The 144,179-nt window shown below is 39.3% G+C and overlaps 2 protein-coding genes across 3 annotated transcripts; one reads left to right on the top strand and one right to left on the bottom strand.

Moving 5' to 3' along the window:
• Nucleotides 1-43,518: 43,518 nt before the first annotated feature.
• STK26 (serine/threonine kinase 26) lies at nt 43,519-108,695 on the top strand. Of its 2 annotated transcripts, none has more exons than XM_030760605.2 (12): nt 43,519-44,161; nt 44,264-44,414; nt 88,299-88,529; nt 96,477-96,533; nt 100,992-101,100; nt 101,186-101,343; nt 102,262-102,447; nt 103,556-103,704; nt 104,745-104,838; nt 105,263-105,325; nt 105,391-105,544; nt 106,600-108,695. In XM_030760605.2, the coding sequence occupies exons 2-11, from the start codon at nt 44,373-44,375 to the stop codon at nt 105,517-105,519; spliced, it is 1,218 nt and encodes a 405-aa protein (XP_030616465.1). In that variant the 5' UTR covers nt 43,519-44,161; nt 44,264-44,372; the 3' UTR covers nt 105,520-105,544; nt 106,600-108,695. The 2 variants fall into 2 exon arrangements, with proteins under 2 accessions (XP_030616465.1, XP_022419619.1); XM_022563911.3 differs by having other exon boundaries at nt 43,525-44,161; nt 105,408-105,544.
• FRMD7 (FERM domain containing 7) lies at nt 107,026-134,557 on the bottom strand. The gene is given in 11 exon segments (XM_022563916.3): nt 107,026-111,926; nt 113,551-113,626; nt 113,969-114,037; nt 115,359-115,522; nt 116,895-116,990; nt 121,783-121,930; nt 122,151-122,265; nt 128,563-128,660; nt 131,535-131,613; nt 133,608-133,650; nt 134,457-134,557. Coding segments are annotated over 9 exon segments (1,899 nt in total). The 5' UTR covers nt 131,588-131,613; nt 133,608-133,650; nt 134,457-134,557; the 3' UTR covers nt 107,026-110,846.
• Between the last annotated feature and the right edge of the window lie 9,622 nt (nt 134,558-144,179).

Raw genomic sequence — 144,179 nt, 5'->3', positions numbered from 1 at the left:
GCTTTTTAAGCTGCTGCCTCTGTGCTGGAACTCAGAGCAAGCCTTCAAGAGCTCAGTGTCCCACAGCCCTCTGGCTCTCTAGATATAAGCCTCACTCATTTTCAAAGCCAGATGTTACAGGGGCTCACATTCCCAGTGCAGGTCCCCTGGGCTGGGGAGCCTGATGTGGGGCTTGGATCCCTCATTCCTTGGAGGACTTCTGCAGCTGTGATATCCCTCCTACTTGTTGGTCACCTCACCAGGGTTATGGGTTCCGAATAGTCTCCATCTCTTCCCCTCCTAGCCATCTTGATGTGACCTTTTCTTTATATCCCAAGTTGTAGAAATCTGTTCTGTTAGTCTTCAGGTCACTCTCAGAGATAGTTGTTCTATATGTAGTTGTATTTTGGGTGTGTCTGTGGAAGGAGGTGAGCTCTGGATCTTCCTACTCTGCCATCTTGATCCAGACCTAGAAGAAGCTTTGCTAAATTTTAAATGCAAAGTATCTTCCCCAATCACAATGGAGAAAAACTAGAAATCAATAAAAGAAGGAATACTGAAAAATTCACAGATATGTGAAAATAAAACCACATACTCTTAAACAACCAATCAGTCAAAGAATAAATCACAAGGAAAATTAGAAAATATCTTGAGACAACTGAAAACAAAAATGCAACATACCAAAACTTATGAGATGCAGTGAAAGCAGTATTCAAAGTGAAACTTATAACTGTGAATGCCTACATTAAAAAAGGAGAAAGATCTGAAATCAATAATCTAATTTTACAACTTAAAAAGCTAGAAAACGAAGATCAAACTAAACCCAAAGCAAACAGAAGGAAGTAAATAATAAACATTAGAGCAAATATAAACAAAATTGAGAACAGAAAAGCAACAGAATCAACATAACCCAGTGGTGGATCTTTGAATATATCCACAGAATTGAGAAACTTTTAGTTACTTTGATGAAGAAAAAGAGAAAAACACAAATAACTAAAGTTTCGAATTAAAGAAGGAACATTACAACCAACCTAACAGAACAAAAAAGGATTATAATAGAATATTATGAACAGCTGCATGTCAACAAATTAGATAACTTAGGTGAAATAGACAAATTCCTAGAAAGATACAAACTACCAAAACTGCTTTTAAAAGAAATTAAAAATTGGAGTATCTCTATAACAAGTGAATAGATTGAACTAATAATATAAAAACTACCCACCAAAAAAGTGTAGGACCAGAAGTGTTCTTTGGTGAATTTTACCAAACATTTAAAGAATTAACACCCATTCTTCTTAAATTATTCCAAAAAAAATAAAAGAGGAGGAAACACTTGCTAATTCATTCTTATAAGGCCAGCATTTACCCCGATACTAAAGTCAGACACCATAAGAAAACAATATATCAATATCCTTTACAAATATACATATATATACAAAAATCCTCAACAAAACACCAGAAACTGAATCCAGCAGCATATTAAAAGAATTATACACCATGACCAAGTAGGATTTAACCAGGAATGCAAAGGTAGTTCAACATAATAAATTCAGTCATTGTAATATATTATATTAATAGAATAAGGGGAAAAGCACACATGATTATCTCAATAGATGTAGAAAATTTATTATCAACCTCCAACACTCCTTTCATGGTAAAAGCTCTCCACAAACTAGGAATAGGAGGAAAATTCTCCTACATGGAAAAGAGCAAGTATGAAAAACTCACAGCTAACATCATACTCTATGGTAAAAGACTGAAAGCTTTCCCTGTAAGATCAGGAACTAGACAAGTAAGACCAATTTTTCCACCTCCATTCACGTTGTACTGGAAGTTCCAACCAGAGCAGTTAGGCACAGAAAAGAAATAAATGGTATCCAAAGTGGACAGAATGAAATAAATCTATCTCTATACACAGGAGATATGATCTTACAAAAAGAAATTCCTAAATAATCTATAAATACAAATTGAGCTATTAAGCAAAGTAGCAGGGTGCAAATAAACACACAAATATTGGTTGCATATAATGTAGAGTATATGCTAGCCATAAACAATCTGAAAGGGAAATTAAGAAAATAATTCTATTTATAATAGCATCAAAATAATAAAATACTTAGAAATAAATTTAACCAAGGAGGTGCAAGATTTATACACTGAAAACCACAAGACAGTGCTGAAATAAATTAACGAAGACCCACATAAATGGAAATATGTGCCATGTTCATTGACTGGAAGACTTAATACTGTTAAGATGGAAATATACCCCAAATCAATCTGCAGGTTCAATGCAATCCTTATCAATATCCCAAAGGCCTTTGTTGCAGAAATGGAAAAGTCAATCCTAAAATTAATATGGAATTGCAAGGGACCCAGAATAGTCAAAACAATCTTGGAAAAGAACAAAGTTAGAGATTCATACTACCCTGTTTCAAAAATTACTACTACTACTTATTTCTCTTACTTAAAAATACTACTGCTACTTACTATAAAGCTACAGTAATCAAAAGTGTATGGTATTGACATAAAGGTAGACATATAAATCAATGGAATATAATTCAGAATCCAAATAAACCCATATATCCATGGTCAACTGGTTTTTAGCAAGGATTTCAAAAGCATTCAATGGAGGAAACAACAAAATGGTGTTGTGACAGGTGGATAGCCACATTCAAAAGAATGAAATTTGACCCTTACCTCAAACCATATACAAAAACTAACTCAAAATGGATTAAAGACTTAAATGTAGGAGCTAAAAGTATAAAACTCTTGGAAGGAAACATAATGGTAAATCTTTGGTTTTGGCAACGGTTTTTAATATATGACACCAAAAGCACAAGCACCAAAAGCAAAATCAAAGCAGACATTAACAAATTAAATTTTTTGTTCATCAAAGGAAACTATCAAGAGAGAAAAAGGCAACCCATGAAATGGGAGAAAATATTTTCAGATGATATACCTGATAAAGGTAGTAGTACTTAGAATATTTGAAGAATACTTAAAACTCAACAACAAAAAGACAAACAACCCAATTTAAAAATGAGCAAAATACTTGAATAGACGTTTCTCCAAATAAGATACACAAATGGCCAACAAGCACATGAAAAGATGCTCAGTGTTGCTAGTCATTAGGGAAAAGCAAATCAAAAACGTCATGAGAAATCACTTTGTGCACACTAGGATGGCTGTGTATATACTCAAAATAATTGAAAACAGGTTTTCAAACAAAAACTTATACATGAATGTTCATAGAAGCACTATTCATAATAGTCAAAAAGTAGAAACAACCCAAATTTCTAACAGTGGATGAATGGATAAACAAACGTGGTATATCGATACAATGGAATATTATTCAGCCACAGAAAGGAAATACTGCTACCTGCTACCATATGGATGGACCTTGAAAACGTTGTGCTAAGTGAATGAAGCTTAACACACAAGACAACATATTGTATAATTCCATTTATATGGAATATCCAGAATTGGTAAATCCATAGAGGTAGAAATCAGATTAATGGTTGCCAGGGGCTAGTGGGAGGGGCAATGGAAAGTGACTGCTTGATGGGTTTCCATTTGGGGTAATAAAAAGGTCTGGGACTAGATAATGGTAATGTCTACGCATCATTCTGAATGTACTTAATGTCACTGACTTGCATGTATTAAAATGGTATATTTTATGTTACATGTATTTTACTATAATAAAAAGTTAAACAATATTATTTCCACAAAAGACACTTATAAGAAATTGAAAAGATAAGGTACAGGCCATAGAAAATATCTGCAAATCGCATATCCAACAAAGCATATTCAGTACCCAGAATATATAAAAAACTCTCTACACTTAATAGTTCAAAATCAAGGAAGCCAACTGAAAAAATGGCGAAGGACTTGAGCGGACACTTTACCAAAGAAGATACAGGATGGCAAATAAGCATATGAAAATATGTCCAACATCATTTACCATTAGAGAAATGCAAGTTAAAAAAAATGAGATACTACTATGCACCTATTAGAATGGCTCAAATGAAAATTACTAATACCAAATGCTGGCAAGGATGCTAATGTTTTAGGGGATGATGAAATTGTTCTATATCTTGATTGCTGTCATAGCTATATGAATTACCTGTGTTAAAACTCACAGAGCTGTACGCCAAAAAAGTCAATTTTACTGCATGAGAAGTCAAATATTTATACACTAATATGTATAAAATAGATAACTAATGAGAACCTGCTGTATAGCACAGGGAACTCCACTTCTCTGTACTGTAGAAACTAACACAACATTGTAAAACAACTATACCCCAATAAAAAATTTTTAAAAAATAAGTGTCTAGACATTGCACAGGGAGGTGGCATCCACCATGCTTGTTCTAAATACTCCATTGATAGTAATTTATGGCCACACAGAGAAGGGACAAAATAAGGAAGGGAAATGAGGAGGAAACTAATAATTGCTGCATTCCAGGACTGTGCTAGGTGTTTTCTTTCATGCTCTCTCATTTAATGAAGTAGGTTTGATCTCCAATTTACAGATAAGGAAACTGAGGCTGGGATGTTAATTGATTTGCTCAGGGTCACACAGCCACTGAGTAGCTGAGATGTGAATGAAATCTGCTTTTATCTGTTTCAAAGCCCGTATGTTCTCAATATTGTCTCTTTCAAGGAGCTGCGACCTCAATAGGCCCAATTCCTTTATTTTAAAAATGCAGAAATTGAGGCCCAGAGCATGAATTACCTTGCCGAAGGTCACGGGTTTCACTAACATTCTGGTGGCTATACTCTAAGGAAGCAGAGTGAGGAGGACATTGTTAACCCCAGCAGGGCCCTATGCAGGAGGAAATTTTGCTGTCCTCTTCTGAGGGTGCACATCACCCTCCTTGGCCACTAGGGCAGAGTGGAAACAACAGCAGTGTCTGGACGCCCTTTGGAAATAGTTTTTCACAGCATCATGATGAACACTTTCCATGTGTGACTCATAGGCCAGTCTTATTTTCCCATTTTCTGAGGAGAAAAAGACACTGTGTGGCTTGAACCAAATTTTAACTCGAGAGTCCTATTTAAACTGAATTCCAAGCTGTGGGCAGCTCTGAAAGACCAGGGCAGTGAAGCTCTAAGCTGGCCTTCACTCCCAGCTCGGCAGAGACAGGAATGCATATGGAGGAGTGCCCCTTTTCATCTCTCACCCAACTCCGAGTCAAGCTGTTTACTGCAAATGCTTGGTGTGGGCCTTGCTGGACTGTTCCTTGGGGTAGTGGAACTGTCTAGAAATAGATGTAGGAAAAAGATTTTGTGAATTTAGGCCATGAGATTTTTAGGCTCCTCGTGGGAACCAGACTAGGTCCCAGTGTTGATTAGTATCCATGGCTCCTTATAGGAAATCCTGGATTTAATAGTTATTTAGGGTCCAGGCAGATACCGTGGTCCCCATTACCTTTTTTTAAAAAAATCTTTTAATTTTAATTTTTTGGCTGTGCTGCGTGGTGTGCAGGATCTTAGTTCCCCAACCAGGGATTGAACCCATGCCCCCTGCAGTGGAAGTGCAGGGTCCTAACCACTGGACCACCAGGGAAGTCCCCCCACTACTTTTAACAGGAAGTGGACATAGGGACTTCACAGTCAGTCAGTGACTTGAAATACATTCATTGAGTGCTCCCTCGGTGTCAGGATCTGTGCTAGCAGGCTGGAGTTATATGACAGTGAACATCGTAGATGTACCCTTATTCTCGTGGAACTTCCTGGATACCATGTGCAGTCACCAGTAAGACAACTAAGAAGGCCCCTGCTTGGGAGGATGATGGCGATACAATGACTGAACTCAATGGAGCCCATGCCAGAGAGAAAACATGCTGTGCAGAGAAACTGAGGTCACATCTTGATATGCTTGATTCAGGCTGGAATGACTGGGGGAAGCAGTGAGTTAGGGGTAGTTCAGAAAGGCCTTCGAAGAGGAAGTAACTTCGTAGGCCACTCTAGTAGGCAGGCTCTAAGGAAGTGCCTAAAGAGGAAGCCTCTAAGGAGAGACTTGTGAAGAGATGTTAGCAGAAGCCTTGGAAGTACACAACTGTGGAGTTGAGTTTAGCTGCCTGCCCAGTGAGCAGTCTTAGGCTGAAATTCAAGGGTTATGGCTGGGGCTGGCCTAAGAAGAAAGGACGGCGAGTCCCCTAAATTAGGAGTAAGGAACAGCCCACCATCATGGATGGGAGGGGTGGAGCTAGGTGCGTATAACAGAAAATCTATGGTCTGAACCTAATCAATGTGACCTGAGCTAAACTAAGGGAAATCAGGAGACATACTTGTCACTTGTTTTAATGGATTTCCTCTGTTATACCATCCCTCTGGCCCAGAGTAGCAAAGATTGTCCTCCCTGTAGCCTCTTGATGCAGACAGAGGCTTGTACTGGAGAGAAAAAGAAAGAGACCAAAGTCCAAAGCTATGTGATCGTTCGTGGAGCAACTTCTGTGACCTTAGATGGTGGCAAGAGAACCTTATCAGCAGGGTGCCCTAGGTGTAGGCAATCCAGGTACATCCATATCAGGGAGGCAGGGAGGCAGGCCTCAGCTGTCAGGTCATTGCAATACTACTGATACTGGGCATTACATTGCTTTACTTGCCCCAAGACTGATTTGAACATAGACTATCACAACTGGAGGGGCCGTTATAAACGGTCTACAACAGTGGTTCTTAACCTAATGCTTCTTTTTAATAAGAAAAACAAATTAACTCCTGCCATTATCCTGAAGTGGAAAACATAGGTGATTCAACCCATCTACACATGTGTTTAAAAACTAAAAATAAAAAAATAACGTCCTGTGATATAAAAGAGGGAAAAGGGGAAATGATTTATTATAAAGCAATACTTGTTTCTATATGTAAAGTCTTGGGCAGAAATACACAAGAAGACAAGCCTGTTCCCGAAAATTTCCAAAACCCCTTCTAGAAGGTAGTACTAGCCCTGTTGAGAACCTCTGCTCTGCACTGGCCTTAGTTCCCCCATGGACAAAGCAGATCCCAGAGAAACCAAGGATCACATCATGGGGTCTTTCTTCTGCTGGATCATAGCAGCCTTTCAGTGAGCTCCACTTAGAGTTTCCAATCAGAACTGTTCTGGAACTCCAAGGCTAGTACCAGGGAGCTCACGTTCTTTTTCTTTTTTTTATGAATTTATTTATTTTATTTAGTTATTTTTGGCTGCGTTGGGTCTTCGTTGCTGCACACTGGCTTTCTCTAGTTGTGGCAAGTGGGGGCTACTCTTGGTTGTGGTGCGCGGGCTTCTCACTGCAGTGGCTTCTCTTATTGCGGAGCATGGGCTCTGGGCTCCCGGGCTTCAGTAGTTGTGGCACACGGGCTCAGTAGTTGTGGCTTGCAGGCTCTAGAGTGCAGGCTCAGTAGCTGTGGCACACGCACTTAGTTGCTCCGCAGCATGTGGGAAATTCTGGGACCAGGGCTCGAACCTGTGTCCCCTACACTGGCAGGCAGATTCTTAACCGCCGCGCCACCAGGGAAGGCATCATGTTCTTTTTGATAACTCTTGCTACCATATAGCTCAGTGATTAAAAGCATGGGGTTTGAAGTTAAAATCTTTGAACTTGGGCAGCCACTCAGCAGTTATATGACCCTGTGCCAGATGCTTACCCTCTCTGACTCTGTTTTCTCATATGTAAATCGGAGATAAGCTAGTACCTACCGCATGGGATTGGTAATAAAGTATGAAAGAGGCCTGATACATAGTAAGCCTCGAGAAGTGGTGTTATTGCTATTAATATCTGTGGCGCACCACTAACTGCACCCAGCACTCTGTTAATGCAACTGTCATCACTCCATTGCTACTCTTGCTCCCACCACTACTGCTACAGGGGTCCCCAATGGGGAGCATATCTTCCTTTCAGTAACACTCTCTTGACCAGCCTAACCTGATCTAGTCTCAGATGCATACGATCTTGTGCAAGGCAAGGCATCCTGACTATTCTGGGTTTTGTTCTTTCCTTTGCTGTGCTATAAGGTCTGAAGAATCAGGCCAGAGGGCATGTGAGCATTGCCCTCCAGAGTCCCATTAGTGCATTTCTCAATGCTTCCAAGCTAGTATCACAGGAAGGAGCCCAGGGACCTCACTTCTTTCCTACTTTCAAGTGAGTTCCCATCAACCCTCACTGTTGGAACAGCCTTTGTCTCCCCTTCTTTGTTCACATTTTTAATCCTGTTGTGCTGAGAGCCTTCACTATTTATCCCAGGAGGCCTACGTGTCCTGTGTCCTTACGTAAATAAGACTCCTGGCAGCTTACCCTTCTCATCACAGAGTTCCCAAAATAGGAAATTGGATTTGGTCCCCATTGTGACCCTTATCTCAGTAATTTGGATAAACCCTATGGTTCCTTTCAACAATAATGAACCTCTGATTTGGGGCTTAGCCAGTTTGCAAGCCTGCAAGGCTCACTCTCATCAGTCTGGAGTCTCACAACAATGTGGCTGGGAGGTACAGCTAGATATAGGTAGGGGCCTTGGACCTTGGCAAACAACCTACTTCTACAAACAAGTATGTCCCTCACACAGCTGTTAAGACACCTGAACATACACTCGTTCTCCTCTAACCTTTTCTGCCCCTCATGTGAAAACACACTTTCCCAACAACTAATGTAAACAAGGGATCCTGGGAAGTGTTTGTAAGGAATATGTGTGGGGGAGGAGTACTGTGTCTAATCCTTTCCAATTTATGCTGAGGTTAGACACCTGCGTGAATTCTATATCCATCCATATTATTATAGACCCTAAGGCCCAAGGAGATTAAAAAACTTTTTTTCATCATGATTTCTCAAGTTTCTTTTTCACAACTCTGAGAATATCACACTACTAGTAGCCTTCAGGGTATCTGCCAGCTTCCTGCTGGGGGCTACTCTGTGAGGTTTCAATCACAGCATAGCACAGGGATGGGGAGAAGCATGCACGCATGTACTCATGCATGAGTGCATGCACACACACATGCGTGCACACACACACACACTTGCACAACCCAGCATAAAGCCATAATTCTCATGTTGTCATTGCATACTCAGAAACAACTTCTCTAAACCCTTAGAAACTCTTAGATGAAAGAAGAAAAGAATCTTAAGCTCACTATTTTATGTTTGAAATATGCAAATCATCATTATTAGAGCCCCTCAAGCATGCAATATCACATATATTTGAACTGAGCATTCTTGAATATAACTTCCCTATCAATAGAGATATATGAAACTAAAGAGAAATAAGCTGGGACATACTATGTAAGCACGCATGGACACGTGTACACAAACACACACACACACACACCCCAAATCATTATCAGAATTTTGTCCCAATGGAATTCATAGTACGAGGATGTCTAAAAAACAGAGATTTAAGCTTAATGTCAATTGTACTTGAATGAGTAGGAGGAGAACAAAACTGTGAAGTCAACATTCCAGTGGGTTTTGTAAAATCAGGAAATCAACAGAATACTGAAGAAGATAATTGCGGCAGATAGAGAAGCTAGCTCTTTTAAATCCACGTAAGCCATAGAACAGCACATGCCACTATCCACACAGCAGTCTCCATATCTAATCACATCAGTCTTCCATACTGTCTCCGTCATGCCCTAGTTTGTCACCCTCCCTGCAACACTGAATCGTGACCACATGATTTGGTCACGACAGCCTCCCTTCCCAGGTCACACTCTGTGGTCAGCTAATTTAATGGTGCCCCCCTTTCAACTTTCTGTTCATGTTTCAGCAAAGCCCATTCCAACTACGTATTTGAATTGCTGGCTATGGGAAGTAACAGCCCAGCATGACAGTAAAGAGCTCAGGCTCTGGAGTCAGATAGGACTGGATTTAAAGCCTACTTACTAGCTGTATGATCTTTGGCAAGTTACATAATTTCTCCCAGGCTCAATTTCCATTTTCTGAAAAATGGAGGTCCATAATAGCACTTAGACCACAGGATCATTGTAAAGATAAATTTTATCACCCATGTGAAGTGTCTGGCCCCGTGAAGAGTAGGCATTCAGTAACTAGTAGCCACCGCCACCATCACCATCATCATTATCACCATCATCATTCCTTCTCCCAGTGTGATGAAACTGTCCAGATGACCCTTACTGTTTAACTCTGAAACATTCCACTTATAAAATCCATGGAAGTAAAGAAGCTTCTTTCTTTCAACCTCTGATTTCAATTTACTTGCTATCATACGTCCCAAGTTTTCCATAATTGTACTAAGAAATTCTAGGATTTTTTTCTGACAGTTACATGCCTGCCCCATGGCTCCAAAGAGTTGCGGTGAGCAAGGTTCCAGCCCTTGGGATACTGCAATGAAAGGTAAGTACTGTCTCCTACTGGGACCACATGCAATGGAAAATTCCTCAAAAGGAGACTGGAGAACTATTAAGAAAGAGGAATTCAATGCTGATAACCAAACTATGGCAAATGCATACTATACCCAGGAGTGCAGTGTGAAAGCTACCACCCTAGACCTCAGGAAGACAAATCCTAACAAATGTTAACCAACTTCTCCCTTCTCCCAGCACCCCCCTTCCACACTGAAGAAGAGTAGCACAGCAGCAGAGTCCTCACATTCCAGGACACTATTGGTCCATTGTCTTAGGAGTTGGAGAGTCTGCCTCTCTCTTGGGACCTCCTCTCCAGGCAGTCTCTTGCTTCCACAAGGTTAAACAGGTATCAGCTCTCTTTTCTTTGTCTCTCTCTCTCTCTCTCTCCCTCTCTCTCTCTCTCTCTCTCTCAGCTTGATTCCTTTCATCCTCAATTGTTAGATATTTCTACTCTGGTACCAAGAAAATACATGTCAGTCAGTGGGAAGCAGATTAAAAGATTAAGGCAACAGAGTAAAAGAGCCAGAACCAGAGTCAGAGCTTAAACCAAACCTTAGCCCAGTAGCCCTTCATCCCACGGAATAAAAGCCCATTTCAGCTTCTCTTGATATAACAGGTGTTGTTGGGGCTCCACCTATGTCCCTCAGTCCTTTCCATGTGCTTGGGCTGAGTTCCAACTGCCAGTATCTGCATGACTGCTTGAGGACTCTTTTCCCAGAACTGTAGATCTCTATGCTGCCTATATGTGCAGCAATCTAAAAAATGCCAGTGAATTAACACACCGCAGGAGTGCTAAGATGTGGCTCGTAAGTTGGTGTATAAATACTTCAGCTCCCTTGCCTCTTGAGTGGGATAATTCTGAGGTGTATGTGTTGCACCATTTTCCAGAGGTTCTCTATATGATTAAGTGTTAGTCCCCCACTGTGGTAGCTGGCTCAATAGCATACTCTTTTTCTTAAAATTTTTATTGAGGTATAGTTGATTTACAATATTCTGTAATAACCTATATAGGAAAAGAACCTGAAAAAGAATGGATAAGATCAATGGAACAGGATAGAAAGCCCAGAGATAAACCCACACACATATGGTCACCTTATCTTTGATAAAGGAAGCATGAATATACAGTGGAGAAAGGACAGCCTCTTCAATAAGTGGTGCTGGGAAAACTGGACAGGTACATGTAAAAGTATGAGTTTAGAACACTCCCTAACACCATACACAAAAATAAGCTCAAAATGGATTAAAGACCTAAATGTAAGGCCAGAAACTATCAAACTCTTAGAGGAAAACATAGGCAGAACACTCTATGAAAATCACAGCAAGATCCTTTTTGACCCACCTCCTAGAGAAGTGGAAATAAAAACAAAAATAAACAAATGGGACCTAATGAAACTTCAAAGCTTTTTCACAGCAAAGGAAACCATAAACAAGACCAAAAGAGAACCCTCAGAATGGGAGAAAATATTTGCAAATGAAGCAACTGACAAAGGATTAATTTCCAAAATGTACAAGCAGCTCATGAGGCTAAATAACAAAAAAACAAACAACCCAATCCAAAAATTGGGCAGAAGACCTAAATAGACATTTCTCCAAAGAAGATATACAGATTGCCAACAAACACATGAAAGAATGCTCAACATCATTAATCATTAGAGAAATGCAAATCAAAACTACAATGAGATATTATCTCACACCAGTCAGAATGGCCATCATCAAAAACCTAGAAACAATAAATGCTTGAGAGGGTGTGGAGAAAAGGGAACACTCTTGCACTGCTGGTGGGAATGTGAATTGGTTCAGCCACTATGGAGAACAGTATGGAGGTTCCTTAAAAAGCTACAAATAGAACTACCATATGACCCAGCAATCCCACTACTGGGCATATACCCTGAGAAAACCAAAATTCAAAAAGAGTCATGGACCAAAATGTTCATTGCAGCTCTATTTACAATAGCCCGGAGATGGAAACAACCTAAGTGCCCATCATCGGATGAATGGATAAAGAAGATGTGGCACATATATACAATGGAATATTACTCAGCCATGAAAAGAAATGAAATTGAGCTATTTGTAATGAGGTGGATGGACTTAGAGTCTTTCATACAGAGTGAAGTAAGTCAGAAAGAGAAAGACAAATACCGTATGCTAACATATATATGGAATTTAAGAAAAAAAATGTCAGAAGATCCTAGGGGCAAGCTGGGAATAATGATGCAGACCTACTAGAGAATGGACTTGAGGATATGGGGAGGGGGAAGGGTAAGCTGGAACAAAGTGAGAGAGTGGCATGGACATATATACACTACCAAACGTTAAATAGATAGCTAGTGGGAAGCAGCTGCATAGCACATGGAGATCAGCTCAGTGCTTTGTGACCACCTAGAGGGGTGGGATAGGGAGTGTGGGAGGCAGGGAGATGCAAGAGGGAAGAGATATGGGGACATATGTATATGTATAACTGATTCACTTTGTTATAAAGCAGAAACTAACACACCATTGTAAAGCAATTATACCCCAATAAAGACGTTAAAATAAAGAAAAAAAAAAGGATATATGTATATGTATAACTGATTCATTTTGCTGTATACCTGAAACTAACACAACATTATAAATCAATAGCATACTCTTTACTGACTGCCTTTATTTTCTTTACAGCTAACCCATTCCCTTACAGGTGTTACCTGCAATTCCCGAACAAACCATTTTCATTCAAATCCCTGTCTCAGGGTCTGATTCCTAGAGAACCTAAGCTAAGATTCCATGATTACCCTTGAGTCAGTTGATAAAGAACCATGAATGAAGCAGAATCTTTCCCAAAGTGTTTTTGCTATTTTGTCTTACAATAATCTCTGTAATGAACCTTTGGATCTTAAGTCACACCCTAATGAGTACTTATCAGCCAAATGGGATATAGAGAAAGTAACTATAGATCTGATATAGTATAATGTACTTACATAATTTCCTCTTGAGAATATAAATCTTCTAAATCTAAGAGATGTGGAAAATCATCATTTTACTATGAAGTAGGAATGTTGGGATCAAGGGTCATTTTCACAAATTGGCAAATTAAGGGGATGAGAAAAAGCCGCTCTTGATCACTAAAAAACATGAACTTTCTCTGAATAATCCAAGTGAATACAGAAATGCTTGCCAAGATTTGTTTGAAAATATTAAGGATAAATATTTCTGAAACAAGCTGAATACATTTAAAAAGAAAGTATAAATGGAACAATATGCTAACAACTTCAACAATAAATGAATGACAAAATCAACAGCAAAAGTAAAAACTGTCATTTTTGAGTACTTAAGTATAGACAGTTTGCTAAATGTTTTATGTACATTATTTCAGTTAATCCTCACAATAATTATTGAAGGTGTTATTTTTTAATCCCAATTTTACACATGAGGAAAATGAGGCACAGAAAGGTTGAGTAATGCTTCCGGGGTCACACAGCTAGTAACTGGTATAGATAGGATCTGAAATCATGTTTTTCTATTCCAAAGCGTTTGTATTTTCTAATTTACCTCTTTGCTTCTCACTCATATACATTTCTATCGCTGTCTACTGTGTTTCTCTTCATGTGTGTTTATTACTTTCAATAAAGATCAATTGTAAAATGTAGAACTAAATGTGATTTAATGTTTAAACCTTATAATAATTTATAACAACTTTATATAAATAAATAGAGTCCTGAGACAAAATCCTTAAGTCATGTGTCTGATCTGGGATTCATAAATTATAGTTGTCATATTCATAATGAGTGGAAAGCACATCATATGCCCAATCAGGTCTGTACATTCCATACACCTGGCTTTCTGACACTATCAAATCTGGCATAGTTTATACTTTTTACTTTTTTTTTTTTTTTTTTGCGGTACGCGGGCCTCTCACTGCTGTGGCCTCTCCTGCTGCGGAGCACAGGCTCTGGACGCGCAGGCTCAGCGGCCATGGCTCACGGGCCCAGCCGCTCCGCGGCATGTGGGATCTTCCCAGACCGGGGCACGAACCTGTGTCCCCTGCATCGGCAGGCTGAGTCTCAACCACTGCGCCACCAGGGAAGCCCCTGGTTTATACTTTTGATATTGCCACTGAGTTCCAAATTGTCACATTCCTGATTCAGAACCTAGCAGAGAGACTTACACATAGCAGGCTTTCAATAAATGGATTGAACTGAGTCCCAAGTTTCCTTACTGGTTTCCAGGCCCAAGGCCATTGCCTAAGTTTGAAACTATAGTCAACCCAATCACCAGGATTTCAGGCCATCGTTTTCTCTCCTCTGAAGTCAGTGATGAGAAGCTTCTTCTTTGACCTCCCCCCACCACCTTCCCAGCCCTGGACAATTTTCCAGGTGTTCTCCTGGGTCCTAAAGCTTGATTTCTAGATCCTCAGGTTCTGATGTTCCTGGGCGCTGACAAAAGATCCTAACTATTCCTTAGAAGTGCTCCGTGCCTTCCTGCCTCTTTGTTCACAGTATTCCCTTGGTCTGGAATATCCCCCTCCCCCATGTCTTGGCTTCTGCCTGGCTCTTGTCTCAGCTTCATGAACCTTGCCTGAACCAGGTGCAGATGTAATTCCAGCCCCAGCCTCCAGTCCCTGCTCTCCAGACCAGCTGGGAGTACTTACTTCAGCTTACTGGGGTCTCCAACCTTGACCTGGCCCCTCAGATCTGGTGCTGGGCAGTGTGAACCTAATAAGGAGGCACAGTACCCTGAGAGGTTGCCACCAGTATGTCTGTTTCCGCTGGAGGCCTGGTTTCCAGCATGTGCCTGCAAATATCTAACTTATTTACTCATCCTGTCTTTTGTTTGAGTTCTTTGAACACAGCAGGTTTCCCCAAACGATTTCAGACAGTACAGAAAGAACCCTGCCCTCATCAGTCCATGAGTGAAATGGCAAGTCAGGCCTGTAAATAGGATTCTGACCTTTTCTAAGGCTCAGCTGCCTGTAGAGACATGCAGCTGTGCAGCGTATCCCCCACAGAGATACAGGGCCCGGACAGGAGGTGGGAAGATGAGTATTGACATGGTTTTTGCACCTCTAGATATATAATTCTATTTGAAAGGGAGACTAGACTCTTGGTGAGAGTCCTGTGGACTCCATCAAGCAGAGCAGTGATATGATGTACTGTAACAAGGGTCCCACTGGCTGTTTAGAAAATGCAGTCACTTGGCCTGAAGCGCGGTAGCCCTCAGCATATATTGTCAACAATTTGCACACTTTCTTTTTGTATTGTCTTCAGAAAACTGAGCGTGCTTTATATACACTTCTGAAATATGAAAAAGCCAAGGGCGGGACTTCCCTGGTGGCGCAGTGGTTAAGAATCTGCCTGCCAGTGCAGGGGACACGGGTTTGAGCCCTGGTCCCAGAAGATCCCACATGCCTCAGAACAACTAAGCCCGTGCGCCACAGCTACTGAGCTTGTGCGCTAGAGCCCGCGAGCCACAACTACTGAGCCCACGTGCCACGACTACTGAAGCCCGTGCGCCTAGAGCCCGTGCTCCACAACAAGAGAAGCCACTGCAATGAGAAGCCCACGCACCGCAACGAAGAGGAGCCCCACTTGCCCGTGTGCAGCAATGAAGACCCGACACAGCCAAAAATTAATTAATTAATTTAAAAAAATGCCAAGGGCTTCAGTGTTGCCTGAAGTACATTTTCACTCATGGTTGATAAAAGATAAGTCTGAGGGCTTCCCTGGTGGTGCAGTGATTGAGAGTCCGCCTGCCGATGCAGGGGATACGGGTTCGTGCCCTGGTCCAGGAAGATCCCACATGCCACGGAGCGGCTAGGCCCGTGAGCCATGGCCGCAGAGCCTGCGCGTCCGGAGCCTGTGCTCCGCAACGGGAGAGGCCCGCGTACCGCAAGAAAAAAAAAAAAAAAAAAAAGATAAGTCTGAGACCCCCTTCTTGCTACACTTGCACCTTCAGCTGGAAATGAAAGCTCCAGGTGGTTGGAATCCTAACTCTCCCTGCTAATAGGCCAGCCCGGCCCAGCATAGGGGCTCCTTCCTATTAGTGTGCCCTTGCAGAAGAACATGTCATCGCTTGCCTGGATGCTTGTTTTGTAATTGTCTTACCCTGACCATCACCCTCCCCCCTCCTCACCGACTCTTCAGCCCCCTGCAGTCCTCATCATAGTCCATACTTCCACCAGTGCTATTGAATATTATTATAGCACATACACAGTGGTTGATACTAGCCCTATAAAAATATTTCTACAGGTAAAGAAGGATAACCTGTTGGTTTTGTTTCCAATATATTGGCATTTTCCCCCAATAGAGTTGAATTCCATTTGTTAATGCTGCATTACTCTATTGATTGGAAATACTAGGGGGGGCATGTTCCCTGAAGCATCTCTTCACAAGTAAAGGGCAACCTATATTGGATTAGTTTATTTAGCAAGGGGGTCAGCTCTTCTCAGACATCAGTACCTCTGAGACAGCCCCTTCCATTTTAAGTTATGGTGTTAAGAAAGTTCAGATCCCTTTGAATAATGTGAGATGTGTAAAATAAGGTTAGTCACAGGATTTCCTGCCACAAAGCTCACAAACAAACTTTCCTCACTTCCTCTTTTTTAAAGTTCAATTTAGGCTCACTGGTCTAGTTGCTCTAGTTGTTTTAGTGGTTACAATCTCCACCCTGTACCAATGGTTAAAAAGTTTGACAGAATCTCAAGTTCTCTGTCTCTCTCTTTATCCCTGTCTCTCTCTCTCTCCCTTACACACACACACACACACACACACACACTAGAGGCATTATATTGAAACAACAGACATTCTATCCATCAGAAACTTAGACTCAGAAAACTTAGTTTCTTCTAGTTCCAGTTTTGGCTTGGTCCTCTCTCTTCCTTATAGGCTTTGTTATCTGTCTTCCAATCCACAGAATTTACCATCCTCCCATCCCAGCCTATCTTTTGCTATGATCCTCTTCCTTTGTCCCCAGATGCTTAGGTTTTCAGCCTTCACAGAGCTCCAAGCCCTGAACTTTTCCTAGTTGTCTGCACATTCTCTCTCTCCCTCTCCCCCTCCCCTCCCCCTCCCCCTCTTCCTATCCCCCTCCCTCTCCTCCATGTAACCTCATCCCACCTAACCTCCTCCTAAGACGAATTTTCCTGTACCATCCTCACATAAGGCCCTAAGCGCAGCTAAACTGTGAGCTTCTTGAAAGGGATGATTAGATTTTATACACATGTGTACCCCTAGCATTGTATCAGGCCCTCAATGTTTGTTGAAAGAAGTTTTGGAGACAAAACTAATGAATCAGATAGAGCATTACCCTCCAAGGTAATAATGTTTTAGTTCAATTAAAAGATCTGTCTCCTCAAGGCCATGGAAGATAGAATCAAATCGTGGGGATTTCAGACCCTCAGGCATGCTTCCCCCACTTTGACATATCTCAGGCTCTTAAGATGCCGTGTGTAATGGGGCTGGAGATTTCTTTACTTGGAGTTATAAGTTCCCCATTTTCACCAGACTGTCCAGGTTTTCCAGTAGCATTCGTCTCCCCACCTTGTCCACTGAGGACCAGCACAAGTAATTTACAACTCAGCCTCCCTCCAATGTAAAGACATTCCAAGCTCTATACTATGTACTAGTAAAGTTTCTCCCAGGTACAGTTCACGTGGCTCACTTTGCACAGATATAAGCCATGCGTGGATTCTAATTCAGGATCCATCTCCTGGCATTCCTTTCTAATCCATAGGCCTTTCCTTAGAGTGATGGGATTCAGGTTGGTTCACTTTAAGTCCACCCACCAGTCCAGCATGGACCTATTATCTTTGGTTCTCATTCTGGTTTCTGGAGGCCTAACGTTCTGTTTTGTTTGAACCCTTTATGGAACCTATTTGCTTTTGGTAGAACCCAATTCTATGTATGCAGTCTATACCTTCATCACCAACACAACTGGCACATTCTGACTACTCTGCTCTACGAATTTTGCTTCTTTTTACCTCCTACTCCAGCCCACGACACAGGTCTTGCTCTCTCCATGAACCTTCCTATGTGTTTTTCTGCCTTAGGAGTCTCTGCCTGGCATTACCCACCACCATGCATCTAGGATCCTCTGCTCTGAATCTTCCTTTTTCCTTTCTTAATTCTTCAGCCAATCTCTGTCCCCCGACCTACATTCTCCTATCATAGCTTGTCTGCTCTGTTTTCTTTAAATGCCTCAATTACTAAGTTCATAACATACCAACTAAGGGTCAACTTCACCTCTTCCTCCCATCCGTGATCTAGCTAAGGGATTCCTCTACCACCTAACTAAACAGCTTAAGGGCAAGGACCCTGATTTATGCTTCCACATGTCCCACACAGCAATAAGCACAGGGCTTTACACATAGCAAATACTCAGTAAAGGTTTGTTGATTTGGTTTTCTTGAATAACATCTCGCATTTAGAGCTCCACAATGCACACATGTTTTAAAGAAAATTCTGATTTACTTCAGCTTTACTGGGAAAACACTTAAGGCCCCACACTTTTCAATGAAAACAACTATTTTCAACTCTATGTAGTGGAGGTTGAGGGCTGTTCAAAATCACTTTTGAGGGAAGGCATGTAGCTTCCCAGTTAGCTAACTTAACTGATAGTGGAGGGAAATATTCTACAGGTTGTGTCACAGTATTACAGAGGGTGCAAGCCACAACCACTGGCATTACATTCTGTTTGAGAGTAAGTGGAGACTCAGCAGTGCTAACCTAGGAAAGGGTGCCCAATGGGTAGCACCAAATGTCCACCCTGATTTATTCAAACTCTGATTAAATGAAAAGCAAGTGTGCTTTCTCCTCAATGAAAATAATGGATCTGAACTGCCTTAAAGAAAGTATTCCAACTGTGTCACATCCCAGACAGGTAGAATTCTGCCTCCTAACACTTGGAGGAATTTAGTTTCAGTTTCTGAGTACTTTCCTTGAGTCAGTCTCCTGGGGGATGGTATTTCTCCTTAAATAACACAAAACACCTTCACCTTTAAAAGGACTTGGGTTTATTAAATCTGACTCACAATGAGTACTGTGACAGTTGCCAGATGGCAAATATTCAATTGCTGTTGGCCCTTCATAAGTAATCATCATTTCTAAAGGAAAGAGGTGCCTCCCTAGTTTCAAATCTTCTTCTAAACTGCTGTAGACTTTTAGTCAGTGCCACACAATATCTCAATTACAAAACGTCTTACGTTGCTCCTCGGCAAAATGAACTGAGTAATTCTACTCTTTTCAGTAAGGCTTGGACCTAGGACCTTCCCACGTATCACAGAGTTGGGCATATGGTAGATAATTAATCATTGCTTATGAGTTTCATGTAAAAAATATTTTTTTTTACTCTGTACTATGTTCCAAACACTGTGGAAGGCAAAAAGCCTGGGTATATGTTTCACAGGACAAGTCTTTGGCCCTTGTCTCAGAGTCTAGTGCATCGATGAACATGTAAATCAATAGTTACAACTAAAGTTGTTAAATGCCATAACAGGAGTTTATATGAAGTTGAATAGAAGGACTACGTCAGGGTTAGAATACCTCACTGGAGACATTTATTATGGGCTGCTCCCACGTAATAAGGTAGACAACAGGAGGAAGAGATTTTTCCAATGGAATGAAAAACACAGAAAAGAGAAAGGTCATGAGAGGTTCAAGGAGGAGAAGAGAGCTAGGTCTAGCCAGAGCATAGAGTGTATGAAAAGAAGAGGAAGAAAGGGATGAGGCAGGGCCAGGCTAAGGAATTAGAATTTCATTCTGAAGGTGTTGAGGAGCCATTGATGGGTTTTAAGCAAGTGAGTGTCATGTTCAGATTTACACTTTTAAATAGCCCACTTTAGCAGCAACATACATGTGGCTGTAAACAGAGCAGAAGATCACAAGCAGACCAGTTAGGAGACTACTGCAATAATCCAGATTAAAAACAATGGTGGCTTGGGCTAGGGCCATGGAAATGGGGATAGGAGTTTCAATAGTGGATAGATTTGAGAAGCACTATGGAGGTGAAATGAATAGCAGCTCATGACTAGTAGAAGAAAGGGTTTGAAGGAGAAGTCAGACACAAGGATTATAGACCAGGAACCCTGGTAGATGGAGATAATGTTAATCAAGATTAGGTGGGATGTCAAGAGCCTAGAATTTGGAGTCAGTGCTGGAATGTTCATCACTTAACAGCTGTGAGGTTTGGGACAAGTCTTTTCACCCTGGAAACTCAGTGTACTCACAGTAGAAGCAAAAATAGCTATGACTTACCTCACATATCTATTGTAGGAGTTAATTAAAGTCATGTTTGAAAATATGCTTTATACGCTGGAAGGTACCATATACAAATGTTAATTGTTCTTCCGTTGACTTGAAAACTCACATTTCTTGAATCCAACAAAACTAAATCATGACCTTTTCTCTTAGAACAAGTTACTGACACTGTGTCTCTCATAATGAAAGAAAGTGTTGCTTGTTCAGGACAGGTAGGCAGAAGGGATTATTCAAGTCATAATGACAAGTCAATCACCCACACTCTCCAGCACCCCCGCTTCCTTATGCTGCCAAGCAGGAAATGGCTGTCAGGGGTTATTATGCAGGTGACAGTTAACAGCCATACTTTTAACATTCCATCAAACCTAGTGCTTTGGTCTGCTTTTAGTCACATAGGTAAGGACTCTTTGTTTATGTCCTAAAAAAGCAACAGTTGTAACTTGGTGATTTGAGATTTGTTTATGTCAGCTAATCAGTGGATTTGGAACAAGAAAAATGTCCTCAGGCCCAAGGAGGACACAAACACAAATGTTATTTTCTCTGAACTGTCAATTAACAGTCTACATAAATAATAATAAACATGACCTTTCAGTTGGTCATCAGTGATGTCTTGCCCTCAAACTCCTATCTTGGAAAGGAGCTACACCTTCATTCTCTTCCTCTAAATTGTGTTTGTGAGGGAAACTACATCTTGTTTTTACAGGTTGACCAGACATCTTACACAGTTTCTCGGTGAATAAGTAACGATGGCTTCTGCTTCCAGCTTTGTTACATCTGCTGACCTTCTACACTGTTCTGAGTTCTCATGGTACTAATTCAGTTGTCAACTCTACACATTTGATTAGACCTCATCTTTTTAAAGTATAGCTTTCAGGTCTCTGTTGGAACATAGGGACCCTTCTGTCTTCATGTATTTCTTGGGCTTATTTCTTATGTTATTTTAATCAGGTTTATTTCTTTCTAGCATCAAAGACATTTTCTAGAGCTTTTATTTTGAGGTGGCATAAACCCGTCTCCACTAAAAGTAGCCTTCCAACTGAGAATATATTATATATACTGGGAATAAGAAACCTTAAATTTTTATTTATATAGTAATAGCTTACATTTCTTGATCACTTAGTGTGTCTCAGAAATTCCACTAAGTGCTTCGCACGAACTATCCCATTTAATTCTCAAGACAACCCTGTATGGTAGGTACTATTATTACCTTCAAAGATCAGCAAATCGAGGCTCAGAATGATTAGGAAACTTGCCTAAGACCACAACTATAGTTCTAGAACTTTCTATAGTTCTAGAAAGTGGCAGAACTATAATTTGAACCCAAGTCTGTCTGATACCAGAACTTGGTTTCTTAACCATTATTGGATGCTGTTAATATAATACCATTTCATGTATTCTTATTACTGCTGGCCTAAAGCCAAATGGGGATGTAAGAGAAGCTTGTCTTACAGCACTGTTCTACTTCTCTCTTCTAGGACCATTCCTACTTCACCCCTATGTGTCCCATCCTGTGCCTTTATATGTCCTCGTGATCTAAATCTGTCCTTTGGGAATATGAACCTTTGCCTCTACTATCTTCCCATCAAAATATACCAGTCAGGTGTCTTCCTTAAGACGCCTCTTTTAATTAAGTGTTAGTGGAAGGGATCTGATAAATTAATTCATACCTGGGTGCTAATGACTGAGAACAATTTATCACTTCTCTCAGAGATATTTGCATGTTAACAATGGCTTCTTACCTTAACCCAGAGTAAATAAGAGGAAACCTGAAAATTTCAGGTCAGGGTCTTCTCAGTGCTACCATATAGGTAGTTTGTATGTCATGGGTACATAGGTTGAGCCTGATGCTCATCCCAGCTTCACACCTCTGTGAATAAGCTAATATGATATGTACAGTATTTTGGTATTCATTTAAGAGAGAATGCAGAAATTAATAAGTGGAATTGTTACAGGATTTATGTGAAGCTACATTAATAATTGTTACCTGAGTCATCAGTAGAGATGAAACTAGCATTTAGACAGGAAGTGTATAATTAGGAAACTACTGTTGGAATGAGATATTTATGGAGCATTCTTTAAGGGTCCTCAAAGTACTGTTTGGGAAAATCATACTGTCTCTTCGTCTAGATGGTTATTACTAAAATTTCTTTGTATAACTGCATATACAAAAATCTATATAACCCTGAGGACTTACCATTATATTTGAGTTTTCAAGTAACAGGGATGGAGTCATGCTGTAGAGTTATCCATATTCTGTTACCCATGTTCCATTGGGACCTGCAATTGTGAAATAGCTGGCTGAGGTTAGGGTTACAGACTACGTCCATGAAACTGAATGAGACTAACTTAAACAAATGGGAATTGAACCACCAACTTTGACCTCAGTAATTGCATGCTCTAAACAACTGAGATTTGCCAGCATCCGAATAAGATTTAACAAATTCATTCTCTGGAACTGAAAGTTTGACTTTTCTTTAAGAGTACCTAATCTACTCACTTAGCCAAATAGATCCAGTACATATTTAATTTTTAATATATCCACTGTATACTGTGGACCATTCACTAAATATAAAAGTTATACTCTCTCCTCAAATATAGAGATAAAACAATACTAAATAATACTAAAGTCATAGGATTAATTTTCAAAAATTATGTAGTAGTTGTGAAAACACTCTAAAGCACAATACATGGTAGATCAATATTATTGTCCTAATTGGCAGAGTCTATCTTCTAGAAACCCAGAATCATATGTATATAATAACAACCAGATACACATATGGGAATGAAAATGTTAAGAAGAGGAGTAACAGGATCAGATCTATGTTTTAGAAAGATTACTTTGGCGGAAGTGTGGAGAATGGATTGGCAGGGGATGAGGGGCATGGGAGAGTAGGACCAGGGGAGAAAGAGACACTGGCCACAGGGAGACCAGTTATTAGGATACTATCGCAAATAGCTCAGGCAGGAGATGATGGATTCAAGAGACATTATGGAGAACAGAATTAATAAGTTTTGGCGGGCTTCCCTGGTGGTGCAGTGGTTGAGAGTCCGCCTGTTGATGCAGGGGGCAGGTCCGTGCCCTGGTCCGGGAGGATTCCACATGCCGCGGAGCGGCTGGGCCCACAAGCCATGGGTGCTGAGCCTGCGCGTCCGGAGCCTGTGCTCCGCAACCGGAGAGGCCACAACAGTGAGAGGCTCACGTAATGCAATGGATAGAGAAGATGTGGCACATATATACAGTGGAATATTACTCAGCCATAAAAAGAAACGAAATTGAGCTATTTGTAATGAGGTGGATAGACCTAGAGTCTGTCATACAGAGTGAAGTAAGTCAGAAAGAGAGAGACAAATACCGTATGCTAACACATATATACGGAATTTAAGGAAAAAAATGTCATGAAGAACCTAGGGGTAAAACAGGAATAAAGACACAGACCTACTAGAGAATGGACTTGAGGATATGGGGAGGGGGAAGGGTAAGCTGTGACAAAGCGAGAGAGAGGCATGGACATATGTACACTACCAAACGTAAGGTAGAGAGCTAGTGGGAAGCAGCCGCATAGCACAGGGAGATCAGCTCGGTGCTTTGTGACCACCTGGAGAGGTGGGATAGGGAGGGTGGGAGGGAGGGAGACGCAAGAGGGAAGAGATATGGGAACATATGTATATATATAACTGATTCATTTTGTTGTAAAGCAGAAACTAACACACCATTGTAAAGCAATTATACTCCAATAAAGATGTTAAAAAAAAAAAGACATCCCATGCTCATGAATTGGGAGATTTAATATTGTTAGGATGCCAATACTACCCAAAACGATCTACAGATTCAGTGCAATCCCTATCAAAATCTCAATGGTGTTCTTTGCACAAATAGAAAAATCTATCCTCAAATTCATATGGAATCTCAAGGAATCCCAAACAGCAAAAACAATCTTGAAAGAGAACTAAGTTGGAGGACTCATTCTTCCTGATTTCAAAACTTACTACAAAGCCACAGTAATCAAAACAATGTGATACTGGCATAAGGACAGACATACAGACCAATGGGACAGAATAGAGAGTCTAGAAACAAACCCTTGCATATATGGTTAAATGATTTTCAACAGGGGTACAAAGAAAAAAGAAAAGTTTTGGCTATCAATCAGTGGGTGGGCTGTTGGGAGGTGAGTATGAAGAAAGGGAAAAAATAGTAATTCTTCACAACTAAGAATTCAGAACTACTAAACAGTACATACTATAAACCATTATTTTTCTTCCTTATGTACATAATAGAGAAATCCAGTTGACTCTTCTGTACCTAGTGATTGGGCAATCAAACTCTTTCCATTTGTTTTCTGTTCCTTCTGAGAGCAGTATCAAGGAGTCACAAATCTCTCAAATCTGAGTTCTGTTCCCAGGATGTGGTGTATGGGGCAGGGGTACCTTTCATGGGGACCTGGATAAAAGTCCCAGGGAATGGGTTGGTCCCCATGCGGCACTCATACATTGATGCCAACAGAAGTCTAGTCAAGTGGGGAATCTGATTACTGGCCAAAGAGGACTGCAAAAAGGTTCAAGTTGGAGAAGTACACCAAGTGCCAGGTCCTAGGGTGAGGTAAGGTGGTAAGAGGAAAAATGAGTCACGAGATCAGACATTAGAGCAGACTGAGGAAGAGGTAGGAATGAGTGTGAGATAAGCTGGGGTGAATGGTTCAGGACAGAAGCCATGAATTCTGAAAGAATGAGCAAGGCCTGTTTTCATGTAATATGGGTAGGTTGGTACAGGCAAATACCTGATAGCTGAAGGCACTGAACAGGCCCAGACACCGTATATGGAATCCCTAGTCCAAAGTATCTCTGTGTCAAGAGCTGAAGAAACTTACATTCTTAGAATTATAGCAGAGGTTCCTATTCATGTTTCATTTTCCTAAGATTTGCAGTAGAAATACATATATTCTCAATATGTAAGAGCACAAGTTCTTTCACCTTCTGGAAATACATGGGACATATTTCTAATCCAGAAGTCTAAATCCAAGGCTATCTATCTTTCTCATTCTATTAGGTTACTATTTTCAAAGACAAATCCTCTAATTTATAAATACAGACTGCTTCATTAACTGTCTTTAACAGGTAGCAGAGGCTTTGTTACTGACAGCTGCCAGGCGGTGACTTGGAACACAGCCCTTGGTTTTCAAATTTGCCGTAACATGATACAGAGCGCATAGCACGTACTTTACTTCAAGAGACATGTCTAATTTTGTTAAACTTTTTGCTCTGGCTGCCATAATCTGTGCATGCTGCTCTAGGCTCTCCAAGTTCACAGTAGCCTTGTGGTTGACAAAGAATAAAACAAGGGAGTAGGAAAAGTGCATAAAGAAAATACAGTGAATCTTTCTCCCATTACCCCCAATACAGTTGTAGTTACAAAAGGGATAAAAAGCTTAGGCAAGAAAAAGCTTGTGAAGGAAATCCAAGCTGGGAAGGGCTCAGTAATCACAGCTGTCTCTGATTCTTTCTCATCTGAGTTTTGACCTTTATTCTGCTGTAAGACTTCTCCCCATCCTCTAACTGGGGCAGTCATTGCCACTACCATCCCTGGTTTCCAGCAGTCCTCTAATTGCCTAAGCTCCCCTGGACCAGTTACGGGCAATTCCCTTTGTTCTACCAGAGCCAGGTTGGCATTTTTCGGGTGAATTTTTATTAAGATAGAAAGAGGAGACAAAAGCAAGGAGACTCTGATGCCTAGAACTGGACAGGATTCTTTATTCTGTGACAATGATTCTCAAAGTGGGCTCCCAAGATCAGGGAACTCATTATAAATGCAGATTCTCAGGCCCCATCCTCAACTTCTGAATCAGACACTCTGGGAGTAAGGTCCAGCCATCTGTCATTTAATGAGCCCTGTAATTCTAGTACAGGTTCAAGTTTGGGAACCACTGTTCTAAGGAAACTGCAACCTAGTCCTAGGTAGCCTTGACCAGTCTCCTTTTTCTTTCCTTGTGCCAACCATGTTTGGTTCTGTTTGCTGACGGCCTGCTTACTAGTGGCTAACTCTACCTTTGGGCCAGTGGACTTCATGTTCTGGGCTAGCACACTCACCAAGTATTACTACCACTAATGATTCCAGAAGCTTGCAGATGTTTTGCAGGTTTCTCCTGTGCCTTGCACTGTACTAAGTACATTGCACTCAGCGTTTCACCTTATCCTCACAACAGGTCCATAAGGGAAGCATTATTATCTACATCTTCCAAATGAGGAAATGTAGACTCAGAGAAGGTGACCTGCCCAAGGGATGCCAGGTAAAATGAGGCAGGGCCAGGATTCATATCTAGGTGTCTGTGACTCCAAAGTCCATACATACACCCTTGATTCCATACTGCCTCCGCACAGCTACGTGGCTCCTGCACCAGGCATCACCGGCTTTATCATCGGATATCAACTCACTGTCTTGGCTAGCTGACTTCTCTCCTCCCGCACTAGCCCTTTCACATATTATCCCAGGACAGGTTACTTAGCCTCACTGAGCTTCAGTTCCCTTGTCTGTAAGATGGAGAAATAATCCTTACCTCACAGGGTGGCTTTGAGGACCAAACAGGTAAATGTGTGTCAGAGTGTTGTCAATTGTAATAGAAAGGAAGGGTATTATTAGCTCCATTCTACAGATGAGGAAACGTAAGGTCACTGTGGTTACCTGATTTAGACAAAAACTGTTGGCTTTCCACCAGATATTTGAGGGTGTCAGGAGGCCTCTGCTCCCAAAATATCTCTGCTTGCAACTAGAAGTAAAGAGAGAGCTGCATTTAATAAGTATTCTCTATGAAGCTGAAAATGTTCTCAAGCTAGGGTAACAAAATGGGCAGAACACAGATTCATTTTGACCAGGAGAGGTGAGAGTGGCCTAGCACTGGGGCACTGCCTGGGGAAGTACTGGCTTAGCCGCTAGCTGTCGAAATGAGCTTTGGGCAGCCAGAGCACACAGGGTCAGGGTGAGGGGAGTGAGGAGAGCACAGAGCCTCTGCTATGAGAAGTAGAATAGCTCAAGGGGTTGGTCAGCTTCGCCATTTTGCTTATGGCCCAATTATCCATGTTACCATTTATATCCACATTTAGTCCTATCTCTCTTTTAAACAATTTTTTAAAGAAATTTTTAATTTTTATTATTTTTGCTGTTGGCTGCATTGCGTGGCTTGCAGGATCTCAGTTTCCCGACCAGGGGTTGAACCTGGGCGACAACAGTGAAAGCCTGGAGTCCTAACCACTAGGCCACCAGGGAACTCCCCAAACAATTTTTAATTGTATAATATACTTCAGAACAATGCTATCTTTTCATTTGTCCCTTTCACCTTCCTCTGTTTCTCAGCTTTCCAATATTTTTTCATTTTTCTTTTCATACTTCCTTCCCACAGATAAGGTTAGTTCTCTGTGAACTACACATTCACTCCTAGACTTTCTTCTCTGTTTCTTTTTCATGGTATGCCCGGCGCACACACAGTGTTTCAAAAAGGTAGAGGTCACCAAGCCAAGGGAGAACGTTGGTGTATTCTGTGTAGTCTAGCAGTGTTATACCAACAAGACCGAAGAAGCCCTCAGCAACACTGGATGGGTCTGTGCTTGAGTTTCATGAGGACTGATGTGACAGAGAAGGTACTATGTAAGTTTTCATGGGAGGGTTTTTACACAGGGATATTCTTTTCAGCTATTTTTTTTTTGTTTTTCCTTGTATGCAATGTATTTTCTCTGAAATGTAATATCTTTAAGATATATGGGCATGAAATAACCCAAAATAAACACTGACTAGAGGGTGGATATTAAAGCAAAAACCCTCTACCTGCTCCTGTGTGGCAATTCATTCTTCTGCACGTAATTTTTTGAAAAAGATCCATTTCTACAGGGCAAAGCTTTGCTTAAAATAGGATTATGTGTAGTTTAAGTTATCAATGAAAACATTCAAGTATAGTATAAATTACAACCATCTTGAAATACCCACAGGGAATTCATGTACCATTCCCCTACTTACATCATAATTAAAAGGAAAAGCCACACTTGGCCAAATTTCTGGCCCATCCAGCCCAGAATTTGTACAGGGGGATTCAGACACACGTTGGCAGTAGGAGAGAGGGTGTGGCTGTCCTCATTTATGACAACCTCAAAGGTTAAGGACATTTCACAAGATTCTCTTCATAAGCTATTTTGGTTTTATCTTCTATAAATATAGTCTAAATCCTTCTTGGAATCTCTTTTCAGCTCAACTTGTACTGTTGCTTTAGGTGGTGAGTTCCCTAGGTTTTACTGCCCACTGTGTAAAGTCTCACTTCCTTTTGCTTGTCTTGGATTTGACTCTTTTGAGGTTTAAGGTCTGTGCTGAGCTCTAGCCAGTGAATAGCTTTGATCACTATTTACTCTGTACATATCCTTCATGATGCTTTTATAATGAGGATAATAGTGGGACCTACGTTATAGGGTTAATAGGTATTGAATGATTCAGTAAACGTCAAGTGCTAAGACCTGTGCCAGGCACATAGTGAGTACTAAATAAGCACTATTAGTGAACTTTGGCCGTTGTCTCTATCTTCATCCTTTTGGGTTAAAGAATCCTAACACTGAGTCTGTCTCAGTACAGCTCCTTCTCACTCCTTCATTCTTGCTGCCCATCTCTATACCACCTTGAGGTACATTTTGCCTTTCTTAAATTAAAACCCCCAGAATTAAATATTCTGCTCCAGATGTGGCTGTAGAAGGTTTAAATTTTTTTTCAAAAATAGGATAATGTGTTATTCTGTTTCTAGTCTGTTTTCTATTGACGCACAGCATTTTGTTGACCTTTCCAGCCAAAATGGCACAGTCAGCTGAAATTGTTCTAGAAATATCTACAACTCCTGGGTCTCTTTCCAGAGCCACAAGTAACAACAGATCTTATTATTCGTATTGTATAGTTAGGAATTTTTTTATATAAATGCTTTACCTTGCTGAAGTAATCTATTGTTTCTTTTTCTTACTCCCCCAATTTTGAGAGATTTTCCTGCAATTTATCCTATGTTGGCTTACCACTTCACTACTGAGAAGAGCTTAGTGCCAGCTACAAACACAGAAATACCACTGTGTACACCTTATTTTACACGACTTATAACATTTAAATAAGCCTGGGACCATGGGAATCTTAACGCTGACGCTTCTCCATCCAGAGAAGCACCCACTTTTTCCTATTCTCCATTTCATTCTGTAAGTTAGCTCACCTTCCATGGCAAAATGTTTCCCCAAGTCCCATAGGGACTCATTTAACAACAACAACAATGTCAACAATATGGAAGCCTGTCAAAAGATTTTTAAAAAGTCTGTGTAGATCCTATCCCCTGGTTTCTCCTTGTCCATACGTTATTTACTCTCTTGAGTGCTAATAGATTAATCAGACATGATTTTCTCTCAAAGAAACCCTGCTGCCTTTCTTCTGAAAGGTGATGTTTAACTGTGACTCTAGATTTATTATTTGTCTATAAAACAATGGCTCGGAGATTTCCAGATTTTGCTTTTTAAGAAATTTTAAAAATATAATCATTAAATATCAGTGCTGGAAAGAACCTTAGAGATGGACCAATTGTCTTCATTTTACAATGAGGACACTGAGGCCCGAAAAGGCTTCTGCCAAACTCGTTTTTCATTTATTAATCTTTTAACAATTTGAATAAAAATCTTATTCTGGATTGTGTTAAAATGTTTGGGCATATGTTTTCTCTGATGTCTCAAATGGAATGTATTTTTCTTACCATGGGATACACGATAGATATAATTTATAGAAACAAAATGTTTTCCAGAACTCTAATATTTTTTAAAGAAGCTTGTTATATTTAACTTTGCCATTTCCTTTAGCTCACAAGTTTGCTTTTGATTTCCTTATTCCTATTAAGAATTCTACTCCCCAAACATACCTTCTTTCTTGTTATGGTTAAAATCACTTTGGAAAGCTTATATTGTGTTTACTATGTGCCAGGCACTGTTCTAAGCACATCACATAGATCCTCATTTAAAGTTCAAAGGTAGAAAATATGAATCCACAAGGTTTGAAGACACGGAGATGGACACATTTGGGCTGGAGGAGGTATTGACTGGATGAGGGCATCAAGAAGACTTCTGGGGTGTGGGTAGCGTTCTGTTTCTTGATCTGGGTGACAGATACATGAGTGTGTTAATTTTGTGGAATTTCATTGAGCTGTTCAGCACATGATCTGTGCAACTTTCTGTATGTATGGCATACTTCAATAAAAGTTTAAAGGAAAAATAGCACATATTTAAGGTCTTAAGTAAACTCGATTAGATAGGTATTTTTATTACCCAAATTTGACAGATGAGGAGACTGAGGTACAGAAAACTAAACACCTTGCTGAAGATCACAGAGCTAGTATGTAAACAAGACTGGGATTTGAACCTCAGTAGTCTGGCTCCACAGTCCATGTTCTTACTTAGTACACTGTATAGCACCTTCCCGAATTGATTTTTTTTCAATATTATAATGACTTTGTATTTGACCATAACTGCATCTGATCTTATTATAGTAACTTTTGTATTTTCCCTCATCACACATCACCACCTCGTGCTTCAACACACATGCGTGTGTACACATGTATACACAGGAAAATGCTTTAATGACATCATTTCCCTGCTCTTGCCATTTCTTTTTGTGCCTCTCTGTGTCCCTCAGAGATGTCCATGGTGACTTTCCCCATGAAACTGAAGTATATAAACCCCACTCTGAAACTCTAAGAACATTCTCAATGTAGGGGGGAAAAAGAGCACCTCCAAAATCCTCACAACAGATTTCTAAGAGCAGAAATCACACTGCAGTCTTCTGTTCTAAACTAAACATTTTAGGGGTTCAAACAAATCACAAAAAGAAGAAAAACATTTTACGCACTCTGGATTCCACCTGACTCTACCCCTGATTGCTATGTAACCTCTGGGCAAGTCAAAATGCTTTCATAAATAAGCAGAAGATTTTCAAAGATTCATGAGGGTTGCTGACAGTAGTGGAGGCTCAGGGGAAGAGGCAGAGGTACAGGGGAAAGGAACTACCACTATTTGTAAAGTGTCAATTCTGTATCAGATACCACATTAGAGCGGTGTATGTTCATTATCTCATTTAAGCCTCATCATCACCACTTGAAAGAGGCATTAATAATCCCCGTTTCCTAGATGAGGAAAATGAGGCTGAGACATCAAGTTTGCACAGCCAATAAGGTCTGTCTGGCTCCAAAGCCCAGGTTTTTTCCATTAAATTGCATTACCTTGCAAAAAGTTGATGCCCCTTTATCTATTCTAGAGTAAAAATATCAAAAGAAGAGAGAAGAAAATGGTGTGAGTAAATATAGCACATATTTTTCTTTTAAAAAGCTCTTACTCTGTATAAACAACACGAAGCTGCTTTCTGAAGGAAGAGTAAGGTGTTTTGAATAACAGTACTGATCAGTTAATTCCACACATCACACTGAATCACACTTTTTCTTTAGTCTCTCTCCTTGGAGAGCACTGAAGAAAAAATTAGTTCAAAAATGTTATAGGTTTTATTAGTTTTAGAACAAAAATTCTCACTATAAATACTGTGCCCAAATAATAGTAACAATTAGAGTAAATTGAAATAAATTCAAACTTATAAATCTATGATCCTGCCTGTGAGGTATTCATGAGTCATGATATTTTTCAATATTCCTCATATAGATAATAAAGCACTCTACCCTGCATTCCTTATAACCAGTAAAAGCATAGTGGTTAAGAGCATGAATTCTGATGTCACACTCCCTGGGTTCAAATTCTGGCTCCACTCCTTAATAGCTATATGACCTTGGCTGCTAGGGTTGTCAAATTTAGCAAATAAAAATGAAGGACAGCCAGTTGAATTCGAATTTCAGAAAATAATACTTTTTAAGTACATGTCTCATGTAGAATTATTCGTTGCTTATTAAAATTAAAATTTAACTGGGCATCCTGTACTTTATCTGCCAGCCCTACCTTGGATGAGTTACTTAATCTCTCTGTGCCTCAGTTTCATCAACTGTAAAATGGGAACGACATTATGATAGTAGTACCTAGCTCATGGAGTCATGCTGAGGATTACGTGGGTGTATATATAATTTGCAACCATGCCTGACACTATATAAATAATAGTAAGCACTATATAAATAATAGCTTTAATTCCTCAATTTACATTAATATGACTTTGGCTTGAGCTTCTTGCTTTAAAAAGGACAATGAAAGAACTACTTTATACCTAATTTACTATGTGCAGAGCCAAAGCAGAAGAGTGATATTGAAGTGTATTGTTATGCATTCTCATATTGATTACCTTACTTTTTTTTTTTTTTTCTAGTAGGAAACATATTCAACAAGCCAGCATTTTACAACCCGGACACAGTTTCTTTTGTCATTGTTCATACAAGTGATCTTTCCATACAGCAATAACCTTTTTATGCTTTGAGAGTCTGGCAAAAAAAGAAGAAAATAATCTCTTTATAGTATATGTTTCATGAACTAAATCCATCCTTCACAACATAGTAAGCACTCATTTCTCTATATTTGCACAGCAGGAATCTGTATATTGTCAGATGCAAAAGTTACTTTAAAATTTAAGAGCTGGTATATTTCAGTTTCTTGTAACACCTGAGAAAAACCCAAACACATAATAAAATGCATTGTACAAAACATTTAAAATATACTCTGTTTGTATCTGCTTTCATGATCTCAGATTGTAAATGTCTACCACTATTTTCACAATTTATATGAAAAGCATGATTTATCTATGTGAATTTCAAGTTGGCATTTAGCCACTTGAATGCCTACCTTCACATATGGTAAACTATAGGGATGTGTGAAGTTTCATAAAAGGTCAATAGCACAGAAAGAATGGAAGAACCAGAATGGCATGAATGATTCTGAAAAATTGAAGCAGTATTAACTAAGGTTGCTGTGTACTTTCACAGCAGGCAAACATCATGACTTTGCCAGTAATCTGTGCTTTAGATTGCAATAAATTGTTCCTGTTTTTCTTTCTATTGTAGAAGACACTGACTTGGCCTCATGAAACCAGGCATGCATATCATCTCCCACCTCATTTTCTTTTGAGTGTAGGAGGGGAAATATAATACAAACCGTTCTGGCGCACAATAATCTATTTTACAGTTGCATGCAAGAAAACCATCCCAGAAAACCTGGCAACATAGCATTCAGATCTCTTCACATCATTTCTGTCCTTTGCTCCATTCCTTTCTTTACTGTCATTATCATGCATTCAAAAGGCAATCTACGCATGCAGGGACACAGCAGAAATATTTAGTAATACCATCTTATAGACATGAGATTAACAATCATTACTCTGAAGAAAATAGTATACTTTTTGAGATAGATATAATGTCAGTAGGCACAGGCAGCATTTAACCGGACCAAAACATAGAAAAATTATTCAAGAAGTGATTTTCTAAATAGGAGGTGAATGGGTCCAACTTGATTTCTATTTTTTATGCCCTCTATTGACACCTCGCCATGAGGTTACAAAGCATTTCTCTTTTCAATTCTCAGATGTGTATTTGCAATCTGACCTCTTGTTACTTTCAACTGCCTTCTAGACATCTCCACTTAAATGTCATACAGGCACCTCAAACTCAGTGTATCCAAACTAAATTCCTTATCTTTCCCCAAAACCTGGTCCTCCTTCTGTATGCCCTGGCTCAGTTTCAGGCATCAACGCTTACCCAGTTCTCTAAGCTAGATGTCTCTGGCATTTTAAACCTCTCCCTCTGGTCCTGTCCACATCCAATCAACTGAATGCTGTTTATTTCACCTCCAAATTATTTCTGGAATCTATCCCTTCCTCTTCATTCTCACAGCCATTAATTAATTATTTATTTTAAAAATTTAATTGTATCAATGTTTAAGTTATTGATTTGTACATCATAATAATATAATACAGAATATGATAAAAACTGTTGTTGATCACATGTGCTTCTCTTTTTCTCCCCATAATTCTTATTTTTATTTTTGAATTTCAGAGTTGTTTAAATTACAAAAGATGACTCTTTTATTAACAACTTTGTCCTTAGCCAGAATTCCTTTCATACAATTTTTTTAACATCTTTATTGGAGTATAATTGCTTTACGATGGTGTGTTAGTTTCTGCTGTATAACAAAGTGAATCAGCTATACGTACACATATATCCCCATATCTCCTCCCTCTTGCGTCTCCCTCCCACCCACCCTCCCTATCCCACCCCTCCAGGTGGACATAAAGCACCGAGCTGATCTCCCTGTGCTATGCAGCTGCTTCCCACTAGCTATCTATTTTACGTTTGGTAGTGTATATATGTCCATGCTACTCTCTCACTTCGTCCCAGCTTACCCATCCCCCTCCCCGTGTCCTCAAGTCCATTTGCTATGTCTGCATGTTTATTCCTGTCCTGCCCCAGGCTCATCAGAACCTTTTTTTGTTTGTTTGTTTTCAGACTCCATATACATGTGTCAACATATGGTATTTGTTTTTCTTTCTGACTTACTTCACTCTGCATGACAGACTCTAGGTCCATCCACTTCACTACAAGTAACTCAATTTCGTTTCTTTTTATGGCTGAGTAATATTCCATTGTATATATGTGCCACATCTTCTTTATCCATTCATCTGTTGATGGACACTTAGGCTGCTTCCATGTCCTGGCTATTGTAAATAGTACTGCAATGAACATTCTGGTACATGGCTTTTTTTTTTTTTGCGGTACGCAGGCCTCTCACTGTTGTGGCCTCTCCCGTTGCGGAGCATAGGCTCCGGACGTGCAGGCTCAGCAGCCATGGCTCACGGGCCTAGCCGCTCCGCGGCATGTGGGATCCTCCCAGATCGGGGCACGAACCCGTGTCCCCTGCATTGGCAGGCGGACTCTCAACCACTGTGCCACCAGGGAAGCCCCATGGCTCTTTTTGAATTATGGTTTTCGCAGGGTATATGCCCAGTAGTGGGATTGCTGGGTCATATGATAGTTCTATTTTTAGTTTTTTAAGGAACCTGCGTACTTTTCTCCATAGTGGCTGTATCAATTTACACTCCCACCAACAGTGCAAGAGTGTTCCCTTTTCTCCACACCCTCTCCAGCATTTACTGTTTGTAGATTTTTTGATGATGGCCATTCTGACTGGTGTGAGGTGATACCTAATTGTAGTTTTGATTTGAATTTCTCTAATGATTAGTGATGTTGAGCATCCTTTCACGTGTTTGTTGGCAATCTGTATATCTTCTTTGGAGAAATGTCTATTTAGATCTTCTGCCCATGTTTGGATTGGGTTGTTTGTTTTTTTGATATTGAGCTGTAAGAGCTGCTTGTATATTTTGGAGATTAATCCTTTGTCAGTTGCTTCGTTTGCAACTATTTTCTCCCATTCTGAGGGTTGTCTTTTGATCTTGTTTATGGTTTCCTTTGCTGTGCAAAAGCTTTGAAGTTTCATTAGGTCCCATTTGCTTATTTTTGTTTTTATTTCCATTTCTCTAGGAGGGAGGTGGGTCAAAAAGGATTTTGCTGTGATTTATGTCATAGAGTGTTCTGCCTATGTTTTCCTCTAAGAGTTTGATAGTGTCTGGCCTTACATTTAGGTCTTTAATCCATTTTGAGTGTATTTTTGTGTATGGTGTTAGGAAGTGTTCCAATTTCATTCTTTTACATGTAGCTGTCCAGTTTTCCCAGCACCACTTATTGAAGAGGCTGTCTTTTCTCCATTGTATACCCTTGCCTCCTTTGTCATAGATTAGTTGACCATAGGTGCATGGGTTTATCTCTGGCCTTTCTATCCTGTTCCATTGATCTATATTTCTGTTTTTGTGCCAGTACCACACTGTCTTGATTACTGTAGCTTTGTAGTATAGTCTGAAGTCTGGGAGCCTGATTCCTCCAGCTCCGTTTTTCTTTCTCAAGATTGCTTTGACTATTCATGGTCTTTTGTGTTTCCATACAAATTGTGAAATTTTTTGTTCTAGTTCTGTGAAAAATGTCATTTGTAATTTGACTGGGATTGCATTGAATCTGTAGATTGCTTTGGGTAGTAGAGTCATTTTCACAGTGCTGATTCTTCCAATCCAAGAACATGGTATATCTCTCCATCTGTTTGTATCATCTTTAATTTCTTTCAGTGTCTTATAGTTTTCTGCATACAGGTCTTTTGTCTCCTTAGGAAGGTTTATTCCTAGGTATTTTATTCTATAGCTGTTAATTTAGTTCAGTTCTTCTCTTGTACTTTTACAATGGCCTCCTAATAGCATCTTAATAGGTCCCTCTGCTTCCAGTCTCTCCCATATCCAATCTGTCTTTTATGTACTAAATAGAGAGTTTTTTAAAAAAATACAAATCTGGAGCAAATTCCTCTCTTCCTTAAAACCACTCAGTACTCCTGGGAGCCTATGGGATCAAGTCCAAAGTCTTTAGCATGGCAGACAAGCCTCACAGTCTGTCCCCCATTCCTCCTTCCAACTTCATTGCTGGGAATGCCTCATGTAACAGGCCTCTGCCTGTTAGACCAAACTACCAGCTCGTCCTCAAAGAAAGCTTGTCATTCCTCTAAGTTAGTGGTTCATAACCAAGAGGACGCATCATAATCACCTGGGGAGTGCTTTTTTTTAAAATAAAATACAAATGCCCTTTCTTCATCTGAAACCTTCAAAATCAGAATCTGTCCAAATGGAGCACAGGATCTGTATTTTAACCAGGTCATCAGGTGATGGGAATACACATGCCTCGCTTAGGCATTTGCTCATGCTGTTCCTTCTATGTGGAATCCCCTTTCTTCTCCACTCCCTTTTCCCGATTCTCTACCCATTTTTCAAGGCGTAGCTCAAATATCACCTTCTTTGTGAAGCCTTCCAGGATCTACACAGGTAAAATGAACTGCTCTCTGGTGCCAGTTGCTGTAACATTTTAAAAAATTGTATTGCTACTATCATTATACATCACTTTGAGTGCTCCTTGTTTTTTATTTATTTTTTAAAATTTTATACAATTTTTAAAGGTTACTGAGTGATTCTTGTTTTTGTATTGTATTTTTTGCAAGAAAGCAAACTCCTTGCATTTCTTTGTATTCCCAGCACTTAAGCACAGTTCCTGGCACTGTGCTCGAGAAATATGTGAGAAAGCAAAGAAGGGAAGAGAAACTAAAGGAAAAAGGGAAAGGTGGTGTGGCCTAGCCTGGCTCTGGGGCCCAAGTAAAAGTATAAAAAAACATTCTGCCTTCGATTTCTCAGCAAAAATCCCCTGTTGCAGTCTATAGTTGGACCCTTCTAGTGGGCCTCACGGTGGAACATACTGAATTTTAACTAATCTTAAAATATCTATTTGGCACAGAAAAAAAAATGAGTAGAGAGGGAGCTCTGCTTGTCTACAATGTTGAGTTTCTGCCCCAGAAACTTCTGGTAGTCCCTGATAACAGTCCTGCAAGGACTGCCTGCTATTCTCCAGTTCTGTTCATGTTCTCTTGAGTACAGATGTAACAAAACTATGGGAGCTTTTACCACAGGGTGACAGAACCTCAGCAAGCAAGTTGAAGGGTAATTTTACACAACTGCCTTTCTTAGAGGTCCTGGCAACAACTTCCTTTTCCTCAGTGTGAGCTGATGGCATAGTCACTTCCTATTCGGTCTCAACTGCCAGTTTGTTTTTCCTGTTTTTAACTGCTACCTTAGACTAGAACTGTTTCTTGAGAAACGTACAAATTAAAGAACAAGTGGTCAATTCAATACATGTAAAAAAGTTAATTCTGAGGGGAAAAGTATCACCCAAATTGGTTGTCTAGCATCATTTCATGGTAACACATGAATGGTTCTCCTGTGACTAAAAACTGCACTCTGGAGAATACAAAGAAGTTACCTGACTTCATTACAAGGAGCCTAGTCTCCCAAAGAATCTCTCCTAAGAAACTCCCCAGTCTCCTCATGTACCCCTATGGCAACACAAACCTCAATTATAGGATGAATGGTACAGCAAGCAGTGGTCTGTCATCATTGAGGAGACTGTGAGTGAGTGCCGGCAGGCTTCTGAGGGCCTTCACCTTGGGTCTAAGCCATCTAAAGATCAACAGTGCAATTGTGTGAGAGTTAAGGCAGGCAGCAAAACTAGAACCAGGAAGTTATTTCTTATCGTGCTATCTTTCGACTCCTACCTCTACATGTGAATGAAATTGTTCGGGCCACATCTACCTCTCAGTACTGTAACCAATTGGTGAAGGCAAGAAGTAATGAGCTCAATTCTTTTCATACTTAAATGCAAATATTGCAAAGTGAGTAAGCGTACATGTAAAGAAATGTTCTAAGCAGGAAACCGCTTAAGCAGCATCTGCTTCCACCCACCTCCTCCGTTGCTCTACTCCCCTCAGTAGTGTCAGGAAGTAAAGCTAGCAAGAAAATTCAGCTGTGCTGAGTCTTAAATGCTAGGTTTTTGTTATAAATAATACTATGGCAGAGTACTGTGCGACCCCCAAAGGTGCAAGGTTATTTAGGAGAATTAAGCAATTACACAGGTTTAATGCTCCTTGACCAAGAATTGATTCAATATGTTTTTCTTTGGGATGCTTTGCTGGAACAATAGCGAGGTTACAACATCCGCAAGCACTATTATTTCGTGCTTTCCAATTTGATACCCACAGAGAGTAAAGTAAAGAGGAGAGTTACGGTATCACGTATGCTTTTGTAAAAAAAAGAAAACGAAAAGAAAAGAACCTTTGAATGTTATATTTCCAAATATCAATAGAGTCTAGTAGCTTAAATCAAAATATTCCTATCACTGGATGGTGAGGTTCTAGAATTACCCAGATAATTTCCTTTAGTTTCAAATATTCAGATAATTGAAAGAAATTCAGATAATTATATCAACTTCTCTTACACTTCAGACATATATGCACTTTATACATTTTAATGTAGTGATGAGTCTCAAAATGTGACCGTCTAAAATGTGAAACCCTACCTTTGAATTTTATAAAGTGGAGTAAGAGGTCAAATTTATCTCGATGAGGTAACATATTTGAAGGCTCCTAGGTAATGCCCGGTACATTAGAACATGCTCCATGATTACATTTTTTAACACAAATCATTAAATTTTGCTTAAGGTTATTTTCTGTTCAATAGTATTTTTCATTAAGTAGTATTCACTCTTTGGGGGAAGATAATCTATGGTCTATACAAAGGTGGCATAAAAATACTGCTTTGTTTCCGGTACCCCCTTGATGTGGCCCAATATCTTGTGGGATTGTTTGTTTCTTTGTTTTAGCCCCAGCCACCACATTGAACTAAAATCTTCAGGGAACAAGGATTCTTAAGTCTGATACCTTGTTATGGGACTTCCCTGGCGGTCCACTGGTTAAGACTTCACCTTCCAATGAAGGGGGTGCAGGTTCGATCCCTGGTTGGGGAGCTAAGATCCCACATGCCTCGCGGCCAAAAAACCAAAACAGAAAACAGAAGCAATATTGTAACAAATTCAGTAAAGACTTTAAAAATGGTCCACATCCATTGGTTCTGTTTTATGTTTTGGTTTTTTGGCGCGAGATATGTGGGAGATCAGCTTGGTGCTTTGTGTCCACATAGACGGGTGGGATAGGGAGGGTGGGAGGGAGATGCAAGAGGGAGGGGATATATGTATATGTATAGCTGATTCACTTTGTTATAAAGCAGAAACTAACACACCACTGAAAAGCAATTATACTCCAATAAAGATGTTAAAAAAATGGTCCACATCAAAAAAAACTTAAAAAAAAAAGTCTGTCACTTGGTGAGTAAACCCTAATGCAAAGAGTATAGAGCATGGTGTTTCAAACCTTGGCACCATGGACATTTTGGGCAGGCTAATCCTTTGTTGTGAGGGCAGCCCTGTGCATTGGAGTATGGTTAGCAGCATCTCTGGCCCCTACCCACTACCACTAGCACCCTTCCCCCCAATTCATGACAACCAACAATGTCTCCAGGAAGCAAATTTGCTCCTGGTTGAGAACCATGGCCCTAATGCATTACCTCACTATTGCCTAAATTAAAGTTTGGCCATTTCTGTCTACCTACACTTTAGCTATGAACCCAGTCCATTCAGTAAATATTTATAAACGTGGGAAAAGTTAAATATTTAATATTGAGGGTATGACAAATGTCAGGAAACCGAAGCCACAGATTGTAAATTTAAATTAGTAACTCTTATTGGGTTCAAGGGCACAGTCTAACTTGGAATTCACTGACTTTGCTTAATCTGCATATACTTTTGCTTTATTTATGTGGTTATTAAGTATTCATACCCACTCAGGTATGAATCAAGCAGGTACCAAATCCGATCTGATACACTATGTCACACTCTATGCAGCTACTCAGAACATAAGATGTGGTGTCTCCCCTCAAGCTGTGGGAACACATTGTAATATGTTATTAGATTCTAGGCTGACATTTTGGAGTAAAAATATTCAAGTGCCGTTTTGGGGGGGAATAACAAAAGCATATTTGAATTTCTTGTCATTTTGTTTAAATTAAGAAATAGACACATGAAAAAGCATAAGCAAACTACAAGGAACTCCATATAAAAACTCAAGTGATCTCTATCAATAATAACAACAACAGTTTATTTAATAGCAGGAAACATAAAGAAAGATCAGAAAGTTCACTAAGATCTCAAAAGCAGTGTTTTTAAGGAAATTTCTCAATAGTTCAGGTCTCAAAATTTACCATTCAGTCTTCCACAGGCTTACATAACTCTGGCCCAGAATCATGTCAAGAAAAGTCACTTCTTAGATATGCTTACCTTATTTATTAAAATTACACAACTTGCTCTTAGGTAGTTGTGAAATTAAAGTAATGGAAAATAATTTAGGAGACAAAAAAAAGAAAGATGTAACATATAGTAAAGTGAACAATTTAAAGATTCAGCAAGAGCAGTGCCTAGGAGTTAAACCAGGCCATCAATAAAACACTATAACAACTAGCACTATGCCAACCTCAGTGAAGAGTTCAAAGGAAATCCATCCATCCATTCATTCAACAAATATCTATTGAGGGCTTCCTATGTGCCATACACTGTTCTAGGTTCTGAGGATACAGCAATGAATAAAACCGACAAAAATCTTGCCCTCAGAAAGCTGACATTCTATCTGAATAATTCTTACATAAGAGAAGCAAATGAAATGCATGAAATAAGAAGAAAGAACTGGGCTTCCCTGGTGGCGCAGTGGTTGAGAGTCCGCCTGCCAATGCGGGGGACGTGGGTTCGTGCCCCGGTCCGGGAAGATCCCACATGCTGCGGAGCGGCTGGGCCCGTGGGCCATGGCCGCTGGGCCTGCGCGTCCGGAGCCTGTGCTCTGCAACGGGAGAGGCCGCAACAGTGAGAGGCCCGCGTACCGCAAAAAAAAAAAAAGAAGAAAGAACTACAATGTGAGTGCTGCTTCCACCAACATGCAATAGGAGGAGCTTGAAGGAGGGCTTCGATCAATGAGCAAGTCAGTGGGGGTGGGACTTGAGATGAGCCTTAAATGATGGAGCTTGATTCAGACCCTTGCTACTCAAAGTGTGGTCTAAGAATCAGCACTATATGCACCACCTGGGAAATTGAGAGCAATGCAGAATCTTGGGCCACTCCAAACTTGCTAAGTCAAAATCTGCAGTTTAAAAATATCCCAGGGAATTTCTATGGACATTAAAGTTTAGATGGCACTGCAGGTTTCTGGTCAAGCTGGCATTAAGTGTGAACTGGGCTGGTGGGAAATAGAGACTGGATTGTGGCCTATCGTCAGTTTAGAAGTGGTGAGGGCCTGGACTTGAGGATGATATCCTTTGCCATCTGAATGGATAAAGAAAATGTGGTGTATATACATGAAATGGAATGTTATTCGGCAATAAAAAAGGAAATCCTGCCATTTGTGACAACATGGTTGGACCTTGAGGGCATTATGCTAAGTGAAATAAGGCAGACAGAGAAAGACGAATACTGTATAATCTCACTTATATGAGGAATCTAAATAAATACCAAACTTATAGAAACAGAGAGTAGATTGGTGGTTGCCAGGGGAGGGTGATGGGGGAAGTAGGTGAAGGTGGTCAAAGGGTTCAAACTTCCAGTTAGAAGATTACTAAACTCTGGGGATGTAATGTATGGCATGGTGACTTATAGTTAACAATACTATTTTGTATACTACTTGACAGTTGCTAAGACAGCAGACCTTAAAAGTTAGAAGGACTTGGGTTTGAATTCCCAGCCCTACCACTTCTTAATTATGTGATATTTGGCTCAAATTATTTAACCTCACTGAGCCTTTTTCTGCATTTCTGCAAAATGGAAGAAAAGCAATGTGACCTCAGGGGATCCTTGTAAAGATTTAATAAGGTAACATATATATAGCAGTTAGTGGTCCCTGGCACAAAGAAAATGGCACCCATTAACAATAACTATATTGATAACAATAATTTGCTATCTTTTGAGACAGATTCTAAAGGAACAAGAGAAACATTTATTGTCTGCCGGAGTCCCAACACTGTGTTGGGTACAGACCTACAACAACCTGCAAGTTAGGGAACTCCATCCTCATTTTAAACTGGCACTTGTATTACATATTACAACCCCTTGTGGGTTCTCAAAGGTTCCTTCATAATGAGATGACCATAATTGCTATTATTACTATAGCGGTTGTTATTGTTAGGTTATTCTCAAAAGAGCCTGTCTCCCTGCTGGAGTGAAACTTCAAATGGGGTGGAGGCAGGGAGTTGCTAAAACCACTGCTATGTATGCTGAGTTCAGTAATACGCCCATCTAATGACCCAATCTCATTTCCCATGCCTCTATTTCCTCATTAATTTTTCTGCCGATGTACCATCTGTTTTCCAACTTCCCTCTCTCTTACATGTGCAGAACTTGTGATGAAGAGAAGCCCCAGTCTGGTCGCCCTCACCAAACCCCCCAACTGACAGCCCAAGAGATAGATAGGGGTAGCCTCAGTTCTAAGTCACCTGAAGCCTGTCTGGGGGCGGGGAATCCGGAAAGAGGAGAGTGGCCACGGACCCGCCCAGTGGCCCGGCCCGAAGCTGGGGAAAGAGCAGGGGTCCACCGACTCGGCGGCTCTCTGCGTCCCCGCCCTCGACCAGATCGGGGAGTCAAGAAGGACTTCCAACACCCGCCAAGTTTCAACTCAAGACTTCTGCGAGGCCGCGTGTGCCCGAGCCCTTGCACGCCTGCCTGCAACGTGGCCGCGTCCGGGACGCCCTCGGACCCCGAGGGTCACCCGAACTCTTCCCTTCTCTCTCCAGGCCGAGCCGTGTTCCAGGCCCCCCTGTCCGCGGGTTCTCCTCTCCGTGGGCCGGGAAAGCCTCCCTCCTCTCGGGCTCCAACCACCCCAGCCGAGCCCCTTCCCTGCGCGGAGCCTTAGCTCTCCTGACACCGCCCGGCTGCAGGGCGGAGGCAGGGCCAGCGGCGGAACCGCCCCCAACCGCCTCCCCGGCCCGGCGAGCAGGCGGGTGGCTGGGGCGCCTCCACCTCCTCTTCCTAAAGCGGCGAGGAGCAGACGAGCGGCATCACTCGAGCCCAGGTCCCGGCCACCGCCACACACGGTGCCCAGCGTTCAGTAGGGGGAGCAGCAGCTGAGGCGGCTGCCACAGCGGCGGGCCGGCGCCAGAAAGGTAGACTGAGTCTCGGGGAGCCGCGCCGCGGACCGCCCACCTCCCGTCCCCGGGCCGCGCGCGCCACCCGCCCCGTAACCCCACTCGTATGTGTCCTTCCAGGCCCCGGTCGAAAAGCCTGGGAGGGCCGCCGACCTACCCCCGGAGGAGGAGCCAGTCGGAGCCCAAGGCGCCACCGCCGCCGAAGCCGCGCGGAGCTGCTTTCGCCTTCATGGCCCACTCACCGGTGGCTGTCCAAGTGCCCGGGATGCAGGTGAGGACGCCCGGGCCTCCCCCGCCGTCCACGTGACTGCCCGGGAGCCGGGGGCGCGCTCCGCGCTGGGCACGGGCGACGAGAGGCGGCCCAGGGCTTCCCCGAAGCCGGGCCGGGCGCTCCGGCCAGGTGACCCGGGAAGAGCGTTCTCAGTGTTTCCCGGCGTGTAAGCTAGGTGGTGCACTGCGCCGACCGGGCGCGGAGGGACTGGGGGCGCGGCAAGGTGGGGATGCTGGGGGGCGAGGGGGGGGGTGCACAAAATAGCCCGGAGCGAGACACCTGCGCCGGCTGACCGTGGTGCGGTTGGGGGTTGGAGGTGGGAGCACTTAACTTGGGAGAGATGGAGGTGTCTAGGAATTCGTGGGGTAAAACGCAAGTGGTGCTCCCCCCTCACACACACACACACACACACACACACGACACAAGTTGGGGCGGAGCAAGGCAACGGGGTGTCGGTGGTGGCGGCTTTGAATTGGGCTCTTCCTGTATGCGTAGAGCAAAGAGCGAGGTGACTTCTTTTCCCCTTTTGGTGCTGCTGCTTCAGGGCCAAGTTGTATCTCGCTCCCCCAACCTGGTCCAGCCCATAGGGTGGCGTGAGAAATGCAGGGTCCTAAGTTAGAGTAGCGGAGGTGATGACTCCCCCGCCCCGCCCCCTGCCTTTCCCACAGGAGGTCTGTTGCAATGCGGTTAAAGGAAGCTTTTTGTCCTGAACAAGGGACTACTTGCCTGGGACCCAACTTTTTACTCGACATCTTCCCAGCTCTCTCCCATTATATTTTCATTTTATTGAAGAAGAAATAAGCTATGGCCACACACTTTTTATGCTGTTATGTTTTTAAATCGGTGCATTTCAAGCTATCTACTAAATGTTATCCAAGTTTACTGACTTTTAAGCGTTCACATTTTATTTTTTTTCCTTTGCTAGACAGCCTAAACAACCTATTTATGAATAGGTCAGAGACTAGAAACACTTAAGCCTCATTACCTTCTAAAAATGTGAAAGCAAACATTTTCTACGTTCAGAAAAAATGTTTAGAGTAGTAAACAGCTTATGTTTCTAGTAGAAATCAAAGTGCTATGGATTGGGGCCTCAGTTTACTAATTAATTAATGGAATTCATTTTTTTAAAAAAGCAGTTGGTTATATTTGATGCATGGTCACACAAAAAAAGGGATTTTTAAAATACTTTCCCCCAAAAGGACCGTTTGTGTCGGACATATATCTAACCTAGGACGCCTGTGTCTCCTAAGCACCAGGCCTTTTAGCTAAATATAGGGCAAGTCTGGGTTGAGTCCCAGGAAGTCGCTGTGTAGTTAATAAAAAAGAAAGGAAGAAAAAGGGAAATGAGAAATATTAGGGCCTTTTTATAGGTTGATCCATTCAAGCTTTACAAAATGCCTCAAACTTCCTTCTTCTCACGCCACCCCCCTCCTTCCCTCCCTCTTTCCCCCAGCCACTGCCCCTCACCCCATTCATTCAGTTCTGCCTTTGATTATATGAAGAGAATTAGTAATTTGCATTACTAACTACAGTTTTGCTCTGTCTGATGTGGAAGAAAGTGCGAAATTTTTCCCACCGTGCTCTCCTTTCCATTCTGTGAAGAGTAGAACGTTACGGATGTGTAGTTTGTCTCTGAGGGTCTCGGTACTTCTCTCTCCATTGTGTGCACGCGCTGCCTGCGTGCGTGCGTCAGCAGATTGAGTGCCTCCCATTCATCAAGTTTGTGATTCTGGGGAACTCTGTGTGCTAAGGAGAAAATGGTTTCTGGTCTTTATTTCATTTGTCTTGACTTTATTTGATTTATATGGTTTCTGGTCCTTATTTGATTTGTCTTTATTTGATTTATATGGTGTAGGAACTGCTTGCTGTTCAGTATTTATTATGGCTCCCTGCTTTGTTTCATTATCTGAGTTCCCTATCTCTTGAATTTTAAAATCTTAATTAAGGTGGTTTAGAATGTGAATCACATATTTTGAATGATAAATTCTGCTTTTCACTTTATGTCTGCCCAAAGTTGTGATTACTTTGTCTACCCTGATTTGGGGAGGGCAATCATCTCAATATTAGAAAAGAGGAGAGGAATATTTATTTGTCATTTTCTCTGTCTGAATGAAATGGTAAATTCTTAACTTCTTATTTCCATTTTCTTTGTATATGTGGTTCTTACGCATTTGGTGCAACACAAAAGTTTTCCACTTTTAAAATTGTGGAGTATCCTAAAAATAAATTTGATGGCATGCAGTGCGACTCTTGAGCCTAGACTACTTTGACTATTCTTTTGTTTAAAAATATTGCAGATGAGATGCAGAAATATATCATGAGCTTGTAGAATTCTCCTTGAGTTTTGTGAAAGAGGGGCAACTTTTAGACCTATAGAGTAGTAAGAAAACGTGAGTTAGCCATGTGTTCTTGAAATTCATGTATAGTATTTCCACAAATCTGGGTGAAGTGGTCGACCGGCCTATTACTTTTTAACAGTTTATTTTAGGGAATTATGAAGATTGATGGAAAAAAATGATTTTTCCAGAAATAAAAACAAATTTACTTTATCCACAGTGTTTTTCTCCCCCCTGAGGAGAGACGTGAAGTCGAGCTACCTGTTCTATCACTTAAGACTTCCAGCATTCCTGACTTTCAAACAAAGAAATTTCTGTTGCCACTAGTTTAAAATAGAAAAGAAACTTGGAGTGATGAAAGAAAACCCAGGATTTGGTCCAGTTCAAACCCTTCCTTGTGAATTAGTTATTCAGACTCATATTGTTAATATTTCTTAATATTGTGGTAATGAACTTTTTGCCATATTACACCAAATGTGGAGGGTATGAATTTTTTTGGTACTTAATTTGTGCTTACTTCTCTAGTATATAACTAATTTTCCATACCAGGAGCTAAACTCTTGAAAAATATTTAAAGCACAACTTAAAAAAATAAGTCAATAAACCTGTTTCTTTCCACTCAAATATTTACTCTTTAATGATTTAAAACATGTTTTTTCTTTGAAGTTCTCAGTTGTAAATCATACTTAAGTTTAAGATATTTCCCCTTAGAACCTGCATTAGTATTTATGAAGACAAGTGTTCTAAATTGGGTGTTAAATCTTTCATAAAATGTGGGTGGGAGAATAAGGTTAAATGTTGAATTAGAGTACTAAGTATTATTATGTTATGCTTTGTGTTATGCCTTTTGTGAAAGAATTTTTTAAACTTCCTGCTAAAGAATTTAAACATTAGTCTTCATGTATCTTTAAATATGATCAGGGTGGTACAGTTTGTAAATGGTAGTTATTTGAGATGTGAGATGGAAATGAAGTTTAAGGATTAATGAACACTTTATTGGAGACTTTTATCTAAGAGTTGGAAAACATTGCCTTGCATTGGTGAACCTAGTTACTGGGTTCTGGGAAGGATACAGAAGTATACTACATGATGTCTGCCCTTAAAGATCTTAAAATGTTGTTGGGGAGATAAATCTAGCACATGAAATATCAAATAATGTGAAATCTGTGATACTTACTCTATAATAGAAGTTGCTGACTGGAAGAGTTGAAGGCTTGCCCCCAAAGGATTTTTAGGATCCATATTGGGGAGGGCATCTCCAAGCAGGGAAATACCCTGAGCAAGTGTGTGCACGCACACGATCTTTGAGCGTGGGATAAAATAATAGGGGGTAAGATTGGAAAACTTGACTGCGTCCAGATTATGGTGGTTCTTGAATGCTAGGGAAGGGTTTTGGCCTTCAGACTAGCCACTAAACATTTCTAAGTAAGGGAGGTTCAATGAACAAAGTTGTATATAGGAAGAGAAATCTTAAGATTGGTTGAATGGATGAGCTGGAGGATTGAGAGACTTGAGGCAGTTTGATCTACTGAGACTACTTCAACAAGGTATTCATATCTGTACAGATGTAATGGACCTTGCATTGACTGATTGCCTTCCCTATGCCTAGTACTATGAGGTAGAAAATATAATTACCAGACTTGTAATTAGCTAGTTACAGGAGGAAGAATCGAAGCCTTTGTGATGTTGAATATGGGCAACTGGGACAATGATGGTACATCCAAAAGAAATCGGAAAGTCAGGGAGAAGAGCCAGATCCAGCAGAACATTAATGATTTCTGTTCTAGGCTTGTGAAGTTCGAGGTAACAGTGGAATGACAAAATAAAAATGTAGAGCTGTATGTCTATTATCTTGATTGTGGTGATGGTTTCAAAGGTGTATACATATGTCCAAACCCATCAAATCGTATACATTAAATATGTACAATTTTTTTGTATCTCAACATGCCTCAGTAAAGCTGTTTTTAAAAATGTCCAGCAAATACTTGAAGATATAGATCTGGAGCTCTGGTCATTCATCAGACATTTACTGAGCATTTACTATATGCCAGTTTCTTTACTTGAAACTGAAGGGTGGGAGCCACCAAGGAGGGAAAGGTCATAATGCCAGAGAGCATGTGGAAGTGAGGGCACTTGTGAGGCAGGAAGCATAGGTGGAGGGTTGGCTTGTAAGAAAAGGAAGGGTGACTTAAGATGCATGGCGGCGGGGGGCTTCCCTGGTGGCGCAGTGGTTGAGAGCCTGCCTGCTGATGCAGGGGACATGGGTTCGTGCCCCGGTCCGGGAAGATCCCACATGCCGCGGAGCGGCTGGGCTCGTGAGCCATGGCCGCTGAGCCTGCGCATCCAGAGCAACGGGAGAGGCCACAACAGTGAGAGGCCCGCGTACCGCAAAAAAAAAAAAAGCATGGAGGGATGAGAAAATGTGTCAGGATTGGGAAGGAGTTAACTGGGGTGGGGGGACTTCTTAATTTAACTCTCATCATGAAACCTAAATTGGAGAAAGAATTCAGTTTGGTGTCAGAATCTAGTATGTAGGCTTCTTACCTTCCTTCCACCTTCTGAAAGGAATGATCAGCTTTGCAATTTGAGGTGGAAAGAGGTAGAGAGCAATGCTTGCACTAATAGATAAAGCCAAACCATTGTCCTCGTTGGTGGGAAGCATATTCAGAGATGTTGAATATGCTAATGATAGTGGCAGAAGACCAGCTGAAACAGAATAATCAAAGACAACTGTGAGCTGGGAGAGTTGGAGGTAGTTGCAGGGTATGGGGTAAGCAGGCTGGGGGCTGAACGGAGAGTAAACAGGAATTGGGCATGGTAGGACATGTGCCTTGAACACTAATGAGGGTCTAAAAATGGCACATGAGGACAAATGTCCATCGTGTACCTCCCTTGCTTGAGTTATAGAAAATGAGAGAATATAATTTAGCTGGTACCTAGGAACCATTGAACATTGTGATACTGTTTTTTTATTCTGCCTTTCATTTATTCAGTGACCTTGAGCAAATCATCTACAAAATGGGGAATAATAAAAGCTGCATTTCCTTTGCCTCAGTGAGGTGCTATTAGGATGAATTAGCTATCATCTGTGGAGTATATTTTGAACTCCTTCATCAAAGGTGTTATGATGTATGTGGGCAGTTCATCCTACAGAACAATGCTAGGCTAATCACATGAAAACACTGTCATTATCCCCTCTCACTCCTGCTTGACAACCCATGTTTTTCTATTGAAATCCAGTCTCCCCACCCCCGCAAAACACCCACACACATACCACCACCACCAGACCCAAAGTCTCCTGCTCAGCTTTCCAGACTTTCTGTTATCTGGCTCCTCTCTACAGATCTGTACTTAGTTATTTCTACTCCCCAACAAGAAATCCCTTTTGTTCTACCATGCCAGTTGCAATTCAGCAATCACTGACTGGCCAAATCCTACCTGATTTTCAAGGTCTCCATCTTGCTTTCCCTATGAACTTTCTCTGAGTGTTCCAGGCTACGGAAATCACTCCCATTTCCAAGCACCTGTTATATCCCTTGTCAGTAGCAGACAGTCCAGTCCTTGATTTATATACTGCCTTAGATTTTCCCTAATTATATATGTTATACTTGTCTCCCAAACTAGGTTGTAAATTTCTTGAACGCAGGGACCATGTATCTTACTTTTATTTATACCGTTAGGTATGAATTATATGTAAAAGTGTAGGCGAGTGAGTGCAGTACATATAGACTAGACTTTTCTGACTTTTTTCCATTGTTTCTGTAAATATATTGTGTAATGCTTGAATTCTTCTAGCTCATGAAGGCTAATTTATGTGTGTACAATGTAGAGATTTTATACTTAGTAAAATGATTTTAATGTATTACATGTAATAGGTCTAACAAAATATACTTGTAACTAATCAGCTGTCCACACACTGAAGCTCTCATTCTCATCTTGCAAGACCTTTGAGAGAAAAAGGAGCCCTCATTGCTTTCCTAGTAACTAGGGCTGATTTCAGACAAATTTATGGCTTTGGGAGAAATAACCTCTTGTTCCTTCCCTTTGTTCCCCCATCCCCCAAATATACAAACAAATAAATAAAAGAAACTTCTTTACTTCTCTGTCCCAGCCGTCACATTAGAAAGAATCTGATACATTTCACTGATATTAAGGTGTTTTTGATTAATGGCTCACTATGTGACCTCTCCCATGGATGTTCACATGTTACAGGAAGTAATGCCTTTTAAAAAGAAATATAATAGTAGAATTTCAAACTGCTTGGTGATAATTTTTGAATGAATTGTATCTTTTGAAAGAGTCGTGGTTTTACTCATTTGTTGCTAGAAAGCAGAGTTAGGAGAACAAAAACTAACACTATTATTAGGTGTGATGCAACAAACTCCTTTTCATTTCTTGTAGTTAAGACCCAAAGAATTTCTACCACAGGTACATATAAAACAATGTCTCTGGAGGAATGCCATGAGGTAACTCATTTTTGAAAGAACAAAAATCAATAAAATATGAACAGCTAAAATTTTCACTCCATCTTATGTACATTTCTCATTTGGTCATCTGCCACTTTAGACCAAGGTGTTATATGGTAGGGACCACAGAAAGCAAACATTTAAATAAGATATTAACTAATTCCTCTCAACAATCCTATGAAATAGGAAGAGTTCTCCAATAGGAAAATTACTTCAAATTTATATTTAAAAACAGAAGAGCATATTGCTGGCCAACTCTACCCATCATCCTCTTTGTTGTCCCTCCCCCAAATCCCATATATTTCAAGCAGATCTTCTGAAATGCACATTCAGAGAAACCAGGAAACCTAGTGCAGAGCAGATCCCATCCTTCTCCTCTATTCCTGCTTGTCTCTCCCCATTACCTCTCACTAGCATTTACCTTACTGGGGATAGAGCTATACTCTCCCTCAGCCTTTTCTGGACTTGTTCCAGCATACTTCTGACAGCAGCCCGCTGGCCTTTCTTTTCCTTCGTTTATCATACGATCATGGATTAGAATGATTCGTGTCCTAAAATATTGGATTAGCCATTGGTACGACAGCTTTGGATATTCTAGCAAAATATGAACAAAATTGTGGTTCATACTTCCTGGGGACTAGAGTAAACAAAACTATAGACAGCTTAGGTGTAAGAGTTAAAAATATTCTAATTATCTTTTTTAAAATGTCCACTCTCCTCCTTTTTGATCAAGTACCTTCAAGAATGTGCTGCTGAGGAAATACAAGGCATTGTGTTTTTATCTTTTTCTCATGAAAAATGTTTACAGAAAAAAACTTCTCAACCTTTCTTTAAGATCCTTGTAACAGAGATCGTGTGTTCGTAGTGGTATTTTTTCCCCTCTTCCCCTTTCACCTGTTTTATAAAAAAGTGAGGAAAAGAAATCTGTAAAACCCTATCAATTTAAAATGTAAAGGACTGAAAAAAGTAGGGCTCAAATCAACTATCATTGAATTTTTCAATTTGTTTATTACAGAACAATAGAGTGTCTAGCTGAAGAATAACAGTTGCTTTGAATTATAGAAATAGCTTCCCAGTATCAACTTAATGAAGTTTTTACTGGATTTGAAATCCATACCATACTAGATATGTTAGGGAATTTCTAAGCACACTAGTGAATTACTCTACCAGATTTCAATAGTGCCTAGTAACACAATCCTAGGAGTGAATTTTTGGCAGGTGGAGTAAAGACTTCAAGGACATTTAGACGCATCCAGATTTTTCTTTGAAAATGCATTTTTGAGTTGCTCTGTTAGTGCCTTTTTATCCCCCTCCCCCGGCTTTCCATTAAGCCATTGGCTTTGGGACATATCACTTTACAGTATGTTATATTAAGCTAGGATTTAACTGCTTGCTGCAGTATAGTATAAATAACATAGCAGTGGGTGATGGGGAAGGGATGGGCAACATAGATAATCAAGTGGGGCATAAGTTGTTATTAATGCAAGAAAATTTGGGGCAGCTGAGCCAGTAGAAACCATGAAGTCATAATTTCTTCCCAGAGCTAGGTTCATCATTATTGTTGCCCCCTAGAGCTGGGAAAGTTTCTGGCCTCTCTGGTCTCAATTTCCTGCTGCCTGCCTTAACTTTAAGTAGAAGCATAAAAGAAACCAATCAGCAAAGCATGCACACATGCTACTAAGTATAGGGATAGAAAATAGAACTTTGACCTCTTGTGGTTAAGGAGACTACAGTCAGTGTGTCTAGCAGCCTCAGGGAAAGGAGCATATTTCAAACGTATGCTTTTTAAGTGCTACCGACCCCATGGGAAGAACAGTTAGCAAGCTCATTAATTAGGGTCCTGTTTGCTTCTCTAGTTTTATTTCAAATCCTTTGTTTGAACTTTGCTCTGAGCCTTCCTATGTGCCTGTCAGTTAATGGTAATATATTAGACTTTCCCAAGTTGGACGCTGGTGATCCAGGTTTAATGTCTTTACACGCTTAGTCTTCATGAAACAACTAGGTGTGATTTAAGCTAGAAAATTATTAGCAGCAAAGTTTGGAAGACCCACATTGTGTAGGACATAGTGCTTGATACCTATCTTTGAGATACAAAAAGTATAAAGGAGTCCCTGACCTCAAGAAGTTTATACTGAAACTGAAGAGATTAGACATCTACACATTTAGGCATCTAACAATGCAGAGCAATAGTAATGAATCCCAAATGTGATAGAAACTGACATAGTAGCATTCCAAGGAACATCAGACTAAGGAAGGGAATTATCATTTATAGAATGCCTTTATGCTAGGCACTTGTGCTTTTGTCACTGCACTACCTTGCTTCTAGGCAGGGCATCCCTGAACAGACCCTTAAAGGAGAGTGGGAGACAGGCAGGAGAAAAGGCATAAAGGGACACACACAAGGTTCCTTCCATAACAGAGGTGTGAGGTAGGTGCTTGTTGCCATGAACTACGTTAGGACCAAATTATGAAAGGCCTTGAATGCCAGACTGAGACAGTTATTTTTAACTCAGTCTACAGCAAGTTGTTGTTGTTGTTGTTTTTGTTGTTGTTTTTTAATCAAGAAAGTGAACTGATGAAAGCAATGTCTCGTTGTCTGTTTTTGGAAGATTACATTAGGCTTCCAACCTAACAGGCTGGGTTGGAGAGGGAAAGGCTAGATATAATAAGTGGATGTTGTAATAGCCCAGGCTTTAGCTGTTAAGGGTGTGATCTAGGGCAGTGATGGTCAAGCTTGAGCATGTATCAGAACCACCTGGAGGGTTTGTTAAAACACAGATTGCCAGGCCTCATCTCCAGAGTTTCTTTTTTTCTTTTCCTTTTTTTCTTTAAACATCTTTATTGTAGTATAATTGCTTCACAATGTTGTGTCAGTTTCTGCTGTATAACAAAGTGAATCAGCTACATGTATACATATATCCCCATATCTCCTCCCTCTTGCGTCTCCCTCCCACCTTCCCTATCCCACCCCCCTAGGTGGTCACAAAGCACCGAGCAGATCTCCCTGTGCTGTGCAGCTGCTTCCCACTAACTGTCTATTCTACATTTGGTAGTGTATGTATGTCCATGCCACTCTCTCACTTCGTCCCATCTAACCCTTCCCCCTCCCCATGTCCTCAAGTCCATTCTCTACGTCTGCATCTTTATTCCTGTCCTGCCTCTAGGTTCATCAGAACCTTTTTTTTTCTTTTAGATTTCATGTATATGTGTTGGCATATGGTATTTGTTTTTCTCTTTCTGACTTACTTCACTCTGTATGACAGACTCTAGGTCCATCCATCTTACTACAAATAACTCAGTTTTGTTTCTTTTTATGGCTGAGTAATATTCCATTGTATATATGTGCCACATCTTCTTTATCCATTCATCTGTCGATGGACATTTAGGTTGCCTCCAGAGTTTCTGATTCAAGTAGGTCTGCAGTGTCCGTGAATTTGCATTTCTAATGAGTTCCCAGCTGCTCCGTTGGTCTGGGGACCACTCTGAGCACCATGTAAGGAAGACTTGACAGACCTTGGTGACTAATTGGATATGGGAAGGGCAAAAACATGATGGGAGAGTAAAGACTCAAAGATATTGTTGAGTTTGGGAGAAAATGGGTTTATTTTTAAAACTTGAATTTGAAGCACTGGCCACACAACCAAGCAGAAGCAATTAGTAACAGGTTTGTTCAGGAGTGAAGATGGAGATGGGAGGTCCTACATGGAGAGACATAGTAGATGAAATTGTGAGAAATCAAAATAACATGATTTTCAATCATCCTTCCAAGAAGCTGAACTCAATTTTGTATTAAGTTTTGTAGCTTCCAAAATCTCGCCGTCACCCACCACTTCTGTGCTCCTTGATCCAGGTAGGTTTGACAGCTCAGTAAATGCTCTTCAAATGCAAACACTTTTATTAAGAACATGAAATCTATTTATGCTTATACTTGTGAAAATGCAGTTTGACTAAAGTGAAATAAAATGCCAATTTCCTAAATGCCAGTAAGTGGCACCATTTACCCCAAAGATAGACATTTTAAAGACTTTTTTCCAATTTTGATACATCTCATCAATTTTGTTGTACAGAATCCCTTTCCCTCACTCTGTATTCCCCCCCACCAACAAAACCCGGATGTAATAACTCTGAGCTGCTATTATGTCAAAAATACCCATTCAAAGTTATCATATTCCAAAGCCACCTTGTGTTTACATATGGAAATTCTTGGAGGGGAGAGGAAGTTACTTCTGAATCATTAAGGAAATATCAAACCACTTCCTAAATGGCCTTTCTGACTCCAGCTTCTGCTCTCTAAAATATTCTCTATACCTGTCAGATTAATATATTACCATTTGCCAACAGGTGCCATGTAGGAAAGCTCAGAGCTCAGTTTAAACAAAGGATTAGAACTGAAAATAAGAGAAGCAAATGGGCCTACTTAATGAGTTTGCCAACACCAAACAATGTGAGCAAACTTGATTCCCCACTTCATTCACCAGCCTTGGACCTAAGTCACTTTTCAATTTCTAAAATGAACACACAGCTAACAAAACCGAAACTATCCTTCAGAATCGAAGATGTGCCACCAGTGAGGATGTTCAAAAACATGTGTAGAAATGTACCTCTAAACACATTTTAGGTGATGTTTAATTACCATTAAAATAAGTTCCTTGAGTACCTAGGGGACTTTCTCCCCCTTTAGGCAATACAATTTGTTTGGGTGTAAAATTCTGATACGTTTACCTTATACCTTTCACCTCTTTTGGGGTAGCTATCTCTTTTCCAGGATACTTAATTACTTTTGTGACCCATTTTTCATTATTTTGGACGGTAAATTAAGTTTTCATTGGGGAAAATTGATGGGGGCTCTGTGTATATGCACATGAAATGTATATTGTACATGAAGTATATTTTGTGTTTGAAAACACTGTTGATCTATTCAAGAAAATGAGGCTCAACATTGGCCAGTAGTTTTTAGTCAGCTGTACCAAATTTAGACATAACTATTTTAAAAAGTAGAAAAGTGCATTGTCAAAATAAAAATGGGTGAAAGATAGGATGAAGCAGAAAATGATGATTTGGTAATGTCATTTAAGAAGGTCTGCATATAAAAGGAATTCAGTAAAACTGATGTAAAAATTATGTACTCAGTAAAAATTATGGTATCCATGGATTTGCTAAATATTTTTATTATATAGTAAATATATAGAGTTCTTTACCACCTTTAAAAAGATTTATAAAAATCTCTAAATATGTATTTATAAAAGGTAAATACATATGCATATATGTACCTATGACTAAATACATAACAGTGTTATCAGGATTTTACACGTTGCAGTTTTATCACTACTAGTTCCTTTTTCTGTCTTTAATATTTAAACTATTACTATCCTTAAAGAAATTGGACTCACAGCAGCCTATTCCATACAGGAAACAGGTCATGGAAAACAACTTTTAATGAAATTCAGTACCAGTGTTAAGCTGTTTTAGTGAATTAGAATTGGATTGAACATTACGTAGGATTATATTAAGATTCTCAATTCTCTGCTTAATTTCTCCCATAGAATAGTCTTACAGAGGATCATTGCATCAAAGGAACTGCTTTTGATAGATATAAATCTGTTTACCTATTAGTAAAATCAGAGGCATGTGAGTAGTATACAAATGACTTCTGGTTAACAGAAACTTGTGATCATTGTCTAAGCTCTTATTTTGAAGCTAAAATTGTTATCGGTACTTTACACTAGATTCTAAGGTGATAGGGAATGGAGGGGGTTACGGCATTGGATTCTGTTTTAGTGGCAAACAAAATCTCATACAGGAGAGCTGCTTTTTTTTTTTAACTATTTATCTCTTCATGAAAAATGGTGACTGTCACTGAAAGATCTTTTTTTTACTCTGTCACAGGCTTCCCAAAGGGTACATAAAATGAAAACGTGGGATTTAACTAGTTAAATAGTGAATCAGGTTTTAGCATAGGTGACACCTCCATCGTCGTCTTTTCGGACTGTGATTTCTGGTAATAGCAAGTGAAAAAAAACTATCACCGCTGTTGCTATGGCTCTTCTATGTGCTGAGGTTCAGGCATCGTTTTGGAGGCTGCAGTGTAAACCGTGCTTTGGGAAGGTAGAATTTCATAATACCAGAGGATTTCTGCTGCTCATGAGCAGACAGAAAATGTAGGTGAGGGAAAAGGTGTTGGACACTGGAAGAAGAGAAAGACAGTATTTCCTAGGAAGGGAAAAAGTAGTCTTTTGCTTTAAAGATTGAGAATTCTCTCTATATTTTTTAGAATGGGAAATTTCTCTACTTTCTGCAGAGAGGAGAAAAAGCTAACAGAAAAGGAAATTGGGGAGGTAATAGTAATTCATTTCTTTCTTGTTGCTTATGACTTCTGTGATAAAAGTTACATTTACGTAATCGACTTGTTATGGCAAGAAAATGTAAAGAGTCTTTTGTGGTTGGGAGAAAGCTTGTGAAAGATCAGGGGGAAGAGCTGACATCATAGGGATGGTGATTTCAGCTGCTTTTCTGTTTACGATGTGCAATTTTGGTGGCGTGTGTACTGCACCAATAAATTGTTTCTAGACACTTGGAGTCATTTTGGGTGGCCTTTTTTTCCCTCTGTAGGCAAAATGAATACTTTTCATTAACAAGGAAAAGTGCCAGATTATCACTGGATTATATCTGACTAATTTGGACTGTTATTTGGGGATGGGGAAGGGGAGGCTAAAGAGAAGAAATCTTTCTTCCAAATGACTGGAATTAATATGATTGTTACTTTTCCAGTAGGTTCTGGCCTTAAAATTCTCCCTCAGGGAATGATTAAAACAGTTTTTTGGAGCATTTCAAGGCTGTGTAGCATCTCAGATTTACTTTTAAATAAGTTTGCTTAATCACACTTTTTAGCACCACTTGATTTATGTCTTGGCTGGGAGAAGAATTCTAGAGAAGTTTGTAGTCCAATTATTTTTTTCTAAGAAGACTTATGGATACCAAATACTATATTATTCTATTGTTGGCTTTTAACTTTCCAATAGTTTAAAAGGTATAAATGTCTTCATACTTGGAAAAAACCAACAACAACATTGTATTTTGCCCAGGGATTGCAGCCCCCTCCCCACTTTCCAGGATAGAGACAGCTTTCTCCCATTGTCCATCCACGTGACTGGGTTTTTGGGGAGAGTCAATCTGTATAACCCAAAGCAATTTAATTTGATTACTCTTGTGTGTTATTCTTTAATGGCAGTGTGTCGTGCAGTCATAGTGTAAGTATGATCCTGATTGAAAGATAAAGCACAGTTTTAGATGATTTTTTAAAAACCCCTTTAACTCAAAAGATGATCCATATATTGTAAAAGAATATTCTTATTTAATATGGCCGAGTGATTCCAAAGTTTGAGAATTTAATTCTTTTTTCCTAGTAGGACACTAAATTGTCTTCTCCTAATTACTAGAATGAAGAATGTAGTGTATTCTCTTCCTTTATACTGTGAAATAATGCCTGCACACATCTCCTCAAATGTAAAACTGTGAGCTTTGGGGATTCTGCTCAGGAGTCTGGACCTAGGCTATTATTTATAAAAGATAAGAGATCATGTATTCATTCCAAGCAAATTTTGAATTGGATGTAATTAATTTTCTCCTGAGGCAATTAATGTGTAATTACTTTTCTACTATGTGTAATTAATTTTCTACTAAAAGGTAGTAAGGCTGTAATGTTTGGCTTATGTTTTGTACAAAAGGAAGTTTCCTTGAAATTTTGCATTTTCCCCTCTCCCTTGTAAATATTTTTGAATGCCTGTATTTTTTAAAAATAATAATGATCACCTTCTTCCAGTAGTGTTTTTGGAGCTTTGTTAATCTAATGCAGCCTTTCTCAATTGCAATTGTCATTCTGCACCACAAAACAGAGACAATGGTATGAGTTAATGTTTTCTCAATTCTCCCAAGAAGGACACAACTAAAACCATTCTAGATGCACTAGAGAGGAGTTTATTTATTACACACAGTAGATTCCTTAGAGCATCAGTTGGCAAACTATAGCCAAGGGCCAAATCCTGCCTGCAGTCTGTGTGTAGCCTGAAAGCTAAAAAAAAAATTTTTTTTTACATTTTAAAGAGTTGTTAAAAAAGAATATATGACAGAGACCAGAGACTGTTACCTGGCCCACAAAGCCTTTAAGACATTGACTACGTGGCCCTTTACAGAAAAAGTTTGCCAAGCCCCTGTCTTAGGGCATGGAACCTCATTGAGAATTGCTGATCTAAAAAAAGGAAGCATTATATAGTATTTCCTCTGGGATTAGGTATACAGTAAGATAATAGGAAAGTTTCTCTTTTTGAGGTAACTGACTTGTATATTGGTCCCATTATTGTAATGCTTAATTCAAGGAAAGACTCCAGATCATAGTTAATAGGGAAATACATTTTTATTTGTTTTCTAGATAAAAATTTTAACGGTTGAGTGATATAGAAAGTTCTGTTGGTAACAGAAAATGAACGATAAATTGTGTGTATGTATATACAAATATATTTTAATATTTTTCTTAGTTTCTATAGCAAAAAAATGAAAGTGACTGAATTTTATAGGACTGTGAGGGAGGGCATTGATTGCTTTTATCACTATTTTAAATTAAGGAGCTATATCTATTAGAGAAGGAAAGTGAATAGAGAGAATTAGGCATCAGATATAATCACATTTGTTTCTTCCTTGTACTGAATAAGTGTCTTCACCCTACAATTAACATCTCAGGTACCTTGTCAGCAGTAAGGAGAATAGTACTTAATCAAAACTGCATTAAAATTATCTGATCATAGCATATGAAGTAATTAGGCTCTATCAAATGCCACTTAACTACTTGATTTAGTAGGAGAGGTGCCATCAGCCATAAAACATATATTGGTCAATCACAAAATTGTCAAGGGAGAAAAAGACCAGCAGGCATTATTTGTAATTTGCTGCTGATTTCCTTTATCTCCATATTTAGTTAATCATGAAGTTCTAGCAGTGCTTTTTTCTTGGGAAATGTCAGACATCATCCCTTCTTTTATCATGCCATTCTGGCCTCTGTCACTAAATACACTTGGAAAGTTGTGCTGACAACTTTCCAAGGCAATGTGCAGAAATAATGAAATTACCTGAAACACAGACTTTATTTTTTCACTCATCTGCTAAAAGCTTTCAGTGGCTCCGTACTAACCTGATCAGAAATTCCTAGGATGGATGAGTCAAGTGAGGCTTCTGAGATTGTCAGGAAAGGCATCACTGGATGGCTGAGCTGGCTTTAAGACTGGGTGGGAAGAAGGGAAAGAAAGGAAGGGAATGAAATTAGGCAAGACAAGAAAAGACAAATGGACTTCTAAGGTTGTGTTTTTCAAAATCTTCTGTGGGTCCTTTTGCGGAGGGCCATAAAGATTTGTTTGGTGAATGGTACTTTATCTCTGGTTAGGGCTGTAAAATGATAGGGTACCAGTCAGCTCAAGTTGTAGATCACAGATCTTTTTGGGTAGCATACTGTTCAAAGCATTCTAATTACTTTGAATTGCTCATCAAGATTATTTTCGCTATGGCAGTTCGAAAACTAATTAAGGAACTTTGCCATTTGTCTGTATCCTGAGGTTACTTGTTTGTCATTGCCCCCCCACCCCATCCCCAGCTAGAAATCACTCATTATAAAATCAAAACCGCCAAGTATTTTATAAAGAACACTTCCAGTTCTAAAATCCTATGGTCCTTTAAAGTTTCTAAACAGATTGTATAGCATATTTTTTGGAGGACAAAATCAGATTTTGTACATGTATTCAAATTTGGTACTGGATGTTGATTATCCTTATTGGAGAATTACAGTTTCGTTAAGTTGATTGCAAAGTGAACAGGACCATCTATTCCAACTACTAAAATATATTACCTTAGCCATGGTTTTATGGAGAATATGTAAACAGCCTTATGTTTATAATGGTATTTCTTAAAAATTAAAAAATTCAACTCATATTAGTAGGTATCTCATAATTTCAGTAGCATTTTCCCCTTTATTTGAAAATTTATTTTTCTACTATTGTGCTTTGGTGACATGAATAGATTTCAGCAATGTCAGCACAGATCAATGGGGATTAAAAACTGATGAATCTGTACCTTTAGGGATAGGGATTAGAACATTCACAAATGTTATTGACAGTGGGGTGTAGGGTAGGATGGAGATGGGTTTGAGAAACTTTAGTTCAGGAAAAGCTGATGAACTCTAGGCAGAGATTAATTTATAATAAAAAGAAGAAGAGTTCTCTAAGCTGAAATTCTATGGGAAACTGGAAATATGGCAATATTTAGGACTTTTTTTTTTCAAATGAACTGGTACTCCCTGTGCAAAGGAAAGGGAATACTGATGATAAAATCCTTATCAGTGAGGATGTTGAAATCCAGACCCTGTTTTGTTAATGTAACAAATTTGTTGATGTGAGCTAATTTCTCATATATGTTGAGTGTATCATGGTGCGGGGCACAGAACTACTTTATGCTCCCTTGTAGTAGTTCTTCTTAGCTTAGGTTTTCAGGTACAACAGTTACACATACACATCCCACTTTACTTCGTTTCTGAGTGCATTCCTATTTATTAATGCACTGCTCCGATTCTTTTAAAGAAGTAGATAGGTCATAAAAAATAATAAACATTATTCTTTTAGCCGTGCACCCATACACACACATAAACACACATTGTGATGATATTTTTCACCTTGGGGAAATGAAAAGTGGGAAATGGATTGTTGAGAAATTAGGGAACATTCTTTCAGAGCATTCTATAATCTCTCTGCTCCATTCTTAGGGCTGGCCAAGATTAAAATTTTTGCTATTGACACATCATGCCATCGGTATCATTTTCTTGGGATCAATGAATGTTAAAGCCAGCAGGACCCAAGAGATAAATTTCCTTAGTCCTAAGATTCCATTGGGTAACTCCTTGCAAATACTATTTGATTAAATTCGTTCAAAGTATAGATTTGATTAAAGAGGGAAATGTTGGAAGGAAATTATACTGCAACCACTTTCTCATGAAGAATGAAAAGGTAAGTCTATGTAAAATTCCACTTTTTCAGTGTTAATTTTCTAAAAGAACTCATGGTGTTAATAATTTAGTGCTGTGCTTACAAGTTTCAAACCTATTGATTTTAATTGGAGTTCCACATCGAGAAGGAAGATAGTGAGCAAATCAATTTTGTTTTAATTCAATGCATTTTAATAAGTGTGTTGAAGATTCATTATAGCATTATCCATGATAGTTTGATATTTGCTATAAGGGGCCTCTGCCTTAGATTCTATCCAAAGGTGTTTATTTCTGAAAGTGCTAGAATGACATCCTTTAATTTTGCCTCTAGTATGGATAGCATAAAATGAGGCTCTCAGTGTCCATCATGTTAAAGTGCCCTGTGTGGGTTTGATTAAATAATGGCCTGTTTTATCATTTATGTATTAGCAGAATCTTTGTCTTCCTCTCATTGTATAGCCTTGTCTTCCTTTCCAAATGAGTATTTTATAGTTAGAGCTTGTTATCAATCCCAAGCCATATTTATACAATATCCTGTCTAGTCAGTAATAATCCCTTTAACTTTAACCTTAATGTTTATGGTTAAACCTGATCCTTGACTGAATTGTGCATTTCTATATGTGTTCAGCCCAACTAAATTAAAAGAAATGTTCGGCAGAGTGATACATAGACTGTAGCTCTTTGAGGCCTCTAATCTTTGCATTAATGTATGACATCATGCGAGACTCTAGGACATACAGTAGTCATGTGGCTCTGTTTAATAGTGATTACAGATGTGCTTCCAGAATCAGATTTCCATATGCCACTGAGGTGCATCCTTGTGTGTATGGTTCCTACCAACTCTCCTTAGAGTATAGCTCCATATTATTTCAAGAATTGCTGTTTTGCATAAAATAGGTAGCTAGTGGGAAGCAGCTGCATAGCACAGGGAGATCAGCTTGGTGCTTTGTGACCGCCTGGAGGGGTGGGATAGGGAGGGTGGGAGGGAGGGAGATGCAAGACGGAGGAGAGTGGGAACATATGTATATGTATAACTGATTCACTTTGTTATAAAGCAGAAACTAACACACCATTGTAAAGCAATTATACTCCAATAAAGATGTGAAAAAAAAAAAGAATTGCTGTTTTGCAACCCAAAGAGCTCCCCAGTAGAAAGGAAAAAACTCAAAGTTGTCACTTTGGAAAGTTTTTATTATGTCAATCACATGTGAGAGTAGGGATTGACTTAGAATCTCATATCTATTTTAACACCCTTCAGTTTATTGAATGTAATCTTCCTTGTACTGAAAGTCAATTCAAATTGCAAATGGAAGGATAACCTCATGCCAAAGATTTCATCTTAGGAGGGCCCCCAGGTAAGCACCCTAAAAACATTCAAGAGCCACAGTATACGAAGTACTGTACTGGGTGCTGTGAGGGTACCTGGTGCTTAGTGAGATAGAGCCCCAACCTCAATGAGCCTACTCATTAGAAAATAGCAATAGAAAAGTCATGGCAATGAAAGAGAATGCAAAAATAATGAAATGCGTGCAAGCAAAGGGCTGTGGGAGGGCAGAGGGTGAAACAATTGAATTTGTTTGGGTGATCAGGTTCCCCTGGGGAGTTCGGAAGGTGGTTTTTTGTTTGTTTGTTTTAATTAGAGATGCGGATTTCCAGAGGAGACGTAGGGTGTTGTTGACTGCGAAAATGGCATGGCCTAAAGGCTCAAACATAAGAAAGTAGAATTGTGCCCCAATGGAACATTGCATTTGTTTGTACGTCTAAGCTACTACTTACTGAAGCATTGGGTTTGAGATATGGTAAGATATCCCTGAAATTTTCCCTTTGGTCCTTTAGTTTTGTTGGATGTTCTAGTTCTGTATATGGGCAAATATAACTGCATTAGTTTCTGCATGCCACTTTACTTTCTGAATGAATTTACAATTAAAAGAAGAGGAAGACGAATATAACCTTAGGTCCTGTATGAGCTGAACTCCTGGCTCCCCTTGTCTTCCTTGGAGCAGTCACTCATGTATAATGGGCCATGGCCAGTGTGAGGGGCCAGAGGTCAGTCTGGATTGTAGTTCACTCTGCTACTCTTTATCCATCCATCCTTGGCTTCTGAGCCTGCTTCATTATAGTATCAGAGAGTTGGAACTTGAATGCAGCCTACTCTAATTCTGAATTTCTTACTGGAACAATGGGATAGTATATACTTTTCATTTGAGCCATTGTATACCACTGTAGAGTTGGCCATGTGGCCAATGCCAGTTCATCCCTTACCTTAATGATTGCTTCAAAACTAGAGTTGGCAACTGCTAGTGATAGAAGGAGGGGAACAAAGGGATTTGGCTTCTAATGCTTCACTAATTGACAGTGTCAGAACAGTAAGGGACTTAACAGTTCCCTGAGCCCACCTCTCTCCCTCATTATACAGATGGTGAAGCCGACATTTAATCGCTGATTTCGTGTAATTTCTGGGATAAGCAAAATTATGCCAATTTTGCCTGACCTCTCTGCTGTTTACCTCTGTAATACTTATAAGAAACCAGATCTCCTTTTTTCCTTTGGAATGGCTGTGAGGTCAGAGAGAAATGAGCTAAATGATGCAATGGAATCTGCGTCCAGCATTTATTGTGATGATAGCCTTGACTTTTGGTTATTGAAAGAAGAATGTGATTGTTTGCAGGATGTTTCCTTCCCTTTACCTATGGATATAATTAAAGGTTTAAGGGAACTTCAGCTCCCAGAGAGTTAGTAAAAAAGACAAAATTAGTTATTTCCTTTAATTTAAGAGGTCTTAGATCCAAAGGTGATTTACCTGGCTGAACAAAATAATCTGACATTTCTACTCTCAATTAAAATACTAGGAATTTAAAGATCTGGGAAATGGAGCTAATAAAAGTGCTGTCTGTTATGACTTTGTTTCTTGCTTGAGGATTTCTAAGATGGAGGAAGCTATAATTAAATTTCTTCTCAGTCTTTCTGTAGTTCAGCTTTGTTGAGAAAAATGTGGCATGTGGTAAAGTGACAATAGAATCAAAGAAATGTTTCATTCTTCTTTACCAGATTGTACATTGGACTATCCTGCAAACTTATGTAAAGAATTGCATTCTTCACATCCCAGAATGTGTCCTGCTTACTTCATTGTTCTTTTCCTCTGATCTGAGGTTGGGTAAAAAGAAGAATGCAACTTAGGGGGCAGAGGAAGCTCTTCTCTTATCCTCTCTTGAGTAGGAGGAATTAAGATGAAGGAATATTATCAATTTTTCTTTTGTTCTTAAAGATGAAGTAGACTCAGAATTATTAATCAGGTGAAACTCTTCAAACAGCTATGTCAAAATCTTTTGTAATAATTTCAACAGAGTTATCCTTTACTAAAATATTTGCATTCTAAGTATTTTTGCTAATGAGGTGCATTTACAAACAGGAATAATAGGGCTTCCCTGGTGGCGCAGTGGTTAAGAATCAGCCTGCCAATGCAGGGAACATGGGTTTGAGCCCCGGTTTGGGAAGATCCCACATGCTGCGGAGCAACTAAGCCCGTGCGCCACAACTACTGAGCCTGTGCTCTGGAGCCCATGAGCCACAACGACTGAAGCCCGCATGCCTAGAGCCCATGCTCCGCAACCAGAGAAGCCACTGCAATGAGAAGCCCACGCACCACAACAAAGAGTAGCCCCCCTCGCCTCAACTAGAGAGAAAGCCTGCGCACAGCAACGAAGACCCAACACAGGCAAAAATAAATTAATTAAAAAAGCCCAAAAAACAGGAATAATAAAGGAAAGATGAAAAAGTACTTATAAATTTAATTTTATTTTTGCCTTATGAACACATTTTTCTTGTTGCTGTGCACAGTATTGCTGAAAGTTTAAATTGTTGACTTTATGCTTTGCTATTACGACCAGGGCTGCCTTGTTGCTGCCTCATCCATCTTTAAACTGCCTTTTAAGTGGGTGAGTAAAGACAAGGACTCAACTGTGAGTTTAGAAAATGCTGTCTGAAGACCACAAGGAAGCCCAGGGCTGTTTTAACTGTATCTCTGACTATATTTCATTTATGTCATTATGTACATAAAATCAAATAATTTGACTTCTACTTTATGTTGCAAAAGCAAGTTATAATTACCTTTGAGAGATGTGGGTATTCAATAAGAATAGGTTAACTAGGAACATTTTCTTTATACAAGTATTTTGAGCTCTCACAGACATGGAAATACAAACTCAAACGACTGACCACCTCAAGAGATTTGACTTTAAGCTCAATTCTTCTGTTTAATTTGAAACACATACAGACATAATTAATTTTGATCTTAGTTCTTATTCTGTTATATGCAAAATGTAGTGAAGCTAAATATTTTACTTCATAAATATAAATCACACAGGTCTCTTAAGATTTCCATAAAATTTCATCAGATACTTGTAATATGAACCTGAGGTAAGGTAGAGAAATACTCTGCTAACATCACATTCTTCAAAAATTTAGAAAAATTTATGAGGAGTTTGCTTTATCCTTCTCATTATTAAAGTAATCTGAGTATTCACGTGGTCATTTGAACAATTCTATGCCTATATAAAACCTAGCACAAAAGTATTGTCTTTATTCTTGGGTAATTTCATCAGTTTGAGGGTCTTTTTTCTGAACAGAACTGAAAACCTTAGTGTTAATGGTTACTGAAGTCTACAATAAATCACTGATAAAGCTGGAATTGGAGCTGTTGGCTTCCGGACATTGGGTCCTATGGGAATCATGGTATAGAATACCGTTGCTACCTTGCCTCCCACACTTTAGAGGCTACCCCAATCCAGTCTAGTTATTGACATGGAAAAATGGTCCAAGTATAGTAACCTTGTCAGAAAGTCAAGATTACATACTGTAAGACTCTAATATGAACTGTTTGGTAATTGTGCATATATACAGGGATCAGTCAATTGCATAGTCGTTCAAAACTTATAAGAAATCGTATTCAAAGAATAGGAAAGTCCTATTTTAATTTTTTTCAAATTCTTCTAAGTTTAAATTTTTTTCAAATTCTTTTTTTTCAATTTCTTTAAATGTAGGGATATTAGTATGTAGACATTGGATAGTTGTGTGATCTGTTCATGATGGAAAATAATTTTGGTTTTATAGCAAAAGGGTATAGTTTAGGTTACAAGCTGTAGTGAAAGAAACTTAGACTTAAGAGTCAGGAGACTTGGGCTCAAGTTTGAGCTTTGCCACTAGTTAATTGCCTTATATCACTGAACAATTTGTAACCTCTCTAGACTACAGTTTTTCTCCCTGTAAAAATACATTTTGGATCAATCTAAATTCCTTTTATCCTGCTAAATTCATTCCTTGCTAAATTCCTGTTCATCTCAGAGATTCTATAATTATTTTAATTCCAGGATTTCTGTTTCCGTTTTTAGTCTCTCCCTACATCTACCATCATTTTGACATAAATGGCCTTAAATTTCGCAGCTTCTGTTTGGTGGTATTAACCTAGGACACAGCAGGCAAACAATAAATGCTTGTTGCTGACGGTGGTGATAAGGAGTTGCATTAAATGACAATTTCCTTCCAGCTCTAAACGCCTATGACTGTTATGGTTCTATCCAGAGAGAAGTCAATTGTGCTTAGATCACATATAGCACTTTAAAAAGACAGATAGTGTCCTGTGGTATTGAACGCAAGTAGTGCTAAGGGGTAGATGGCTGTTGATTTTTAATCTTTCCCTTTTTTCTTCTGGCAATATCTTGATTAGGAAGCACGCAACAGACTTTTGAGGCAGTGTTCATAGGGCAATTGAAAAATCTTAACATACCATAATAAAACAAATTGAATTTGAGGCTTATGGAACCACTAGAGAAAGACTTATATTTCTATGCATTCCATATTGTTAAATGACATGTAATAGTACAGACGTGGAGGTAATCTAGAAAAATATTTCCTCTTTAACTTAGGAGAACTAATCTGAGCAACTTAAAGAGGTAGCTAACTGGGTGTATCTCTAGTTTTTAGTACATTGTTAAGCTAATGTTTTTAGTTACTCTCTGTGATTGTCAGGGCATCCTGAGTTCATTGCAGATCCCTTCTGGTTGTTACCACTTGAGAGGCTGGAATGAGTAAGAGATATTCCTTTCTAAGCTTTGATAGCATTAGCACATTCTTTGCTCATAATTTCCTGTGTGCCCCTCCTCATTAGTGAGTCACTGATAGGCCAATACACAGATGATTCTTTGTAAAGTGCAAAATGTATTTTATAGTCAAGAGCACTCATAGTATGGATTTTACTAAGGTTGGGAGGCAAGTGCAAAACCTAGTTTGAGGTCAGCCTTGCTGACTTTGGTTCTCGGTTTTTGAAGGTTCTTTCACCTGAACTCAACCCTTCTTGGTAAAAACCTCTGAGAAATCTATCTTCTTTTTCCTGAATCTATTATGTTTTCACTTTCAGTTCCAGACTAGAGTGCTTACATAGCTACCTCAGATTCAAAGAAACTAGATTCTTTATCTTTGGTTCTTTCCTACCTTTGGCTTTCCAGGTCTTCATACTGCTAGAACCCCAAGACTAATTCTAATTTGGCCTACAATTTTCTTGTTTCTTCTAATCACCTATTCTTAATGTCCCCTGATGGGGTTCAGGACACACTAACCCCAAAATATGCACTTTGGCATGTTGAATATTTTAAGTTGAAGGAGTTTGAGAAAGACCTCCCCCACACTGCTGCCTTGAAGCAGGTCAGAAAACTCTCATTTGAGAGGTGCTCTCCCTATGCCCAGAGGAAAGGAGCATCCTTATCTCCAAAGACAAGGTGGCGCCAAAAAGAATCGGAACAAACAGGCGTTGCTAAGTTTCCCACAGTTTGCTGTATTTAGCTCATACCCTTTGCCCAATCACTCTTTCCGCGACGTTCCACTCTTCATCAAACTTAGCATAAAAACACACAGGTTTAACCATTTCTTTCAGTCTTCATTTCCATATGGAGGTTCCAGTGTCATGTAAAACTTTTATTAAATTATATTCTTTTCTTCTGTTCATCTGTCTTAGTTTAAGTTTCAAACCTAGGCAGAGACCCTAAGAGGGCTGAGGAAAAATTTTTTTGCCCCTACACCCCCCTCCACAGTTTGTACCCATTTTCTAGAAGCTAACTAGACCTAAACTTTTACTCTTTGTTAATATTGACTGTTAACTCAAAATGGCCATCAAATACATCATAGCTTATTATATACCCTATTATTACATAGACTGTATTGGGTAAAAATTATTCAAGAATACATACATAAGGAGTATGGGATATGTTGCATGAGTTTGGGTAAATGTTACATTTACAGTCTTATTCGAGGTGTCCTTAGAACGAGTGTAGCAGGACTTAATTTTTAAAATATAGGTATGTATATGTAAATACCAAAGTTCTCTTGGTTTTATTTTAATCTCCAAGATGTTCACTTTTAGTGTGCAGAGTTAGAAGAGAGCCACATGCTTGCCTGGGAAAAATAGGGATAATGAGTTCCCTATAATGAAGGATTCAAATTTCAGATCTATCTGCTCAGTGGTTCCTAAATGCTGATTTTAAGACTGGTGCCAAAATGACTAGATAAAAAATAGTTTGGAGTACTTTTTTAAACAAATACTGATTCATGGGCCCTAGTCTCAGAGATTCTGAATCAGTAGTTTTGGAATGAGGCCTATGTATCTGCATTTTAAAAGATGTACTGGTGATTCTAATGTGTAGCCAGGACTGGAGAGTACTTAGAAAGCCTTTAAGAGAGTTCTTCCAGCCCTCTAATTCTGTGATTTAAGTATACAAGAAGCCTTCTTCCATCTGCCCCTGACTTTCCTTTTCTTTTCCTTTTTTAAAATTATAGTTGATTTATAATATTATAATAGTTTCAGGTGTACAACATAGTGATTCAATATTTTTATAGACTATACTTCATTTAAAGTTATTACAAAATAATGGCTATAATTCCCTGAACTATACAATATATCCTTGTTGCTTATACATAGTAGTTTGTACCTCTTAATCCCCTACCCTTATCTTGCCCCTCCCTAGCCCCTCTCACCACTGGTAACCACTAGTTTATTCTCTATATCTGTGAGTCTATTTCTGTTTTGTTATATATATTTATTTGTTTTATATTTTAGATTTCACATATAAGTGATAACATACACTGTTCATCTTTCTCTGACTTATTTCACTAAGTCCATCCATTTCCAGGTCTATCCATGTTGTTGCAAATGGCAAAACTTCATTCTTTTTGATGGCTGAGTAATATTCCATTGGATACATATACCACATCTTCTTTATCCATTCATCTATTGATGGACACTTGGGTTGTTTCCATATTTTGGCTATTTTAAAGAATGCTTCTCTGAACGTTGGGGTACATATATCTTTTTCAATTAATGTTTTTGTTATCTTCAGATATATACCCAGGAGTGGGATTGCTGGATCATATGGTAGTTCTATTTTTAGTTTTTTGAAGAACCTCCAAACTGTTTGCCATAGTGGTTGCACCAATTTACATTCCCACCAACAGTGTACAAGGGTTCCATTTTCTTAACATCCTCGCCAACATTTGTTATTTGTGGTCTTTTTGATGATAGACATATTGACAGGTGTGAGGCAATATCTCATTGTGGTTTTGATTCGCATTTCCCAGATGATTAGTGGTGTTGAGCATCTTTTCATACGCCTGTTGGCCATCTGTATGTCTTCTTTGGAAAAATGTATATTCAGGTCCTTTCCCCATTTTTAAATCAGGTTGTTTGTTTTTTTGATATTGAGTTGATGAGCTATTTATATATTTTGGATATTAACCCCTTATCAGTTATATCATTTACAAATATTTTCTCCCACTCAGTAGATTGCCTGTTCTTTTTATCAATGGTTTCCTTTGCTGTGCTAAAGCTTTTAAATTTAATTACGTCCCATTTGTTTATTTTTGCTTTTATTGCCTTTGCCTGATGAGACAGATCTAAAAAAAATACTATGACTTATGTCAAAGAGTGATCTGCTATGTTTGTTTTCTTCTGGGAGTTTTATAGTTTCCAGTCTTACATTTAAGTATTTAATCCCTTTCAAGTTCATTTTTGTATGTGGTGTGAGAAAAATTTTCTAATTTCATTCTTTTACATGTAGCTGTCCAATTTTCCAGCACCACTTATTGAAGAGACTATCTTTTCCTCATTGTATATTTTTGTCTCCTTTGTCAAATTGACCATAAATGTGTGGGTTTATTTCTGGGCCCTCTATTCTGTTCCATTGACTTTTGTGTCTGTTTTCATTCCAGTACCATACTGTTTTGATTACTGTAGACTTGTAGTAAAGTCTGAAGTCAGGGAGCATGATACTCCACCTTTGCTCTTTTTTTTTTTTTTTTTTTTTTTGCGGTACGCGGGCCTCTCACTGTTGTGGCCTCTCCCGTTGCGGAGTACAGGCTCTGGACACACAGGCTCAGTGGCCATGGCTCACGGGCCCAGCCGCTCCGCGGCATGTGGGATCCTCCCGGGCCGGGGCACGAACCCATGTCCCCTGCATTGGCAGGCGGACTCTCAACCACTGCGCCACCAGGGAAGCCCACCTTTGCTCTTTTTTATCAAGATTGTTTTGGCTACTCAGGGTCTTTCGTGGTTCCATATAAATTTTAGGATTTGTTCTAGTTCTATAAAAAAAAAGGTCATGGATATTTTGATAGGGACTGCATTAAATCTATAGATTGCTTTGGGTAATATAGACATTTTAACAATAGCAATTCTTCCAGTGCATGACACAGGATATCTTTCCATTTCTTTGTATCATCTTCAGTTTCCTTTATCAATGTTTTATAGTTTTCAGAGTATAGGAGTTTCACCTCCTAGGTTAAATTTATTACTAGGTGTTTTATTCTTTTTGATACAGTTTTAAGTGGTATTGCTTCTTTAATTTCTTTTTTTGATAGTTCATTAGTAGTGTATAGAAAGCAACAGATTTCTGTATATAATTTTGTATCCTGTAACTTAACTATGTTATTTATTTATTTTTTTGGTGGAGACTTTAGGGTTTTCTACATAAAGTCTCATGTCATCTGCAAACATTGTAGTAACAGTTTTTACTTCTTTCCTTCCAATTTAGATGCCTTTTATTTCTTTTTCTTATCTGATTGCTGTGGCTAGGACTTCCAATACTATGTTAGAAGTGGTGAGAGGGACTTCCCTGGTGGTCCAGTGGTAAAGAATCTGCCTTCCAATGCAGGGGATGTGGGTTCGATCCCTGGCTGGGGAACTAAGATCCCAAATGCCACGGGGCAATTAAGCCTGTGTGCCACAACTTCTGAGCTGGTGCACCTCAATGAGAGAGCCCGTGTGCCTGCACACTACAGAGTCCATGTGCTCTGGAGCCTACACACCACAATTACAGAGCCCACACACCACAAATAGAGAGAAAACCCGCATGCCACAACTGGAGAGAAGCCTGCGTGCTACAACGAAGACCCCACACAGCCAAAAAAAAAAAAAAAAGAAGTGAATAAAATAAATGTTTTTAAAAAAACATATGGCCATGTGACGTTAAAAAAATAAGTGGTGAGAGTGGGCATCCTAGTCCTGTTCCTGATTTTGGAGGAAAGACGTTCAGATTTTTACCATTGAGTATGATTTTACCTGTGGGTATGTCATAAATTACCTTTATTATGTTGATGTGTGTTCCCTCTGTACCAACTTTGATGAGAGTATTTATCATGAAAGGATGTTGAACTTTGTCAAAAGCTTTTTCTGCATCTATTGAGATGATCATTTGATCTTTATCCTTACTATTGTTAGTGTGATATATTACAGTGATTGATTTGCAAATATTGAACCAATCTTGCATCCCTGGAATAAATCCCACTTGATCATGGTGTATGATCATTTTAAGTGTTGTATTTGGTTTGCTAATATTTTGTTGAGGATTTTTGAATCTATATTCATCAACGATATTGGCCTAAACTTTTCTTTTCTTATAGTGTTTTTGTATGGTTTTGGTATCACAGTAGTGGTGACCTTGCAGAATGAATTTGGGAGTGTTCCATCCTCTTCAATTTTTTGGAATAGTTTAAGAAGGATAGGTATTAGCTCTTCCTTATATGTTTAGTAGAATTACCCTGTGAAGGCATCCAATCCTGAATTTTTGTTTGCTGGGAGTTTTTCTTATTACAAATTCAGTTGCACTAGTAGCGATCAGTCTGTAAATTCTCTGTTTCTTCTTAATTCAGCCTTTGCAGGTTGCATGTTTCTAGAAATTTGTACATTTCTTCTAGATATCCAATTTATCGGCATATAACTGTTGGTAGTACTCTCTTATGATTTGTTGTACCTCTGTGGTATCACTTGTAATTTCTTCTCTTTCATTTTGTATTTTGTTTTATTGTGGTCCTCTTTTCCTCTTAGTAGAGGTTTATCACTTTTGTTTATCTTGTCAAAACAGCAAGTCTTAGTTTCATTTATTTTTTTCTATTGTTACTTAGGCTCTATTTTATTTATTTTTTCTATGATCTTTATTATTTCCTTTTTTCTGCTGACGTTCAGCTTTGTTTGTTCTATTTCTATTCCTTTAGATTGTAGGTTAGGCTGTAGGAGATTTTTTTTCTTGAGGAAGGCTTTTGTCACTATAAACTTGCCTCTTAGAACTGCATTTGCTGCTTCTAATAGTTTTTTTTAACATCTTTATTGGAGTATAATTGCTTTACAATGGTGTGTTAGTTTCTGCTTTATAACAAAGTGAATTAGCCATACATATACATATATCCACATTCTCCTCCCTCTTGCATCTCCCTCCCACCCTCCCTATCCCACCCCTCTAGGTGGTCACAAAGCACTGAGCTGACCTCCCTGTGCTATGTGGCTGCTTGCCACTATCTGTCTATTTTACATTTGGGAGTATATATAAGTACATGCCACTCTCTCACTTCGTCCAAGCTTACCCTTCCCCCTCCGCGTGTCCTCAAGTCCATTCTCTAGGTCTGCGTCTTTATTCCTGTCCTGCCCCTAGGATCTTCAGAACCATTTTTTTTTTTAGATTCCATATATATGTGTTAGCATACAGAATTTGTTTTTCTCTTTCTCAGCTACTTCACTCTGTATGACACACTCTAGGTCCATCCACCTCACTACAAATAACTCAATTTCGTTTCTTTTTATGGCTGAGTAATATTCCATTGTATATATGTGCCACATCTTCTTTATCCATTCATCTGTCAGTGGACACTTAGGTTGCTTCCATGACCTGGCTATTGTAAATAGAGCTGCAATGAACATTTTGGTACATGACTCTTTTTGAATTATGGTTTTCTCAGGGTATATGTCTAGTAGTGGGATTGCTGGGCATATGGTAGTTCTATTTATAGTTCTTGAAGGAACCTCCATACTGTTCTCCTTAGTGGCTGTATCAATTTACACTCCCACCAACAGTGCAAGAGGACTCCCTTTTCTCCACACTCTCTCCAGCATTTATTGTTTGTAGATTTTTGGATGATGGCCATTCTGGCCTGTGTGAGATGATACCTCATTGTGGTTTTGATTTGCATTTCTCTAATGATTAGTGACGTTGAGCATTCTTTCATGTGTTTGTTGGCAATCTGTATGTCTTCTTTGGAGAAATGTCTATTTAGGTCTTCTGCCCATTTTTGGATTGGGTTGTTTTTTTTTTGTTATTGAGCTGCATGAGTTGCTTGTATGTTTTGGAGATTAATCCTTTGTCAGTTGCTTCTTTGCAAATATTTTCTCCCATTCTGAAGGTTGTCTTTTCGTCTTGTTTGTGGTTTCCTTTGCTGTGCAAAAGCTTTTAAGTTTCATTAGGTCCCATTTGTTTATTTTTCTTTTTCTTTTCATTTCTCTAGGAGGTGAGTAAAAAAGATCTTGCTGTGATTTATGTCACAGAGTGTTCTGCCTATGTTTTCCTCTAAGAGTTTGATGATGTCCGGCCTTACATTTAGGTCTTTAGTTTATTTTTGTGTATGGTGTTAGGAAGTGTTCTAATTTCATTCGTTTACATGTAGCTCTCCAGTTCTCCGAGCACCACTTATTGAAGAGGCTGTCTTTTCTCCATTGTATATTCTTGCCTCCTTTATCAAAGATAAGGTGACCATATGGGTGTGCGTTTATCTCTGGGCTTTCTATCCTGTTCCATTGATCTATAATTCTGTTTTTGTGGCAGTACCATACTGTCTTGATTACTGTAGCTTTGTAGTATAGTCTGAAGTCAGGGAACCTGATTCCTCCAGTTCCGTTTTTCTTTCTCAAGATTGCTTTGGCTGTTCAGGGTCTTTTGTGTTTCCATACAAATTGTGAAATTTTTTGTTCTAGTTCTGTGAAAAATGCCAGTGGTAGTTTGATAGGGATTGCATTGAATCTGTAGATTGCTTTGGAGAGTATAGTCATTTTCAAAATGTTGATTCTTCCAATCCAAGAACATGGTATATCTCTCCATCTGTTTGTATCATCTTTAATTTCTTTCATCAGTGTCTTATACTTTTCTGCATACAGGTCCTTTGTCTCCTTAGGTAGGTTTATTCCTAGGTATTTTATTCTTTTTGTTGTCATGATATATGGGAGTGTTTCCTTAATTTCTCTTTCAGATTTTTCATCATTAGTGTATAGGAATGCAAGAGATTTCTGTGCATTAATTTTCTATCCTGCTACTTTACCAAATTCATTGACTAGCTCTAGTAGTTTTCTTGTAGCATGTTTAGGATTCTCTATGTATAGTATCATGTCATCTGCAAACAGTGACAGCTTTACTTCTTCTTTTCCGATTTGGGTTCCTTTTATTTCTTTTTCTTCTCTGATTGCTGTGGCTAAAACTTCCAAAACTATGTTGAATAAAAGTGGTGAGAGTGGGCAACCTTGTCTTATTTCTGATCTTAGTGGAAATGGTTTCAGCTTTTCACCATTGAGGATGATGTTTGCTGTGGGTTTGTCATGTATGGCCTTTATTATTTTGAAGAAAGTTTCCTCTATGCCTACTTTCTGGAGGGTTTTTTTTTTATCATAAATGGGTGTTGAATTTTATCAAAATTGAGATTTTCATATTGTTTTTCTCCTTCAAGTTGTTAATATGGTGCATCACGTTGATTGATTTGCGTATATTGAAGAATCCTTGCATTCCTGGGATAAACCCCACTTGATCATAGTGTATGATCCTTTTAATGTGCTGTTGGATTCTGCTTGCTAGTATTTTGTTGAGGATGTTTGCATCTATGTTCATCAGTGATATTGGCCTATAGTTTTCTTTCTTTGTGACATATTTGTCTGGTTTGGTATCACGGTGATGGTGGCCTCGTTGAATGAGTTTGGGAGTGTTCCTCCCTCTGCTATATTGTGGAAGAGTTTGAGAAGGATGGGTGTTAGCTTTTCTCTAAATGTTTGATAGAATTCGTCTGTCAAGCCATCTGGCCCTGGGCTTTTGTTTGTTGGAAAATTTTTAATCACAGTCTCAATTTCAGCACTTGTGACTGGTCTGTTTATATTTTCTCTTTCTTCCTCGTTCAGTCTCAGAAGGTTGTGATTTTCTAAGAATTTGTCCATTTCTTCCAGGTTGTCCAACTTATAGGCATATTGTAGCTTGTAGTAATCTCTCATGATCCTTTGTATTTCTGCAGTGTTAGTTGTTACTTCTTCGTTTTCATTTCTAATTCTGTTGATTGGAGTCTTCTCCCTTTTTTCCTTGATGAGTCTGGCTAATGGTTTATCAATTTTGTTCATCTTCTCAAAGAACCAGCTTTTAGTTTTATTGATCTTTGCTATCATTTCCTTCATTTCTTTTTCATTTATTTCTGATCTGCTCTTTATGATTTCTTTCCTTCTGCTACCTTTGGGTTTTTTTGGTTCTCCTTTTCCTAATTCCTTTAGGTAAGGTTAGGTTGTTTATTTGAGATGTTTCTTGCTTCTTGAGGTAGGATTGTATTGCTATAAACTTCTCTCTTAGAACTGCTTTTGATGCATCCCATAGGTTTTGGCTCATTGTGTTTCCATGGTCATTTGTTTCTACGTATTTTTTGATTTCCTCTGATTTCTTCAGTGATATCTTGTTTACTTGGTAGTTTATTGTTTATTCTCCTTGTGTGTGTATTTTTTCAGAATTTTTCCTTTGATTGACTATAGTCTCATAGCATTGTGGTCAGAAAAGATACTTGATACGATTTCAGTTTTCCTCAAATTACCAAGGCTTGATTTGTTACCCAAGATATGATCTATCCTGGAGAATGTTCCATGAGCACTTGAGAAGAAAGTGTATTCTGTTGTTTTTGGATAGAATGTCCTATAAATATCAATTAAGTCCATGTTGTTTAGTGTATCATTTAAAGCTTGTGTTTCCTTATTTATTTTCATTTTGGATGATCTGTCCATTGGTGAAAGTGGGGTGTTAAAAGTCCCCTACTATGAGTGTGTTACTGTCGACTTCCCCTTTTATGGCTGTTAGCATTTGCCTTATGTATTGAGGTGCTCCTATGTTGGGTGCATAAATATTTACAATTGTTAAATCTTCTTGGATTGATCCCTTGATCATTATGTAGTGTCCTTCTTTGTCTCTTGTAGTAGTCTTTATTTTAAAGTCTATTTTGTCTGATATGAGAATTGCTACTCCAGCTTTCTTTTGATTTCCACTTGCATGGAATATCTTTTTCCATCCCCTCACTTTCAGTCTGTATGTGTCCCTAAGTCTGAAGTGGGTCTCTTGTAGACAGCATATATATGGGTCTTGTTTTTGTATCCATTCAGCCAGTCTGTGTCTTTTGGTTGGAGCATTTAATCCATTTACATTTCAGGTAATTATTGATGTGTATGTTCTTATTACCATTTTCTTAATTGTTTTGGGTTTCTTATTGTAGATCTTTTCCTTCTTTTGCGTTTCTTACCTAGAGAAATTCCTTTAGTATTTGTTGTACAGCTGGTTTGGTGGTGCTGAATTCTCTTAGTGTTTGCTTGTCTGTAAAGCTTTAAATTTCTCTGTCGAATCTGAATGAGATCCTTGCTAGTCAGAGTAATCTTGGTTGTAGGTTTTTCCCTTTTATCACTTTATATATGTCCTACCAGTACCTTCTGGCTTGCAGAGTTTCTGCTGAAAGATCAGCTGTTAACCTTTTGGGTATTCCCTTGTATGTTATTCATTGTTTTTCCCTTGCTGCTTTCAATATTTTTTCTTTGTATTTAATTTTTGATAGTTTGATTAATATGTGTCTTGGTGTGTTTCTCCTTGGATTTTTCCTGTATGGGACTCTCTGCACTTCCTGGACTTGATTAAGTATTTCCTTTCCCATATTAGGGAAGTTTTCAACTCTAATCTCTTCAAATATTTTCTCAGTCCCTTTCTTTTTCTCTTTTTCTTCTGGGACCCCTATAATTCGAATGTTGGTATGTTTAATGTTGTCCCAGAGGTCTCTGAGACTGTCCTCAATTCTTTTCATTCGTTTTTCTTTATTCTGCTCTGCAGTAGTTATTTCCACTATTTTATCTTCCAGGTCACTTATCCGTTCTTCTCCCTCAGTTATTCTGCTGTTGATTCCTTCTAGAGAATTTTTAATTTCATCTATTGTGTTGTTCATCATTGTTTGTTTGCTCTTTCGTTCTTCCAGGTCCTTGTTAAACGTTTCTTTTATTTTCTCCATTCTATTTCCAAGCTTTTGTATCGTTTTTAGTATCATCACTCTGAATTCTTTTTCAGGTAGGCTGCCTATTTCCTCTTCATTTGTTAGGTCTGGTGCATTTTTATCTTGCTCCTTCATCTGCTGTGCGTTTCTCTGTCTTCTCATTTTGCTTAACTTATTGTGTTTGGGGTCTCCTTTCTGCAGGCTGCAGGTTCGTACTTTCCATTCTTTTTGGTGTCTGACCCCAGTGTCTAAGGTTGGTTCAGTGGTTTGTGTAGGCTTTGTGGTGGAGGGGACTAGTGCCTGTGTTCTGGTGGATGAGGTTGGATCTTGTCTTTCTGGTGGGCAGGACAGCGTCCAGTGGTGTGTTTTGGGGTGTCTGTGACCTTATTATTATCTTAGGCAGCCTCTCTGCTAATGGGTGGGGTTGTGTTCCTGTCTTGCTAGTTGTTTTGCCTAGGGTGTCCAGTACTGTACCTTGCTGGTTGTTGAGTGGAGCTGGGTCTTAGCATTGAGATGGAGGTCTCTGGGAGAACTTTCACCGTTTGATATTACGTGGAGCTGTGACGTCTGTGGTGGTCCAATGTCCTGAAGTTGGCTCTCCCACCTCAGAGGGACAGGCCTGACACCCAGCCAGACCACCAAGACCCTGTCAGCCGCATGGCTCAGAAGAAAAGGGAGAAAAAAAGAAAGAGAAAAAGAAAAACAAAATAAAGTTTTTAAAAAAATATAATTTTTAAAAATAAAAAATAGTAAAAAGTAATTAGAAAAAGAAAAAAACAACCAAACAAACATAAAAAACAGGCAGACATAACCCTAGAACAAATGGTAAAAGCAAAGCTATACAGAGAAAATGACACAAGGAAACATACTCATAGTCACAGAAAGAGAAAAAGGAAAAAACGTATGTATATATCATTGCTCCCAACGTCCACTGCCTCAAATTTGGGTTGATTCGTTGTCTATTCAGGTATTCCACAGATGCAGGGTACATCAAGTTGAATGTGTAGATTTAATCTGCTGCTCCTGAGGCTGCTGGGAGAAATTTCCCTTTCTCTTCTTTGTTCGCACAGCTCCTGGGGTTCTGCTTTGGATTGGCCCCGCCTCTGCATGTAGGTCGCCTGAGGGCGTCTGTTCCCTGCCCAGACAGAATGGGGTTAAAGTAGCAGTTGATTAGGGCGCTCTGGCTCACTCAGCCTGGGGGGAAGATGGGGTACGGAATGTGGGGCGAGCCTGCAGCGGCAGAGGCCAGCATGATGTTGCAACAACCTGAGGCGTGCTGTGTATTCCCTGGGGAAGTTGTCCCTGGATCACAGGACCCTGACAGTGGCAGGCTGCACAGGCTCCCAGGAGGGGAGGAGTGGATAGTGACCTATGCTTGCACACAGGCTTTTTGGTGGCTGCAGCAGCAGCCTTAGCATTTCATGCCCATCTCTGGGGTCTGCGCTGATAGCTGCAGCTTGTGCCCCTCTCTGGAGCCTGTTGAGACGGTGCTCTGAATCCCCTCTCCTCACGCACCCCGAAACAATGGTCTCTTGCCTCTTAGGCAGGTCCAGACATTTTCCCCAACTGCCTCCCAGCTAGATGTGGTGCACTAGCCCCCTTCAGGCTGTGTTCATGCAGCCAAGCCCAGTCCTTTCCCTGGGATCTGACCTCTGAAGAAGCTGGAGCCTCAGGTCCCAACCCCCACCCATCTTGGTGGTTGAGCAGACAAGCCTCTCAGGCTGGTGAGTGCTGGTTGGCACTGATACTCTGTGCAGGAATCTCTCCACTTTGCCCTTTGCACCCCTGTTCCTGCATTCTCCTCCTTGTCTTTGAGACTTCCACCCCGCCACCCCCCATCTCCGCCAGTAAGGGGCTTCCTGGTGTGTGGAAACTTTTCCTCCTTCACAGCTGCCTCCCAGAGGTGCAGGTCCTGTCTCTATTCTTTTGTCTCTGTTTTTTCTTTTTTCTTTTGCCCTACCCAGGTATGTGGGGAGTTTCTTGCCTTTTGGGAAGTCTGAGGTCTTCTGCCAGCGTTCAGTAGGTGTTTTGTAGGAGTTGTTCCACATGTAGTTGTATTTCTGTTGTATTTGTGGGGAGGAAAGTGATCTCCACGTCTTACTCTTCTGCCATCTTGAATGTCTCCCCTGCTTCCCATAGATTTTTGAAAGTTGTGTTTCCACTTTCATTTGTCTTGAGGTATTTTATGATTTCCTCTTTGATTTCTTCATTGACCCATTGGTCTTTTAGTAGCATATTGTTTAGTCTCCACTTGTTTGTGTTTTCCCCATTTTTCTTTTGTAATTGATTCCTAGTTTCATACCATTGTGGTTGGAAAAAACTGCTTAATCTAATTTCTAGTCTCTTAAATTTGTTGAGAAACTTGTTTTGTGGCCTAGCATGTGATCTATCCTGGAGAACGTTTCATGTGCACTTGAAAAGGATGTGTATTTTGCTCTTTTGGGATGGAATGTCATGTAAGTCGATATCTATTAAGTCCAACTTGTCTATTGTGTCATTTAAGACCATTGTTACCTTGTTGATTTTTTGTCTTGGTTGTCTGTCCATTGATGTAAGAGGGGTATTAAAAGTTCCCTACTATCATTGTATTATTGTCAATTTCTCCCTTTAAGTCTGTTAATATTTGCCTTACATATTTACGTTCTCCTGTATTGGGTACATACATGTTAATGAATTTAATATCCTCCTCTTGTATTGATCCATTTATCATTATATAATGCCTTTTTGTGTCTTTTGTTGTAGCCTTTGTTTTAAAGTCTTTTTGTCTGATATGAGTATTGCTACCCCTACTTTCTTGTCATTTCCATTTGGATGAAATATCTTTGTCTATCCTCTCACTTTCAGTCTATGTGTCTTTAGCTCTGAAGTGAGTGTCTTGTACAGCATATATATGGGTCTTGTTATTTTATCCAATCAACCACCCTATGTCTTTTGTTTTGTTTTGTTTTGCTTTTATTGGAGTATAGTTGCTTTACAATGTTGTGTTAGTTTCTGCTGTACAGCAAAGTGGATCAGTTATACATAAACATAGATCCACTCTTTTTTAGATTCTTTCCCCATATAGATCTTTAGAGAGTATTGAGAAGAGTTCCCTGTGCTATACAGTAGGTACCCTATGTCTCTTGATTGGAGCATTTAGTCCATTGACATTTAAGGTAAGTATTGATAGGTATCTATTTATTGCCATTTTATTACTTGTTTTCTGGTTGTTTTTGTACTTCTTTGTTCATTTCTTCTTCTTTTTCTTCCCTTGTGGTTTGTAGATTTTCTTAAATGGTATGTGTGTGTTCCTTTCTTTTTCGTTTTTTTTAAATCTATCGTTGGCTTTTGATTTGTGCTTACCATCAGTTTCCTATATGTTGGCCTATAACTATATCTACTTGTTTTAAACTGGTAGTCATTTAAGTTCAACACATTTTAAAGATCTACATTTTTTACTCCTCTCCCCCACATTGTGTGTTTTTGATGACATATTTTACATCTTTGTGTTTGTCTCTTACCTTTGTATCATTGTACTTGATTTTACAATTTTTGTCTTTTTTTTAAATTAATAAACGTTTTTTTAGAGCAATTGTAGGTTCACAGCAAAATTGAACAGAAAGTACAGAGCATTCTCCTATACCCCCATGCCCACATGTGCACAGTATCTCCCCCCGTTATCAACATCCTGCCCCAAAGGGGTACATTTGTTAATTGATGAATCTACAGGGATATATCATTAGTACCCAAAGTCCACAGTTTACATTAGGGTTCACCTTTGGTATTGTACATTCTATGGGTTTTGACAATTGTATGACTTGTATCTACCATTGTAGTATCATGTGGAATAGTTCAGCTGCCCTAAAAGTCCTCTGTGCTCCAGCTATTCATCCCTCCCTCCCACCTAACTTCTGGCAAACACTGATCATGTTACTGTCTTCACAGCTTGTCTTTTTGCAGAATGTCATATAGTTGGAATCATATAGTATGTAGCTTTTACAGATTGGCTTCTTTCACTTAGTAATGTGCATTTAAGGTTCCTCTATGTCTTTTCATGGCTTGATAGTTCATTTCTTTTTTGTTGTTGTTGTTAGTTTCTGCTTTATAACAAAGTGAATCAGTTATACATATACATATGTTCCCATATCTCTTCCCTCTTGCATCTCCCTCCCTCCCACCCTCCCTATCCCACCCCTCTAGGTGTTCACAAACCATACTAGTTTACTTAAGTGATTGGTCTACATCCTTTACTATATGTTTTCCTTTACTAGTGGGATTTTTCCTTTCCTATAAACTCTTACCTCTTGTAGCCTTTTCTTTTCCATTTAAAGAAAACCCTTTAACACTTCATCTAAGGTCAGTTTACTATTGATGAACTCTTTTAGTTTTTGGTTGTCTGAGTAGTTCTTTATCTCTCCTTCAATTCTGAATGATAGCCTTGCTTGGTAGTGTATCCTAGGTTGTAGGTTTTTCCCTTTCAGCACTTTAAATATATCATGCTACTCCCTTATGGCCCGCAAAATTTCTGCAGAAAAATCAGCTGATAGCCTTTTGGGGGTTCCGTTGTATGTGACTCTTTATTTTTCTCTTGCTGACTTTAGAATTCTCTCTTTATCTTTAACTTTAACCATTTTAAGTCTGATATTTCTTGGTCTGGTTCTCCTGGGGTTCATCTTGTTTAGGACTCTCTGTGTTTCCTGTACCTGGAAATCTATTTCCTTCTTCAGCTTCGGGAATTTTTCATCCATAATTTCATCAAGTACATTTCTACCCCTTTCTCTCTCTCTCTTCTCCTTCTGGGACCCCTACAGTGCAAATGTTAGTATGTTTGATGTTGTCTCATAAGCCCTTAAACTATCCTCATTTTCAAAAATGCGTTTTTATTTTTGCTCTTCTGATTGCATGATTTACATTCTTTTATCTTCCAGATCACTTAGGCATTCTTCTGTATCACCTAATCTTCTATTACTTCCCTCTAGTGTATTTTTCATTTCAGTTATTGTATTCTTCAGTTCTGACTGGTTTGTTTTTATACTTTCTAGTTACTTGCTAAAATTCTCACTGTGTTCATCTATTCTTTCCCCAAGTTCAGCTAGTATTCTTATTACTAAAGCTTTGAACTCTTTATCTGGTAAATTAATTATCTCTCTTTCATTAGGATTTTTTCAGGTTTTTTTTTCTTGTTCTTTCATTTGAAACATATTCTTCTGTCTTCTCATTTTGTTTAACTTTCTCTGTCTCTATGAAGTTAGGTGAGAGTTACCTATCTGACGCTTCTGTGGGAGCATCCCTATACAGTCTACATGTGCCCAGTGGCTATGGTAGGAGAGCCAGATCTGACGTGAGCAAGAGTCACATCTTCCCCCAGGGTGTGCTGGCAGCTATCAGCTTGGTAGAAGGTGGTGCTGGAGATGGAAGGGCTAGAGCCAGAGCCAGGGCTTCTTCTATGCTCAGCGGCCATCACCGCCTCACTGGGGGCAGAGTTGGTGCCCAAGGTACTGGAGCAGAAGCCCTGAAGGTCAGGTCCGAGCTGGTTCCTTTCCCTCTAAGTGTGTGCACCACCCCCCTGGCAATGGCACCTCTGCCACAGTGGAGAGCAGCACTGGAGCAACAGGTACTAGAGGGGGCCTGCGGGACAGGCCAGAGTAAGTGCTGGGACAGTCCCAGCAAGTTAGTCTGAGCCCCAGGCAATTGTCAATCTGCTGCTTCCTCGTGTGCATGCTGGTAATGGCTGCCTTCCCCTTGTTCAGAGGCAGGGTTGGGTCCGAGGCAGCTCCATTCTCTCTAAGTGTGAACACTCTCCTTGGCAGCAGCAGCCTTTGTGGCAGTGGAGAGCTGCACCAGAGCAAGAGAGGCTGTAGTGGGCACCCGGTGCAGGCTGGGGAGCAGGCTGTGGCAGTTGCGGGAAACCAGCCAGAGCTCCAGGTAGTTTTCAGTCTGTTTCCTCCGCCTTGTTCCCTGGGAGTAAGCAAGTGTGTGCATGCTCTTCATGAGTGGAGTGTCAGTTTCTTACAGCCCTCTGGTAAGTCCCACTGGTTTTCAAACCAGCTAAGGGGACTCGTCTTCCCAGAGTCAGGCCCAACATGTGGCTTGAACCCATCACTACCCACAGAGGATCCTTGAGGCTGTGATATCCCCTGCCTCTTGTGTGTCCCCTCCTTGGGCACTTGTCCCAACTAGATCGCTTTTCCTCCCTTCCTGCCCAACTCTGTGCAACTCTTTCTTTATAGCCTTGGTTGTAGAAGAGCCTTTGTGTCAGACTCCAGGTTGTTTTCAGCAGGAGTTGCTTCATATGTAAGATATATTTTGATGTGTTTGTGGAAGGAGGTGAGCTCAGCATCCTCCTACTCTGCCATCTTGATCTCCCTCCCATCTGCCCCTGACTTTCCACAGGAGACAAGTAAGATGATCATCCTACATTTTTCCCCTTTGGACTTCCTCAGAGTATTTCCATACTAAAAGGTTGTTGTTATCTTTGCTGTTTTAGTGGCGATGATACTGTCTAAGACTTAAATTTGTAACAATCTACCTATAGCTGAAGAGTCCAAATCCAAGCTAAGGAAGGAGAGGTGATGAAGGTCAAGGAATAATGAGAATGTCCTGAGATGGATCTCTGAGGTTTTCATTTTCACAGATGCATTTTTGTGCAACGTGTATAAGTCATCTACCATTAGTTGTAAATCAATGTGACATTAATTTAGCCATTCATCCTTTTTGCTGCTGCAGAACTTAGAGCTCCTTCCTGGGCTATGGCTTTAAGAAGGCAATGCAAACACAGATATAGAAGTAAACTAATTTTGCAATAGAGATAGAAAGATTTAGAAATTTTAATATTCTTAAGAGACTATTTGATTTGTGTTGAGAGGGAGCTGACTTGATTTTCTTAGAGGCTCTAAAGAAGAGTGAATATGAATGATTGGGCAAGCCAGCATCTTTATAAAGGTGGTTTTTAAATTGCATTGCTTGGAGTGTTTACCATTTATTTACTTGACTTTTGCCCTTGCATGAAAAACCAAAAGGAAATATGTCTTACTTTGGTTTAAGAAGCTGGCGACGTGGTGAATGGGGAGTTAGAACTTAGGTATTATCTATCCCAGATTCAGGAAGTCAGGGAGATGAGGTTATACGAATGAAAACTTGTTTTCAAGGTTCCCTCCACTCTGAAAATTGGGGTTTCGCATGAGAAGTTTTAGTCCCAAAATAAAGGATTGGGAAGTGCAAATGTTGTGTAAATGAGAGATCTTTCTCTTTTTCCAACTTGGTACTCCTTGATTGAAAATCTTAAATTATATTTATTGATGAGTTAGGATTCACTTCAGAGCATGTTTAAAATTCAAAATGTGACTTGATTTTTAAATCTTTGATTTACATACTTTCAGGAACCCATTTATTATAGAAATCAAGAACAGCTGTGTTCTCCCTAAGGTTGATTGTTTCAGTCAAATCCTTTTAAAACACGAATTAAGAAGATTAGGATTTAATCTTTGTTTCTTCCAACAACAACAAAAAATCTCATCATAGAGTTAATATACCTCCTAGTCCAGAATGTGTTATCAGAAAGTACATATTCAGTACTGTCTACTTTTTAATCAATGGTATATTTATAACTTTTAGATTATTTTGTAGTTACGTCAGAAAAACTGAAAGATTTGCTCTTTTTATTTTTCCAAATTCACTGAATTTAGGAAGTTATAGGGTGGTGAACCTATCACTGAGCTATTTGGTGAGTATTTTTGCCGCAAGGTACTAGAAAGACAAGAACCATCACCAAAAGTAGGAAGAGGTAACTTGTGGGTTAGCTATTATACAATGTCTTGGTAAGAAATTAAGCACCAAGTAAATCAATAACGATGGTACGCAAGTTTTGGAGAAGGTATTATAACAAAATGTTAGCATTAAAGAAACATTTGCAACCTACGAAGCCTAAACTATTTTTAAAAGCTCATATGGGCAGCTGAAGATGTATTTGTCCCATGTGAATACTAGAGGTGGGTGGGGATAAAACAAGTAACTTGCCATATCAAAGAGACTATGGCATACATGGAAAGTGTCTTTTAGAAATAGGAAAAAATCCAATCAAGGAGAATGGGGAAGCTTATACATTTAGCAGGTCATGTGCGAACTGTCATTTAGGCTGGTTGAAAAAAGAAAAATTGGCGAAATTCTTTAAAATCAGTCATAAGTTTTTAAGTTACTCAAAAGCAGGCAGTTTACTGGGTCTATTTGGTGATGATGGTGCAACAAACTTGACAGAAAAATAATAAACTTTAATGATCTATTTGTCTAATACAAGAAGATATAAGGGAACATGCTATCTCAATAATTTGTCCCCTGAAATTGATGACCAGGTTCAACTGTAATAAATGAACAGATAATCTAGGTCCAATTAACAAATTAAATATAGACAGTTCATCAGAACTATATAGCATCCTTCTATATTTCGAAGGAACTCAAAGTAAGGTTTTAGGTCTGGACTAATAAAGCACTTAAGTATAAGTTAGATTGACATGTATACACTGCTATATTTAAAATAAAGCACCTTCCCATGAAAAAATAAAAATAAATAAAAAATAATAAATTAATAACATGCCATTTCTGTGAGGTTTGGAAATCTTTTTTTCTACTTGATCAGTAGTATATATTCAGCAATATGAGTTTAAGTAAGGTTAAAGGTTATCTTGTGGGAGTAAAATTTGAATTCAGAATTGTACACTGTTAGATAAAGGATATTTCTGAATCAGGAAAGGGCAGTGAATTTATAAATCTAAGTCATGCCTATACATCTGTTAACCTAAAACCTTATGCTTGATTCAGATTTTGTTGTAGCAAAATATTGATTTATTCTGGATTCCTACTGTGAGATGTGTTGTGAAAGTTCAACATATTACCATTTCCTTATGAGTACTTGCAATCATGATAAAAGCATAGAATGTTATTTCAGCCATTGATGAGAACATTACATACAGATAGGATCCCAAGTAAAGAAGAAAAAAAGGACTTGTAGATTCTTGGGTCTTTTGTGCTCTGTGTTGTTTATATGGTGGTTTAGAAGTATAGGTGCAGTGATTAGGATGTCCAAGTTGGAGAGAGAGGAGATTTAAAAGGTAACATTTTGCTGATGGAATGTAAGAATTTTAACAACTCACCTACCTATAGCTTAGATGAGGTATTCTCTCATTATCACTACCATTGCATTAATGTGCAAATTGTGTATATTCAGCTGCTTTATTCTAAAAAGAGTCTGGCCCTTTGGTGTGCACCAGAGACAACATTTGCTATAGGAGATTGTGATCCTTAGCAGGATCAGCTAAGCCCACTTAGTGTGGGTGATCCAATAGAATATGGACTAGTTGGCCATTTGGGATACAGTTGTTCTAACAAAGCACATGCGGAGGGTCAAGGGAGTTTGTATGCTTTTTTTTTTTAAATGTGGTATTGTCATGTGATTTATTTTCCTTCATTTAAAAACTTGATGCAAAATGTTTGTGCTCTTTCCTTTCTTTCTCTCCCCGCCCCCCCTTAGAATAATATAGCCGATCCAGAAGAACTGTTCACAAAATTAGAACGCATTGGAAAAGGCTCCTTTGGAGAAGTGTTCAAAGGTATTGATAACCGTACCCAGCAAGTGGTTGCTATTAAAATCATAGACCTTGAGGAAGCCGAAGATGAAATTGAAGACATTCAGCAAGAAATAACTGTTTTGAGTCAGTGTGACAGCTCATATGTAACAAAATACTATGGATCATATTTAAAGGTAATGTGTACGCTGGATTATTTAAGTCATAAGGTATTTTCATTATAAGTATTTCTTTTTTTTTAACTCTGTTTTTCGAAAGGCAATGTCTTAAATTAGGATTTGACAGCCTTTGGCCTCCAGACAGAACTCAGCTCCATTTGTAGTGCCAAAATAGGCTGGTTTTAGATTTAGCAGCTGTATCCTGAATGCATCCCAGTACTCAGCTGCAACATTTTTCCACACCTGAACTTTTGGGTTGATAGAGGAACAGAAAGGCAGCTGAGCCTTGAGACATATCCTTTGCCTGGAAAGAGCTTTCTCCCTGGGCTTTTACACATTATTCTCAATGGTCCAGTCTGTCTCAACCTCAGAATTGATGGCATATGTAAGCATGTCACTATTCCATTGAGTTATGGTGGTTATTTACACATCTCTCTCTCCCTCTAGGTTGTAAGCTTCTTGACAGCAGGGAGTTTAGTTCAACCCGTCTTGGTTTTCACATCACTTAGCACAGAGCATGGCACATCTTAAGTACATGATAAATATTTGTTGAAATGGAATTAAATAGATTAATATCTGTTCCCCCCCACCAAAAAAAAAGTTGGATTTTTAGTTTCTAGGATTATGGAATTAGCAGACACCTGAAGTTCCAGCAGATGGAGTTATTACTGCATCACAGAAAACTCTTTGGTGACTAAAACCCGAGTTCTTGGGTTCCATATTTATAGAGTCAGGATTTGTGTCTATTGAAATATAAAACAACACATAATTAGAAAAATCTAGCTTAGAGTTTAAATTATCTTAAAATTTAAAAAATGTATCCCCATATTGATATTTTTTAAAGGAGGGCAGTATTAGTTAGATCTTTGATTTTCAGAGCTTACAAGGGGGAAGGTTTTGTTTGTTTGTTTGTTTGTTTGTCCATCTATCTCTAGGCCAAAAGGGTGTGTTTATAACCCATCAGGCTGTTGGCCTGCACAAAAATTGATGCTGTCTTTTTATGTTCTGCTGATCAAATATACCCTAGGATAAACTATCTATATTAGTTAATACTGATATAGAAATTCATCGATTTCCCTGGCTTTTTACAGAGCCTAACCTTTTTTTTTTTTTTTTTTTTGGCTGCGCTGCACGACTTGCAGGATTGAACCCAGGCCCCCTGCAGGAGAAGCGCAGAGTCCTAACCACTGAACTGCCAGGGAATTCCCCACAGAGCCTAATTTATTCTGATAGTACGTGAATTAGGTGACTGTGGCATTAATGCATAGTAGAATGAATCATTAAATAGCCAAACAGTCACTATGTGTCACACACTGTACTAGGTTATGGAGATGTAAAAGTGAACAACTCCTGCCATTAAAGAGCTCACAGTCTCATATTGCACTAAAATAGTGTAGATTTTGTGATTGAATGTGTACAAGGTACAGATGAGGCATAAGTAAGAAAATGGTCACCTCTACCCTTTTTTTCCATGATGGTATGAAGGAAAGGCTTCCAAAAGGAGGTGATACTGCTGGTAGCTCCTATACAATATACTTTTAAGTGTTAGCCATTACTCTATTTTACTGTATACCTAATTACTTGATTCTTTGTGGTTCACTTTGCTTTTATATTCTTTCCTAAAAAGCTTATTTAGTGGGTCAGATTCCTTTTTAGGAATCCTATGGGGGTGGTCATTCAGTCTCAGTGGTTTTAAGTCTCCCTTCTAATTTCCATAGCAGGCGGGGTTGTAGGCAGCCCAGGGAATTTGTTGTTGTTGGTGGTGATGTGTGTGTGTGTTTTGCTTATTCTGGTTTACTCTTTCTGGATTGAATCCTTGTAATTCCAGACCCACTCTAGAGCAAATCTGAACACTTGCTATTTTTAGGCACCTGTATCAGATAAGCTAGTTTTGGTGACTGACTTATATTAAAGAAGCCCTATTTAAAATGCGCTATTGTATATTATACTGAAAATGGGTACTGACATGGTATTGAGTTTTATTGTTTGCTTACAACCTTTCTTTATTCATATTCAGTACTCACATGGAAAATGAATTATAACTCTGTTTTTATTATTTATTCCTAAGATTTCACATTTAAAAAAATTTTCCTCGTAGTGTACATGTACTGGTCACCCAAAAAATACTTAATCTTTTAATAAATCCAACTGATAGTTTGTTTTCTCCAAATCTTGATTGTTGAATGTTCTCAGGCCAGTTAGTGATACAAAACTGTTATCCAAGATGTCTTCTTACAGAATTAAACTGCATTATTTTTATCTCGTTTACCCGTCATTAATTAAAATACATGATGAGAAAGCCTACTTTGAAGAACATGTTACTTCATGATAAAATTGTAGAAATTCACAGATGGCTGCTATTGATTACATTTGTATCTAGATTATCTGTACACACACATATTATCTCTATATGGATATACATATATATGCACAGAGAAAAAGAAATATGATTTTATAACTCTTTAATACCATTTATTTAAATTACTTTCTTAAATTGACCACTTGTTTATTTTCCATTTATATTAAACCATAGTGTGACTTCACAGGCTTAAATTTTTTTAAACTAAAATCACATCAAATATAACAGGGTTCTGTTTAGTTCAGTCAGTAAAATCAAGGCTACATCCTCTAAGTACCATCGGAGAACTGCATCATCAATCGACTTATGTTCTTGTTGTGGCCCATCCTTCCGTTTCAGATGACATGGGAGATTTTGTGAGTCAAGTTAATTGAGTAAAGTAGGATACAGGTTCTTCTCAGGTTGTCCTAACACAGGACATAACCAAGACCCTCACTGTTAGCTGGAGGAAAATTTATTGCACTTGAGAGAAAATTATATGCTCTCTGCAACTGTATGTAGTTGTAGCACTTTCCTTGAGACATGCAGAAATGTACTAGGTATTCATTTTGACTGAGCTCACTGTATAACTTCGTTTTTAAAAACAAGAGTACAAACCAGACAGACACATCAGTATGACCACAATATTTTCCTTTAATTTTACTTCACTGCAGATTTTCTTGACAGACAAAGTTAGTCTTTATGACGAGTGCTAAAATAAGCAAACCCTTCCGTTCTGATCTCATAACATTGGAAGAATCTTTTATAATCTTTAAATATTTTCTAGTTCGATGTAAATCTTAAAATGAAGCTCACTCAGGCATTGAATAGAACTTGAATCATGCCTTTATTTGCTGCTGAAAATTGCTTTTAGATTTCTGTTTATGTTAAGGAAATATGCCCCCCTCCCCTCCACATACCACAACGACTGATATTTATTTTTTAAAAAAGAATTGAATGCTTGAAGTAAAATATTCCAGAATAGAGTCTGTACAGCTTTGTTTCCTTCTCATTATTTTTCCTGAGACTTTTGTGTGTGCTTATTTCCAATGTATGGCGAATGTTTCTGGAATATTTCTGGAATATTCTTTAATTTTTAAACATCATAGTTTTCTTATAAAACTTGAAAGAAATTGGAGAGGGAAATATTTCCTCCTTGTACAGTGGTTTTTTCTCTCAAAATAAGAATAGCTTTAAACTTTCTATAATACACCTCTAAGAAGCCCCATATTAGATTCAATTCAGCAGATAATTTATTTTTCGGTCACCTACTCTGTGCACTCCTCTCATTCTGCATATTTGCCCTGGTCGGTCTCATCTACTTTATTCTGACAATTTCTAAATTCATGTCTCTGGTTTCAGCCTCTCTCCTTAGCCCCAGATAGGTATATCTAACTTGTCTCATATCTCCCACTTATCTGTGGGTAGGTACATCAAGTGCAATAACCCAAAACGTGGGGAATAGCATTTAAAGTGGGGCTTGAGTATGATTTTGATCGGGTTTGGGATGTGAGGGTGGGGTATAGACAAGGCATTCTAGACTGGAAGAAAACGATTCCAAGGTGGTAAAGTATCTGGCAAGATGATCTCTACTATTCCTTACAGTGATATAAGATTTCACATTCTGTTTCTTTTCTTATTGTGGTATAATATATATCACGAAAGTTACCATTTTAACCATTTTAAATGTACAGTTCTGTGGCATTTCATGCACTCATGTGATTTTGCAACCATCACTAGCATTCATCTCCAGAACTTTTTCATCTTCCTCAACTGAAACTCTGTACCCATTAAACTGTATAACTCCCCATTCTCTCCTCACCGTAGTCCTTGGTAACCACCATTCTACTTTCTGTCTCTATGAGTTTCCCTACCGTAGACTCTTCATATAAGTGGAATCATACAACATTTGCCCTTTGGTGACTGGCTTATTTTACTTACACATGCTGGTTTATGTGGTCAGTGTTATGATTGGCTATCTGCTTCATAGACCAACCTACTTAATTCAACATGTACTTGATCTATGTTCAATAATTATCTCATAAATATATATAATGGGTATTTTAAATGTTTTTTAAACATTTTTTCTATGAGCAAATGAATTCCAAGTTCCACAGTAGCATTTCTCCCCCCTATAGCCAAGTGTCTGCTTTAGTGGCAAATTCAAAGGCCCCATGGGGTGATGGAGTTGATACTCCAGACACCAGTGATTTGTTAAAACTAGGCTCCAACTTCTCCCCAGTAAACAGTATAACTCTGAAGTACTTAACTTTTTTTTAAAATTTTTATTGGAGTATAGTTGATTTATAATGTTATGTTAGTTTCAGGTGTACAGCAGAATGAATCAGTTATACATATACATATATCCACTCTTCTTAAGAATCTTTTCCCATATAGGCCATTACAGAGTATTGAGTAGAGTTTCCTGTGCTATACAGTAGGTCCTTATTAGTAATCTATTTTATATATAGTAGTGTGTGTATGTCAATCCCAATCTCCCAATTTATCCCTCTTCCCCCCTTACCCCCTGGTAACCATAACTTTGTTTTCTACATCTGTAACTATTTCTTGAAGTACTTACTCTTTAGGCGTTCTGAATTTTGGAACAGAGAGCCATTTCTTAACCCCTAACTGACCACCCATGTTGATGCAGGGCTTTTTGTAAAAATTTATTTATTTTTGGCTGTGTTGGGTCTTTGTTACTGCGTGTGGGCTTTCTCTAGTTGCGGCGAGCGGGGGCTACTCTTCGTTGCGGTGCGCGGGCTTCTCATTGCGGTGGCTTCTCTTGTTGCGGAGCACGGGCTCTAGGCGCATAGGCTTCAGTAGTTGTGGCGCGTGGGCTTAGTTGCCCCGAGGCATGTGGGATCTTCCCAGACCAGGGCTCAAACCCGTGTCCCCTGCATTGGCAGGTGGATTATTAACCCCTGCACCACCAGGGAAGTCCCTGCTGCAGGACTTTAAACTTAACTCCTCCAACCCATTGTTAAAACATTTGGATCATTTTATAATTGGAGAAGTGACATTTTTCCTTCAGGGACTTCCTATACTTAAATGTGCCAGATATATGGTTATGGTTTAGAGGTTTAGAGTCATTTGGCTCTTTTGGATTTGTAAACCAGTATGTAGATATCAACTTAGTCTTTTAAATTATTTAAGAACAAACCAAACATACATATTTGCATTCTCCAACACAAACATCTTTTACCAGAAATCAAAGATAGAAATTGTAGTCCCCCAAAAGAATACAAACACAGAGTCTAGGTTTTTTGGTTGGGTTTGGTTTGTGATTGGTGTTTTCATTAAGACCTGCTGTGGACAAGGAACAAGTAAGAGCCTGTGTGGGTTAAGCTTCCTTGAGTAGGGAGGAGCCCCACTGGCTCGCTATTCCTGCCTGTGCCCACTCGGGCCTTGCTTCAGTTCCCCTGCCTGCCTCACAGTCTTCTGAATGTTTGGACCTATGACCATCCTCCAGCGAGGTTTGTCTGCAGAAGTGACAATCAGAAGGAAGCAGCCAGAAAAGCTATGAGGCAGCTCTGGTTCCCTGCCTGTTTCAGAAGAGTCCTAGATCCACTGAATAGCTCGCTTGCAAAGAGGAAGCCTTCTTTTCAGATCGGGAATTTGCTTAGTCATAAGTTTACGACTTTTTAAGCTTTCTATGAATACATTTTGGTAGGTTTCTGTTTGAATCGGTACCAAAAAAAAGACACACATTGTTTTTAACTTGGAAAACAGTCGCTTTCATTCATGCAGAACTGCAAAACAGATAAACATGTTTTATAAGATCTTTTTATTTTTCTTTGAATGTCAGGTGAATGGGAAGCATTCTGAATTCATGAGGTAGAATGTAGTACTTAGGAAAAAAACGTGGCAAAAGATAAACTTCTCAGGCTGTACGGCATTGTGAGAAACACTTTTTTCTTCTGTAGAAAAAAATAGGAAGACTCATCAGGTTCACAGTTCTCATGTTCTGAGTCCTAATTTCTATACATGGAAACAAGTTACATGAACCACTCCTGGAACTCTTCTCCTCTCCCACTGTTATGGGGATTTATTTCCTCTCCTGCCTACTGTATACACCACTCTTTCTCTTCTCAGTTCAAGCTGGCCTGCTGTGACAGGAGAGAGTTGATGTCAAGATGGGCGGGGGACATTGTTCCTTTCTTTCTCTTATACATTCTACATAATGTCAGCATCTTAATTTAACTGAGCCTTCCCTCCCCGGACCCTTACCCTACACCACAACCCATTCCCCCCCACTACAGTGTCCCCTAAACACTCATCATCATGTTATTGGAGTCCATTCTCTGCCATAATAAAGCCCCAGTCTCATGGAGACACTTGGAAATTTTAAATGGAACTCCTAAGTACTTCCCAGGGATTTTGGAATTTGAGGACTACTGGCAACAGCTTGAGAATCTTCATTCCACAGCTCGGACCGTAAAGGTGAGAGATGTGTTCCTGGCATCCCAAATCGAAGCACGACACTGAATATATTTTCCCCTAGAAACATTGTTATGGTATAAATGGTAGTGTCTCTGGTATCCTTTCTGCTATACTATGGATACCTTTGTGTTAAATTGTCTTTTTGGAGGACACTGCTCCAGGAACCTAGGCATTATTTTTATGGGAAAATGCTTGCTTTCCAAATTCCAAACATCTTACTTAAAAATGGACTTTTGGAACACAATCCATTCACAACTTGGCTATTGGCCAGTTTAGCAAAACCAACCATTCTGCTTTCAGTCAATTCTGTGGTCCTACAGTAATTCAGAGAATACCACTCATGAAATGGTATGGAGAGAGAGATGTCTTCCATATTTCAAAATATAGCTGAAAGAAAAATGATTTAATGATTTATTCCAAATTTTATCTGATGTAGCTGAATGGTGTGTGTGTGTGTGTGTGTACACCTATTTTGTAATTCAAACAGACGTGTTCCCCCTATGAGCTCCATTTCCTCTTGTACAACTTACAGTGAAGTTAATTCTACATGAATTAATCATAATGCTTTTTAAGTTACACACTCCCTTTCTCTTATCCATTTACCTCTGGAGAGAGGGGGGTCAATGTTCTTTTTAGGTTCCATATGTGTACAAAAAATTCCCGTTAATCCTGGTTGGTAAAAGTTGTAAAGTACATTAAAACAAAAGCCAAAAACTAAAATAAGGCACAGTACCCAGTGTCCTCAAACTCTAAAATCACATGGGAAGTACCCAGAAGCCCCATTCAAAATTTCTACAAGTCTCTATTTACCTCCTCATTCTTTTTCTTTTTCCTCCTCATTCTTTAGTGTAACTATGTTTCCTTTCAGTATCATTATTCAAAATAATTTAAAGTGATGGTTTTTTCTGGGTTTTATAGAAGTTGCTAACAGTTAAACAATAAGGAACAATAATGTGTTATTTATTTAGCGATATCATATGGTAAATCGGTTTCAGGGAGGGCCAAGACTCAGAACTTGACTTTCATTTGTAATAGTCTATGGAAAAATATATTCTGAGTTCCAAACAACTAATTTTAAACCTGTATTTTAGAACCAGTACATTAGTATGTCAGATTTAACATTTATGCTAGTATGTTACTTGGCTCAGGTTTATAATTATTAAACTATTTCATGGCTTTTACAGGGTTCAAAATTATGGATAATAATGGAATACCTGGGTGGCGGTTCAGCACTGGATCTTGTAAGTATTTTTAAATAATTACACACATATATCCATACTTGCACTTTTTTCTTTTAATTGGAGTAAGCAATGGTTTTTGGACAAGCTAAGCAGTTGTTTAGTTAATATGTTCACTCTGTCTTCAGGACTATTACTCTTATATAGATTCAGCTATATTGCAGGGTTCTGCACATTGCTGGCATTCTTAAAGTATATAAGAAATGCAAACAGCTTAATAAAATAAAATTCCCCCCAAATTAGGAATGAGTGTGTGACAGTTGCCGTCAGTTTAGAGTTTTACTTTACATGCTTATCCCTGAGAAGACTCAGTGTTCTTAGATTTTTAAAAAAGATATCATTCAGATAACTGTCTCTAAAATTGGCTCTTGGGTTCTAACCAAGAAGGCCTACAGACCCAGCTCTCTGCAGAGTTCTCTCTGCCCCTCTATAGGTCATTTGGAAATGTGATGGCATCTTTGTCACAATGACTTGGAAGTGCCACAGCCATTTTAGTGGGCAGGGACCAGGCTGCTACAATCCTGCAGTATGCGGGAGAAGTTCTAACCAATGAAGATATGTTCGTGCATGAAATGTTTTTGAGAAACACTGGTTGTTTTCCCCAAGTGGTGTGATTCTGTCAGTGTTGTTCCCCGCCTTTTAAATCTTTATTAATATGACATTGTATTTAAAATGCAATATGAATGACTAGAGACAAGTTTGTGTAGTAGAATAACCACTGGGCTGGCCTGTGGGAGTTTGAGGTTCTAGCGCTGGCTCTATTTATAACTAAATCTGTGACTGTGAACCAGACACATAAATTCCTTGGACTTGGATGTCCTATAAAACAAAGAATTTGCACTAAGCTCCTCTTCCATGTTTAATATAATATGACTTTTATATAATATGCTTCTGCCTTTGAAATTATAGAGTCTGCTGTTTCTAAAAGTAATTTTAATTCTTATTTTTTAAAGTGGAGATGAGTTTTTCTGACTAAAAGTAATCAAATATTTTTTAAAGGCTTTCATCCTAACTGCCAATGACTCCAAAGTTTCAGATAATCCTGTGAACAGAAATGACCATAAGCGATTTTCTTCCCTTTAAACAGAACCATACTTAAACCATTCTAAAGAAATGGTAATTAAACTTGATGGAGAGCCTCATCTTCTAGGAATTCATCGCAGTTTAATCAGTTGCTGAGTTTGGTCATCCTTCCTTGTGTCTAATGTAATTCTTATATCCTAAAGCTAGAGTTCATTTTGTTCTTTCTCTCTCCTCTAGTGAGAGAACATAACTGGTGTTTCTTTGGATAATAATCCTTCATGCCTATGGAGTCTGGTCTCATTCTCCTCTTGCCGTTAAATGATCTCAGCTCTATTTCTCTTGTCACATGGTTTGATTACACAATAATTTTTTCATTAGCTCCACAAGAAGCCTCACAATTGCTCCACGAGCCTCCTTCCACTTCTTAAATATTAAGAACCCTTTCCAAATTTATCACAGTTAACTGCCCCCAAAAGTGCTTACCATGTCACTTCCCTGTTTTGTAGGCATTGGCAAAGCTAGTGCACTGCTTTCATCGGATTTCTGATAGCAATGTGAAGCACTGGACACTGGCCCAGCCCTAACTAATACAATCTGTATCCCCAGTAGTAGTTTGGTCAGTTTTATGAAATCTCTGAATGAAATGATTGTGAGATCATAATCTCATTCTGCCATTCTGATCTCCACCTAAGTACAACAAATACCTATTAGCATAAATTCAATGAACTTAAAATGTTCTTAAAATCAAGAGACCTAGATCCTAGTCCTGGTTCTGCCATTGACTAGCTGGCTAATACTGGGCAAGCCATTTAACCTGTGCCTCAAATGTTCAATGAAGAAATTAGATGAGTAATCTCTCTAACTCTGTTTTTCTAGCCCTAACGCTTAATGATATTGTGATTTAATTATAAACCTCATTTGACTGGACTTTGTAGGCAGAGCAAGTGATGAGAAAATGTGCTACTTCTTCTTCATATATAGTCCTGTACAAATGAATGCTATCATTTGGGGGAATCTAAGAAAGGATCAGGCTTAGAGGAGGGCACTGCTACCAGGGACAAGAGAAATCAGGAGGGATGCTGGGTAGAGTGTTCATCCCTTAAACTGGTGCCTGACTAATGGAACATGATTATGACCAGTATTGATGTCAACATTATATAGTGTATACCTCAAGATTCCCTCCCATTCTAACAAAAATAATTAGTTGTATGTGAACAGACTTTGAGCATACTGTACATTATTTTATTGAATTGATTATACCTTACTTCTTTCCAAACAGAATTGCAGTGACTTACAACAAAAACACATATAATAAGGTTAAGAGAATAAAACATGAGCACCAAGGGAAAAAGTTGGAAACAGTATGCTAACTGTAAGAGAAAGCATAACAAAACATGGTGCATTAGGGACTGGCTGGAAGTCAAAAGAGTATGAGGAACACCCCCAAGCCCACAAGTAGATAGTCTCTGAAAGGGAAAATGTCCCTCTCTTGAATATCCTCAGTTGACAACAGAGGCAAATCACACAAGGCCAGTACACTGCCCTGGGGGCAGAAGTGTTAGCTATTAGAGACATGATATGGTCTTCAGTCTTTGGAGAGAAGCTCAGTTGTGCGCTCCAGGGACAGTCGACCAAGATCTTGCGTCATCTCTCCCAAGGTTGCGTTGGAAATTTTTTAAAAAGCAATCTGTGTTCCATCTACTTTACCTTCCTTCTCTTTCCAACTCCCTTATTTCTCCTTTTCTGATCATTATCATCATGGCTAAGGAAACATTTTAACCACAAGGTTTGGGACAGTTTTCTGTCTGATAGTGAACAAGAAAAACGCAGCTCTACCACCACCCCATTCCCATTTCCCTGCCACCCAGGCGCCCCTACCATCCCCCTCCGGTACCCAGTTAAGTGAGATTTTACTTTTACTGAATTTTAAACTGGACCTAAGTATACCAGATAAGCAACGGACCACTTTTCTGTTTGTTTTTACTTAAATATATTTTTAAAATTCTGTATTATCCAGGGCACTTTTAGAAATCCTTCAGAATGATAGCTAGTATCTTTTATATGGACCTTGCCCAATTTCCTAAGTGACTGAGGGTATACCTCCTCTGGCCCTGTCAACATTTTATAATCAGTGATACTAAGTACTAATCTTAAGTAGTATGACATTTATCTTTAACTTATTTGGTAGTACCTCAGAATTTCATTGCCAGCAATCAGTAAAATAGTATGCCATTTTCACCTTTTAGATGACTTTAATCACTGCTGTTTAAAAAGAAACTTTTGGGGTGGAAGTTGATATATTTGAAAGTAAACAGATAATGTTACCTAGGAAAGGCACCTATTGAACTATGAACATCCCTGGAGTATACTATATATCCAGAGCATAGTTAATATTAAATGGTGAGACCGAAGTGTGGTTTCTATTTTAAGCTGTTAAATTTCAACATGAAAGTGCCCTTTATTCAGAATAAATATGGCATTCATGAAAGATGAAATACAGAAGGTGCCAAAGAGCTGTGAATCCCTCCCAGTGTGAGGCATAGTGGGCAATATTTGATTTTCACCACCTCTTCCCTCCTTCCAGCAAACAGAACTCTACCTCAGCTCTGACTTTAGATTCCCACCCTTTCCTGTAATAATATTGTACAGTCCACTGTTTGTGCTTTATGAGGTACCAGAATTTTAAAATAACCATTTATTTTAAGGAGAGATTTTCAGATATTCCATTACAAATTCTCCTGAAACCTAATCATTGCTTTCCTTGTATTGCAGTTAAAACTACTGGCTTTAGTACAGGGAAATGTGTTACATTTATTTGAAAAAACGTATCCCTCCATAATTTGATACTTTTTTACAATGAAAGTCTGAATAGTTTAATTATTATATTCCTAGCTAAAATTTAAATCTGAGTCTCAAAAAAGGCTCTATGCTTTACAATGTTTTTGAAATACACAAATGCTAAGAACTGTGCTACAGCTGACCTATATGATCAAATTTGGTTGCTGCAAAAATCTTATGGACCGTCTGATCTAAAAATCAGTTCGGTGTAAATATTTAATAAGTTTTAAACAGCAAATGCCAAAATTTAAGTAGCTGATTTCTTTTTTCCTATCTGAGAAAAAGAAAGCTAGTTCTGTCATTATTTAAGCATGTTTCTTAGATCTTTGATGTAAATATTTAAGAACCTTAGGATTTGGAGCTAGTATATAGGTTGTACTATCTTTCAAGATTAAACTTAATCATTAAAAAACCCTTTCTGCCCTTTGACTTAACTTTCCTCACCTTTTAAAATTTTCTCATTTGTTTAAATATTGGTTTAATAAACAGAACTGCTTCATATATCTAAGCGATTCTCTTATTTCAAAGAGAATGTCAAGTTCGAACTTCATTGTTCCAAACTTTTACATGTATATGTATGTATGTGTTTTTCCCCCTAAGCTGAGAGCTGGTCCATTTGATGAGTTCCAGATTGCTACCATGCTAAAGGAAATTTTGAAAGGTCTGGACTACCTGCATTCAGAAAAGAAAATTCACCGAGACATAAAAGGTATACAGAAGTCTAATGTGAACCTGAGAAAAACAGGTGCATTCTGAGGAAGCTGAGGGTTTTTTCATCTCTTTTTCCCTCCTAGCTGCCAATGTCTTGCTCTCAGAACAAGGAGATGTGAAACTTGCTGACTTTGGAGTTGCTGGCCAACTGACAGATACACAAATTAAAAGAAATACCTTTGTGGGAACACCATTTTGGATGGCTCCTGAAGTTATCCAGCAGTCAGCTTATGACTCAAAAGTAAAGTGTTACCTGTACAAACTATTTTGTTTTTAATATTAAGTTTTATATAGCGTACTATCCTATTTAATAAATTGCCTTAATACTCCTTCCTTTTAAAGTATTCCTAAAGCTAGAGTCATGTCAGTTGTTGCTGGTAAATCATACGTTCCCTTGTTGCTGGTAATATTTGGACCTTCTTCCCTTCAGTGGCCTTTCATCCTACTTGGAATACAATCCAAAGTTCTTACTATCACATATGTGTCTCTCTACAGCCTGGCCCTTGTCTACCTCTGGCTCATCTCTTATCACTCTCCTCTATTTTCTTTTTTTTTGATCTCTCTTCACTTCCACTTTTTAAAAAATTAATTTGTATTGGCCCTCTATTTTCTATCTGCTTCAGCCACAGTGGCCTCATTGCTGGTCCATAAACACAGCAAGTCCCCTCTAGCCTCAGGACCTTTGCACTTGCCTCTCCCTCTATCTGGAATAGCCTTTCTCCCAATTAGGTCTCTGCTTAAACATTACCTACACAGAACAGTCTTCCCTGGCCATCCTGTGTAAATTTGCAGCCCTTTTACCTTATTCATTATTCCCTTATCCTGATTTACTATTTTCTTCACAGAACTTAGCACCATCTGACATCCTATTATTTATTTATTTATCTGTCTCTTCTACTAGAACATAAGCCCCTTGAGAGCAGGGATTTTGTCTGGTTTGGTCACCACCTGAGTCCTCAGTGCCTAGAATACAGTACCTGGCACAAAGTAGAGTATTTGATCATTTTTTTAAATAAATGAATTATATTAATAAAAATTTATTAACATCACATTTCTTGAGACACTTTCATATTGTATGACCGTTAGACTCCACAGGTTATTTTGTGGCATTATGTTGGAATGGAATTTCAAGGTAATTGTTCTTTCCTCCTTACCTTAGGCTGACATTTGGTCACTGGGAATTACTGCTATTGAACTAGCCAAGGGAGAGCCACCTAACTCCGATATGCATCCTATGAGAGTTCTGTTTCTTATTCCAAAAAACAATCCTCCAACTCTTGTCGGAGACTTTACTAAATCCTTTAAGGAGTTTATTGATGCTTGCCTGAACAAAGATCCATCATTTGTGAGTATATATGCTATGACTACTATTTTCTATGATCAGATCTACATAGAGCCAGTGTGGTTTGTTCAACAGTGAGGAATACAGTGCCTGTGAAAACTGTCTAAGATCCATCCAGGAACGTGATTCTTCCCTCTATGTTGCTAATTTTGTTTAGTTGTTGACAAGATCCGTAGTTTCTTCTCTCCTTCCCCTGCATCTTTTTCTCTTTTTTCTATGGTCCCTAGCTTCTTCTTTATTCTGTTGATCATTTCCTATTTCAGGGGGAAATAAAGTTCATTTTCTAGGGTGTCATTATGAAAGTATATGTATAACTATTCACAATGATTTTTATTCAAGTGTGTTTTCATTTTTCATGAAAAGTTGTTTGCGTTTCACTATTTTTTATTTAATGTTCAGAAATTCCAACATGAAGTTGTATACGTTTCCTGAAGTCTAATGAGCTCCATTCATTTACTTGGCAAAGTTGATTACAGTTGTTCTACTGTTTTTAAAATAAAGCTGCCCGATGACTTCGAGAAACTAGAAATATACAAGAACTGAATTTGATGTGACAATTTTTAAGTTGCTAATGGATATTCTCATAGTAATAAAATACTAGGGGGAAAAGTATCCCCCACAGCACCTGGTGTTTGTATTTAGATGCGATATGAATTAATGTGTGATGAAGAAGGGGGTCATATGATATGTACAGATAATTAACAAAGTTACAGCCTTGCTAGTTTTCACCCTTTTTTCCAATTTACAGTAAATATAATAAAAGTATTTTAAAGCACTATTTTGAAACGTTTTTAAATTTTTACTTAATTATCAAAGTCCTGCCATGTGTTTCTCTGCTTTTAAGAAAGCCCTGCTGCCTGTTGCTAGTAGGTAGGCCACCTTTTGCCCATTGGGCTTTAGCAAATTGGTACCAAAATAGTGAATTTAATTTGGTTGCCTTGAGCCACTTCAAAAATAGAATTAGCTATTGTCCTGTGGCATTTTAGTTATCCTCATATCTGCAGACATACTTTTACACCTTTCGGCTTAATAGCTGAAGTGATTTCTTATCACTCCTTGCAATCAAAAGAGCCTAGAAATATTCATGCATCCTTTCTTTTTTGTTCCTTAGCGTCCTACAGCTAAAGAACTTCTGAAACATAAATTCATTGTAAAAAATTCAAAGAAGACTTCTTATCTGACTGAACTGATAGATCGATTTAAGAGATGGAAGGCAGAAGGACACAGTGATGACGAATCTGATTCTGAGGGCTCTGATTCGTATGTACCAATTATTTAATTTTTATGTAGATAGCCCATTTTAATATTGCATATATTTTAACTGTGATCCAATATGCTTTCTCTAGCATAAAATATAAACCTTATTCTAAAGTCTGACTTTAGAAACTGTGAAAATCTTTTAAAATCACCGTCTGTGAAGTACAATGAATTTGGAAACACGTTTTTTTTCTTAGAAGTGAATTGCTTTAGTTTTGAATGGTCTCGGTCTAACCCCTAGTGGATACTTGAGTATATTACAAAATTTTGGAACAAGATTCGATTTAAGGTGTTTTACTAGTTTGCCCAAAGTGATGAGGAGCAATGTCTTCTCTTACTTTGATGGCAACCTGCAAAATCCCTCTGGAGAACTAACGTTTCCCAGCTCTTGGCCATGTACCAAACCGTGATCAGACCGGGACATTGAAATATTCATTTATATCTCATTTGTACACCCTAAAAAGTTGCATTGTTTTTTAACTGCAGCATTTATACTAACATTTTAACCTCTAAGTCCATAATTTAATTTACTCCTTCGCTAGCTGAATTGACACAAAGGCAACACCAAATTTCTTTAGATATACTACTTGCATTTATGAGAAATTGCCCAACTTTTAAAAGGTCTGAAAAATACCAGGATAGTTGTTTTTACTCTGTTCTAATGGTTGTTGGCCTTAGCTGCCCAATGAGAGTCACCCATGGAGCCTTTCAAAAATGTAAATCAACTATACTGCAATATAAAATAAAAATTAAAAAAAAATCACAAGCCACGCTACAGGAGATCCTGATCTAGTCAGTGGGAAGGGGTTGGGGCAGGGCTTTATATATAGTAAGAGACCTTCACGTGTGATTCTGGTACACACTTAGAGTTGAGAACCATTGCTATTCTTCAGTAAAAAGCAGTGTCGATTTGAAACTGAGATCAAATGATTTTTTATACATCGGGACAGTTCTCCGTTCGGAGTCTGGCTGCATTGATTAGGTATTTTCACCAAGCTGTATCATTTAGGAACTTACAGAAGTATCTTTGGCAATCTCTTTAGGGAATCCACCAGCAGGGAAAATAATACTCATCCTGAATGGAGCTTTACCACCGTGCGAAAGAAGCCTGATCCAAAGAAACTACAGAATGGGGCAGTATGTATATGGAGATGATCACTTCCTCTTGGTAGACTTTTTCGAACTATATAGTGAGAGTATGATGGCCAAAAATTGTTAGAATTTAATACCCCTAAACGCTCATCTACCTCACTGTGTCCATAGTAGGTTTCATTTGCCATTCGTTTTGAGCTAATTAAGGAAAGGTCATAGAAGTCATTTAAGTGGCGATTGGTATGTTTTAAAATGCATTTTACCTAGAGATATCTAAACCCATTGGAATCATGTATATCAGTTGTAGTCCTCTAAGTTAGAGAACTTATGGATGACGGATGGGAATTAGTGATGGGAAGAAAGCATGGAAACTTGCCCCGTGTTGGGTCTTTTGGGAGGAGGATTCCAATGAATGCACATGAATGATTATTTTAATGTCATGTGTATAATCTGTAATATTTGTTCAAAGGAGCAAGATCTTGTACAAACCCTGAGCTGTTTGTCTATGATAATCACACCTGCATTTGCTGAAGTAAGTACAGATTCATTAGCTTTGGATATCTATTTTAAGAAGTATAATAATTTTAAATGTTATAGCTATTGATCTTTCTCAGCTTAAACAGCAGGATGAGAATAATGCTAGCAGGAATCAGGCAATCGAAGAACTGGAGAAAAGTATTGCTGTGGCTGAAGCTGCCTGTCCTGGTATCACAGATAAAATGGTGAAGAAATTAATTGAAAAATTTCAAAAGTAAGCTTGAAATGTCATTTTAAAAAAACTATTTTGACATTTTCTGTTGCATGTTCATTTATGATGCGATAATATAATTACCTACTTGATTGAGTCATTCTGTTTATTCCTAACAAAGTCAATTCTTAATAGTCATATGCTTGAAAACTGTTTGTTTGTTGCCCATCTTAAACATTAGCTTTTGGAATTATTATCTTCGGGCATTACAAGGTAGTTTTCCACTGAACGAAATGGCCTGGCTTTTTTTTTTTTTTTTCCCTCTCCCTGTTAGTAGGAGTACAGACAAAAGGTCAGGGGACATATTCTTATTTGGACCCTTGTAAATACCATTGAGGAATGCTTTCATTCTTGCCACTACTCTTATCACACTGCTGTTCACATTGTTTCAGTGCTAAAGTCCATTAAATTTAACCCCCATAAGAAAAGTTAAGGATTTTAGGTAGAGAAACTCAAATGAAGACTCTAAAAGGTTCTTATGTTGGATTTCAGTTTCTATACTGCCTCTTGAACTGTTGCTTTAACTTTGTTCACATTCAATAAAGTTCTTACATTTAATTTTTAAATTCCCTTTAAAAACAAGACTTTTGTATGCATATACAAACACAACTCCTTAGCTCAAGCAAGTTATAAAAAGCACTACTAATCTTAGCCTTAATCCCATTATATTGCTTCTCAGTGCATCTTTATATTCCTTTGTATTTGTGATGCCACTGGGATCAAGTTGGAACAAACCATACAGCCTGTAAAACACATAATCTCCTAGATCTTTCTGGCTGATAAAGCCTATTTATACTCATCAACTAAAGCCCCTCTTAAAATCCCTTAGTTTTTAGTGGAAACCTCCCCTCTTTTCCAATTTGCAAACAAATCAATTGGAAGTTGTAAAATCAGACCCAGAAGGGATTTTTGAACTGCTTTACATTTTAACGTTTACATGATGAGACGCAATACAATTTTTGTTTGCTGAATCAACTCTTTCATTGCAGAGTTCATACAGATGTAAAATAGACACATGCATAGTTGTATATCAATTTAAGTTTTTCTTAATTTTATAGGTGTTCAGCAGATGAATCCCCCTAAGAAACTCCTTGTTAGTGGCTTCTATTTCATATGGACCCAGAGAAACCCACCAAAGCTACTTCAAGCTTAACAATGCTTAACTCATGAGCTCCACGTGCCTTTTGGATCTTTGCGACATTGAAGATTTGGAAGAAGCTATTCAACTATTTTGTGATGGTGTTTATCATTTTATATTTTAAAGAGATTATTTTGTAAGGAATAACTTTTAATACTATAGTTTCACCTGTATTCTAGTAAATGTTGAGATGCAGTTTTGCTTTTAGGTATCATTATTACTTAAGTTACTAGGATGAATACCTTTCATGTTTTGATCTTTAGTTAACTGTACAGTTATGAAACATACAGGTCTTTCAAAGTCATCCTAAATATTCAACTTTTGTAATCATCAAGCCTCAAAAAGCTTTTTATTTTTTTAAACACAAGCATATTCTAAAAATGACTACTGGTGGGGAGGCGGAAACAAGTCACACGTTCTTAAAGCAGAAGGTTTTTTTTTTAATTTATTTTTGGCTGTGTTGGATCTTAGTTTCTGTGTGAGGGCTTTCTCTAGTTGTGGCAAGCGGGAGCCACTCTTCATCGCGGTGCGCGGGCCTCTCACTATCGCGGCCTCTCTTGTTGCAGAGCACAGGCTCCAGACGCGCAGGCTCAGTAGTTGTGGCTCACGGGCCTAGTTGCTCCGCGGCATGTGGGATCTTCCCAGACCAGGGCTCGAACCCGTGTCCCCTGCATTAGCAGGCAGATTCTCAACCACTGCGCCACCAGGGAAGCCCAAAGCAGAAGTTTTTAATAAGCTCTTAGAAATGAAACCTGGAAAATTATTGACTCTTCTCCCAAGTGGGTATGATATTCCAGGCAGCTCAATGATGATCACATCTGAGAGCCCTGCGTTTGAAACATTTAGAGGCAACATGTAGCAACAGAGGTACCTCTTGGTGTGCAGTATTTACTTTCTCTTATAGAAGACACAATTGACCCTTATTTAACATGGTTGGAAAGTTAAAGCAGTACTAATTAGCCAAGGATGGATTTTTGGTAATACCGGAAGAATTAGTTTTTAATTCATTTTTAAAATCAACTCAAATCGCATATTATATGCTTGGCTTTGGGGAGCTTAAAAGAAGCTGATTATCATGTGATTATAAATACCTGATCAACAGGTATGAATATAATTTACACCAGCATATTTTTGTCATGGTCATAAAATGTCCTATAAACTATTTATACATTTTTTTCCTCATAACTATCCAATACATAAACATCATTTGTTCATTTTTGAAAGGGTATTTAAATAAGCATTTTCTAGTTCATATGAAAATAACCATAGTACAGGATGATTTCTGTCTGTACAAAGGTAAGTTAGACTGTACAGTTAATTTTCAGTTATATTTATGGTACTGTTACATGGGTAATACCTTTTTCTTTTAAGCCCAGTATATATATTATGCCTGCCTAAGTTCTGAAGTGGGGCTATATTTCGGTAGTTGTAGAATCATTGATATTAATTAGTTTTGATAGTTAATGTTTTATTGTTTGGGTCTGAACAATTTGGTTTTTGCACAAAAGTCATTTTAATAAACCTGAATAATTGCCAAATATTAGAAGAAAGATTTTCTTCAAGTGAAGAATACAGTTTTTAGTCAAAGCGGCCATTACCTCTTCCTTTTTTGTAATAATACAGACACTTGAATAAGTTGTTTTTGTGTCATATGCCAAGAAAATTTTTTCATTGGTGCCTATACTGTAATAATTACTTTTAACACATTGTATTTTGAAGTAATAGTTCAGTTAAATTTTTCACCTGCTATGTAACTGAAACTCAATTACAGTTTATAATTTGTAGAGGTCTGGTGGTAATTTTGCAGCTCATATCATGTATCAAATGAATATTTTTGTAAAAATAAAAGCAACAAATTTTTAAATTGATTATTTGAAACTGTACAGCACAGCTGCACCATGGATAGAAAATTGTATTGCTTATTCATTATAGTTATTAGTCCTGTAAACTGTTTCTGGGTAAGCGTACTTCAGTGTTTTGGGGGGGGTTAAAAATAAATATTTAAATTTCCTGGTCCCCAATGTTACTTTTCTTGAGGTGGGGGTATGGTGTGGTATTTTAATTGTTTCAAATCATTTCTCCTGTCCCCTTTCATTTATTGTTGGAACTTTTACACCAGTGTTTCCATTGGAAACTAGAAGGTATTCTTCACATTTTATTAAACATTGATTATAGCTCCAGTGAATATGTCCTGATTTCTGCCTCCTGTCCTGACAAAATTATTAATAGAGTCCTCTTTCACTCAAAAAAATGTCCTTCCTAGGTTACACAATAAACTTTATGGTCACCCTAGTTATAGTTTTATTAGGAAATTTTATACAGATTTGAACGCTCTATTTCTCTGGGGGAAACAAATTTCACAAAGATTTCTAGAAACTGAGATGAGAAATAGCATATAATCCTAAAAGAATTTGAGTTTTTCCTAGAGAAAAGGTCAAAGATGAACTTAATATAGCTTTGAGTATCTATAGGATTAATATATAGGTGATTGGGTTTCAATATATTCTTATTATTAAATAGCTATTCTAGACTTGTGAGTTACCGGATTCGATTCCAGGAGCAGGAAGGAAAGTGCTAGCATGTTGGAAAGAGGTAGAGTGAGGTATATTCAAAGGGATTTTTGTGGTGTAAGGACTAGGAGAGTAAGAAAACTATTCCATCCATCTTTTCTCCATTCAGTCATATATAAAAATAGCTTGCTTACATAATTGCATCATTTCTTTGAAGTCACTACCTAACATTATCTTGTAAGTATGTTTTACTTACCATTAAAATCAATAAAGAAAATAAAATTCTCAAATAGAATGCTATACCTTCCAAGGGAAATAATAGAAAAATTTTGAATCGGCCAAGAATAGAATTTTGAAAAAAAAAAAAGAATAGAATTTTGGTTCATTAACTCAGCCTGGAGTACTATCCTTTTTTTTTTCAGCTACCCCAATTCTACCACTTCTCCATCCCTGACTATACATTTTTACCTGCTTCCCTCCTTTTCCTTGTTCTCTAAATGTCCCTTCCCTTAATTATAGGCTAGAGCCAATTACTTCTGAAACTGACTGAAACAAAATGAAGTTCATACTTACAACTTAATTTTCAAATAAATGGGTTTCCATCACTCTTTATTAAAATGCTGTTCATCTCATTTCCTTGCCTACATGCACACAACAAGATATGGCAAAAAAAAATGCTTGCAGGAGAGATTACATAAACAGACCAACATGTTAACTTTTATCTTTCACTACATATTACAGCTAGTTAAGAATAGAGAATAAGTCAAACATCATATTATCCACATCAGGCAGATGTCTGGCTTTAGAAATTGATCAATTCCTGAATTCCTGAGGTTTAGAATTCTGCCAAGTCCTAGATTAATTATAAACTTGTGTTCTGTTGAGAGGATCTATGTTCCTTCTTGTTCCTGAAATATAGGAGAGCCATGCTCCCCCTAACATATGTTATAAAAATTGAAGTCTTTGGGGCTTCCCTGGTGGCGCCATGGTTGAGAGTCCGCCTGCCATTGCAGGGGATGCAGGTTCGTGCCCCGGTCCGGGAAGATCCCATATGCCGCGGAGCAGCTGGGCCCGTGAGCCGTGGCCGCTGAGCCTGTGCTCTGCAACGGGAGAGGCCACAATAGTGAGAGGCCCACATACCGCAAAAAAAAAAAAAAAAATTGAAGTCTTTAACATAAAACAGGGCCATTTTTACTGGGTCCCACACGAATAATGAGGACTGAAACCTTTAGTTGTAGTATTGTTTAAGAACAACATGACCAACACACTCACAGTCTACTAAATCGCTAAATGATATCAGAACCCAATTCTATAGGTCAATCCATACTGTCACTGTTCTTCAGTGTTGAAGAGCCTGACATTCGTTTATAATGTCTCTTTGGGGAAATGTATAATGGAGATGACAAATACCCACCTCACTCTGCTATGGGGCTGGTGAGGAAAGGGCATGTTCCAGAATGATTCAGAGGGAATAGAAGAGTAAGGCTTGAGGAACGGGGCAGAGCTGGATCTTTCATAAGCTAAGTGCCTAATCTTAGAAGAGTCCCTTAATACCAATGCATAGTAACAAAGAAAGTGGTTTTTGCAGAAGGTTCCTTATGTTTCACCTAAGTTAGTAACATGGAATTGGCCTGGAAATGTTCATAGGGTTCACGTTTTAAGCTAAAAACTAATTACATGGTTTTCACAAAGTCGTATCTTCAGCACTTGATGTATTGAAAGAGACATCTTCATCTTCTTCATCTAGCTGTAGGCTACCAGAAGACAAGCGGATTCTGGCCGTGGGTGAACTTATTCCTTTGTCATACAAAGAGTAGTAGTCTGGTTTAAGAATCTCTGATTCAGAATCACTGGATTCACTAGCTACATACCCTTCTGTTGCTCCCTGATCCGCTAAAACTGTTGGAAACTCCTGCTCTGCAAACACATATGTAAACAGGTCAGCTTTACGACTCAGAGCAGGACAAGGCCCTAAAGGTCTAAATTCTGATCCAAAAGGAAAACGGATAGTTTTCATGTCTGATTGGCTCTGGGACCGTTTAGGGGTTGGCTCTTGAATGTTATATGCAAATGCATCTTCTAAATTTGGATCTTCCTCTTCTAGATCTACATTGAGGTTGCCCCTGCCAGTAGTTTGGGCCATAGCTTCTTGGAGTTCTTGAAAGTCTTGCTGAAAGCTCTTCATTCTGAGGTTCCTTGGGCTTCTTTTGGCTGGCTTCATTGCGGTAGGCTGTAGACAGCTGTCTGGCCTTTCCCTTTCCTCTGCCATGATTGGAGACTGTCTGGGCCCCTGGGGTGGTCTGTCCACATAAAAGAAGACTTGGGGAGGCATAATATCAACCTGCTGACCAGTACAAGGAATATAGGGCACATCTGTGTAAGTTAGCTGCCTTGCTGGACTCACTTTGCTTGTAAGGGCAGAAGATGTGCTCGTGTGATTGTCAGCAAACTTACAGCTTGTTTGGAAGGAGCTTAGAGGACTCTTTTCCTCAAAGTGGTCAGGATCGGGGTCGGTGGTAAAGACAGGGTCTGTATAAATAAAAGGGAACGAGGAACTGCTCTGGGACTGATGTAATGATGTGGGCTCTGCCTCTGGTTTGGAATGCTCCAGCTCGGCTGCAAAGGTCACCTCCACTGCAGAGTTTCTCCTCCTGCTGTCCAGCACAGGCTCAGAGGCGTGCACTCCATTCACATTTCGGTAGTACCCACTGCCATAGGCTAGTCTCAAATCTTCCACCTTGAGAGAAAGAACATGTTGGTGAAAGAAGGAAAAAGCCATTTGGTTGGGGTGGGGGCAGGGATCTAAATCAGCCTTGAATTTTCAAAGGTAGTTTTTCACAAAGGCCTTTCAACCCATGTTCTATGCCAGGGTTGATAGATAGATACATAAAAGGTAATAACTTGTACCACATCCCAATTTATGTGCAGAAAAATACACATGACACTTTCCTTTCTCAACACCATCACACTCCCAGCCTCCGCATTCTCTATCTACTTGAGCCAGCATCGTACTTCAAGCAATATGGTTAAGTAGCTGTATTCATGAGCTAGGAGTTCTGTCTTTTGGTCCTGGCTCTGCCTTTATTTGCTGTGTGACCTTAGGCAAGTCTCCTAACCTCCCTGTTCCAGCCTCCTCCCTATTTTCTGTAAAATGGTGGGGAGGAGGGCTGTAAATGGCATGAGACGGTCAATCAATAGATGGTACCTTCCAGCATTATACCTCTGTGATGCCTTTCAGATAAAAATTGCCTCTGACTTGAATGAAGACAGAGTTTATGAGACCTCTAATTAATTTTTTTCAAGGGAGAGCAATGGTTCATACTATAAAACTCAAATGAAGCCATCATCTCACAGTTCCAGGAGAATAGTACTTTGTTCTTAACAAAATTACATAGCAAAAGTACTTTAAAACCTTGACCCAAGGGACTTCCCTGGTGGTGCAGGGGTTAAGAATCCGCCTGCCAATGCAGGAGACACGGGTTCAAGCCCTGGTCCGGGGAGATCCCACATGCTGCGGAGCAGCTAAGCCGGTGCGCCACAACTACTGAGCCTGCGTGACACAACTACTGAAGCCTGCACTCCTAGAGCCTGTGCTCTGCAACAAGAGGAGCCACCGCAATGAGAAGCCTGCGCACCACAACGAAGAGTAGCCCCCGCTCGCCACAACTAGAGAAAGCCCACGTGCAGCAACGAAGACCCAACGCAGCCATAAATAAATTTATTTATTTTTAAAGTTACTTTTTTAAATTTTATTTTTGTGGTACACGGGCCTCTCACTGTTGTGGCCTCTCCCGCTGCGGAGCACAGGCTCCGGACGCGCAGGCTCAGCGGCCATGGGTCACGGGCCCAGCCGCTCTGCGGCATGTGGGATCTTCCCGGCCCGGGGCACGAACCCGCGTCCCCTGCATCGGCAGGCGGACTCTCAACCACTGCGCCACCAGGGAAGCCCTAAATTTATTTATTAAAAAAAAAAAACTTAAAAAAAAAAAACCTTAACCCAAGACCTTATAGCTTCCTCTAAGCCTTAAGATTTTCATAGGTAAAAAAGCAGCTTTTAGTTTTAAAAATACAAAGCCATAGAAATTCGTTTGGATCTGCATTTTGCAAGATGTTAGCAATACAGCTTGCAATTTAAAGACGTGCCAGATCTTTCCAGTCTATAAGGCACACACACCAGTTTACCCAATGGTCTTCTATTGGCTGGAGACTGAGTTGACAGACCTCCCCAGGAGGCTAACCCAACTTGACCAGAGTAACCTTTTTACATACTGGGAGATTCTGGCAGAATTAATTCCTGGAAGCATTTGAAATGTGCATGTATTACATTTATATAAAGAAGAAGGAATTTTCAAAAACTTTACTTGTTTTGACACATCATAGAGGAGGTCTGGTGAGGACCTGCACTGTCATTCATGGTACTGAGATGGGTAATGTTTCCTGAAATCCCCAAACAGAGAAGGAATTGAAATAGTATTCATGTGAGTACAGGATCCCTATAAATCTCTAAATTCAACTTAAAAATCAATGTGACAAGTGGGAAGCAACCAGATAACACAGGGAGAGCAGCTCGGTGCTTTGTGACCACCTAGAGGGGTGGGATAGGGAGGGTGGGAGGGAGGGAGACGCAAGAGGGAAGAGATATGGGGACATATGTATATGTATAACTGATTCACTTTGTTATTAAGCAGAAACTAACACACCATTGTAAAGCAATTATACCCCAATAAAGATGTTAAAAAAGAAAAAATCAACGTGACAAAGAGAAACAAAACCATGTACCTTTCAAATGGCAAGCTCTTCAAACTCCCCTTTTTCCCATATTCCAAAAGTTGCCTTTGGGTTCTTCCGCTATTATAAAATCAAGATAAACAATTTTATGAATGCTCTTTGTAACCCAGTAGGCTAACTAAAACTCAAAAGTGTCATTTATTGTTGAAATCGAAAGATTCTGGATGAATGACATATGTTGTGAATCTCTGACCATCACATTAATAATATACCCATTTATCCGAGGATCTGGCAGAGCAACCTCAACTATTCAGAACCCAGAAATTTTTAAACGCTTCTGAACAGCGCTATATAGCAGTTACAAATTCTGGCCTTGAAAACTAATATACTTTTCTTTAAAGGCCTTTCCCCTTCCTCCAAATTTACACATAGTTTCTAATGAGGCTATTTGTCTGGTCTCCCAATCCATGACAGGAGAAAAACAGCTAACTAAACAGTAGAAGAAGGTTGCTCCAGTCAGACATACACTAGCAAAGAAAGCCAGCTGATTGCTGGGAGAAACACAAGAGCCAAAAAAGAAATCACTAACATAATGAAATCCAAAAAGTCTGGGCCATTTATCACTGTGGTGCAGGGTCTGACATGCCTCCCGCGCCCTGAGGCTGCCACTGCACTACAGCTGCCAGCAGAGAATAATAAGTGATGTTTATAATAGGTCATTAAGAAAAGGGACAAATATCCTCAGTATCATCTGTTTTAAAAGGCAGGGATTTGTAGAATACATTTTGGAAAGAGTCCATAAAAATATATACATTGTAAAAATCTCACTTTTTACTGGGGCAGGCTTCTACTACTTGAAAAATCCTTCACAGGAAGCACTGGATTCGAATTTTTTATCTTAGCTAAGAGTTTGAAAGCGTCTTCCAAAGAACTCCTAGGCTGGTGGGATCAAGTAAAAACAAGTTCTTATTTTGACCTCGCTTCCTTTCCTCCAAGGTGTTAACGTGTAGTAAGGAGCCTCCACTACAATATTGTTCAACCTCTCAAATCCCTTAGCCCCTGCAGTGCTTTCTCACCCTATCTTTTTCCTAACCACCACCAAAAGGATGTTGTTGAGCTGTCCTTCCTATGGCTAGCATGTAAGTTGCACGTAAGGAAAACAGTAGGTTCATTGACTATGTTTTCTCAAAGGCATATGCCCCCTTATCCTTGCAGAAATTCTGATCTAACCTCTTAAGTGGGGTGTACACCTGCCCCTACCTCCCTGTTAGGAAATATTGACTTAATGAGTCACACAGAGAATGAGCAGTAAAGGGTATCATCCTTTATGTGATTGAAATGGATTCTTTATTGCTTCTAGAATTCAAGCTCCTCCTACTGCCTTCCATGCTATTGAAAAGAAGTTGTGTGTTTAGTTTGCCTGTGTGCAATATTTAATTACCTGTAGCGGAAACTGGAACCCTTGCTGCAGAGTAGGGTTTTGGGCTTTGATTTGGGCTCTTCAGAAAGTCTGAAGAAAGCATGGTACTCCACACAAGTCTTCCAGAAAGCCTTGCAGGCATCTCGGCTGGCCATGGTGAACTCCAAGGTATCCTTGCACAACACCTGTATAAACCAATTTCTATCAAGCAAAACATCCTTCAAGAATATCAAAGACCTTCAAATCCCAACGCCTTCTAAACTATTGGTCCAGGGGCCCATCCAGCTTCTGATTTTCCACTTGGCTCCCTTTGGCTTCACACCTACTGAAACCAAATGATTGGCAAACTTCCAAGGAACAGACAGGGCCACTGCTCAAAAACAGAACCTTCTCTAAGAAGCAAATCTTGCTCTGCACACCCTCCTCACCTCACGCGCTTTTTTACCCCCTCTTCTCTGCCAGGAACATATTTATGAAGCTGTAAATTAGGTTAAAATGAACATCAAAGGACATCCTTTCAAAGTGACAAGAAGTTATAAATGACCAACAGGAAAAGGGGAGGGAGGAGGAGATCTTTCTTACAAATGGTAGCCTTTATAGGATGATTGTATATACATGAGTCTTTTTAACACACCAGCTAGAAACATTCTCCCTCTTTATGCTGCCTTGTTCTATGATGCTCTGTGTTGCTCATTTAGCGTATTCTAATCGGCTGTAGGGGAGCTTAGTCTTCCAGACCTAAAGTGCAAGGTTGCCCCATCTCCTGACTCACTATATAACCCCATTTGCCCATGCACGTGTGCAGTCCACTTTGCTGCTCCCCTTCTCTCATTCCTCTCCAGGTCCCTGGATGAAGCCCTGGGATTCGTCACAAGCTTCACACTGAATTCAGTCTTCTGAACTGCTCAAATGAACACTTTTATCTAAGGCTAAGGTTCAGAGGATGAAGCCCAAACTACTGAATTATCTGTAGGTCAAAAATGTAGTTGATACATATTTTTAATTTCCTTTATAGTCATAAAAAATTCTTTCTAGCCCCTTTGTCCCACCCTGTACAATGCAGCCTTGCCCAATAGTTGCTTCTTTTGCTTAATATATACCCACTCCCCACATCCTGCTTTGGGAAAGAGTAGGTATTCAATTATTTGGCATGTAGTAGGTGTTCAATTATTTTTGCTTAAGGAAAGAAGATGAAAATGCTTTATAAAAGGAAGCAAATAATGTTGAATTAATATGTCCACAGTCCTAGATCTGGGCTCTTTCATTTGACTTACCAAATCCCTGAAAAATGGTTTCTAAGGAGACTTGTCTTTCATCCCAGCCACCCCATTTTCCTATTACTTTATTCATTTTGAACTGCCAATAGGATTTCTTAGTGTTTTGCCTTTAGTAAAAATATGACTAAAGCTCTGGTTTATTTATGTAGAGGCAAAAGAGGGAGAATATTATTGGTCAGGGCCAGGCAGATTTCATCACTCACAATCAAACCATTTGCAGAAACAACCAAGAAATCTCAAGTGAGTAGAAAGTAAAAGAAGTTATTCAAAAGCTACTTACCAAGATGTTGGCATGAAGTTTGATGAGAAAATGTTTTCTCTTAAAACTCAACTTGCGAATTTTAGCCCAGTTGAAAGTATTTATCTTTGTATTTCCCTATGATGAAACACATGACAAATTTCAGGATGAATTTCAGCACAAGCTGGTTTGTAAGACAATGCAAACCTGTTGGAAAATGCACTTCATGAACAGGACTATCCTTGATCTATCTCTTGCACAGACTGATCCAGTTGTACTAGATAGAAGCTATGGCCAAAGAAGGCATTCCAGGTGGGACACAAGCCTGCTCTGAAATGCAAGTAAGAAGGGGCATGCCTGGGAAAAGTTTCTAACCAGGATAGGGGATCACAGTAGAAAAAGATTGCAGGTATCCGGGTATACCCCACTTTTAGAAAGTTCACTTTATGCCACTTCGCTTTTACTTCGCTTTTACAAAAGACCCACATTATTACAAGTTTTTGCTAACTGAAAGAAATCCAAAGAGGATTTTTGATTTTACTCCAAAGAAGGAGAAAATAAAAATCAGCATTTGTTTTGCAGTGAGCTGTTATAGAGCCGGCACACACCCTGAGCAGTGAGAGTGGCACCTCTTAAGCTCCTTCCCCAGGAACTACACTCTGCTCGGCAGCTCAGCATCAAGCCACCATAGCTTTGAACCGTACATCGGTACTTTACCTCGATTTATTTTGTGCACCCATTAGCAAAATGTGTCCTCAGGTAATGCTTCTTCACTTCACACTCTTTCAGCTAGGAGAGGTTTCATAGGAATGCTTTACTTTCAAATAGCAGGGGAAACCTGAACTGCAATAGCTCCTCTAATCTCACCCCCTTCCCATGTTTCCAAATTCAACTGCTTTAAAATAAAATCCCATTTATTCTGCCACCTCATTTACTCAAACCCCTTCAATAGCTCTGCACCACCTACATCAACTCTAAACTCTTTTGGCTTGATTTTTTTGCCCCAACTATATTGACTATAACTTTGATCTCACTGCTCCCAGAAAACACCTTTCCATCCTACTCTGTACCTTCCCTCCCATAGGTCTCCTCATTCTCCTTACCCAGAATGACTAGTACCTCCTCTAGGATATTCCATATCATTGCCATAGCCTACACCCATTTCTAACTCCTCTGAACTCCTTTAGGTCTCCTGGACTACTCAAACAGTTTAACTCTCTTGTTTGTTTGTTTGTTCACATAGTCCAAAAATCAAAGGGGGCACAAAAATAAATATATTGAAAAGTCTCACGCCCACCACTGTCACTCCTACCTCTGTCCCCATCTAACCACTGTCTACAGGTAACCACATTATTTTGTTGGGTATACTACTTCTGCAACTAAAGTAAATGTGATAGATTAGCTTTTGATTACTCATTGATATTGATCGTTATTTCTCTGGTCTTTCAAAATAAATTGTGACTATCGTAATGACAGGAGCCATATGGCATGCTTAATGTTAGTTTCTTGATTATGTCATCCTTTATCCTTCTCAGGGCCTTTGCCTGTGTGCCCTTTCCCTGGAACACCCTCCTTCATCAGCCAATCATAGCCCATTGGTCTGGATAATTTCCTCAGGTCTTGCTTAAATGTTAAGTCCCTTTCACATGTGTTACCTTAGCATCCTGTGCTTCCTCTAGCACAAAGCACATCACATTTGTTTGTAATTACTTGTTTAATTGTCTGTCTTCCTCCTATGGGAATTTACCTTCCTATTAGAATTTAAGTCAGGGTCATGCCTGTTTACCTCTGTAGCTCTAGTACCTGGCACAGAGTGGATGTACAATAAATATACTGATAGAAGGATGAATGGATTGCTGCCCAACTATAAATATACTCAAACTCACTGAATTGTACCATTAAAACAGATGACTTTTATGTTATGCAAATTATAGCTCAATAAAGCTGTTTTTTGTTAAAGAAAGAATAGTACAATGAAGAACAGATAAAGGATACTCAATACATAAATACTCTTTGACTGGATTTCAGGTAGGACAAAATAGACCATCTATATTGTTCCCAAATGTCCACAGAAGTATTCACAATGAAAGAGATCACAACTAACATGACGGTCTTGCTCTCATACCCTTCCCATTTTCTCTCATGCAATAGGAAATAGCAAGAATCAGGGTTAGCAAGAATAGATACATGAAAGCAATCTTGAGAAAGAAAAATGGAGCTGGAGGAAGCAGGCTCCTGGACTTCAGACTATACTTCAAAGGTACAGTAATCAAGACAGTATGGTACTGGCACAAAAACAGAAATATAGATCAATGGAACAGGATAGAAAGCCTAGAGATAAACCCACACACTTATGGTCACCTTATCTTTGATAAAGGAGGCAAGAATAAGCAATGGAGAAAAGACAGTCTCTTCAATAAGTGGGGCTTGGAAAACTGGACAGGTACATGTAAAAGAATGAAATTAGAACACTCTCTAACACCATACACAAAAATAAACTCAAAATGGATTAAAGACCTAAATGTAAGGCCAGACACTATCAAACTCTTAGAGGAAAACATAGGCAGAACACTCTATGACATAAATCACAGTAAGATCCTTTTTGACCCATCTCCTAGAGAAATGCAAATAAAAACAAAAATAAACAAATGGGACCTAATAAAACTTCAAAGCTTTTGCACACCAAAGAATACCATAAACAAGGTGAAAAGACAACCCTCAGAATGGGAGAAAATATTTGCAAACGAAGCAACTGACAAAGGATTAATCTCCAAAATTTACAAGCAGCTCATGCAGCTCAATATCAAGAGAACAAACAACCCAATGCAAAAATGGGCAGAAGACCTAAATAGACATTTCTCCAAAGAAGATATACAGAGTGCCAACAAACACATGAAAGGATGATCAATATCACTAATCATTAGAGAAATGCAAATCAAAACTACAATGAGATATCATCTCACACCAGTCAGAATGGCCATCATCAAAACATCTACAAACAATAAATGCTGGAGAGGGTGTGGAGAAAAGGGAACACTCTTACACTGTTGGTGGGAGTGTAAACTGATACAGCCACTATGGAGAACAGTATGGAAGTTCCTTAGAAAACTAAAAATAGAACTACCATATGACCCAGCAATCCCACTACTAGACATATACCCTGAGAAAACCATAATTCAAATAGAGCCATGTACCACAATGTTCATTGCAGCACTATTTACAATAGCCAGGACATGGAAGCAACCTAAGTGTCCATCGATAGATGAATGGATAAAGAAGATGTGGCACATATATACAATGGAATATTACTCAGCCATTCAAAGAAACAAAATTGAGTTATTTGTAGTGAAGCGGATGGACCTAGAGTCTGTCATACAGAGTGAAGGAAGTCAGAAAGAGAAAAACAAATGCTGTATGCTAACACATAGATATGGAATCTAAAAAAAAAAAAAAGGTTCTGAAGAACCTAGGGTCAGAACAGGAATAAAGACGCAGATGTAGAGAATGGACTTGAGGACACGGGGAGGGGAAAGGGGAAGGTGGGATGAAGTGAGAGAGTGACATGGACTTATATATACTACCAAATGTAAAATAGATAGCTGGTGGGAAGCAGCCACATAGCACAGGGAGATCACCTCGGTGCTTTGTGACCACCTAGAGGGGTGGGATAGGGAGGGTGGGAGGGAGAATCAACAGGGAGGAGATATGGAGATATATGTATATGTATAGCTGATTCACTTTGTTATAAAGCATAAACTAACACACCATCATAAAGCAATTATACTCCAATAAAGATGTTTTAAAAGATTAATAAAAAAATAATAGATACATGTATATGTATAACTGAATCACTTTGCTGTATACCTGAAACTAACACAACATTGTTGATGAACTATACTCCAATATAAAATTTTAAAAAGTTATTACAAGATAATGGATATATTTCCCTGAGCTGTATAATATATCTTTGTTGCTTATCTAAAAAAAAATAAAAATAAAAAAGAATCAGGGTTTGAGTGGACTGGGTAAAAATTCCCTCCTGGGTGAACAGGTGTGCCTGTGATCCATTGGGTCTTTTGTCCATCAGTGTGGCTCTCATGCTGTAAAGTTTATAACCACATAAATTAGAAGGTTAAGATTCTTGTTGCCAAGTCTGTACCTGATCTGCTTTGTGACTTATTTCAGTGCTCTAATTCGGTCCTGAGGGTCAGTGGGTCTGAAGCCACCCCTTTCTTTGTCACAGGTGATTCATTCCAAAACCTGTCTAGGTATCTGCCTATCATTCTGAAGCTTCTTAAACCTTAAGTTGGATCTAAATTCATTGAATGCTCACAGATATAAGAAGTCCAAAAAGACTGAAAAACTGTTGAAAAATATGTTCTGGCCACATTCCAAGGAGTGAGGATTAATGGTGATGGAGAGAGCCCTCTCTGGAAAACAGAGTCCTGGGAAAAGGATGAGTCAGTAAACATCAACCATTGCTTTCAGGGTTGGGCACTAATTCCCTACTAGCTGGCACTGGGCACCTCCAACAAAACTGCTAACTGAATGAGAACAACCCTTCAGGTTGTTTCTGGTGGATTTGGACAGGCTGAATGCACTTTATGTCACAGCCTAAGCTTTTAGGATGCCAAAAACCTGTATTCTTATTTAGGGTCTAAAAGTTCCAAAGAGCCTCTTGACTTCATCTCTTCACCATGCTGGCCTGATCTAATGTGTGAGCTCCTGAGAATCAAAACAGTCAGCTCCAGACTGCAAATGGAAGCAAAGCACATCAAGGGGAGGAGACTTACCCTAAACTCTTCCAAGCACTGCCTCCTTTCCTTGCTGGTGGTAAGACTGAGGGGTGGGGTCACCTTGAGAATGGACATTCAAGTTTGAGCCAAGATAACACCCAAAACTGAAGACCTTAAAGGAAAAGAGCTGTTACCCGTAACACCAGTATGCCCATGTGAGCAACAGCCAGTTGGATCTGCATCCCTTCACCATCACTGGCAGGGTGCGGCCTGATGCCGTACATGTCCAGCTTCCTCGCTATGTCCAGTAGCAAAATGTGAGATTCAGCTGGGCTCCTGCCACTGCAAGGGGAAAGAATTTATGAGCCTAATAAATCCAGCAAGAATGACGCCTAAAAAAAAAAGAATGACACCTCTACCCCGAGAGCTCGAAGGGGAACTCAGTGTTTTCTTCAGCCTGAAGTTTCTCTGACTTAAAGGCTTGCTTTTAAGAGTCTGTCCTCAGCTTCAGTCTTCCCTGCCAGCAGAACAGGCAGAAGCAGATGCCAGGGAAAGTACTTACATGTGCTGCTGATGGAAGTGCACGATCTTGCTCTCTAAATCGTCTTGGTTCGGTAAGTACCGGGTTTGTGCCAAATATTTCCTATCTGTTTCTTCATGAAAGTCTCCCAGTTCTGCTGCATGACAGTAAAGTGACATTTTTTACATTACCATTGATGAGTTAAGCAGTGGAGCACCCAGAAGACCCTCTGACCTCCCCCAAACAGCCCTTTCTTTGCAGCCAGTGCAGCCCTAGACCTCCTGAATATATGTATATTTGTTTCAGGATATGGGTGGTGGGGGAGGAACTAACTGGTTCTTCTTCAAATAAGAAGCAGTGGGTTGCTATGAAGTCACAGACACAGTGTAGGTCTTAAAGGCTCCAGGATCATAGATGAATATTTTCTTATTTTCTTCTCCCACATTCTGTTTATGATCTCTTCTACTTCTGATCAGTCCCTGTTATGAGTTGAACTGTGACCTCCCTCTCAAATTCATATATTGAAGTCCTAACCCCCAGTACCTCAGAATGTGACTGTGTTTAGAGACAAGGCCTATAAAGGAGTGATTGTTTTAAAAATGAGGCAGTAGAGTGGGCCCTAATCCAATCTGATTGGTATCCTTATAAGAAGAGGAAATTTGGACACCAGGCACCAGAAATGCAGGTACACAGAGGAAAGACTGGGTGAGGACTCATCAGGAAGGCAGCTATCTGCAAGCCAATGAGAGAGACCTCAGAAGAAACCAAACCTGCTGACACTTCAATCTTGGATGTCTAGCCTCCAGAAGTGTGAGAAAATAAATTTCTGTCCTTTAAGTCACCTAGTCTGTTGTATTTTGTTATGGTAGCCCTAGCAAACTAATTCAGTCCCCTAACCTCCCTCTGCCTTGATCAGGCATTATTAAGAAAGGAGAATACAAATGCCAACTCCAATGCAAGCCAGTCACAGCCATTCATCACTCTGTACATTGGGAATCTAGTAAAACCCTGCTATATGGAATCCCCAGTCAGTGAATAATTCTGGAAATTATTCTCACTTTTCCAAATCACTGGGAGTTTATCCCTGCTCATAATCTATTCTAGATGTATCCAATTTATTGTTATAAACATCTATTATAGCACTGTGCCTACAAAGGCAATTGAGGTATATAGGATTATCTGTCCCTACAGTAAATGGCTTGAAACTGTTTTGATTTTTGAATTCTTGTGTGCTCTTTATAATTATTATGCCTTTTCCCTCTCTGTCAGATTAATAGGAATCACTTCCTGGTCATTGACTTCCCCTGAAGAAGTCTCTACTTGGTTCCAAATTGTGACTTCTAATCTACCATAAAATGGGCACCCAAAACAATTTTTACAATTAAAATTCACATTTTAACATGAAAAAAGGGGAATGCAGATATCCAAACCTGTTAGCATTTTATGAATTATAAGAGTAAATAGACTCTCCATGGAATCATGTGGTGCTCTCCTATTGAGTAAAATTCATGGACATGGGGGCATCAGTTTTGAGTACTAGAAAGTTATTTTCTCTTTTGGCTTGGTTTTCTATTGTATTTTAGACAGATGGCATGCTCATTTTTAGATAGGTGAAGTGTATTTATATATTTCAAAACCACATTAGAATGAAAATCTTTATATAACAAGCTTTTTTAAAAAGACCAAATCAATGGCTCTTTTATCTATTTATTTTTTCCCCAAATTGATAAATGTACAAATCTCATTAAAACTTAATCAGGCCCACCCATATGGTTTCACTAGTTAATGCTATCAAATATTCAGATAAGATACAAATACCAATTTTTCACAAACTCTTCCAGAAAATAGAGTAAGGAACATTTACCAACTCGTTCATGAGGCCAGTATTACTCTGATACCAAAATCAGACACAGACATCACAAGAAAACTACAGATTAATATCTCTCATGAATACAGAGGCAAAAATCCTCAACAAAATACTAGTAAACTGAATCCAGCAACATATAAAAAAGAATTATACATCATGACCAAGTGGGATTTATCCCAGGAGTGCAAGATCAGTTCAACACGTGAAGGTTAATTAATGTAATGTGCTATGTTAATAGAATAAAGGACAAAAAATACATTATCATATCAATAGATGCAGAAAAAACATGGGCAAAATCCAACACCAATTCATGGTAAAAACATTCAACAAACAAAAAATTGAAGGGAACTTCTTCAACCTGATAAAGTTGGAAAACCTACAGCTAACATCATAATAATACTAAATGGTGAGAAACTGAGTGCTTTCCCCTAAGACCAGGGACAAGACAGGGATGTCTGCTCTTGCCACTTCTATCCAACATTCTACTGGTGATTCTAGTCAGTCAGTCTATATATATATATATATATATATATATATATATATATATATATATATATATATGAATCACTTGCTGTACACCTGAAACTAACACAACATTGTAAATCAACTATACTTCAATTTAAAAAAAAGAGCACACACACACACAAAGAAAATGAAAAGTCAAGCCACAGATTGGAAGAAAATTTCACAAATTATATATCTCATAAAGGATTTTTAATAAGAATATATAAAACTCTCTTAAAATTCGATAAGACAACCCATTTTAAAATTGGCAAAAATTTGAATACGCATTTTACCAAAGAAAACATGGGAACAGTTAATAAACAGATGAGAAGGTGCTCAACATCATTAGTCATTAGGAAAATGCTAATTATAATTGCAATGAGATTCATTGCACTAGAATGACCATAATCACAAAGATAGACAATACCAAATTTTAGTGAAGATGTGGAGAAATTGGAAACCTCATACATTTCTGGTTTTATTGTAACAATTTGGTGAACAGTTTGTCAGTTTCTTAAAATGTTAAACACAAATTTACCTTAAGACAAAACAATTACATTCCTGGAAATCTACAAAAGAGAGATGAAAACATGTGTCCACACAAAGACTTGTACATGAATATTCATAACATTATTCATAATAGCTAAACTGGAAACAATACAAATGTCCGTGGCCAAGTAAATAGATGAATAAAATGTGGTATACCCATAAAATGGAATACTACTCAGCAATAGAAAGGAACAAACTGCTGTGATTCATGTTACAACATGCATGAATTTCAAAAACATTGTGTTGAATGAAAAAAGCCAGATACAAAAGACCACATATTTTATCATTCCTATTACATGAAATGTCCAGAAAAGGCAAATCTATAGAAACAGAAATTAAATTAGTGGTTGAGTGACTGCCAATGGGCATGAGAGAGCTCTTTTGGCATGATGGAAATGTTTGAAAACTGGGTTGTGGTAATGGTTGCACAACTCTGTAAATTTACTAAAAACCATTGAGTTACAGACTTAAAATGAGTGAATTTTATGGTATGCACATTATACCACAGTAGAGCTGTTTTAAAAAATAAATTCACAAACACACACACACACACACACACACACACACCAATCTTTCTGTTTATTAAGCACAAGTATTAAGCACAAGACCTTACGTTGACCCTAAGGAAAACATAGAAACACATAAGACCATGCTTCTTTTTTCTCTCCATGCAGGACTATAATATAGGAAGAGACCTATGACATACAAATGAGTAAATATCATTAGTGATAGAAGGCAGCATGTGGTGTGAGCACCTTCACTGTTACCACGCTGGTCCAAACTACCATCATCTCTCTCTCTCCTGCTGTAGTCTGTTATCTTGTCTCCCCACTTCCACCATCCCTCATAAAGTCTACTTTCTCTCATTTTTAAAAATTGAATAAATTTGACATATAACATTGCAGCAATTTAAGGTGTACAGTATGTTACTTTGATACATTTATAGATTGCAATATGGTTGCCATTGTAGCAATATTTATCACGTTACATAATTATAGTACAATATTATTGTCTATATTTATTAAACTGTACATTAGATCACTATGGCTTATTTACTACTTGCTACAAATTTCTGTTTTCACCACAGCAGCCAACATGATGTAGTTAAAACCTAGTTCAGATCATTTCACTCCTCTGTTTCAAATGCTACAGTGGCTTCCCATCACATTTAGAGTAATGTCCTAGGTCTTTAATATGCTTTTAAGGCCCTCCATGATTACTGTCTCCCTCTCTCCCTCAGTTCCAGCCATCCACAAAGCCTGCTTAATGTTTCTTGAATACTCCCAGCATGCTCCTACCTCAGGCCCTTTGCACTGGATGTTCTCTGCCTGGAACTCCCTTCCACCAGATTTCTGCATAGCTTGGTCTTTTACCTCCTTCAAGTTTTGTTTAACTATCACCTTCACAGTGAAGCCTACCCTGACCACCTTATTTAAAAATTCAGTACCCACCCCCCGAATTTCCCTCTCTCCCTTCCATACTTTATTTTCTCCAGTGCAATTATCACCTTCAAACTTACATTATATATTTCCTTATTTTGGTCTGATTGTCCTCCACTGCCAAAATGTGAGCTCCACGAGAGCAAGGATCTTTTTATTTCACTGCTATGTTCCCAGTACCTGGCATGTGGTAGGTACTTAATAAAATTTGCTGAGCGAATGACAAAGAAGAGTTACTGTACTAAGGGCATTCATAAAAGGGAGGCTTCATTTGGAATGTACAAACTGTATTTGGGAGGAAGAGTCTGGCTAGAGCCAGAGGGGTGTGTAAGAGAGATTTAAGCAGATGAGGTCAGAATGTGGAGGTTCTTGAATGCCTAGAACATACATATTAGATGAATAAATAAATGAACAAACGAATGAGTATCCTGGCTGTGTTCTGCACACTGTCTTAGCAACGAGTGAAATAATCTTACCTGGATGGATTGTGAAGAGCTGACTCCTTGAAACTTTAGCTTTTTTTCTATGGAAAGAGCTTCTATTGACAAACAAAATATCCTCTAGAAAAGCTGAAGTGTTCTGTGCTATGCCTGAAATGGCCACTAGGGAATGCTCAAATCCATAATGTTGAACTATTAAGAATGAAATTGGGCTCCCCCATCAGAGGCTGTCTGGGGACCCCCAATCCTCTTAAACAGGCAGCTAACGGAGAAGGATAAGTCTTCCAATATTGTTTTCTCCACCTGCCTTACCCCATCTCCCAACCCCACCGCAAGAACAATTACTGGACATATAGTTAGTGTCCTTGGCATTCAAGGCCCTTCAAAATGATGCTTAGTTTTTTGCCACCTCTCCTAAACAGACCCTATGCTCGAGTTGTACTTGAGCTGCATCCTCTGTATATACTTCTTCTTGTACCATCACCTTTTTTTCTTTTCTGTTTTCTCTGCTTATCATTACATATCCAATTCCTATGCATCACTTTAAGGCCCAGCGCAAAAGCCATCTCCTCCATAAGCCTTCCCCGATAACTACTGGTCTCACTGCCTTCCTGAGATCCTGGGCTCTCATCCTGTCTCGCCTATGAGTCACTTGGTAAACACTGATTCATATACTGTCTCTATCCAAGCCCTTCATTCTGGAGTTCCCGGTGAAATCAGAAATCTACCATTTCTGGACTATCAGGAAGGCAATGGATAGAGGTCAAAAATGAACTTTTGAAACAAAAAAATGAAGTTATGATCCTTCAGGAACAGTAAGGAACAGCCTATTCTTGGACGGCCTCTCTAGAAGAGAGAGAAAGTCCAGCCAGCCCTAGAAGAAGAGATAATATTTCCAGCTGCCTTAATCCTGCCCTCGGGGATACAGGAGCAGCCTGAGTGCCCAGCTTCACCCCCTCCCAGGAAAGGCCCCACTGTTCCCCGGGCCTCTTTTCCCTGCCTACATTACTCAGCCTAGTCCAAGGACTTGGCTGCTAGGATATGGGGAACTCTAATAGACGCCTGGGGCCTTTTTCCCTTTTAGTCTCTCTCCACCTGCTGTACTCTGTGCTTTGTTCTCTGGAATCATGATAAAGAGCAACATGGGAATCACATTAAACGTGACAATGTGCTGCAGAAAGCACGTACCAGAAATGGATCCTGGGGCAAGCAGAGGGAGTGGGGGCCTGCCTAGCAAAGTCCATGCCCAGATTAGTCCAGACCAGCTCCTGGAGAGCAAGCCTGGGGCAGTGGGAGGCCAAGGTTAGACCGAGATAGAAGAAAATCAGCATTTACTTTTAATCTACATAACTGCTCTGTGAGAAGGCATTCTTGTCACTCTTTTAAAGACTAGGGAACTCAGGCAAAGACAGATGAGGGGACTTCACCCAAGGCTACAACAGTTAGAACGTACAAACAGGATTTGAATCCAAATCTCAATGACTACAGTAACCAGCCTCTTTCTACTGGACCCTGCCATTTCTATATATCTCATCCAGGCTTTCTCTCCTCTACAGAGAAGCGCTAACATGATGATAGGGATGTTGAGGGTGCTCAACCTCTTTGCTTGGTTCTCTAGCTGGCGGATAGGCCCGAAGCCGACATTTGATACTTACATTGTAAGATGTGAGATATCATCAACGCTGTACAGTTGTCACTGCATGGAAGCCTTCCCAGAGCCAAATCCTTCTTTATTTGAAGAGTAAAAAGATACCTGCAAAGAAGTGGGGGGAAATCTCTTGAGGAAGAAACAGGAACAAGAAAGAAGCATTTCCCTTCTCCCAGATCAAGATGTTTCAAGAAAGACACGGTGCCCCCAGTCAGGGAGATGCCTTTTGGGGGTGGTGAGTAATGCATAGGCTTTGCTTCGGCCCCTAACCAGCACTAGACCACAACTCGGCTGATCCAGCATTTCAGCAGGCCTCACAGCCATTAGGAATCACCCCGGCCAAATCCTCCCGCCAACTTGAGGGAGTTGGCCAACCATCCTCTGGTGATTTCTGCCACGTAGCAAAGCCACATACCCAGCCAGAGAGAAAGGGAGATTCAGCAAGAATAAGCCTACTCAGGAGGCCAGTACTGCTCTGTTTACAAAATGCTATCAAATACTCACTATCGTAACAACTTAGAAGGCTGGCATCATCACCACATGTTCCAATTACGGAAAGACAGAGGTTAGGCGATTTGGGCAGAGTCATATCACCCCAAGACAGTGAAACTGTGGCAAGACCTCAGGTCTGCCTCTCAATTCTAGGCTGCCTCCTATCCAAAAGACTGTGTTTCAGAAATCAAGAACTTGAGGCCGTGATTCTGCCCCTTCACCTGGACCACCGTTTCCATATCACCAGAGCCCAGCCTAGCCCTTTGCACAGAGCAGGTATGGGATTACTGTATATTGAATGGAATGAAGCCAGACTACCCTTTTTCCTACAGATAATCAGGGACCCATAAAGTACACATTGGTATCCAGAACTCTGCAAAACAGATGGCATTTGTCCCACACTTTTAAGCCCTTATCAAAGGCAATCAACTTTTGAAAAGATGTGTATAATTAAGATTCTACTGCCGACTATGTTCCCTCTTGGTTCAAAATTGGTTCCAAAGTTTTATTTTATATATTAAAACATTTACTATCTACTGTGGGCATTTCCCTAAATAAGATGTAATTTTCTGAATAAAGTTCTATCTAGATTTTTTTTAAACCAATTAAGACTTGACAGCAATGTGGTGAACCAGAATTAATTGCACGTGATAGATGAAAATGCAGACTGGGAAAAAACAGGTAAATTAGTAGGTGATTATTTAATTTACAAAGCCATTCATTATAATCCTTCAAATTGTGATCTCTCTTAATGGATTAGAAATGATTCATTAGAAAAGTTATATTTGCACACCACTCTGAGAAACTCATGTAGTGGCCTCAATCAAGGCATCCTTGTAAAGTCAACTACAGTTAAGTATTCTCAAATGGACCAATGGGGAAAAAATAAAGGAAGTCTAACCGTTGCCATTACCTGCTTTCAAATATAGATGTAAATGGGAATAATCAGCCTCAATTGCTAAAGGGGACGTGAATTTCATTTTACTCCTAGCAAGAAAGAAAGTAACCTTCTTGTCATTTGACACATTCCTTGCTGTTAAGAAGGCAGCTGCCTGCTGCAAATACCAAATCCTTCCTCTGAACAGCTGATGAATCATTTATCATCACATTGATTTTCTCATTCTTTTTTTTTTTCCCAGAGAAAGTTTATCTCCATCAAAACTGGTTACAATTTGAGACTCGACTGAAATGAGTTAGCAAAGGCAAACTGATAGAGATACCAAGACATCAAGTTATCTGGGAAAAGGGCCTACAACTCACAAATTTGGAGAGGATTGGGAGAGAGAGAGAGACTGACTTTTTTTTTTTTTTTTTTTTTTTGCGGTATGTGGGCCTCTCACTGTTGTGGCCTCTCCCGTTGCGGAGCACAGGCTCCGGACGCGCAGGCTCAGCGGCCATGGCTCACGGGCCCAGCCGCTCCGCGGCATGTGGGATCTTCCCGGACCGGGGCATGAACCCGCATCCCCTGCATCGGCAGGCGGACTCTCAACCACTGCGCCACCAGGGAAGCCCGAGACTGACTTTTTTAAAGTGACTTCTACAAAGACGCCTCAGAAAAGAACCCCCCCCCCACTTTACAAAAAGGGTGAAGAAAAATTGGCCATGAACCATGATGGGGAATATTTCGGGTAGAATAACTGCCAACACGCTGTGACCTTGATCAAGTCACTCTAGTTCCCAGGGCCAGTTTCTGCATCTGTAAACCAAAAGGTCTGGACTAGATTATCTCTTACATCCCTTCTATGTGTAGAAGTCTGGAGTCTAAAGTCTAGAAAGCAGAGTAAGGTTTGGGGAGTGCTATGTTGACAAAGTATTTTTGAAGAAGTAGGTTTACATGGTCATTTTAAAGGGCATTTTTATAAATATAAAAATACTTTAAAATGTTTTATACTTTTTAGCTTTTTAATTTTTTGTAAGTATACAAATATTTTACTATATAAATTATTAATAATTATAATTATATAATTATAATTATATAATTATAAAATATCAATAATTTATAATTATGCAAAATAATTTATTAAATTATTTTTTAAATTTTTTACTTTTCTACTTTCAAAAAGGTTTTATAAGTGTATGTCATCATCACTTTCTACCTATGGGATATACACACACACAAACGTGCACACACACATGTGCACACAACCGTTTTCAGTATGCAGGGAACTTAGCTGTCAAGCTGCCCTCTGATTAGAACACAGATGCAATGAATGCAAACACTCTAACTGTTGTAGTAGTTAATGGCTTAACCCCCAAGTGGGCACCCAGGCTGGTTACCACTTTAAGAACACCACCCTTCCTTCTCCCTGAAGTCCCTACCCTTTGGAAGATTAACCCTGGGGACCAGCCAGGTCGTCCTTCTCACCAACTTCTTACGATCTCCAAGAGTGACTGAGACCCAAGCCTTCCAAAGAAGGCTAGAAGCCCATTCCCTGATAAATGGAGAATAATGATTAAGTAACATCATGCATCATGCAAGTACTATACCTTGTAAGCTCTTCTCGCAGATGTCCAGGGTCCACTGGGAAAAATTTCACCATAAATTTGAAAACAACCTCCTTAGGATCTTAAAACACAATATCTCCATAAGTTTTATTTAAATGTCCATCACAACATTTACAGGGCTTCTCTCTCTCTCTCTCTCTCTCTCTCTCTCTCTCTCTCTCTCTCTCTCTCACACACACACACACACACACTCCCCTCTCCTCTTCCCTCCTCTCCCCATCACTCCCTCTCACAGACTTTTCATTTAAATTTCAATTTTTCACATTTGTGAGCTGTTGCTATTTTTGAATTGTGCCTCTATGTGGATAACAGTTGGGAAAGTTCTCCTGCCCCTCTTCCTCCTTTCTCTTTCTTTGAGTTTCTTTTTGTAAAGATGTGCCTCGTTTGGGGCCTACTGTGTCCTCTCTTAAGAAGTGTTCCATGTAGAAAAATATACCACTTGCTACTTGGGATTCTGCATTCCTGGCTGAGAGAGGGGCCCAGCTATAGAGGCAGGTGAATATCAGCTGGCTCAAGGATTCATAAAGGGAACTAGAAGTAGTAGGGACTGAGGCCTCTGTGTATCTTAAAATCTACATGAAGAAAACATATCTACTTGCCTTCACTCCTACTTGCATTTGAAAATAAGAAGCTTTCTGTATCAAAAGCAAATACACACATGCAGCATTAACACCATTGATTCAGTAAATATATGTTGAGTGCCTATTGTATGCTAAGCATTGTACTAGAGGCTCCTGGAAATAAAAATACAGTTAAGCACTCAAAGGTTGGTAGAAGAGGCAGACACCTAGACAGACAATCACAGAACCACAAAGTGTTATAAGCCCCGAGTACTGGGTAAGCACAAGAGGGAGAAAAGAGTTTGGAGGAGGTCAAGGAAGTCTTCCTGGAAGAGCTGACATCTGAGTAGGGCTGCCAGATTTAGCAGATAAAAATATAGGACTCCCAGTTAAATTTGAATTTCAGATATACAATGATTGCTTGGGACATACTTATACAAAGAAATTAGTCTTTGTTGATCTGAAATTCTAATATAGTTGGGCAACTTCTATTTTATCTGAGAAGCCTACACCTGAAGTTAGTTTTGTTCGAATTAGGAGAGGTAGGAGTATGAAGTGGTCAGAGGCAGAGGTAAAGGCTGAAAAGGCAGGCAGAGTCTGGTGCTTTGAGGATCATGTTAAAGAGTTTGGACTTTATTCTAAGGACAATAGGGAGTCATGGAAGCATTTCTAAGCAGGAGACTGATGTGGTCAGGTTTGTATTTGCAATAGTTCCCTTTGGGAGTAGTGTACATGATGGATTGGGGGGAGTCAGTTGGGAAGCTGTTGGGATCATGTGACAGATTATCAATACGTAGTGGGAAAAGACAGAACTGTGGGAGACACCAACACGTAGAGAGCAGGAGGGGGAAGTGACACGAAGCAGCCTTTCCCAAAGTGTGGACTGAAATCCACCTGCAGCGGAAGCAGCTATGGAATTTGTTAAAAATGCAGGTTGCTGGCCCCCAACTTGGGGATGAGGCCCAGCAATATGCATTTTAACAAGAACTGCCCCCTCCTGCCGGCCCGTGATCCTAATACACACTGAAATTTGAGAACCACCACACTAGATTGTGACATATAGGGTTCGGGGGAATATTTCATGCATAGTAGGCACTCAAATATGACCTGAAATGGATGCACAATGTCTGTGATGGGATTAAACTGAAAGACCTCCTGGAAGAAGGTGAATGGCATTGCTGCTTGACATCAAGGATGCTCGAAGATTTACAGGTCTAGAGTCAGAGATGTATTCCTAGAGCCAATCCACAGAGTGCTGTCATTACCAGGGTTCTCGAAATTTACTCAAAGATGCAGCAGCCTGATTTTCCTCATCTCAGGCAAAGTTAAAATGATTTTTTTAAATTGCTAAATTTACTGGATGGATGAAGGATTAAAATAATACATCAAAGCCCTTTTCTCCGCTTATATTAAGGCGAGGAACAGTGTGGTATTGTTGAAATATTTTCAAGTTGTAACTGGGAATTCTATTCCTTAAGTGATTTTCCATACTTACTTTTTACTTGCTTTGTAATGGACTTCAGAAGTTCCAACCAGACCTGTAATAACATTAATGAAAGAATTGGTAGAACATGGCACTGAGTATAGCTTTTTGTTTTTTTGGGTTTTTTTGATAGCAGATTAAAGTCAACATGAAACAAACAAATATCAAGACTCTTTAGACTTCTAAAGATAGTAAGAAACAGCAACGTCAAAGAAATGCTGTGCTTCCACCACACTCAATCTGTCCCATTCTATTTTCCCAATGACAGTGCACATTGTTGATCTATAAACTCTTTGCTGTTGACATTTGAGTCACTGCTCCCCTGCCTCAGGAGAATGACAGAGGTGTCATATACAAGGCTCATTAGTTGCCACAAAGACTAATGAAGGCACGTGGCTCCACATTTGAATCCTACAGCCCCCAAATGCCAGCTTAATAATCATAATGAGCCTTTCTGGGAAGGAGCCAGATAACAGATCCACCAAGGCAGAACACAGCGGGCAGAACATCGGGAATGTTAGGATGTGAGAGGGGGCAAGGAGCATTCCCGAATACTACTGGTGAGGTTAGGAGTCTTCAGTTTGGAGGTTGAGGTCCAGCCTCTGGAAAGTCAGAATAAAGCACAGAGACCTCTTCACACAGTGGCAAAAGAGGAGCAGAGGGTGGAAGAGTTTGTGCTTGGCAAACTGAGGTGACTTTTAATAGACAAGGAGGGGAAATAATTATTAAATCCACTCATTTTGCAAGGGTTTAAATGGTTTTTCCTTTTGCAGTTGGGGGTTTGAGCCCTGCATATCTAGCAGCAAGCTGCATTTAGAAGCAATTCTAGACACAAAGAACCCTATAATGAAACCAACTTACATTATTTCCAGAATGGCTACAGAATTCTAATCCAAAATATTCCTTTTCAGCAAGATTTAGATGGCTGCAACTCAGGTTAAACAGCACCTTCCCGGATGACTTTTGCTAAACAAAACAAAGAGACCATAGCACAGTTTGCGATCCTAAGCTGATATTGTTGCTGTAGTGTGGAGTAAAGGGTAGAAGCAACTAGACTCTCTTCAGTTTCCTTTAAGCACTGTTTTCAGGCCCTGTATCCTCCCAAATGTTGTTGAGTTTTCCACACAAATACATGCATCTATCTGTAGATTGTTTTAGCGGTACCTCTTAAAAAGCCTCAGATTAATGACAAACCCTCTTGGAAAAAGACAGCCTTGCACTTAACTACGTATGGCTAGATCTGCAAATCTACCCTTTCCGTGGAATTCTTTCATCAATTCATCCCACAGGCAATTTGAAAGATTTTCCCCAAATTGACAGATAGTTTAATCAAGATGCAAATCTGACCTGCTTAAAATCCTTCAGTGGCTCCCTTCAGGATAAAGTCTCTACTCCTTAGCAGGAAGGCTGGGCCCTTTCCCTCATGTGGCCCTGCCTGCCCCTCCAGCCTCATCACTTTCCCTTCCCCCTTCCTTTCTAATAATCGCAGCCTGCTCATGTTTCCCCACATGTCAAGTAAATTCATGTCTCCATGCCTCTGCTCATGTCATTCCTTCTCCACAGAACGCCCTTCCCACCTTTCTTTGCTTTGGCTTCCTCCTACTCAGCTCAGATGCCACTCCCCGGGAGACCTTTGGAGCCAAGGGCAACCTCCGTGCTCCCAAACACTCTTGCTTACCTCAAACATGGCACTTTTCACACAGGATGTCTATGTTCCCCGTTAGACTGAATTCCTTCATAGCAGGGGCCTTGCTTTAATTGTCTTGTTACGCACCAGGTCTAACTCAGAGCCTGGCACATACTAGGGGTCTTGAATGTTGGTTGATCCAACATGAAATTGACCAACTTCCTCCTCCGAGCTCCACGAGATTTCATTCTACAGCTTTTCCCACCATAACTGCATCTAGCATACTCCTTTCACATAAGGCCACACATATTTTTTTTCCTTCATAAAGCCCGCATACACTGGGAGCACAAAACAGTCCCTTTTTCAGGCTTCTCTGAGAATAGGAGCTGTGAAGAGCTCTCTGTGAAAATCTCTATGAGCTGAGTGGGGCTGGAGCTGATCTTCAGCCAGCATTGCTGAGGCCGAGGGTTGCAGTTGCAGGGAGGACGGTGATGGGAAAATTGGGCCCTAGCTGATAGGCACAAAGACATGCTGCTGAAAACCCCTAGTTAAAGCCAAGTCACACGGTGCCTCTGGTGCTGCAAAGGAAGCTGGGTGCAGGGAAATGTAGCTGGAAATCACCGACGCATAGAATTAATGCCAACCTTGAGAGGTCAGAGAGTCCAGCCACCCTCCTCCCACACCCCACCCTCTCCCTCAAGGCAGTCCCACACGGAACAGAACCCACATCTGGTATTTAATAGCTTCCAGGAAGGCGACCTCCCCCATCCCCTTCCCCCAACGACCCAAAATGCTCCCCTCTCCCTTGGACTTCTCTCCACTTGGTTTCGTAGTCCAAAGCTCCACCAACTGAGATTCATGAGGGTTAACCAGGGTCCTATTTTTAAATGCAAATAGGATGCAGAGGGTGAAAGCTACTGCATCCTTAGCGCCTGGAGAGAGCTGAGGGAAAGGGGGTTTGATTTTATGTGGGAGGTCACATTGGAGCTGTGATCCAGGAAAAAGGGGTCAGCCCATGGTGGGGTTCGGGGGCTTGAAGGGCATTAGGGGGCAGTGGGGGAGGGGGTGTCTGGGAGGGAGGAGGGAGGGGGCGCTTCTGCCTATGTGGCAACCTTGCCTAGGGCAAGTCCTGACACAGACCATTCCAGACAGATGAAATCGCTCCTATTTTCAAAGTCCTCCAGACAAGGAGCTGTTATGGGATTTTTATTATGAATTAAAAAATTTTCTAAAGAGAGAGAGAGATGACAGCAATACTTTTTCCAACACCAAAGAAACGTTTCAGTCATGAGGACCAAATTCCGTCATAGACTCCAGTTTCTTTGCAAACAATTTAAGAAACTCAAGATTTTCCTTTCTCCTCCTCATTTTTTCTTTTTTTTTTTTTTACCATTGGGGTGCTTAATCATCGCCATCAATGCTGCCACGTTCCATGTGTTTGTATATTTAAATGTTTCTGCAGTCACAAAGAATATATAGCCATTCCTGTAAGGTTTCCAATCCAGGCTGCCTTTTTGCTCCCTTCTGTAAGATCCCATACCATGTTTATAAGAATAATCCCCTGATTCGTCCACCCCTGTACATCTTGCCAACTGGCTCTAAAAGCCTTTGGCATTTGTGTATTAGGAGGTCAGGAGCTCATGTGGCTCAAGCTCTCTACCCACATCTCCGGGAGAGGCATTTCCCTTCAACCCTCCGTAGTGTACGTTGAAATTGGCCAGCCTAGTGGAATGTGTTGCACAATAGGTAAGGTCTTGGTTCTGTCTTAACATGCAGCCTTTAATTTTTTTCAACCAATTCCTCAACTTGTATGTTATGATTATTTTTCTCATAATATCTCTATATACAACTTTCTTATTTTCTCTTTTCTGGACTTCTGATTCTCTTTTCCATTGCTTGCTCTTGTTTAAGCTGACACTTTTCAACATTCTAATCAAGCTCCTTAGTGGATCTAAATTATTTATCACCGGGCCTCCCACTCAAGGAATTGGAACTCCAATCCTGAACCCTGTCTTATATTCATCTCCCTTGGATTACAGTAGAGCAGTGTTTGCCTTTAAAAAAATCACACACACACATATAATTTAAAACTTTTCAGAACTTGTATTTATAATCTTCAGCTTACAAGCTCGGTCTTAACCATTGGACACTGATTTCTTGGGGCTCCAAACTCATCTTCTCACAGAAACAATAAATATTCAAGGTGACCGTTTCCAAAAAACAGCCCACCAAATCTTCTATGCACATAGGGCTGTCATATAACAGTTTATTAAAACAGGCCTGTATTGTAATCCTGCTCTACCCACTTACTAACTGGATGAATTGGGACAAATGTTTTAGCTCACAGATTGATCTCCCTTTTCCAGGTACCTGAAGACAGAAACCATGTGTCTGAGTACCTGGCATTATATATAGTGATTGGAAAAGAGTGGACATTCCATAAATGCTTACTGAATAAATAGATGAATGGATCCGAACATTTAACTTGATTCATGTGCATTAGCAGGACAGTCCTCTCAAGAGGAAGAACAAATTAGTTACTATGTGACCTAGGGCAAATTACTGAACTGTTCTGAGCCTTGGTTTACTCATCTGTAAAATGGAGATAATAATAGTATTATGTTACAGAGTCGTTGTGTGGATTAATCAAGATAATTCACATCAAGGCCTTAGTACTACGCCTGGCACATCACAAGACATAAGTAATACACACATATATTTATAGATATATAGAGAGAAGAGTCTGGAAGAATACATACCAACCTGTTAACAACATTATTCCTGGAGAGGGGTTTAGATTAAAGGGAACCTTACCTTTTTAGTTTGTACATATCTGGATTCTTTTTTTAAATGAACAGGGACGGTAGAAACTCTCTTAATAAACTTTAACTCAACAACGCACAGAGAATGCTTTCCATTCCCCCTTTAAAACATTGACAGATGCCTAAGTCATGATGAAAGCTCATGGCTAGTAAGCTAATATGACTTTGCACTTCTACATCCATCGACTGAGTCTCAGGCTTGATAATAATTATTTTCTTGAACATATTTTGACAATTCTACTTATTATTGTAATTATACAATTTAATTATATTGTATGTATATCACAAGAATCATGATCACTAATAACAAGAGTAGTTTCTGTGAAAACTAAATTGAAAAAAATCAATAAGGAGGGAATCCCCCAAAATGTGCTGTCAAATTAGTTTTGGGTAGGACAGCAGTAAAATATTGGGGGATAAAATCTGGAAGGATTCTGTACTCAAATTTTTCCACATTAAATGAACAAATACTGGAAATCATAGATGATGCCTTATGCGTATAAGTCAGAGAAGAAAAATGGAAACACCGATCAGAAGTCCTTACTCAAAATGCCCTTGACCCTGCATCAAAAGCTTGGCATATGAATATAAATGTATACGTTTTATGTTGAAGTAAGAAGTTTAAGGTGTTTGTGTGTAAATGTACATATTTATTATGATTTTCTGCTTTGGCAAATTTTATCAATTAACTGGTCAACAATCACCTTTGATCACATTAGATAACAGAGATTCTAATGCATCCACATAATGACTGTGTACTTCAAAAGAATGTAGGCTACAGAATTAAGGTTTCAGAAAAGGATAAGCTGGAACAACAGCGTATTATTAACAGTAGCATGATAGGCCATTTTAATTTTATAATGTGTATTGTGTTTCTCTGGAAAATATAACAAATATAAGGAAAATTAAAGAGTCTTATAGATGCTTCTCCTGTTTCCAGTGCTGATTCCCACATTCAAAATATTTCTCATGCTCCCCTCAGGAAATTGTTTTTGAAGTCACAGATAATAATCACCCATTCTTCTGATTTTATGGTTATGCCTCATTTTTGAATCCCAAAATATGACTATATAAACTCCGGTGACGACAACAAAATAGCAGAGAGAGAGAGAGAGAGAGAGAGAGAGAGAGAGAGAGAAAGAGAGAGAGAGAAAGAGAGAGAGAAAGAGAGACCTGTCTCTTCCTGTTTTATAAAGCCATCTGTCCTATCAGGTTAGGGCCCCACCCTTATGACCTCATTCAACCTTAATTACTTCCTAAAAGTCCTATCTCCAAATACAGTCAGATTAATCACATGGGGAGTGGGGTTAGAGGTTCAACGTATGAATCTGGGTGGGGGGGATACAATTCAGTCCACAGCAATGGCCCAACTTGATAGCCCACTTTAGTTATCATACTTGCTCTTTATGACTTTTGACGCTTTCCAAACACGAAATCCACTCTCAAATAATGAAGACTTGTGAGTCATTTTGGAAGCAATGTGCCCAGTTACAGAAGGTCAAAAAGGAGTTCCAAAATGTGCTGAGTACCTGCAATACACAGGAGAAGGCAGCACATCACGGTGGCTAAGAATGTGGGCTCTGAAGCCAGACACAGCTGGCTCTAGTTCTGACCTGTCTACCTGCTAGAGGGGTAATCTTGGGCAGACTATTTAATCTCTCTGGACCTTCGCCTCTTCAGTTGCAAAATAAGACTGTCAAACACAGAAGGGTCACATATTGTATGATTCTGTTTATACGAAATGTCCAGAACAGGCAAATCCCTAGAGACAGAAAACAGATTGGTGGTGGTCAGAGACTGGGGGGAGAGGGGAATAGGGAGTGACTATTAACTAGTATGGGGTTTCTTTTGGGGAGGATGCATGTATTCTGGAATTAGATAGTTGTGATGGTTGTACAACAATGAATATATTAAAAGCCACTGAATTGTACACTTTAAAAGGATGAATCTTTTGGCATGTGAATGGTGTCTCCATTTTAAAGAAGGGTCATAGCGAGCATCTAATGAGACTATTCTTGTCAAGTACTTTACACAGTATCTGGTCCAAAGGAAGAGCTCAAGAAATGTTGACTGTTTATAGGGCGACTATATAATTTATCATCCAAATTGGGACGGTTTTGAGAGTTGACAGGGCACTAGTAATTGTTATACTGTCACAATAGGTGTAAACCAGGACTGTCCTGGACGAACTCTGATGTGTGGTCACCTGGTTATTTGTATTTGGGCCACTCCAGGGGGTCTGTTTTGACAACGGCAGCATTTATCTGAATATTCAAAATCTGGAATATTAAGAATCAGAGACATGACTTTTAGTTTCCCCTCATAGAAACCGGTGTCTGATGATCATTCCTCTAGTAGCAAGTGAATGAGGTACCTTTCAGTCTTAACCCTGGTTCCGTATTTTTATAGGTAAGGCTCAACCGTAACAACCACACAAAAAAACAGGGACAGAGAACTGCTTCACCAGTCTTAACCTTCTCCCTAATAAACATTTTAAAAGTCGATCCCTCTCCTTTAACATGTTTTTTCTCCATTCTTTATTCTCTTTCTTCAGTTATTTTTGTTTTCCTGTTGTAATTTCCCCCTGTGCAAACTCCAGGCTTACTTTTGATGCGTTTGCCCTTTTCCTCCTGTATATGCCTTTACTCTTTTGTGACACTTTCTACAACCCCTTCAATTCAACACACAATACTGAGTGCCTGTTCTGTGCCAGGTACTTTCCTGAACTGCAGGGATACCGAGGTGAACAAGACCCAGGCATTACCACCAAGGAATACATAGGCTGGCAGGAAAGGCAGGCGCGTCAACAGGTGATCACAGTGGTTGGGGCTAAGTGTGCTTTTAAGATTGTATGCAGGGGTTAATGTGATATCACACCCAAAGGGCACCTAACCCAGAAATGTGGGTGAGGGTATAGTACATGGATTCTTTTTTTAAAAATTAATTAATTAAATAATTTTTTGGAGGGCTACATTTGGTCTTCGTTGCCACTCAGGGGTTACTCTTTGATGTGGTGCACGGGCTTCTCATTGCTGTGGCTTCCCTTGTTGCAGAGCACGGGCTCCAGGTGTGTGGGCTTCAGTAGTTGTGGCTCGCAGGCTCTAGAGCGCAGGCTCAGTAGTTGTGGTGCACGGGATTAGTTGCTCCGCGGCATGTGGGATCTTCCCAGACCAGGGCTCGAACCTGTGTCCCCTGCATTGGCAGGCGAATTCTTAACCACTGAACCACCAGGGAAGTCCCTGCATAATGGATTCTTAACAGTGGGGACACCTAATCCAAGATAGGATGCAAGAGTTGGAGTTAGCCAGGTGAAGAGGAGGAAAAGAGAAGGGTGTCAGAGGCAGAGATTAGAAAACAGGGTGTGAACAACTCGATTGTAAGCAGTGTGGTGTTCCTAAAGGAGCGAGGGAGATACTGGGACACTGAGCAGGAGCCTCACCAAGATGGGCAGAAATCTTGTAGAAAGTGTAGACCAAGATGCAGAAATCTTGTTCTGCATCTTGGTCTACACTCCCTCACCTCCATCCAGCTCTCTGTTTGTAAGCAGCAATAGGCACACACTTCATTTACAGAGTTTGGACCTTTCCAAAGGAAGGTAAGTCTTTCTCCATTCCTGTTGTCTGCAGGCTACATCCAGAAACCTCAGAACCCTTTAAGTGTTAAACCCTGGGACTGCTCCTTTTAAAGGGCTGTTTCACTTGTCATTAAAAATGCAAATATCCTGGGGCTTCCCTGGTAACAGAGTGGTTAAGACTCCGCCTGCCAATGCAGGGGACAAGGGTTCCATCCCTAGTCCGGGAAGATCCCACATGCTGCGGAGCAACTAAGCCCATGTGCCACAACTACCGAACCTGTGTGCCAGAACTGCTGAATCCTGTGTGCCTAGAGCCCGCGCACCGCAACGAAGAGCAGCCCCCGCTCACTGCAACTAGAGAAAGCCCACGCAGCAATGAAGACCCAACGCAGCCAAAAATAAATAAATAAAAAAAATTTTTTTAATGCAAATATCCTGACATTGCAACAAACAACAGCAAAAATCCGACACATATCTTATTCATCTACCAATATAGTCAGATGCAACCAGTTTTCTAAAAACGAAGTTGGACATACTTTCAAAATTTACACTGTGTAAACGACCCGGGGAACTAGGAAACAGAGCTCCTTTGGGGCAGTGCAGAAGAAATTACTGGCCAAGCTATAACCCTCCTGGGGGTTCAACTCCTGGTAAAAAGAGAACTGCTGAGAGTGGTGAGAGGCTAATTACCAGGTAGCTGCAGTTCATTCTAAAATGGAGCCCTCTCTGCAGGCAGTCTAGTCTTTCAGCATCTGGTAGAGAGCAAGGTGCAGTTAGACACATCAAAGAACAAAGAATAAGTAGGATGTCAAGGGAGGCCCTTTCCCCAGAGCCCAGAGGACTCAGCAATAAACCCCGGAGGGAAGAACAGTTTAAATGGGTACTTAAGACTTCCTGGTGGTGGTAAACAGAGAGAACAAGCCCTGTAGTTGCTTGTGCACGTGTGAAATTCACACCAAATTACAACTGGTTTTTATTTTATTTCTGAAAACATAAAGCAGTTCAAAGTACTGCCTGTGTGATTGATGGAAGGCTTAAAGTTGCTTAAGATTAACAGCTCAGAAAGATTTCCGGCCCACGTGGCTGTCCTAGGGGAGTCCTGAAGGATCAACCTGAGCAGCTGACTGACCACCCGCCCCTTTTTTTTCTATTGAAGTAGAGTTGATTTACAATGTTGTGTTAATTTCTGCTGTACAGCAAAGTGATTCAGTTATACCTATATACCACCCTCTTTACCTGCAGCCATGTTGATACTGATTAAACTAAGTTCAGAAGGGAACTCGGGAGTCAGAGAGCTCGTCTAGGCCCTGATAGATGATACTTCCTAGCAGACACCCTTTTCAAGCTCTAAGGGAATGATGTATTACTGCCTGAGGCCTTAGGTTGGTTTGGCAATGATCTGGACATGTTCCATCTGATTCATACGCTTTGCTGGAATGTGTCTAAGAGACTCTCCTTGCTCAGAATTGCTCTTCATACTAAGGAAAGAAAAAAGAAAAAAACAAAACAAAACACGATTACCACCCTAATAGCAATCTTGCCCCCACTCCTGGGACATTGAAATTACCATGCCTACATTGGAAAAGCTGTTCAAAAGTGACAGTGTAATAATGGCCTTCTCAAGCCAGTGCTCCCAAGTCCTGTGGAAATTACTAGCTACTCGGGTAATTAAAACAATTATAATTGTTTGTTTCCACTTAATGCTTTAGCACTAAATCCACGTGCTGTGTGTGATGCACAACCAGCTTCCAAATGGTAGTCAGACTTTTCTTTTAAACTTCAGGTTGATAAAACATTCTGTGCATATCTATCAATCTGAGACATTCAGGACACAACAGAGATCATTCAATGTCATGTAATCCGGGCCCTTCATTTTATAAGTGGGGAGATTTAGATCCAGACAAGGGAAGAGACTTGCCCAAGATCTTCCAGCAGGTTAATAGCAGATCTGGGATTGGAACCCAGGTCTTCTGGCCTCCAGTAATGGGCTCATTTTATTACACTGGGCTGTCCTTAAATATAAAGGGAAAACTAATATCTAGGTGTATGAAGGACAACAAAAAGAGATAAACACCTAAACTTGTTCCTTTGATTCACTCTTTCCTTTCATGTTCACTGTTTTTTTCTTTACCATCTTTTCTCAACTTTTGACTGTACTGTTAACTCACCTTTCTCTTCTTCTGCTTATTACTCCAATGTTTCTCCTTCTTTAGCCTCCCTTTCCATGATTGTTCTACATTCCTGACTCTTCTTTCTAGAATCAGTTTTACTCCGTTTATAAAGTGTTCACTATGTTGCCCAGCAAGGCTGTGAGCAGGTTGGAGGCCACTCTGTTCTGACAGGTTGTGAATTTCACAGAAACTCTATAAAGAAGCCATTAAACAATAATTCCTTTTAAAACGTCTACTTAATAAGAGGCCATGAAACCCAATGTATCAGGGTTACTATGGAGAATCTGTGTTGGCTGAACAGAAAATCTTTTAAAAAATATTTCAGAAGCTATTCCAAGTTAAATGGAATCAAGAGACACATGTGGAGTTTAGGGTTCCATACGAAAGTAG

This window comes from Delphinapterus leucas, chromosome X (assembly GCF_059928025.1).
Source record: "Delphinapterus leucas isolate spDelLeu-1000000601 "Yukka" chromosome X, BTC_Dleu_Yukka2, whole genome shotgun sequence".
Classification (NCBI taxonomy): domain Eukaryota; kingdom Metazoa; phylum Chordata; class Mammalia; order Artiodactyla; family Monodontidae; genus Delphinapterus; species Delphinapterus leucas.
Note: the sequence above shows the minus strand (reverse complement) of the source record. Positions and strands in the feature narration are given on the sequence as shown.

Coding starts and splice junctions, on each gene's coding strand:
- STK26 (XM_022563911.3), top strand. CDS start 44,373: ATGGCCCACTCACCGGTGGCTGTCCAAGTGCCCGGGATGCAG. Junction 101,101..101,185: donor AATTCACCGAGACATAAAAG/GTATACAGAAGT, acceptor TTTCCCTCCTAG/CTGCCAATGTCTTGCTCTCA. Junction 104,839..105,262: donor AGAAACTACAGAATGGGGCA/GTATGTATATGG, acceptor ATTTGTTCAAAG/GAGCAAGATCTTGTACAAAC.